This window comes from Callospermophilus lateralis, chromosome 14, assembly GCF_048772815.1.
Source record: "Callospermophilus lateralis isolate mCalLat2 chromosome 14, mCalLat2.hap1, whole genome shotgun sequence".
NCBI lineage: Eukaryota > Metazoa > Chordata > Mammalia > Rodentia > Sciuridae > Callospermophilus > Callospermophilus lateralis.
The window spans coordinates 76,567,257-76,704,066 of NC_135318.1; the positions used below are offsets into that span (position 1 = coordinate 76,567,257).

Here is a 136,810-nt window from a genome sequence, read left to right on the forward strand (position 1 = left end):
AAAAACAGTATAGGTAATCCTCAAAAACTAAACAGAATTATCACATGATCCAGCAATTCCATTTCTGAATCTATATGTAAAAGTATTGAAATCAGAATCCTGAGGAGATATTTGACCTTCTATGTTTGCTGCCACAGTACTCACAATACTCAAGATGCAGAAACCATATGAATATCCTTAAATGGACAAATAGATAAAGAAAATATGGTTTATACATGCCACAGTCTAGCTGGGCACAAATAACAGAGCCACCAGGAAGCACTTGTAGGTTCAAAACAGCAAGTCTTTATTGCCGAACTCTACCAGCACTCCCCACATGGTCCCCAGGAACTCTCCCGAATGCCACCCACGTAGCTCCTACAGGAACACCACACACCAACTGGAACTCCCTCCCCTGGGCTGTGTGCATTCACTCTCGGAACAGTGAGAACTCAACAGGAACTCCAAAGTAGCCGCGGGTGCCTAGGCAGCAAGAGCCATCCTATTACCTGAGAGTAAAGGTCTAATATACAATTGAATCAATCCAGCATCATCTTAATGGCTTCCCACTCAACCATTACTTTTGGCAAAATGCCAGGGGCCATTCCAACTTGGCTGTGGCTCTCAGCATATACATTCAATGGTATATCATCCACAGAACCAGTTTTCACTCAATAGTGGTTACCAAGTGACTATTTCAGGTCAGTAATAATTACTAAAAATATTTATATAATCATGAATTAACAAAATACAATTTTAAAACTTTTATATTTTTATCTGTAATATAATTCAGAGCCAGTGATATTATTTTTCAACTTTTCATGTTCTACTCATTTAAAAGATACTTATAGACATTACATTTCAGTGGAAGGAGGTACATGTTAAAAAATAATAATTTGAAATAAGAACTGTTATGTAAATAAATTATATAAATAAATGCTACAGAGAAATGAAAGAGTAGAGTTGGGAATGTTGGGGAGTGCCAGGGACCAAAAGGGAGTTCTCCTTCAAAGAATAGCCTGAAAGTGCCAGGGACCAAAAGGGAGTTCTCCTTCAAAGAATAGCCTGACAGTTACAAGAAGCAGCCCCTGGGAGACATCTTGCCTGAGACACCCCTGCAGCCATCTATCTCCATGAGACAGCCTATGGCCATTTGTCTTCCTGAAGCATCCTGCATTATCTCACCGTATGAAGACTTCTAGCAACTGCCGATAAGACAGCTTCCCCATCCCCAGCCCATAAATACCCCTGTGTGAACAATAAAAGTTTGCAGCTTGATCAGAACTACTGTCTTGCTGTCTCCTTTCGTGTCTCTTGTCCCTTCATTCCTCCCCATCTAGGTTCGCTGCCCACGTTGATGTGTCCTGCCAGTCAGGACATTTGGTGCCCAGTGTGGGGCTCGAGCCTTTGACTGAGAAGGAACGCCGTCCTCGGGGGAAGACTTGGCCAAGCGGGAGCTCGAGATCGCCTTGGCAGACACAACCGAGAGACAGATCCAGGAGGAGAGTGAGGACGACGCAAGGTGAGTGACACACCATTGTGACAAGCAGTTTCGTCACATGATTTGTTTTTGTCAGGCCTCAAGGAGGCCCTCAAGACACGGGGGGCGCGTGTTAAGAAAAAGGACTTAAAATTATTCTTTTCATACATAGGAGAATTGTGTCCATGGTTTCCCCTTGAAGGGACCATTGATGGTAAAAGATGGCTTAGAGTAGGAGTGAAAGACCCCAGCCCAGAAACCCCAGGCCCCATTGTGAAACCATCAGGGCGTGTTGCTAAGCCACGTAAAGAGAGGTCTCTCTGTTAATCAGTTAAGGGTAGTCTATTGTGAGGGGACAGGATGGTTGAGGAAGAACAGAAAAGCAGATCCCAAGGCATGCCTGAACAAACAGGAACTGATAATGATAAGCAGGAACAGAAAAACCAGAGTGTTAATATGTAACTGTCATGAGGTTTATCCAGGAACATAAAGTGAAAAACAACTTTGCCCTTTAGGTAATCTATATGTTGGGTTCAAAATAACCAATAAGAAACCTGTCACTTCCCGTGCACGCGAAACCTGCCCCATTATCCTATAAAAGACCTGTACCCCAAAGCCCGGTGTGCCAGTTCACCAAAGCTCCGGCTGAGGTTTTGCTGAGCACCCGCAGGCGTCTGTGTCTGAATAAACCTCTTGCATTTGCAGCCAGTGCCTCGTGCGTCTTTCTTGGACAGGGAATCGGTGGGTCTTTCAGGAGAATGTTTAAAAGATTATTATGAATCCTTTGGCCCAGAAAAGGTGCCTGTTCCCACCTTTTCTTACTGGAATTTAATTAATGAAATTCTTAAAAGTTCACCCTTTGACAATGGTACCTTAAAACTTGTCAGGATTGGGGAAGAGGCTATGCAAAAGACCTCTCCTCCCTCTCGTCCCCCCTCGGCATGCCCTTCAGTTAGTATAGACACAGATCCTTCTCAGTCTCCCCAGGACCCTGGGAGCCTTCCTGGTCCCGCTCAAAATCCCACCCTAATGAATAAGGCTCCAACGGCTACCAACCACCTTTATCCAGTTTTAAATCCCGGAGAGACATTGACCCCTGGGGAAGAGGCTACCTTGGAGAAGGAAGCAGCTCACTACCATTCAGAAGATCCACCAACTCTCAGGACCCCGCCACAGTCTATAGGACTTACACATCCCCCTCCCTCCTATATCCCTCCTGCCTTTTGTGCTCCGGCCCTTCAGGGGCCAACTGCCCCCTCAGATATTTTTTCTCCACTTCCCCTGCCTAACCTGGCTCCCTTGCGAGAGTCTCTCCAACGTAGTTGAGAACAGATCCAACTCTTAAAAGAATTAAGATCCCTTGACTCTGAACTCCGCTCATTAGCCTTAGGCAAGGAGTCAACCCGAGCTGGCCCAAGGCGGTCCAATACGAAGGCTAAGACGCACCATTGGCCTGTTCTCGCCTTCCCAGTCACCCGCAGTCAGGCAGATAAGCCCGCCCAGGCTGAGAACAAAGACTTAGAAGAGGATCTAGAGGAGGAAGCAGGGGAAACGGATCAAGGGGATGAAGCGGGGGGAGGGCAAGATGAAGAGCAGGACTCAGAGGATGAGGAGTTCACCCCTGGGCAGGAGGGAACCCAGAGTGTTTACAAAAAATTAAGCCTGCGCTTTCTCGAAAAACTTAAAAAGGCTTGTACTCACTATGGACCCACTGCGCCCTACACATTGGCTTTACTAGAGAGTCACAGCGCACAATGGCTTACTCCTAATGATTGGAAATTTTTAGCCCGTGCCACCCTCAGTGCCGGAGACTTCCTGTTATGGAATGCAGATTTTAAAGAGCACTGTTGGGAAACTGCTCAAGAAAATTTAACTAAGGCTTCCTCTAAATCCTGGACTTATGTTAAGCTAGTGGGCAATGCGCCTTTTGACACTAACCCTAAACAGGCGCGTTTCCCTGCTGGACTTTTGGTGCAGATTCAGACAGCTGGCTTACATGCTTGGAGGTGCCTCCCTCAAAAGGGCTCAGCTACCACTTCCCTGGCAAAAATTCGACAAGGCCTGACGAGCCTTATAGCGACTTTGTTGCCCGGCTTAACCTAGCCGCGGAGCGCCTGCTTGGACCAAGCGAAAGCGAAAGCACCTTTGTAAAACATCTTGCCTTTGAAAACGCCAACCCGGCATGTCAGGATGTTCTTCGACCACACAAGGATAAAGGGGAACTTTCTGACTTTATTAGACTCTGTGCCGGGGTGGGTGCAGCCCATGCCATGGGTCTAGCCATAGGTGCTGCCTTTACCAAGGTCTTTCGCAATCCTGGCTAACGTACTTGCTTTACTTGTAAACAACCTGGCCATTTTGCACGCGAGTGTCCAACAGGCAAACAAAGCCTAGGGATAGCATCTCCTCAAACTGGGGCTAAACCGCCCCCAGCCACCCTTTGCCCTAGATGTGGTAAAGGTCGTCACTGGGCCGGTGAGTGTAGATCTAAGACAAATGCCCTTGGACAGCCTATTTCTTCCCGCTCCTCGGGAAACTCCCTGCGGGGCCAGCCCCTGGCCCCAACCTCCCCCAGGACAAACCCAGGGGCAATAAGGTTTGTTCCTTCCCAAACTCCCAACCTACCTCAAAATCCTTCTCCACGATTGCCTCCCTCCAACGAGCCACCCCAGGCAGTGCAGGATTGGACCTCTGTGCCACCACCGATACAGTAATAGACTCCATGCAAGGGCCCCAGATAATACCCACTGGAATTATGGGTCCCCCTCCATCTCATACGTGTGCCCTTATTCTTGGAAGAGCATCTACTACCTTACAAGGTGTTCACTTGGAGAAATTTCACTTGGAGAAATAAAAATACTGGCCACAGCTATTAATGGAGTTGCGGCCATTCCAGCAGTAACAAGACTTGCACAACTAATACTCCTTCCCTTAGATTCAGGAGGCACTTCCACCGCCCAAACCCTACCGCAGGGGACCGCCTCCTTGGGCTTCTCTGATGTGTATTGGGTTCAGCCCATTTCTCACAATAGACCCACCCTTACCTTACTTATTCAAGGAAAGGAATTCCAAGGAATTCTAGATACTGGGGCTGATGCCACAATTATCTCTCTAAAATACTGGCCATCAGGTTGGCCCCTCACCCCATCCTTGACTGACCTTAAAGGGATAGGGCAATCAAAAAATCCTCTGGTTAGCTCTAGGGCTCTTAGCTGGGCTGATAAAGAGGGCAATAAGGGAACTGTCACTCCTTTCGTTGTTCCTGACCTCCCTGTTAATCTATGGGGCCGAGATATTTTGAGTCAGATGAAAGTTATTCTTGCCAGTCCCAATTCCATGGTGACTCATCAAATGCTTTGTATTAATTTTGTCCCTGGTATAGGCCTTGGGAGACTGAGACAAGGACTGGTTGAGCCTATACAACCCATACAAAAAACAAGTACATATGGACTTGGGTATTCGGATTTTTAGTGTCGGTCTCTGACCCTACTGTACCCCATGCAGATAAGATTATTTGGGAGACTCAGACTCCTGTGTGGGTGGATCAGTGGCCCCTTACCCAAGAAAAATTGGAGGCTGCCTCCATGTTAGTGCAGGAACAGCTGGCAGCCGGCCATGTAGAGCCCTCAACCTCACCATGGAATACTCCTATTTTTGTTATCAAGAAAAAATCAGGCAAGTGGCGCCTTTTACAAGATTTACGTGCCATTAATAAAGTTATGCGCCTGATGGGAGCACTGCAGCCAGGCATTCCCACACCAGTGGCTATTCCCAAAAACTATTGTAAAATGGTTATTGACTTAAAAGATTGCTTTTTTACCATTCCTTTACATCCTGAGGATAGACACTATTTTGCCTTTAGTCTCCCTCGAATTAATTTTCAGGGCCCTATGCAGAGATTTCAATGGAAGGTTCTTCCCCAAGGTATGGCCAACAGCCCTAGTCTTTGCCAAAAATACGTGGCCCAAGCAGTAGACCCTGTGAGAGAGCGATGGCCACAAATTTATATTTTACATTATATGGATGATTTGTTAATTGCTGCACCTAATACCCATGATCTTAATAATTGTTACTTGGACCTTTACAAAGCCCTCACTACCTTGGGACTACAGATAGCTCCTGATAAGGTTCAAACACAGGACCCTTATACCTATTTGGGCCTTAAACTTCAAGATAATCAGATCCAAATTCCTAAAATACAACTACGTGTGGACCATCTTCACACCCTTAATGATTTTCAAAAATTACTGGGGGATATTCAATGGCTAAGACCATATTTAAAATTACCCACTTGTGTACTTCTGCCCCTTAATGATATTTTGAGAGGTGATTCCCACCCCCCTCCCCTCGAAAGCTTACTCCCGAGGCACAACAGGCATTAAATCAAGTCACAGAAGCCATTGCCCAACAGTTTGTTACACAAATTTCTTATAACCTTCCTCTGGTTCTGGTTATTTTACACACTCCTCATACACCCACAGGTATATTTTGGCAGCAGGATCCACATTTTAAAAATAAAGGCTGCCCCTTGCTTTGGGTCCATTTACCCACCACATCCTCCAAGGTTATTACTGTTTATCCTGCTCAGGTAGCTTCTATTATTATCAAAGGCCGCTTGCTTTCTCGACAACATTTTGGCAAAGACCCTGATAATATTTTAATTCCATATACTAAGGACCAAACCCAATTTTTATTATAGACAGGGGATGAATGGGGTATTGCCCTATCAGGCTTTTTGGGAACAATTGATAACCACCTCCCCAATGACCCCATTTTACATTTTGCCCAATTATATCCATTTATTTTTTCCAAAATTACTCAAAAGGCTCCTATTCCTCAAGCCCTTACTGTCTTTACAGATGGTTCCAGTAATGGCCGTGCAGTCTTTGTTGTCAATAACCAGCCTATCACTTTTGATACTGTCTATCAGTCAGCACAGCTTGTGGAATTGTTTGCCATAACACAAGTTTTTATAACATTTTTTGATAAGCCTGTTAATATTTATACAGACAGTGCCTACATTGCTCATTCTGTGCCCCTGCTGGAGATTTCACCCGCCATTAAGGCTTCTTCCAATGTGGCCTTTCTGTTTCACCAGCTTCAGCAGCTAATTCAGGCCAGACAACACCCATTTTTCTTAGGACACATCAGGGCACACTCTAATCTTCCGGGCCCTCTAACACAAGGTAATGCCCAAGCTGATGCAGCAACTCGTTCCATCTTTCCAATTTTTGTTGGCTCCGTTCAAAAGGCCACGGAATTACACAATCTTCACCATCTTAATTCCCAGAGCCTTCGATTACTTTGTAAAATTACCAGGCAGCAGGCACGAGAAATAGTAAAAGCATGTCCTGCTTGCGCTGTCTCCCTCCCCATTCAACACTTGGGAGTTAACCCCCGAGGATTGCTGCCCAATCAGGTTTGGCAAATGGATGTTACTCATTTTCCTGAATTTGGAAAAACCAAATATATACACGTTTCTATAGATACCTTCAGCGGCTTTATTTTTGCATCACCACATTCCGGAGAGGCTACCAAAGATGTCCTTTCCCATCTTGTTTCAGCCTTTTCCATAATGGGTAAACCAATATATATTAAAACAGATAATGGTCCTGCATATACCAGTGCCAAGTTTAAACAGTTTTGTGCTACCTTACAAATTTGTCATACTGCTGGAATTCCATACAACCCTCAGGGCCAAGGCATTGTGGAACGTGCCCACCTTACCTTAAAGACTTGGCTAACCCGCCTTAAGGCTTCCTCCCTTGTATTTACTACTCCCAGGGATCACCTTAACCATGCATTATTTGCCCTTAATTTTCTTACCCTAGACAGCGAAGGCCATTCGACCGCAGACAGACACTGGCATCCCTCATCCAATTCTGTTCGCCCACCTGTTATGTGGCGTGATCCACTTACAAATAAATGGAAAGGCCCAGACCCGGTCCTCATCTGGGGACGAGGCTCAGCTTGTGTTTTGGACCAAGAGCAAGCAGCCCCAAGATGGTTACCAGAACGCCTGGTTAAACAGGTTAATGACTTACCTCAACCCAGGGATGGAGGCCCTCCCCCTGAGGACAAACTTTCCTCTTTTTCAGATGCAGCCAACAATCTGTGTGAGGATCCTGCTTAAGGCACTTCTGCTGAATAGGTTTGTACATGGAGGCCTTGGCCCTCCACCTTCCAACATCAGGGAGTACCTTTTTGGCCCTCCCTGCGAATGCAGGGGAGGATTTTGGACTCAGGCTCCCACTAGTTGGACCCAGACTACTGACTGCTTGACTAAGGTGGCTTACCTCCGTGCTGAGGTTGACCATAAACTCGGAGGATTTCATCAGCCTAAATGGGTATGTGTTAACAAGCCAAAGATTATTCCCCCCAGTACAAGTAAAGCTCTCCAAAATTGTTCTGCAACTTGTACGCATACCCAGGCGATGCATGTCTCTTGTTATGTGTCAGCCTCAATTTGTGTTAACAAGCAGGGAAAACAATTTTTTGAAGCCACCCTAACTAAAACTCATGCAGCAGAGGGGACCACTATTCATTATACCCCCGTTCTCTTTGACCGGGGAGGAGAAGGCATATATACCAAGTTACAGTCAGCTGGATGCCAAGGCACTGTCTGTAAACCCTCCTGCTGGCCCATTAAGGCCCCTACAGGGGTCTCTGATGGTGGAGGACCCACTGATGCTGTCAAGCATCTTCAGATAATCAAACTTTTGAGACCACAAATCCCTGAGCTCACACATCATCCCTTAGTGCTGCCTAAATCCCAGCTCCCAGATTTAGATACCAATACATTAGATATTTTGGAAAGTACCTTCTCCTAGCTTAATAATTCTAACCCCGCCCTTGCTGGTGATTGCTGGCTCTGCATGACGACAGGGGCAATAATGCCTATGGCAGTTCCTATTAATTCTATCATAGGCAGTGATAAAACATGCCAACCCGGATTTCCTTTTAAAGTACAGCCTATGGGCACTTTTACATTATGCCTTTTAGGCGCGATGCAGAATAATACCTATGATATTGATGTTGGAGTTACTTCCTTTGGAAATTGCTCAACAGTAAAAAATTATTCCTCACCCACCCCATCTCTTTGTCCCCCCAATGGCACAGTTTTTATGTGTGGAGGAAACTCGGCCTTCCCCAGGCTTCCAGCGAATTGGACCGGTGGCTGTGTTCTTGCCTTATTACTCCCTGATATAACTATTGTCCCAGGAGATGAACCTCTACCCATTCCTAGCCTAGACACCCTAGTCAAAAGACACAGGCGGGCAATACAGGCCTTACCACTCCTTGCCAGCCTTGGAATAATAGCTGCTGTAGGCACAGGTACAGCTGGCTTAGGCACAGCTATACACTCCTACCGCCGCCTGTCTCAACAACTTATAGATGATGTACAAACTTTATCAGGAACCATTAAAGATTTACAGGACCAAATAGACTCCCTGGCAGAAGTGGTCCTTCAAAACAGACGAGGCTTAGATCTGTTGACAGCTAACCAGGGAGGTATTTGCTTGGCCTTAGGGGAACGATGCTGCTTTTACGCCAATAAATCAGGCATAGTACAGACTAAAATTAAGCAGCTTCAAGAAGATTTAGAGAAGAGACGAAGGGAACTATTTGAAAACCCCCTCTGGACTGGGCTTAATGGACTTTTACCCTACCTTCTTCCACTATTAGGCCCTTTGTTGGGTTTACTTTTAGTGGTGTCCATAGGACCCTGTGTTATAAACAGGCTGGTACAATTTATTAAAGAACAGATTAATATTTTGGCCTCTAAGCCCATACAGGTTCACTATCATCGTCTGGAGATGGAAGACCACGCTGCCAACATTTAAAAGGATGTTCTACCCTTCTCACAGGCTTATTTCTTAAGTTTACATCCCCACAGATCCCCCCTTTCTTAAAAGTGTCTTTTTACCTGAACTCAAACAAGACTAAACCAAAAAATAAATGGTATTTACTAATTACTGGCCAGTCATTCTTTTAGGACTCTTGCTTTTCTTAGATTCTGTATTTTTTGAGCTCATAATTTTGATCCTACAGACAAGTTAAAGTTTTCTGATCAGTCCTATTTTTGTTCAGCTGTGGAGTTTTTAAACATTGCAATGGAGATTTCACCTCAAAAAACAGCTACAAGGCCTTGTATATGTGTGCACACTTGTGTTATGTGTTGTATGTCATTATGTCTGTATGTGTGTATATGACAATTGGCAGATATGTGAGGAGCGCTCAGAAAAAAAAAAAGTAAATAAATAAATAAAATATAAAAATAAATAAACAAATAAATATGGATCCAAATATCTTTGATTCACGTGATTCAAATGGTTCAATTTCAATTGGGTAAACAGATAAAAGTAAAGATGTCTTTAAAATTAAGCTTATAAGTTTTTCTAGGTGTTCAACAATAAAACCCAACAAAATGTTGATGTCTATAAAATAATTGCTTAAATTCAGAAAGTTACAAGTATTGATTCATAATGTGAACAAAAAAAGAAGGTTAACAGATGGAAAAGAAAAACTAAAAGGTTCTAGACATGGATTTAATAGAGGAAAAATGTGTTTCTGGATAAAAAGTCTATATGATTGAGTTAACAAAAGGGTTTAAGTAAGTGATAAAAAAGGTCTGTGTAAATGTGTAAGTTTTTGAACAAGTGATCTTAAAGAAATTAAAAATTATACAACTATGGTTAAACAATAGCTGTTATTTTTCAATATTGTAATGTTATTTCTTTAAGAACCAAACTTGGTTAATATAAAATCATCAATGTAATTATGGTGCTATTAATTCATATCTTCCAGGTATACAAGTCTGTAAGGTAGAAGCTTCAAAAGAGCATTATATCAAGCTGGTGTTCTGAAGTTGTATGGTAATTTTAGGCTTAAAAGAAAAACATGTTGGAGATTTATTTATATCATTTGTGTTCTCTAACTGGATTTGTTATCAATAAGATATGTAAAGTTTTATGTTACTTTACACTGAGATACAATTCAAATGTATTTTTAAGTTAATGAGAGCCTAATCTGTGTAAAGGTTTTATTGTACAACACAAAAGTATTTTGCTACTTTTCTAAAAAAAAAAGGGGGGGGGAGGTTAGAAGTTTTTAGCCTTTAATTCATGTTTTAGAAGTGATATTATGTTGTGTTAGCTAATATTCATGTAAACTTGAACAACAATTTATGTAAGCTTTGTAAAATGATGTCTAAAAAACAAAGATCAGCTTCAGAACTATAGTGCTTAAGATTTATAAAGAGCCCGAGACTATGAAAGAAGTAGGCCAGATTTCAGTACATTTAAAGTTGTGTCCAAAAGTTGGTTTTTGCCAAGATTACTAGGATCTCAAACAGGGGATTATAATGTATAACCCTGCCAAAATTTGAGGTAGCTATTATATAAACTAAATATGTTTTTACCTTAGTTAATCTTAGTTTGTAGTTTGCCTATAGATGGTTTAAAGATTGCCTGTTAATGTTTTGCAGAGGTACTACTTTAAGAACTCACGACCTGGGTTAATTTAAGATAATGAGTTACAAGGAGCCATTACCTACAGGATAGAGAGATAGCCTTATATTAAGAGTACAGGGCTTTAATGGCTGTTAATTTATTTGCTGGATGTTTAGGATCAAGTTTTAAAATTAAAAAAATTGGCTCTTGCCCTCTGAATCAGTCTGAGTCAGGGAATAGGGGACTTCTTCAAAGAGCTTTGTAACTCTGGGCCACATAACTTCCCGAGCAGGGAGATTAATGAGACCAATGGAGAACAGAAAGCCAATTAGTGCATTTGCTGTCAAGAGGAGGGTCATCGGATAAGGGAGACATCCCTGATGCTTCAGAGGGAAGCCATATGGTCAAGCAAGGCCTGGACCCATCCTAGCGCAAATGGCACTAGCAGAACTGAAAAGCTGCTGTAAGTTCCCGAGGACTCCCAGGGAAACTCGGCTGACTGTTAACAATAGATAAAAACAAAAGTCAATTTGACTTGCTTCATCCTAAACACTTAGCAAAGATAGTCAAAGCCAAAACACTGCTATTTCTGAGTATTTTAAATAATAATAATAGTTAAATGTAACTTCCAAGAAATAGTAAACTGGAACTGCAAAAGAGATTCTCAGACAGGAATGCCTGATAACCATCAAAAGGGACTGCCAGAATAGTTTTTAGTTTAAGGCCTTTATTTCTAACCTACACAGGTAGGCTTAATGTTTGCTAGTATGGTTATCCAGCCCTAAGTAACAGAATTAAAGATTTCTCTATTAGACACAGGCTGGTAAGGTATGGTCAAATATTTTATATAAGTAAGGGGGAGATGCCAGGTACCAAAAGGGAGTTCTCCTTCAAAGAATAGCCTGACAGTGCCAGGGACCAAAAGGGAGTTCTCCTTCAAAGAATAGCCTGACAGTTACAAGAAGCAGCCCCTGGGAGACATCTTGCCTGAGACACCCCTGCAGCCATCTATCTCCATGAGACAGCCTATGGCCATTTGTCTTCCTGAAGCATCCTGCATTATCTCACCGTATGAAGACTTCTAGCAACTGCCGATAAGACAGCTTCCCCATCCCCAGCCCATAAATACCCCTGTGTGAACAATAAAAGTTTGCAGCTTGATCAGAACTACTGTCTTGCTGTCTCCTTTCGTGTCTCTTGTCCCTTCATTTCTCCCCATCTAGGTTCGCTGCCCACGTTGATGTGTCCTGCCGGTCGGGACAGGGGAGAGAGAAATTTATGGTTTTCCACAGGTTGTTCAGGATAGGCCTCAACAGAAGTATGGCACTTGAAATCAGAATTAAAGAAAATTTAGGAAGTGAGATAGATAATTGAGTGAAGAATGCAGTTGAAGGAAATAACCAAGGTAGATCCTCCTAAGTTGGGAGTAATTCTGGTATAGCAAAGGGAGGTTCAATAACCATGTCATTATTTTATGAAGCAAAATAATTAGAGAAAGTGTGGTAAATGAGGTCAGAAGTAAACAGGGTAAGGCAGAGGGATTTCAGACAACTGTTAGAAATTGACTTATATTCTCAGTGAAGCTATTTCCCTATTTTGAGCAAAATATGAGATAAATTGACCTCCATTTTAAAAGTATTTCTTTATGTGCTGTATTTCATAGAAAATATGAAAAGAAGGACAAACACAGAAGAATTTGTTAGTAGGCTTTCTAAGTAATCCAGGTCAGGAAGGATAATAGCTCATTGGAGGGTAGGCAGCAAGAGAGGTGATGAGTAATTGTTACCAATTATGCAGGAGGCATTTTTGAAACAGAAACAGCAGAATAATGAACTCATTTTAGCATGTAAGAGTAAGGTAGGCATAAAAAAGGATTGTTTTTTTTTTTTACCCAAAAACTGGAAGGATGAAGTTAGTGTCAAATGAGATAATGAACATCACTTGAGGAGCAGGTTTGGGTAGGAAGATAAAGAGTTTGACTTAGTAAATGAGGTGATTGGATTAGTAAAATATCCAGAAGAAGATGTTAAAGCAGTTGGACTAATGTGGTCAGAGTTTGGAAATAAAATATAAGTTGGAAACTAATAGGTACAATAATCACCTTATAGATGACATTCATAAAATGAAAATTAATTAGTTCATCAAGAGGATGAAGAGACCTTAAGAACAGATAAACACTCATGACTAAACCCCAGGGTCCTGATTTTTAAGAGTTTGGGAAGTAGGCCACAAACATACTGAAACCAAACTGGGTAGAAAGAGACCTAGCAGAGCATGGTGTCACTGACATTCACCACTGAGTTTGTGTGGTGTACTGAGTATAGGTCTTAGGTACTATTAATCCTAAATACTCTTATTAAAAGACTCACCATTATAGTTTATATTACCCTATTAACATACACCTTTCAAGGATTAGTAAAGCACAAAGAGTATCATTGTATCCTAAAAAATCCTCACTAATTTTTCCAAAATGATCTTTAGCAGATTTATGTGTGAAATCTGGCATAGAAGTGAAATGTTACCTACAGTATAATTCTTCACTAAATCATGCATTGGAATATTATTCTAGAAAACCTGTAATTCAAAAAATGAACCTTGTATAAGAATGTCACAAAAACTAAGGGAACCATACTCCCATTATTAATATATCATATATTCTCATAAAGAATATTTGTATTTACTTTTTCATGTAGAAAGTATTTTTGAAAAAAAAAGTCTATAAAAAGAAATCTTGGCAGTCACAAATAAGATAGGCATAGAAAATAAAACTTCAGAACAAATGTAATTGCCACAGAAAATATTTGAAAAAGTTATATCTGATAAAGAACTGTAATCCAAAATACACAAACAGCTCTTGGAACTTAGGACTCAGAAATTAACTCAAGTAAAAAAAATGGTTCAATAACTTTAACAGAGTCTCACCCAGAAGATATACAAATATCAAACAAAAATATAAAAAAATATTCCCCATCATATACAGTTAGAAAAATTGCAAATTGAAACAACAATGAGTTGTCATTATATAACTATTAGAATGATCAAAACCCGGGACACTTGCAGTACAAAGCACTGGCAAGGATTTGGACCAATGGATATTCTTATTCATTGCTAATAGGAATGTATAATGATAAATCTCTTTGGAAGACTGTTGGCAATTTCTTATAAAACAGAATTTTAAACATCAGAGAAGAAGTAAATTATTTTGAAAAGCAAAACAATAGGGGATTTCAATAAAATCAAATGCTGATTCTTTAGAACTTCTTTAAAATCAATACAATTCTAATGAGAATAAATAGGACAAAAGGCAGAAATTGCCAATGAGAGAAGTGAACAAGGAGATAGCTCTACTGATGTTCCAGGCATTAATGTCATGGGGGAAATTATTAACAGCATTATGTCCATATGTTTCAAAACTCCTTAAAATATACAGGGATTATGAAGAAACAGTAAACATATGAGTAGTCTTCTGTTTTAATAAAATTGAATCTGTAGTTAAAAATTTTTCAGAAAAAGAAATTGCTAGTCTACATAACTTTATTGATAAATTTAGAGAACATTAAAGGAGGAAACTATAAACTATATAAAAGTGCTTTGGAAAATAATAGCCTAAAACAAAAGTCAGACAAAAAATGATGCATATGGAAGCTATGTATTAATATTTTTTCATTGCTTTGTATGCAAAAATTCTCAACAAAATATTAGCAAATCATAATTAACAACTGTTAGAAGCATAATTTTTCATGAGCAAATACATTTAATCCTGATTGCTCAGGCTATGTTCAATCAGATAAAAGCTGTTACTGGGAATAGGAAGAGAAAGAAGAAAGATGAAAAGAAGGTCACGAAGAAGAAAAGAAATGAAGAAAGCTATGCTTACAGTATATTTAATGGTGAAAGATAAAATGCCTTCCATAGAATCAGAAACAAGGCAAGGCCATTCATTCTCATAGCATCATACTAGAAGGCATGTCCAATCCAGAAAACAGGGGAAAAAATGGAGTTATTTCATGTTTACAGGATGGAAAAATCCCTGTTGAGAGATCAGTTATCCACAAATTTATCTATAGATTTAATGCAACTACAACACTACAATCACAAGTCTAATAAGATTATTTATATATAAATTGGCAGGTTCTTGGTAATATTTGTATAAAAAGGTGAAAAAAAAGAATATTTTTGGAGGTTGTAGGTCCCCCAGTAAACAACATTCAATATCAGAGATTCTGGGAGAACTCAGGGCAGTTGGAGAATACAGGTTTCTTGGTTTCTTGTTATAAGTAGAATAAATAATAAGTATGCAGGGAAAAGCCTCCATCTGTCTGGGTAATATTAAAACTTTTGCTCCACCCTAGATTTTACTTCTTAGCTCTAAAGATTTATGAATAATCAACCTATGCCTCAATTATTTCAATGTATTTCTAATCTTTGGGTTTTTTTATCCCCCAAATCTTTTCTTTTTAATTTTATCACTGCTAAAATAAGAGTTGCTCAATTTCAAAAGTGGTCTATATCTTTTCTTCTTCCAATCTCTCCATGACTTTCTCCTTTTTCTCTAATTTTAATTCATCACTTTTGTATAAGTCCTCACATTATCTTTTTCATTCATTCAGTCTGTTCTTTTAGATTAGGCCTTCATATATTCAATTTTTCATTAAAACCAAACATAACTCTAACATTCTCCCAGTCTTACTTCTCTCATCTAGGCTGAATTCAAGACTGAATACCTTGAAAATAAGAAACTCTCAGCTTGAGGTTGAAACCTGAGATCCCTGGAGGTGCAAGTCCTGGAGTCCAAAGGCAGGAGAACCTGGAACTCTGATTTCCGCAGGAAAAAGAAGAGCATTCTGACTTGGAAATAGAAAGTGAGAATCCATTCTCCCTCCATCTTTTTGTTCCATCTAGGGTCCCAGGTCATGAAATGGTGCCAAACATTAAGGGTGAATTCACTGTCTCACACACCTGTGTTCTTTAGAAGCACACCATGACACACAAGGGGCATTCCAGTCATAATGATCCAAATCATAACCACCTAGGTTTCCCTTTTAGAAGAAGGGTGTGTGGGTTAAGTATCTACTGAATCATTTCCAACTAGATGAGTATCCCTTAATCAAGTCAAGTTGTTTATTCAAAAATCAAGGCATCACAATGGTCATGTAAATCCACTTTCCATTTAGAGAATTGCATTCAATTCCTGGAGAACATTTCCATGGTTTACTCTCCATGTGTTTGTTCATGTTCTGTCAACCAAACACACCATAAACTAGGTTTTGTGCCTGTTCATTAAACTGATCCTCTTATTTGATTGGATAACCTTAGTTTATACTTTGAGCTACTAGTAAGTTTGCATTATTTGGAAGGGATCCTTTGATTCCTCAATGTAATTTTGATTGATATTGTTCATAACATTTATAGGTTATCTTCTAAGTATTGATTAATGATCTTGAACTTAAATTTCTGCATCTATACATGGAAAAATACTTCTATAGAGAGGCTGCAATGAAGAACTAAAAGAATATTGATTGAAAATTTTTATAGTTTACTGTGTGCCATATAATGTTATATCCAATGTTAAGAGTAAAAGTTAAAATGAAACTTCTAATATTAATTCATGTTACTATTTACACTTTGAAAAATGATTTTATGTAGGAGTTGAAATTGTGCTGGTTCTTAAAGGGAGATTAAGGGGTTTTTTAGATAAAATGTTATTAGGTTGAGTATCCAGTACTTAGCTAGAAAAATAAGTGCAGCTTATTATAGGGACAAGATATTTGAGATAAATTTGTCAAAGTTCAGATTTAAGGAGAAACTAAACCTAAAAAAGTGATGGAAGTTAATAAAACTACTTAAAGAGAATTTTTACCTGAAAAAAGGACAAAAAACATAATTAAATATATGACCTTGAAGAAGAAAGACAGAAGGTGAAAAGGAATATAAGTTATAATATTTCTGAAACAAAATGGAAAAAAGGATGGAAATTATAATAGACCAAGTATCTTTGGGAATAGTGTAGAGAATAAAATTTGCAAAAAAGAAAAAAATAGTATAAAAGAAGGAAGAATTGTCAAAAAGAATTAAAAAATAATTTAAAAAAAACACCATGAGTTTTAGCACATCAGGTACAATTGACTTTGAACATACATCATTAGAGAGGCAAGACTAATATGGCAATGGAATTTATAAAGAAATTAGGACTGTAAGCATTGAGGATAGGCATATAACATTTTGACCACAAAAGAGACAATGAAAATGTATGTTCACCAGGGAGGCAGCAAAGTCAAGAGAGGGTATTTTGTTTTTTTAAATAAGAAAGAACTCTTCAATTTCATAGACCATAAAGAGAGTGTATTGTCCAGTGATCAAATTAAATTAATTCACTGGCATTAATAACTTGTTTCTTTAAATCTTGGGGCTTTTCAGTGACCTTTTCAATTTTCATTGATTAGGACTCACTTGGTTTTTCTTTTCTTTTTGTTGTTAGTTTTGATTGATCTCTTGTATGATTCTGGAATATGCCATGATTATTTATAGAGTTTGTACATGTTTTCATACTTGGAAATTGACTTCAAAATTTTAAATTTGAAATGTCAAATGAAATTAAGTGTAGAAGGCATACATGGTTTATATGAGCACTCATGGTTAACATTTATAAATAAATAAGGGAAAGATTGATAATATCCTAGAATACAGGTACAACATCTGTTATCATATAGATCTTATTCTCAAATAGAAGTCCAAAGTTCTGGAGAACAAATCAAACATTTTCAACAAAATTTGATCGATTCTCACTTTATGATTTAATGAGTTTTGGACATTCTATAAAAATTTTGAACTTAAATTCTGAATGCCAAATAAAAGGAAAAACAATACATGCCAGCAATGGAAATAATGGGTTTGAGCCAGTGAGGCAAGGTAACAGGAAGTTGAATTCAAGGAATTATATTACAATAGTATCACTAGAGAGAGATAGATGTGTATAAAAGTGGTACCAATAAATTAACAAGGGAGATAGATTTGTATAAAAGTGGTACCAATAAATTAATGAGGGAGATAGATTTGTATAAAAGTGGTACAAATAAATTAACCATTAACATGTTTCCATGCTGAGAAATATAAATTTTGTGATTATACCTAAAAGAAAGATATTGGGAAATTTGGTAAAAAGATTTTGAAAATACTTTTACTTCAGAAAGATTTTTCTGAAGACAGATCAGCTGTCATTGAACAAATAAAAAAGAAAAAAAAGATGAATAAAACCTCGAAGATGGAATCATTGACTGTGAGTTTATACAATTTCTTTAATGAGGAGGAATTGAAAGTTAATAAATGAAATGGCCTTTTATCCTTAATTTTTTACCAAAAAACCCTCCAATTTTCATTGCAAGTTTTGCATACTTGCATAGGATTGATATTAACTGAATATTACATTAATGGTTTTATTTATGAGAAAGAATGAAGGATGGTAAATATCACATATTACAGAGTTAAACTTTAATAAACACTACTTTTTATGAATAGTTATATTGCTTTACATTTTCATCTATGGTCCTCAGGATTCAGTTCCTAGATATAATGTGCATTCTTCTGAATTATAATATGATTTTTTTAAATTGAACCACATGTATTTCTAATACTTGTGTAAAGGGCTAAAGCAGTTTTTCAATATTAAGGAATGTGAGTCAAGAATTCCTAAGGACCCTAACACAGACAATTGTTGATGAACTGTGAACAGTTTCTCCTCCCTCCCATATTTTTCCCTAATTCTGCTCATGGAGGATAGTCTACACAGTACGTTAGAATTCTGTATGACTGCTAGGGACTGAATGTTTCATACCAAAATTTATATATTTGAAGACCCAGCTCCCATTATGTTTGTAACTGGGGACTGGATCTTTGGAAAATAATCTCAAATTAGGTCATGGGTTTGGGGCCTCATGATGGGATTGACATAAATATAGGAAGAGGAAAAGAGATAGTTCAAGGAGTAAGCTCTGCCTTCTCATGAGCACATACTGAGGGAACAAAAAAACATGCAAACACACAGTGAAAAGGGGACTGTCTACATGTCAGGAATGAGACTCTGACCAGATATCAAATCTATCAGCACCTTGAGCTTGAACTCCTCAGGTTCTAGAACTGTGAGAGTTACATGTTTATCTGCATAAGCTTTCCAGTCTAAGGAATTTTCTTTTAGCAGACTGAACAGACAAAGATTCTCTGAATCTTTTCATTTTCATAGTTCTACATAAATGAATGATTTACTTTTATTGAATTTTACAAGCAGATGTGTGTCAGGTGTTTAGTGTATATATCAAATTATTGATTTACAATCATACAGAGATATTTTTCTCAAAAAGTAAAGCAAATATCATGAAACATTATGATACTGGTCAATACCAATAAGTTCAGATTAAAGTCTTGAAGTCATACAGAATATATTTTTTTTAATTTTTTTAATTTTTATTTTTTTCATCTTTCATACATTTGATTCAAGTGAGTTATGCATTTCCATTTTTACCCCAATTACAAATTGCAGAATCACATCAGTTACACATTCACAATGTTTACATAATGCCATATTAGTGACTGTTGTATTCTGCTGACTTTCCTATCCCCTACTATCCCCCACCCCTCCCCTCCCATCTTCCCTCTCTACCTCATCTGTTGTTGTTCCGTTCTCTCCCTTATCCCCCCTTTCCCCTCACAATCTCATATATGTGATTTCATATAACGATGAGGGTTTCCTTCTGTTTCCATGCAATTTCCCTTCTCTCTCCCTTTCTCTCCCATCACTTGTCTCAGTTTAATGTTAATCTTTTCCTCATGCTCTTTCCCCCTGTTCAGTTCTTAGTTGCTCTCCTTAAATCAAAGAAGAAATTTGGCATTTGTTTTTTAAGGATTGGCTAGCTTCACTTAGCTTAATCTGCTCTAATGCCATCCATTTCCCTGCAAATTCCATGATTTTGTCATTTTTTAGTGCTGCATAATACTCCATTGTGTATAGATGCCACATTTTTTTATCCATTCATCTATTGAAGGGCATCTAGGTTGGTTCCACAGTCTAGCTATTGTGAATTGTGCTGCTATGATCATTGATGTGGCAGTATCCCTATAGTATGCTCTTTTAAGGTCCTCAGGGAATAGTCCGAGGAGGGCGATGGCTGGGTCAAATTGTGGTTCCATTCCCAGCTTTCCCAGGAATCTCCATACTGCTTTCCATATTGGCCACACCAATTTGCAGTCCCACCAGCAATGTACAAGAGTACCCTTTTCCCCACATTCTCGCCAGCACTTATTGTTGTTTGACTTCCTAATGGCTCCCAATCTTACTGGAGTGAGATGGTATCTTAGGGTGGTTTTGATTTGCATTTCTCTGACTGCTAGAGAAGGTGAGCATTTTTTCATGTACTTATTGATTGTATGTCCTCTTCTGAGAAGTGTCTGTTCAGGTCCTTGGCCCATTTGTTGATTGGGTTATTTGTTATCTTATTGTTTAATTTTTTGAGTTCTTTGTATATTCTGGAAATTAGGGCTCTATCTGAAGTGTGAGGAGTAAAGATTTGTTCCCAGGATGTAGGCTCCCTATTTACTTCTCTTATTGTTTCTCTTGCTGAGAAAAAACTTTTTAGTTTAAGTAAGTCACATTTGTTTATTCTTGTTATTAACTCTTGGGCTATGGGCGTCCTATTAAGGAATTTGGAGCCTGACCCCACAATATGTAGATTGGAGCCAACTTTTTCTTCTATCAGGTGCAGGGTCTCTGCTTTGATATCAAGCTCCTTGATCCATTTTGAGTTAACTTTTGTGTATGGCAAGAGAAAGGGATTCAGTTTCATTTTGTTGCATATGGATTTCCAATTTTCCCAGCACCATTTGTTGAAGATGCTATCCTTCCTCCATTGCATGTTTTTAGCCCCTTTATCAAATATAAGAAATTTGTAATTTTGTGGATTGGTTTCTGTGTCCTCTATTCTGTACCATTGATCCACCTGCCTGTTTTGGTACCAGTACCACACTGTTTTTGTTACTATTGCTTTGTAGTACAGTTTGAACTCTGGTATCGCTATACCTCCAGATTCACACTTCCTGCTTAGAATTGTTTTTTGCTATTCTGGGTCTTTTGTTATTCCATATGAATTTCATGATTGCTTTATCTATTTCTACAAGAAATTCCGTTGGAATTTTGATTGGCATCGCATTAAACCTGTAGAGAACTTTGGGTAATATCGCCATTTTGATAATGTTAGTTCTGCCTATCCATGAACAAGATACATTTTTCCATCTTCTAAGATCTTCTTCTATCTCTCTCTTTAGGGTTCTGTAGTTTTCATTGTATAAATCTTTCACCTCTTTGGTTAGGTTGATTCTCAAGTATTTTATTTTTTTTGAGGATATTGTGAATGGAATGGTTTTCCTCATTTCCATTTCAGAAGTTTTGTTGCTGATATACAGGAATGCCTTTGATTTATGCGTATTGATTTTATATCCTGCCACTTTGCTGAATTCATTTATTAACTCTAGCAGTTTCTTTGTAGACCCTTTTGGGTCTGTTAAGTATATTATCATGTCATCCGCAAATAGCGATAATTTAAGTTCTTCTTTTCCTATTTTTATGCCTTTAATTTATTTTGTCTGTCTAATTGCTCTGGCTAGTACTTCAAGAACTAAATTGAATAGAAGTGGTGAGAGAGGGCATCCATGTCTAGTTCCAGATTTTAGAGGGAATGCCTTCAGTTTTTCTCCATTAAGAATGATGTTAGCCTGAGGCTCAGCATATATAGCTTTTACAATGTTGAGGTAAGTTCCTGTTATCCCTAGTTTTTCTAGTGTTTTGAACATAAAGGGATGCTGTACTTTGTCAAATGCTTTTTCTGCATCTATCGAGATGATCATATGGTTCTTATCTTTAAGTCTATTGATGTGGTGAATAACATTTATTGATTTCCGTATATTGAACCAGCCTTGCATCCCAGGGATGAATCCTACTTGATCATGGTGCACAATTTTTTTGACATGCTTTTGCATTCGATTCGCCAGGAGTTTATTGAGAATTTTTGCATCTAAGTTCATTAGAGATATTGGTCTATAGTTTTCTTTCTTTGAAGTGTCTTTGTCTGGTTTTGGGATCAGGGTTATGTTGGCCTCATAGAATGAATTTGGAAGAGCTCCTTCTTTTTCTATTTCTTGAAATAGCTTGAAAATTATTGGTATTAATTCTTCTATGAAGGTTTTGTAAAACTCTGCTGTATACCCATCCGGTCCTGGGCTTTTCTTAGTTGGTAGTCTTTTGATGGCCTCTTCAATTTCTTCTTTTGTTATTGGTCTGTTTAAATTGTGTGTGTCTTCCTGACTCAATCTGGGCAGATCATATGACTTAAGAAATTTATTGATATTTTCACTATCTTCTATTTTATTGGAATATAGGGTTTCAAAATACTTTTTAATTATCTTCTGTATTTCTGTAGTGTCTGTTGTGATATTTCCTTTTTCATCCTGTATGTTAGTAATTTGTGTTCTCTCTCTTCTTCTCTTTGTTAGCATGGCTAAGGGTCTGTCGATCTTATTTATTTTTTCAAAGAACCAACTTTTAGTTTTATCAATTTTTTCAATGCTTTTTTTTGGTTTCAAGTTCATTGATTTCCGCTCTGATTTTAATTATTTCTTGTCTTCTGCTATATTTGCTGTTGTTTTGCTCTTCCTTTTCTAATGTTTTAAGATGTAGTGTGAGCTCATTTATTTGTTGGTTTTTTCTTTTTTTGAGGAATGAACTCCAGGAAATTAATTTCCCTCTTAAAACTGCTTTCATTGTGTCCCATAGATTCCGGTATGTTGTGTCTGTATTGTCATTTATCTCTAGGAATTTTTGATTTCCTCCTTTATATCTTCTGTAACCCATTGATCATTCAGTAACATATTGTTCATTTTCCAGGTGATGCAGGATTTTTCCTTCCTTCTTTTATCATTGATTTACAGTTTCATTCCATTATGGTCAGATATGGTGCATGGTATTATCTCCAAACCGTTATATTTGCTGAGAGTCGCTCTATGGCATAATATATGGTCTATCTTTGAGTAGGATCCATGTGCTGCTGAGAAGAATGGGTATCCACTTGATGATGGTTGATATATTCTATATATGTCAGTTAAGTCTAGGTTATTGATTGTGTTATTGAGTTTTATAGTTTCTTTGTTCAGCTTTTGTCTAGAGGATCTGTCCAATGGCGAGAGTGGTGTGTTGAAGTTCCCCATAATTATTATGTTGTGGTCTATTTGACTCTTGAACTTGAGGAGAGTTTGTTTTATAAATGTTGCAGCACCATTTTTGGTGCATACAAATTGATAATTGTTATGTCTTGATGGTGGATGGTTCCTTTTAACAGTATATAGTGTCCTTCTTTATCCCTTTTGATTACCTTAGGCTTGAAGTTGACTTTATTCGATATGAGAAGGGCAGTGTGTTTGATTTATTTCTACTCTTTACAGCTAGCCAACCAATGCCAGACCAACTCTGTAATGTGCTTTGAGATGGAGCAGGGCTGTCTGTGAATTTCAGAAGGTTAAATAGCAAGAACGAGAAATCATGGATTTGTTTTAGTTCAATCTAGTTAATTTCATATAGTTTAAGTCCTATGATACTTTCAATATCTTGTTTGCATGACATTTTTGTCTTTGAAAAATCACTGGTCAAAGTGCTTGTTTGTGTGTGTGTGTGTGTGTGTGTGTGTGTGTGCGTGTGTGTGTACACTATATGAATATAAAACAGAATTGAATTAATAGTATATTCTAAGAATATTAACCTCAGAAAAATTATGAACAGGACATAGTTTTGTTGTTCTTAAGAAATTCAAATTTATCTTTAAGGGTATCAAGCAAACTCTTGACACAAGTTGCTAAATATTAATAATTATTATTATTATTTTTATTATTATTATTATTTGATAGTGAAGATTGAACTCAGGGGCAATTGACCACTGAGCCACATCCCCAGCCCTATTTAATATTTTATTTAGAGAAAGGTTCACACTGAGTTGCTTAGTACCTTGCTTTTGCTGAGGCTAGCTTTAAACTTGTCATCCTCTGTTTCAGCTTTCTGAGTAAATGATTTTTTCTTATACAAATTATTTACAATGTTATGTTCAAAGTTAAACTACTTTTAAATAAAATTATAATTATACCAATATCAAAGTTACATGCTATTACTGCTCCTCACAAAAGACTATTTCATTTAGTTAAAAAAAATTTTGGAGTAGATATTATTACTTTTATTTTTGGATCAGAAAAATGTAGCTTATGAATCATTTCATTGGATATGCAGCATTGCCAACTATTCCACCTAAATGGTATGAAATAATGACAATTGGTTGTCATTGTCATGATTCTGGGAAAGGAATGTGCTAAGTTGGCTGGTTTTTAGTTGGAGTATCTGGTGCACTGGAGGCAGAGTTGTTGAAGATGGGACTATACCAAGATTTCCTCCTTGTATAGCTATAACTGTAGCCAGGTGCAGGTGAGGGCTTCAAATGAGCATTCTTGGTTGGAACACACAAACCTGGCCCTTCATTTTGTCTAGACTTCCTCATAATATAGTTGGGAAACTTCCAAGTGTTAACAGTCCAAGACTCAGAGCAGGGGGATCCTGTATTGCCCTTTATGACCTGGGCCTGACATTCTGTGCCACTTCTACAACTACTACTGCAACCACCATCATCACCACCTCCTCCTTCTACTCTTTGTCTCTAAGGCCATCTCAAAATCAAGGTACCAAAGAATTTTTACATATCAATCTGTAAAATTGAATATCTGAATATCTTTAATATTCGGTAATCTTTACAAAAAAATCAGCTAGTATAATAAATTTTTGAGCATGACATTCAATTTCATCAGATTCAAAGTGCTTCATATTAACATCCTTGCTTCCTGTACTCTTACAACTTACTAAGACCTCTAGTATGAAATATACACTAGAATTTAGACCATTCTTCAATAGTACAGGTTAGCCATTGGCAAGCCTTGGCTTCATTCCTCAATAATACAAAGGGAAAAAGAAATCACTGAAGACAACACACATGGGAGAAAAAAAATAAAAGTTACTCTGAGTACCACTTTTTCAAGTGACTTTATTCAGTTCCTGATCTTGGTAAAAACTGTCATAATAGTTTTTCCAAATTTAATTCTCTTATTACTAGACTTTCTAAAGCTTTCTCACCTTTCTATATCTCATCAGGACAACAGAGCACAATCTTTGTCATTAGCTATAGCTAGGAGGTGGACCTCCACTGTTTCCTTTTGAAGGGTTTTACATTTCACATTCCATAAACCACTACGAAAGTAGGCTCTAAATTCCTGATATAAAAATCCCAGAAATATCAAAGTTATAGTTGCTCCATGGTGCTTTTAATACTTTTAATCTTAATGTATTTTCTAAAAGAAATAATTCATGTTAAATGTATAAAACTATGACTAGCATACATTAAATAGTCAATAAGTGGTTGATTAAAAATGATAGCCAGTATTATCAACAAAGGCTTTAGAATTATTCCAAATAATAGGTGTTTTATAAAACACATAATGAGATGATGATGATAATGATGATGATGATGATTTTGTATTGGGGATTAGACTCAGGGACCCAACGACTGAGCCACATCTACAGACACCTTCTGCTTGTTTGTTTGCTTTTGTTTCCTAAATATGAGCTTTATATACATTGTTAAATTGCATAATATTCTATCTGAAACTATAGGATTAAAAACAATATTGGGTAATTTATATTCATTAAAGGAAGCTTCTTAAAGCAACATATTTGGGTTTATTCACATTAAATAAGTTTAGTCAAGAATTTTTTAAAAATATATCTTGTAAATCAATACTTTTCTTATATCATATCACCATGTAAAATGATTTTAAATTGTGCCATTTGATCATTCATTAAGAAAGAAAAATCCTATTACTTGATCTGTGAAGAAAATATATTCAAATTAATTATTATTCATTCTATACTTTGAAAATCCAGAATGTGTTTAATTTATATTATCTTTTTAAAATTTTTTATACATTCTTATTAGATATACATGACGTAGAGTGTATTTTGATAAATGATACATGCATGGAATATAACTTCCTATTCTTACAGTTGTACATGATATGGAGTTATACTGGTGGTGTATTCACATATGAACATAAGAAAGTTATGTTTCTGGGCTGGGATTGTGGCTCAGCAGTGGAGTGCTCGCCTAGCACAGGCGGGACCTGGGTTCGATTCTCAGCACCACATAAAAATAAAGGATTGTGTTGTGTCTATCTACTAACAAGATTCATTTTTTTTTCTCTCTCTCTCCTTTAAAAAAAAGAAAGTTATGTTTCATTCATTTAAATGTCTATCCTTTTAAAAACGACATGTCACCTTACTATATTTCCAATTATTCCACTCTTTTCTACAAAGATAATATGAAATAGATTGTGGTTGAAGGAGCAGTTGTACATTATCATAGTTAAGCCATCATTTTAAAAAATTACATTTTATTTATTATAAGACAATATAATCAATACCATAGCTCTATTTAATGCCAAACTTTGCATTCCTTTTAAAGTATAGTTTTTCAATATCCAAAGAAAGTTAAACTGTTCTAACATTTTCAGACATAATGCAAAGACATACTTTGTTTTATCTGTACATGTATATCTCATGGTGTTGCAAATATCCATTTGCTCAATAAGGAAGAAGAGTTTTCAGAAAAACTGACTTTTTGGTTCTTGTTAACTCATTATGCTAAAACAACCTTTGGTCTCATATCCAATTATATGATGATTTGAAATGACTGATCAGAGAGTTTCAACCTGAATAGGAACAGATCATCTAAAATCAGGTTCTGGTGATTTTAGAGATTTATATTAACAGAGCCTTCCATACATTACATACATTGTGTTAGCTTTCCTTATTAATGTATTTAATGAAAGATCTTTCAAATGCATGAAGCAAAACTGATAAATTAATGAATGAAACTGCTTTTAGAATCAGAGTTTTCAACTTTTTAAAAAATTGGTAGGTTAAAACTAAGTCTGATAAAAGCAATTATTTATATAGAGACAGAGAAGTTGCACATATTGAGGTTGATGATGTATATTCTCTAAAAATATAATACATATTTATTGACTTCTTGCACTGACAAAGTCAAGAATCAATGACCAACTCAGGAACAATAAACAACTTTCATATGATGATTGAGTATCCTAAACTCATTTATTACTTAAAAAAGAAGAAGAAGAAAGCACATCTGTATGACCAAACCCAAATATGTGATTGGGATTTTATCAGATGAATCAGAATTTAAAAATTACACCAGATGGTATGTAAAAAAAAAAGATTATATAACTTTATGTGTTTTAGATTTTTTTATTCATAGCCAAGTAGCATATTCTGTTATAAATTCAATGGCTTTTTTTATGTTCTTCACCAGAAAAATCACAAAAAGACACAGCTGTGGTGGAAGGAGTAAAATGATGATTTCAGTACTCACATGTAAAAATATGTATTTTATAAATATCATGTTTCAGCTGACTTGTAAAGAAGTTCAAAAAGTAAAAAGAAATTATATTTTTCTTGGTATTTAGCCTAACTATTCTAGCTTTTATGGTATCTTCTCATTGATATACATTGCTTACTAAAGTGGTTTCAGAAGAAAAATACTAATTTGCAGAGTACATATTTGTATTATTTATCATGGTAAGATTGTCCATTTTTTCCCACTCACAGTTGAACACATACTGCACATAGATTCCTGTAACCCTTATTTTTTTCCACTGATCTTTAGACATAAAATCCTCAATGATGTAGTAAGGGCACAAGCCTTTCCTGAAATGGAAATTTTGCATTTGATTTGCTGAGTCAGCTGGAAGATGTGTTGAATTAAATTGAACATTATCACTTTTTATTGACTATTTTTCAAAATATTTTCTGATAGGTCAATTATTCAAACAAGGGCTACAATAAAGTTTTTACAGTAGTTCCTTGCACACTTGTTTGAAACGTTTGGATACCAATGATGGGAGTGCTTAGCTATTGTGTTGGAAAGTTGCTGGCAATGTAGAAATAACCTCACTGCTTTTGCTGTAAGGGATTACCCATTTGAAGATGCTACTTATTCTTTTGATAGATAGTTTAAATTCATTTGTAAATCAGAAACAATTTCAGAAAGCATGTCCATATGAAGAATGTATTAGTAGATTTGATTTCAAATCATTAGTATTATTCTTTTAACTTTCTTCTAATGGCCATCAATGAGGAAGTGTATTTCTCCACGTGATTGTATGCCCAACATTTCACTTCTAGTTGCCCCAAACCCTATTGTGCTACCACTACAGTGTCCATCTTGTGTTTGTATTTTGGCTTTGTGGCTAAGCTATATTTCATCACCTTTTCTTTTTTCACTCCTCTCTCTCATACAGGCCCAGAAAAGAACTACTCTAGTAGAATGCTCCCCTCTTGCTCCCTCAATTTCCAGGCACATTGATAGAGTACCTGCCAAGTGAGGAACTGCACAACATGACTGTTTGGTTTTAGTCAAATGCATCATTTACACTTGTATGTCCTTTTTCCCTTCCCTCACATATCTCAAAAGTTATTTTGTGAATTTACTAAACTCGGCCATGTGTTTAAACTATAAGAACATTTCTCAAACAGTAGGTAAGTATTAAAATTATCAAGAATTTAAAAAAATGGACTCTTTTATGATACTACCCCATGAATAGATTTTAATAAGTATATGGTGCTATTTGGTATCCATATAAAAAATATGATTCTAATGTGAAGCCAAAGTTTAGAATCACTTATTTAATATTTTAGATAAAGTTATTTAAGGTGGTATTTTTAATTAATATTACTTTTTAAGATATGCATTATAAAATATAAGAGAGTTCATGATACAGTCAAAAGGGAGTCAATATTTTCAAAACATTTTCTTTGCAATAGTTAAAAATTCTGGCCATAACTATTGCTGGTGTTATACTTCAGTTTACTGCATTAAGTAATCAGAAGATCTCAAAAAAATATATAAAATAACTATTTTCAGATATGAGCTCTGTATTCATCCTGAGTTCCTCACTCTTCCGAAACTGAGGATGGCAATTTTGTTGGGATCTTGGGATCCCAGGGCTTGGATCTTGGGATCTTGGGATCTTGGATCTTGGAATTTTGGGATCTTGGGACCTGGGATCTTGGGGCTTGGGAAGCTGAGTCGGGGCTGCTCTTCCAACTGGGGTGTGTGTCTTAGTCCCCTGTTTGATGACTCTTGTGACAAATCCTCAGAAATCTGGTGTCTTTAGACAATAGAAACTGGTTTTCACATATTCTGGAGGATGGAAGTCCTCCATGGTGTTGGTGGATTGGCTCCCTCTGAAGCCTAGGGAGAGGTCTGGGACTGGCTCTGGTACTGCCAGCAGTGCTTGTGGTCCCTCTGGGTCTCTCCATCTTCACTTGGGGCTCCCTTGTGTATCTGTGTGTGTCTGGCATCTTATCCCATCTCTTATGAGGACATTTTCATTGACATTAGGATGACTCATCTCAAGACCCTTAACATCATCACATTGGCAAAACCCTATTTCCAAATCAGGTTGCATTTGTAGGAAGTGGGGTAGAGAACTTAGAAACAGCTCTTTAGGGGACTTCTGGGGCTTGAATGTATCCCCAGCATTCATGGGTTGGATACTTGGTGCCAAGTGTGACTATGTTGAGGGAAGGGATCTTTGGGGTTAGGTGGCCAAGAGCATTCTTCCCTGAGGAATGGATTCATGTGGTCTCACTGGGGTGGGCTCCTGATGAAAGGAAGTGTTTGGCCTGGTCTCCCTTCCCCCATGCATGGGAGTATACTCTTGCCCTTCCACCTTCCCCATGAGGGACAGAGCAAGTAGGTCCTTGCCATTTGCCAGCATCTTTGTTATGGACTTCCAGCCTCCAGAATCATAGGAAACAAATCTCTTTTCTTTATAAGTCAGCCACCCTCAGGTATTCTGCTACAGCAGCACAGACCAGATGAGACAGGGACATGCTTCCCCCCACTGCATGAGGAAAATGATGTTAATGCCCCTTGTGATCTTCAATGTAATCTTGTTTTATATTGTCCATAACATTTATAGGTTATCTTCTAAGTATTGATTAATGACCTTGAACTTAAATTTCTGCATCTATAAATGGAAAAAAATACTTCTATAGAGAGGCTGCAGTGAAGAACTAAAAGAATATTGATTGAAAATTTTTAGTTTCCTGTGTGCAATATGATGCTATATCCAATGTTAAGGATAAAAGTTGAAATAAAACTTTCAATATTAATTCATGTTACTATTTACACTTTAAAAAATGATTTTATGTAGGAGTTGAAATTGTGCTGGTTCTTAAAGGGAGATTAAGTTTTTTTTGGATAAAATGTTATTAGGTTGAGTATCCAGTAATTAGCTAGAAAAATAAGTGCAGCTTATTATAGGGACAAGATATTTGAGATAAATTTGCCAAAGTTCAGGTTTAAGGAGAAACTAAACCTAAAAAAGTGATGGAAGTTAATAAAACTACTGAAAGATAATTTTTACCTGAAAAAAAGACAAAAAAACATAATTAAATATAGGACCTAGAAGAAGTAAGACAGGAGGTGAATAGGAATATAAGTTATAATAATTCTGAAACAAAATGGCCAAAAGGATGGGAATTATTATAAACCACCAATCTCTCGAAACATTGCAGAGGATGAAATTTGCAAAACAAAAAAACAATAGTGTCAATAGTATAAAAGAATGAAGCATTGCCAAAAAGAATTAGAAAAGCAAAAAAAGAAAAATAACATGAGTTTTAGCAAATAGGGTACAATAGACTTTGAACATACATCATTAGAAAGGCATGACTAATATGGCAATGGGATTTATAAAGAAATTAGGACTATAAGCATTGAGGATAGGCATATAACATTTTGACCACAAAAGAGACAATGAAAATGTATGTTCACCAGAGAGGCAGCAAAGTCAAGAGTGGGTATTTTGTTTTTTAAATAAGAAAGATCTCTTCAATTTCATAGACAATAAAGAGAGTGTATTGTCCAGTGATCAAATTAAATTAATTCACTGGTATTAATGACTTGTGCTTTTAAATCTTGGGGCTTTTCAGTGACCTTTTCAATTTTCATTGCTTAGGACTCACTTGGTTTTTCCTCTTCTTTTTGTTGTTGCTTTTGATTGATCTTTTGTATGATTCTGGAATATGCCATAATTATTTATAGAGTTTGTACATGTTTTCATACTTGGAAACTGACTTCAAATTTTTTAAATTTGAAATGTCAAATAAGACTAAATATAGAAGGCATACATGGTTTATATGAACACTCATAGTTAATGTTTATAAATAAATAAGGGAAAGATCCTAGAATACAGCTAGAACATCTGTTATCATATAGATCTTATTCTGAAATGGAAGTCCAAAGTCCAGGAGAACAAATCAAACATTTTCAACAAAATTTGATCAATTTTCAGTTCATGGTTTAATGAATTTTGGACTTTCTATAAAAATATTTTAACTTAATTTCTGAATGCCAAATAAAAGGGAAAACAATACATACTCAGCAATGGAAATAATGGGTTTGAGCCACTGAGGCAAGGAAACACAAAGTTGAATTTAATGAATTATATTACAATAGTATCACTAGAGGGAGATGATTTGTATAAAAGTGATACTAGTAAATTAACCATTAACTTGTTTTCATGCTAAGAAATATAAGTTTTGTGATTATGCCCAAAAGAAGCTGTTGGGAAATTTGGTAAAAAGATTTTGAAAATACTTTTACTTCAGAAAGATTTTTCTGAAGACAGATCAGCTGTCATTGATCAAATAAAAAGAAAAAAATGAGCAGAACCTCAAAGATGGAATCATTGATTGTGAGTTCATACAATTTCTTTAATGAGGAGGAATTGAAAGTTAATAAATGAAATGGCCTTTTATTCTTAATTTTTTTACCAAAAACTCTCCAAGTATCATTACAAGTTTTGCATACTTGCTTAGGATTGATATTAACTGAATATTACATTAATGGTTTTATTTATGAGAAAGAATGAAGAATGGTAAACCTCACATATTACAGAATTAAACTTCAATAAACACTACTGTTTATGCATAGGTATGTTGCTTTTCATTATCATCTATGGTCCTCAGGATTCAGTTCCTAGATATAATGAGCATTCCTCTGAATTATAATATGATTTTTTTAAAAAATTGAACCAAATGTGTTTGTAATACTTGTGTAAAGGGCTAAAGCAGTTGTTCAATATTAAGGAATGTGAGCCAAGAATTCCTAAGGACTCTAACACAGACAATTGTTGATGAACTGTGAACAGTTTCTCCTCCCTCCCATACTTTTCCTTAATTCTGCTCATGGAGGATAGTCTACACAGTATGTTAGAATTCTGTATGACTGCTAGGGACTGAATGTTTCATACCAAAATTTATATATTTGAAGACCCAGCTCCCATTATGTTTGTAACTGGGGACTGGATCTTTGGAAAATAATCTCAAATTAGGTCATGGGGTTGGGGCCTCATGATGGAATTGGCATAAATAGAGGAAGAGGAAAAGAGAGAGTACGATGAGGATTGAGCGCTTTCTCCTCGTGAGCAAATACTGAGAGAAAAAACATGCAAACACACAGTGAGAAGGGGACTGTCTACATGTCAGGAATGATATTCTGACCAGATATCAAATCTAACACTACCTTGAGCTTGAACTCCTCAGGTTCTAGAACTGTGAGAGTTACATGTTTATCTGCATAAGCTTTCCAGTCTAAGGAATTTTCTTATAGCAGAATGAACAGACTAAGATAATAACATTCTCTGAATATTTTCATTTTAATAGTTCTACATAATTGAATAATTTACTTTTATTGCATTATACAAGCAGATGTGTATCAGGTGTTTAGTGTATATATCAAATTATTGATTTACAATCATACAGAGATTTTTTTTCTCAAAGAGTAAAGAAAAATATCATGAAACATTATAATACTGGGTAATAACAATAAATTAAGTTCAGATTAGAGTTTTGAAGTCATACAGAATATATTTCTATGCACAGAAAAAAGATGACCTAATTTGAAGTCTAAAATTATACTGGCATTGTACATAAATAACTATTCTTTCTTATTCACCATTTTATCGTTAGTGTCTAGAAGGGTACCTGATAAATCTTAGGTGCTCAATAATATTTTGATGAAATAAAAGAAGAATGGATGCTTGTATTCCTATTCTTAAGAAACCCTTTGGTGATATTATAGCACAAGTCTTACTCTCCTTGGGAAGCCAATTACTGAGATGAACATGGATGTCCTAAGTCTGTCCCCAGTGTACTATGTCTTTGGCATGGCCAATTAGTTGATATGACAATAAATGATTGTCTATGGACCATTTTTAATTACTTTCAAAATATATAAATTATGAAAATTGGTTGATATAGAGAAACTACTAACCTCACCAGATGTAGAATTCTATGTCATATCCAAATACATTGTGCTCTAAACCATGTTCTTGTCCAGGCCTTGATACCTGGGCAAAAGTGAGAACAGTTTTCATAGTGAGAAACAATCAAGTTACCCAAAACTTGGGAAGTTTATGTTTGTTTGACAGTTCATACCTCTGATGCAGCAAGTACTATCTAAATTCAAATCGCAAGTACTATTTAGAATTAAAATTCTAAATAATTATATTATATGTCCTAAGAAAACCAAAGTGGTCATTTTCTTTGCTTTAGTTGAGAATGTAAAGTAAAAAAGCTGAAAATTGTCTAGTTCAAATTTTGCCAATTTTTAATATAATTATAAATCATTTATATAAATTATAATTTTTAATATAATTATAAATCATTATAAAACTTTTTTAATGTTTTAAAAACATTAAAAATAGTTTTTCTGTTTCAGGAGTTGTGGAAAAGGGCCTGATTATTAGAGAGTTCCTTCTCATAATCAATCAGGTGATGATAATGATGTTGATCTGTGTGCCGTACTTTGTAAAGAAACAGGTTAATACGTTTTCATCATCTAAGTGCCAGCAATCTTAAAGGTTCAGTAGAACACATATGAAGAGGAGCAAAGTGTAAAGAGCAGTGTGGTTGATTTATTTCTACTCTCTACAGCTAGCCAGCCATTGCCAGACCAACTCTGTAATGTGCTTTGAGATGAAGCACTGCTATCTGTGAATTTCAGAATATATATATATATATATATATATTCTTATATGGCAAGAATGAGAAATCATGGGTTTGTTTTAGCTCAATCTAGGTAATTTCATACAGTTTAAGTCCTATGATACATTCAATATCTTGTTTGCATGACATTTTTGTCTTTGAAAGATCACTGGTCAAAGTGCTTGTGTGTGTGTGTGTGTGTGTGTGTGTGTGTGTGTGTGTACACCATATAAATAAAAAACAGAATTGAATTAATAGTATACTCTAAGAATATTAATGCTTTTAATATCCTCAAGTGAGAAAAAATATGAACAGGACATAGTTTTGTTCTTAAGAAATTCAAATTTATCTTTAAGGGTATCAATCAACTCTTGACACAAGTTGCTAAATAATAATAATAATAATTATTATTATTATTATTATTATTATTATTATTATTATTTGGTAGTTAAGACTGAACTCAGGTGCACTTGACCACTAAGCCACATCCTCAGCCTTATTTAATATTTTATTTAGAGAAAGGGTCACACTGAGTTGCTTAGCACCTTGCTTTTGCTGAGGCTATCTTTAAACTTGGCATCCTCTGTTTCAGCCTTCTGAGTAAATGATTTATTCTCATACAAATTATTTACAATGGTATGTTCAATGTTAAACTACTTTTAAATAAACTTATAATTATACCAATATCAAAGTTATATGCTATTACTGCTCCTCAGAAAGGACTATTCCATTTTTTTAAAGAAAAATTTTGGAGTAGGTATTATTACTTTTATTTTTGGATCAGAAAAATGTAGCTCATGGATTATTTCATGGTATATGCAGCATTGCCAACTATTCCACCTAACAGGTATGAAATAATGGCAATTGCTTATCATTGTCCTGATTCTGGGAATGGAATGTGCTAAGTTGGCTGGTCCCAGTTGGAGAATCTGGTGCACTGGAGGCGTGGTTTTTGATGATGGGACTATACCAAGATTTCCTCCATGTATAGCTATAGCTGTAGCCAGGTGCAGGTGAGGGCTTCAAATGAGCATTCTTGGTTGGAACACACAAACCTGGCCCTTCATTTTGTCTAGACTTCCTCATAATATAGTTAGGGAACTTCCAAGTGTTAATTGTCCAAGACTCAGATTAGGGGGATCCTGTATTCCCCTTTGTGACCTTGGCCTGATATTCTGTGCCACTTCTACTACTACTACTGCTACCACCACCACCACCACCACCTCCTTCTACTCTTTGTCTCTAAGGCCATCTCATAATCAAGGTACCAAAGTATTTATACATATCAATCTGTAAAATCATCTTACATATTCAGTAATCTTTACAAAAATCAGTTATTATAATAAATTTTTGAGCATGACATTCAATTTCATCAGATTCAAAATGCTTCATATTAACAACCATGTTTCCTGCACTCTTACAACTTACTAAGATCTCTAGTATGAAATATATACTAGAATTTCGACCATTCTTCAATAGTAAAGGTAAGATATTGGCATGCATGAAGCCCTGGCTTCAATCCTCAATAATGCAAAGGAAAAAAGAAATCACTGAAGATAACACACATGGGAGAAAAAAATAAAGATTACTCTGAATACCACTTTCTCAAGTGATTTCATTCAGTTCCTGATCTTGGAAAAAACTGTCACAATAATTTTTCCAAATTTAATTTACTCCATCACTAGATTTCCTCTAGCTTTCTCACACCTTTCTACATCTCATCAGGACAAGAGAGCATAATCTTTTTCATTAGCTATAGCTAAGAGGTAGACCTCCACTGTTTCCCCTTGAAGGGTTTTATATTTCACATTCCATAAACCACTACGAATGTGAGGTGTAAATTCCTGACATAAAAATCCCAGAAATATCAAAGTTATAGTTTCCCCATGGTGCTTTTAATCCCTTTAATCTCAATGTATTTTTTAAAAGAAATAATTCATGTTAAATGTATAAAACTATGACTAGTATATATTAAATCATCAATAAGTGGTTGATTAAAAATGATAGCCAGTATTATCAACTAAGGTTTAGAAATATTCCAAATAATATGTTTTTTATAAAACACATAATGTGATGATGATGATGATGATGATTTTGTATTGGGGATTAGACTCAGGGATCGAACAACTGAGCCACATCCACAGACCCTTCTTCTTGTTTGTTTGCTTTTGTTTCCTAAATATGAACTTTATATAAATTGTTAAATTGCATTATATTCTATCTGAAACTATAGGATTAAAAACAATATTAGGTATTTTATATTCATTAAGGGAAGTTCCTTAAAGCAACATATTTGGGCTTATTCACATTTAATAAGTTAAGTCAAGAATTTTTTAAATATATATCTTGTAAATCAATAATTTTCTTATGTCATATCACCATGTAAAATGATTTTAAATTGTGCCATTTGATCATTCATTAAGAAAGAAGAATCCTATTACCTGATCTGTAAAGGAAATATATTCAAATTAATTATTATTCATTCTCTACTTTGAAAATCCAGAATGTGTTTAATTTTTATTATCTTTTTAAAATTTTTTATGCATTCTTATTAGATATACATGACATAGAGTGTATTTTGATAAATGATACATACATGGAATATAACTTCCTATTCTTCTGGTTGTACATACATTGGTGGTGTATTCACATATGAACATAGGAAAGTTATGTTTCTGGGGCTGAGATGTTGCTAAGCAGTAGAGTGCTCACCTAGCACAGGGGGGAGCCGGGTTCGATTCTCAGCACCACATAAAAATAAAGACATTGTGTTGTGTCTATCTACAAACCAGATTCATTTTTTTCTCTCTCTCTTTTAAAAAAAAGAAAGTTATGTTTCATTCATTTTAATGTCTATTCTTTTAAAAAAGACATGTCACCTTAGTATATTTCCTCGATTCTCAGCACCACATAAAAATAAAGACATTGTGTTGTGTCTATCTACAAACAAGATTCATTTTTTTCTCTCTCTTCTTTAAAAAAAAAAGAAATTTCTGTTTCATTCATTTTAATGTCTATCCTTTTAAAAAAGACATGTCACCTTAGTATATTTCCTATTGTTCCACTATTTTTTACAAAGATAATATGAAATAGATTGTGGTAGAAAGATCAGTTGTACATTATCATAGTTAGGCCATCATTTTCAAAAAATACATTTCATTTATTATAAGACAATATAATCAATACCATAGTTCGGTTTAATGCCAAGCTTTGCATTCCTTTTAAAATATATATTTTTTTCAATATCAAAAGAAAGTTAAAACTGTTCTAAAATTTTCATTTATAATGCAAAGCCATGCTTTGTTTTATCTGTAAATGTATATCTCATGGTGTTGCAAAATTCCATTTCTCATTAAGGAAGAAGAGTTTTCAGAAAAACTGACTTTTTATTTCTTGTTAACTCATTATGCTAAAACAACCTTTGGTCTCATATCCAATTATATTGATGATTTGAAATGACTTATCAGGGAGTTTCAACCTGAATAGGAACAGATGATCTAAAATCAGGTTCTGCTGATTTTAGAGATTTATATTAACAGAGCCTTCCATATATTACATACATTGTGTTAGCTTTCCTTATTAATGTGTTTAATGAAAGATCTTTCATATGTATGAAGCAAAACTGATAAAATGGCAGGGATAATTTAATGAATGAAACTGTTATTAGAATCAAAGTTTTCAACTTTTAAAAAAATTTTGTAGGTTTAAACTGAGTCTGATAAAAGTAATTATTTATATAGAGATAGAGAAGTTGCACATATTGAGGTTGATGATATATATTCTCTAAAAATATAATACATATTTTTTGGCTCCATGCACTGAAAAAGTCAAGAATCAATGACCAACTCAGAAACAATAAGCCACTTTCATATGAAGATTGAGTCTCCTAAACTCATTTCTTACTAAAAAAAAAAAAAAGAAGAAGAAAGCACATCTGAAGACTCAACCCAAGTCTGTGATTGGGATTTTACCAGATGAATCAGAATTAAATAATTACACCAGATGGTATGTAAAATATATATTTATCTTTATGTGTATTAGATTTTTTTCTTCATAGCCAAAGAGCATATTCTTTTATAAACTCAATTGCTTTTTCATGTTCTTCACCAGAAAAATCACAAAAAAGACACAGCTGTGATGGAGGGTGTAAAAATTGGAGATTTCAGTCCTCACATGTGAAAATATGTATTTTTTAAATATCATGATTCAGCTGACTTGTAAAGAAGTTCAAAAAGTAAAAAGAAATTATATTTTTCTTGGTATTTAGAAAAAAAATATATTTTTCTTGGTATTTAGCTTAACTATTCTAGCTTTTATGGTATCTTCTCATTGATATACATTGCTTACTAAAGTGGTTTCAGAAAAAAATACTATTTTGCAGAGTACATATCTGTATTATTTATCATGGTAAGATTGTCCATATTTTCCCACTCACAGTTGAACACATAATTGCACATTGATTCCTGTAACCCATATTTTTATCCACTGATTTTTAGACATAAGATCCTCAGTGATGTAGTAAAAGCCCAAGCCTTTCCTGAAGTGGAAGTTTTGCATTTGATTTGCTGAGTCAGTTGGAAGAATTAACTTGAGCATTATCACTTTCCATTGACTATATTTCAAAATATTTTCTGATAGGTCAATTATTCAAATAAGGGCTGCAATAAAGTTTTTGCAGTAGTTCCTTGTACAGTTGTTTGAAATGTTTGGATACTAATGATGGGATTGCTTAGCTATTGTGTTGGAAAGTTGTTGGCAATGTAGAGATGACCTCACTGTTTTTGATGTAAGGGATGCCCCATTTGAAGATGCTACTTATTCTTTTGATAGATGGTTTAAATTCATTTGTAAATCAGAAATAATTTCAGAAAGCATGTCCATATGTAGATAATATTAGTGTATTTTATTTCAAATCATTAGTATTATTCCTTTAATTTTCTTCCAATGGCCACCAATGAGGAAGTGTATTTTTTCATGTGATTGTGTGCCCATCATTTCACCTCTAGTTACCCCAAACCCTATTGTGCTACCACTACTGTGTTCATCTCCTGTTTGTATGTTGGCTCTGTGGCTAAGTATATTTCATCACTTTTTCTTCTTTTACTCCTCTCTCTCATACAGGCTCAGAAAAGGAACTACTCTAGTAGCATGCTACCCTCTTGCTCCCTCAATCTCCAGGTATGTTGATAGAGTACCTGCCAATTGAGGAACTGCACAACATGACTGTTTGGTTTTAGCCAAATGCATCATTTACACTTGTATGTCTTTTTCTCCCTTCCCTCACATATCTCAAAAGTTATTTTTTGAATTTACTAAACTCAGTCATGTGTTTAATCTATAAGAACATTTCTCAACAATAGGTAAGTATAAAAATTATCAAGAATTTAAAAAATGAACTCTTTTATGATCCTACCCCATGAATTGATTTTAATAAGTATATGGTGCTATTTGGTATCCATTTTTTTTAAAAAAATAGAATTCTAATGTGAAGCCAAAGTTAAGAATCACTTATTTAATATTTTAGATGAAGTTATATAAGGCAGTATTTTAATTAATATTACTTTTTTAAGATATGCAATATAAAATATAAGAGAGTTCATGATACAGTCATAAGGATATCAATATTTTCAAAATATTTTCCTTACAATAGTTAAAAGTTCTAGCCACAACTATTGCTGGTGTTATATTCAAGTTTACTGCATTAAGTAATCATAATATCTGCACAAAATATTTAAAATAACTATTTTCAAACATGAGCTCTGTATTCATCCTGAGTTCCTCACTCTTCCGAAACTGAGGATGGCAATTTTGTTTGGCTGTGAAAATGGAGATTAGAGTTCAACACTACCAAAGAACTTAAATTTGAAGGATAAATTACTAGAGAGAAGCACTGCATCAAAATATCTCTTGACTCCTTCAAACATTCTGAAGCTGTGTCAATGCAAGGTAAGAACAACTATCAGATGATGGAGAGAACCAGAATTCATAAAGGTCATGCATGATATTGGAAGTGTTAGAGTTCCTACCTAATCTAAATTCTGGTGGATATTGCAGAATAGTCAAACTCTTCAAGAAAGGATCACATGGTCGTTAGAAATATATTTGGATATACCCCAGTTAGGCCTCAGAATATGTCTCGATATGATCCAAGTGAAACAGGAAATTTAGTACTTGACAGAAAAACATGGGATAGAGGTTCAAAGTGATATCTTGCAGAAATCCAACATTAAATTTAAACAATACCCATGTGAAGAAGCAGGACATTGTGATGCACTTAAAAGGTGATAGTAACAGATACAAAGATAATCTATGTGTTCAGAAGGTAAAACAGAAATCAAAATTAAAATCAACATACTAATAAAATTGAGAAAAAATGGACTAAAGGAAAGAAAATATTAATTTCAAAAATTAGAAGCCATTAAATATGTTGATTTTCTATTCTTGAACTTGAAAATACTTAAGCTACTGAAACACTGGATGGGTTTAACAGCAGACTAGAACTAAGATTAGTAAATCCAGTTAGGTCAATAAAAATATCCAAGCTAGAGCAAAAAAAAAAAAAGAGAGAGGTATAGAAGATGTTGATACAATTAAAGGGGTTCTAACCTATGAGAAACTGGAATCTAAGAGGAAAAAAGAAAGTGAACAGAAATAATAGATGAGGAAAATATAATGGCTAGAATTTTCTCTGATTCATGAAGGCAATTTTCCCTGCTTCATGAAGGCAATTTTCCCTCAAATTCAAACCTCTATAAACTAAAAACAAAGGGGAATTTTTAAAAATAAATTTAAAGGAGAGAAGTAGGAAAAAAATGACTAAACAAGAATGAGAGATCTAAATAAGAATAGTTTAAGTTTTTGTGGTTCTTGTTAAGTAATGAGGTTTCTTGGTTATATTTTAATGTGAAATATTTAAACCTAAATATGGATATGTATGCATATAGATATTATAGGATGAAAATACATGTTTAAATGGCAAACTATCTTTTGGTATTAAAGTATCCCTTTTTATGGTATTTCAGTTGTGAGAATTTTTGTGTGTGTATGTGTGTTTGTATGTGTGTGTGTGTGTGTGTGTGTGTGTTTGTGTACTTCTTTGTGCTTTTTGTATTTTTTTATGCTTTGTAATCTTTGTGAAATTGATATGTATTGTTTAATCAGATCTGGTAGTATTATATATTTAATGACTAGCTGTAGTCATTTCCCCCACTCTGTGACATTTAAGTAGAGAGAAATAAATCAAGCAGAAACACATTCTTGTTAAGGTGAAGCAGAAATATTTTCATTTAGGAAGTATACGTGTCTCTCAAGTTCTTTCATTGAATTCTAACTAACTAACCTGGAAAGTTGCATAGAAATTATAAGAAGTCTGATTCCTTAAATAGTACATTGATATAATTAATCATATCTTAAAATTTTGCACTGACATATGAAATTATAAGGCACACTATATAATGAAGAAAAATGTAAATATTTAAATATGGGGCAGGTTAAAAATGCTCAAAACATTTTAACTGTTATGGTGATTCCTAGGAGGCAAATACTTGGTGGTGTGTTTTCATGAACCACTACTTTATATTTTCCTTGATGATATTTTCTAGGAGATGCTGCTACTACCTTTCTCTCATAAAGTGAGTCAGAAAGCTCACTTCCCCATCTCTACTGTCATAGGGTCATTTCTGAATGCACTACAAAAATCCCTAACCATAGTTCAGATGTTTTAAAATAATGGCATGCATGATATCATGTAAAGGATAAATAAATATATATTGATTACACTGATAATGTACATTTAGAAAAACAAAAATGTGATTAGCTTCATTTCTGTACTTGAGGCTCCAATTTTTAATATGAATAGGGTAGTTCCTTCCCCATCTGTATCACATCCAGCAGAATTTCAGAGTTTTACATTGTCTATGCTATATTCTCAAACTTTTGCATAGTCCATAGCATTGGGTAGAGCATTCAATAAACATGTTAATGGAAAAATAAGAGTTAAATATTTGACATCTGCACATTTGGTTTTCATCAACATTTGCATCATTTGAAGCAGATGGAAAATTCATTATTGAAATAGATAAAAAATTATATATGTGTTCATTTGTTTATATGCATATATTCAAATTGCAATACATCCATACACATACACACAGACGTAAGTAATCTAATATCTTAAGGAAAACTATGTAATTTGCCTTCTGAAATTATTTTAGCTACTTTATCTCTAAAATGTGGATGGAATATGTGTGAATTCACAACTGACCTATCAAAATTTTACTAAGATGACAAATTCCTTCTACAGTTGTTGGCAATAAATCCCTCAATGAATGGAGACTGTCTAAAAACATATTACATGTACAATTGAACTGTTGCAATGATCAAGAATTAAAATAGGTTTTAGTATAAACTACAATACATGCTCCACATAAAATTTGCCTTACTTAAATATTTATATATTTTAAATTATTTATTTAGCTGATATTCTCATGGTTTTCAAATCTAGTTATTAAGAACTTCTCCTTTTTAATTTTGTGGTTTAAATTTTACAGACATAAAATCATTTTGGGGATATATCTAGGCCAAATATTTTAATATTTTAATTCACTAATACATTTTAAAATAACATTGTTCCTCAATATCCTGTTATTCTTTAGTTTTAGTTATATATTTCAACATATTTTAAAACCCAAGAACATTAGCTATATTCATAGCATAATTTTAAATTTTCTGTTTTATCTTTCACTGGCTAATTGACTTTGAGCAGGCAAATATGAAAATGTATTGCTTTGGTGAGAATGCTGTCTGTCAAATAGTGGGATTGATAAGAGTTGAAAGTTCACCAATGCTCTAGAGCCCAAAAGGATATGGATGGTTAATTACAACTAATGGCACATTTCAAATCTCAGGTAAAGAAGATTTTTAAGTGAAAAAACAAGGGTAAAAAGATTACAAACAATGCAGAACAACTTAAATTTACAGGAGAACCTAGAGGCATCAGAAAAATGGACAGAGAAAGAACTCAAGCCATACCTGAGTCAGACTGAATGGAATCATAAAGAAGTCATTAGACAGCAAGTCCAAACAATGAAAGAATACTTTGAAAATGAATTACATAAGCAGATTCAAGAAGCAAAAAGTAAACTCTTCCAGGAGATAGAGATTTTTTAAATAAAATTAAACAGTACTCTTAGAAATGCAGGAAATCATAAACCAAATAAAAAACTCAAATGAGAATATTACAAAAAGACTAGATAAAATAGAAGTCAGAACATTGGATAATGAAGACAAAGTTTATCAACTCAAAAAGAATATAGTCAATGCAGAAAGGCTGGTATGAAACCATGAGCAAAACATCCACGAGATATGGGATGTCATAAAAAAAAACAAACTTCAGAGTCATTGGGATAGAAGAAGGTATAGAGGTCCAAACAAAAGGAATGAGCAACCTGTTGAATGAAATAATCTTAGAAAACTTTCTAGACATAAACATTGAAAGGATTGCCAAATTCTGGAAGCCTACAGTACCCCAAACATACAAAACCTTAACAGATCAACCCCAAGTCACATTATTATGAAGATATCCAACATACAGATCAAGGAGAGAATATTAAAAGCTACAAGAGAAAGGAGGCAGACTACATTCAGGGGTAAACCAATTAGGTTAACATCTAACTTTTCATCACAGACGTTGAAAGCTAGAAGATCCTGGAACAACGTATTTCACATGCTGAAAAATAATGAATTCCAACCAAGAATATTGTATCCAGCAAAATTAAGCTTCAGGTTTGACAATGAAATTAAAATATTTCACGATAAACAAAAGTTAAAAGAATTTGCAGCCAGAAAACCAGCACTGCAAATCATTTTGAGCAAAATACTACAATAAGAGGAAATTAAAAACAGCACCCCAAACTAACAGTGGGAGGTAACTCAGTAAAAGGGGGGAAAATAACCAAAGAGGAAAAACAAGCCAAATTAAAATAAATAAATAAATAAACATGACTTGAAGTACAAACCACATATCAATAGTAACCCTAAACGTTAATGGCTTAAACTCACCAATCAAGCGACATAGGCTAGTAACTTGGATTAAAAAACCAGATTCAACAATATGCTGCCTAAAGGAGACTCATCTGACAGGAAAACACACAGGCTGAAGGTGAAAGGTTTTGAAGAATCATACCACTCATATGGTCCTCGGAAGCAAGCAGGAGTATCCATACTAATATCAAATAAAATCAACTTCAAACCTAAGTTAATCAAAAGGGATAAAGAAGGACACTATATACTGTTAAAAGGAACTATTAACCAACAAGACATAACAATTATCAATATGTATTCACCAAATTATGGTGCTGCAACATTCATAAAACAAACTCTCCTCAAGTTCAAGAATCAAATAGACCACAACACAATAATTATGGGTGACTTCAACACACCGCTCTCACCATTGGACAGATCCTCTAAACAAAAGCTGAATAAAGAAACTATAGAAGTCAATAACACAATCAATAATCTAGACTTTACCAATATATATAGAATATATCAACCATCATAAAGTGGATATACTTTTTTCTCAGCAGCACAAGGATCCTTCTCAAAGATAGACCATATATTATGCCATAGGGCAACTCTTAGTAAATATAAAGGTGTGGAGATAAAACAATGCATCTTATCTGATCACAATGGAATAAAACTGGAAATCAATGATAAAAGAATGAAGGAAAAATCCTGCATCACCTGGAAAATGAACAATATGTTGCTGAACGATCAATGGGTTACAGAAGACATAAAGGAGGAAATCAAAAAATTTTTAGAGATACATGAAAATACAGACACAACATATTGAAATCTATGGGACACAATGAAAGCAGTTTTAAGAGGGGAGATTCATTGACTAGAGTTCATTCCTAAAAAAAAGAGAAAAAAAACCAACAAATAAATGAGCTCACACTTCATCTCAAATCCTTAAAAAAGGAAGAGCAAAACGACAGCAAATGTAGCAGAAGGCAAGAAATAATTAAAATAAGAGCAGAAATCAACAAAATTGAAAGAAAAGAAACCATGGAAGAAATTGACAAAACTAAAAGTTGGTTCTTCAAAAAAATAAATAAGATCGACAGACCCATAGCTATGCTAATGAAGAGAAGAAGAGAGAGAACTCAATTTACTAACTTACAGGATGAAAAAGGCAATATCACAACAGACACTACAGAAATACAGAAGATAATTAGAAATTATTTTGAAACCCTATATTTCAATAAAATAGAAGATAGTGAAGATATTGATAAATTTCTTAACTCATATGATTTGCCCAGATTGAGTCAGGAAGATACACACAATTTAAACAGACTAATAACAAAGGAGGAAATAGAAGAAGCCATCAAAAGTCTTCCAACCAAGAAAAGCCCTGGACTGGATGGGTATACAGTGGAGTTTTACAAAACCTTTAAAGAAGAGTTAATACCAATACTTTTCAAGTTATTTCAGGAAATGGAAAAAGAAGGAGCTCTTTCAAATTCTTTCTATAAAGCCAACATCACCCTGATTCCGAAACCAGACAAAGACACTTCAAAAAAATAAAACTACAGACCAATATCTCTAATGAACATAGATGCATAAATCCTCAATAAAATTCTGGTGAATCAGATACAAAAGCATATAAAAAAATTGTACACCATGATCAAGTAGGATTCACCCTGGGATGCAAGACTGGTTCAATATACAGAAATCAATGAACTTTATTCACCACATCAATAGACTTAAAGATAAGAACCATATGATCATCTTGATAGATGTAGAAAAAACATTCGACAAAGTACAGCATCCCTTTATGTTCAAAACACTAGAAAAACTAGGGATAACAGGAACGTACCTTAACATTATAAAAGTTATCTATGCTAAGCCTCAGGCTAGCATCATTCTGAATGGAGAAAAATTGAAGGCATTCTCTCTGAAATCTGGATCAAAACAAGGATGCCCTCTCTCACCACTTCTGTTCAACATAGTTCTTGCAACACTGGCCAGAGCAATTAGACAGATGAAAGAAATTAAAGGCATAAAAATATGAAAAATAGAAGAACTTAAATTATCACTATTTGCGATGTGATTCTGCAATCTATATATGGGGGAAAATTGGAAGTTCATAATCCACTTGAATCAAATGTATGAAATATGATATATCAAGAGGTTTGTAATCTTTTGCACAACTAATAATAATAAAAAAATGCTTCCAGCACAAAGAAATGATATATGTCTATATATCACACACACACACACACACACACACACACACACACACATATATGATATATGTCTTTACATATAATAATATGATATATACATCATATTACATTTTTAAAATTCATAATAGCATTTTATGTTTATGTTGTTGCTTGCTATAGGTTTTAAGGATCATTATACCAAGTGTCTTAATTTTAAATAAATTTTTTAATGATTTACTAAATTTGAAGACATTTTTACTGAATGCATATCCCATTACTACATTTTTTGAAACTGTCCTTAAGACAGCATTACATTACATTGAATAGAATTATAAAAATTAGCTATTTCTGCAATTGGCTCAACACTGGCTCTTTTGACTTATAGTACACTAAATTTGAGTAAATGATTTTTTAAAAATTTGGATTATTGTTCTAGAAGTAATTTTTAGGAATGGAAAACAAATATTTTAATGATTCTTTACACATAAAACATTATTATACTCTCTCAAAAATTTGGAAAGTTGCATATATATTTATATGTGTACAATATATATGTATTTATATATGACTGATTATATCTTTTAAGCAGTATAACAAATTATACATTTTTAAATATTTATAATATAATGATATGATGTGTATGTCATATTGTCTCCCTATGCCTCTGATCAAACATATTTTACAGTTTATACTAGATCTCAATTTGTTAGTTAGAACCTGTCTTGTTTATTTTTCTGTTGCACACAGTACTAAATCATAAGTGGCAGTATATATGTATATATAGATATACAGATATATGTAAATATGTGTGTATAATTCATTTTACTAAAACTAACATAAAATATGAAAATATAAAGACAAAATTAAAATTATTACAATGGAAAAGTGTGTCAGTGAACTCTTTGCAGATCATCATGTATTTTCTCATTATTTTTACATATTCTTAATGATTTATTTGCTAACACAGTTATTTCCATTATGCTGTATTAGAATTTAGAAAAAGATCGATAAATATTACCTGATTTAGAACACATACCTGGTAAGACAGAATCTTGCAAAGTGAAACTAAAATATTTCCTAAGTAGATAGGATTTGGATGTAATAAATTAAAGTACAGAAAACTTGTCCTTAGCTCCCCCACAATCAGATTGCTATGCCTCTAGGAAAACTCTTCTAATTTGCAATGCTGCTAACTGTTAAGAACCTTGTTCAGGCTTATAAGAGGGGGAAAATAAATAATTTTTGAGTTATTAAAGTGTATTAATGGCTCTGCCATTCAGATATGAAGGCTGACATCCAGAATATGATGAATTTCACCTTGAAGTAAATCTATATGCCTCTTCTCTCTTATGCTGCCAACAGGCACTACATTTCAAACCTACTTCTATGATAAACTTATAGACATTAATCTTTTACTGCTAAAAACACTATACTTTCTGAAATTGTAAAGAAGAAAATCTTTTTCCTTCAGAGTTATTTTTCATTACTTCTATTATTTTTCATAGATAATTTGAAGTTTGCACATTTATTACTTAAAACAACCTGATAATCCTAACTCATCTATTTTAGAGGCCAAATTGGCCTTCAGTCACATCTGGAATCAAAACTGAGGTTCACTTCATTCTGTTCCATTTCTTCATACAGATAAAGAGAACGTTAAATTTTAAGGTTGTTATTTTCTGTGGCTACTTGGCCTTCAGGCTCTCTCTCTCTCTCTCTCTCTCTCTCTCTCTCTCTCTCTCTCTCTCTGCCACATGGCAGAATTTGTAGGATCTTCTAAGTTTCTTTCAAGGAAATGTGAAGGTTATGAACATATCTAGAGCAGATACTCAAACCAAAGTAGGGATTTGATGAGCTATAGTTTGAATGTTTACATGAAGTTCAGAAATTAAAGCAGGTATGAATGGGAGCCTGGAGATTTAAGTATTTTCTAAACCCATTGTTACTAATGGCACAAAGCAAAAGAATTTACAAATGGTTGGAAGCAAAAATACCACAGAAAAAGAGAAATGCATAACTGCAACAGAATATTTCTAGAACAAATCTGTCATAATACTGTTTACTGAAACCTCATTCTTTTGCATTGCTTGACTGCCATTGCTAATCTTAGCTGTGTTCCAAAAAGAGCAAAGTGCATTGGACATTTGTTTCTAAATATATAAAAAGGGAAGCAGTGCTTCATTTGTTCCTTATATTACACTTTTAAATAGAATACCTGATTGTGGATCTAAACTCAATAGGAAGATTCTCCCTAATAGAGTAGAATGTGCCCTCCTTTGCTTGTTGTCTTGAATATTTTGTTGGAGTTAAACTTACTTACCATGAGTCTTTTTTGATTACCCTTAACCAAAAAGCAACTACTTCATTTTCAGAACCTATTCTTACCTTGATTTCTGTGAAATTCTCTTTAAGCTATAGTGTTATATTCTGTAATTTTTCCTAGGAAAGTATGAAGCTTAAATTAGATGAGAAAAAAACACGGTTTGGCAACCAATTTATTCAAATCTGAGCAATTATGGTGAGAGAATGAAGGAAAGAAGAAGAAAAGACAGGATACAAGATTTATAAATAGTCAATTACTAACTCTTAATCTTCAAAGGTTATCATGTTGAGTTTCCTGGAGAGAAATTCAGAGAAAAATTATCCTCTTTCCAATTCTTTTTAATTCATTATTCATGAGGTTATTTCTCTATTTTATCTAAATATGGAAAAATCTTTTTAACTTGACTTGTATTTGTAGCATGGGCAAAATTACAAGCATATGTAAAGGAAGACATTTATGATTGGTCTGGAAATTCAGATATTTTAAAAATATGCTCATATGATTTAGGTATTATTTCCTTTTTAACGTTTTCCTTGTTATAATGAATATTGCAACACTTTTCAGTAAAATTCTGTAATCAGATTTTATTTAACTAGTACACCACAATTGAGAGAAAATGAGGAAAGCAAACCATAAAGTCCCTGAGTGTCCCTCCCCTACAATAAAACTAGCCAAGATAAAGGAGGAATGAGAGCAAGTCTGGGTTGGAATGTGTAGATATATTGAAAAGCACTGAATTTATCTCATGTATTCTGGAAATTAGGGCAAATGAGTGTTATTTGTAGAAAGCTGCTTTTTTGAATGCACATTAAGTTCTTGGGGGGTTGTCATAACATGGGACAAAGTGAGCTAAGCTGTTGGTGCTTCTGTTTCCTAACCTATAACCACAACCACCCTGAGTGGTAAGGGGTGCAGAAAAGAGAACTGTGGAGTTGCAAGTGCTGGTGCAGCAACCATCCCTGGGCAAAGTGCCAAGAGGTACAGAGGTGCTATTTTCTGGTAAAGACCATATGAAGTAGAGGTTCATCTGTCCCACCCATCAGTGTTGCACAGCCTGGAGAAGCACCTGTTCAGTTTCTTGCTACAATATCTTCTTAAGAATTTCAATAAAATTTATCTCTTACATCCTATCTCCAGGTGTCTTCTTTGGTCTCTGGGCAGACTTTTCCATTGTTCCAGGAAAACTGGGATTTGGAAGTCACATTGTCATGCAAAAATGCACAACACTTTTACAAGTTATGTGTGTTATTACTGAGATAATACAACTCATAATCAGCATATTAATGTCAATCTAAGAATTTAATCCTCCTTGGGTAGAGTTGATATTATTATGACTAGTGGCTATCAGTTCAAATAATTCTTCAGAAATGATACTAATTCTATAAAGAAGCAAATAAAGCCAAATTTTTGTGTATAGATGATCAATAATTATTTAAATAAATACATTTATGATTAGTCTAAAAATGAGAAAGTCTGAGGTAGAATCATATTTCAAATATTCATTAATTTAAAAATTACCAAATTGCACATCCCTGCTATTATTAGAGATTGTCAACAACTATGGTTGGGAGACAGTTCTTTTTGAGTTACAAACACTTCTGCACATCTTATGAACTGAGGCACTACAACTTGATATTATGGACTACTTTTTAAAGTTATTTTATAGTAAACATCTTTGGAAGATAGAGATGGTGGCTCCTTTGGGGAGAGGCAGAGATTTGAATTATTTGCTTTCCAGAAAAAATAAGTATATATCTTCCTCTGAGGAAAGATTTGAAGATAGTTTTTAGTAGCTCCCTTTAAAATATTGGCATTTTCTAACTCGGTTTCCCTTGTCTGAAAAACAAACTCCCTGAATGTGCACCATTCCACTGAACCTATTACTGTAGTACCTGAATGGGATTTGTATGGGAAAGGTGAACTAATATACACAAGATCCAGTTTGCTTGCTATGCTGCAGGTAATAAAGTTCTTTGACCTTGGTCAAAACATAAAAATTTCAGTTAGACGGAAAGAGTATATTCAAGACATCTTTTGTATAGCATGCTAACCACAGTCAACAATAGTGTATTATAGTCTTGAAAATGACTAAATGAGAAGATTTTTAATTGTTCTCACAAAAATAAGTATAGGATGTAATATATATGTTTACTATTTCGGCATTCAAGAACATATACATATTTCAAAACAACATATTGTACATAATAAATATATATAATAAAATAAATGTATACAATTAAAATGTTGTTAGTTAAAAAAAAATTAAATGCATTTATTTCTGAACCAAAAATCTTGTAGTTTCTACCAATACCCATAATACCATAGAAGGCTAGCCTGTTAACATACAAGCAATGTAAAAATATTGCACCCTTTACAAAAAATGGGTAAACTCCATTCCTATTGATATGGTGATAGACTTCAGAGTTTAAGGAATTATATTTTTGAAGCTTTATCCTGTGCTATTTATTTCAAAATGTCTCTTTCCTTCCAGGGTATAGTCAGATATATTCAGTGTAAGAATCTGAGAGCATGCAATCTTCACAGCTGGTAGGCAGTAGCTTCCAGCTGCTCTGCCCTTACATGGCACGCTCTTGATGCCCATAGCCTCACTTGGTGCTAGCAGATGCTCAACTTATAAATAAATAAATTTATCTACCATATCTCCTCAATTCAACTTTTCATAATGTTTCTATAAACACATGGAGTCTTATGGTCATCTGTATGCATTTTCAGTAAGTTTTTAGGGATAATTTAATATATATTACAATTTTGTTCATAGTGTAGAAATATTTTGATTTGCACAGATGTTTTCATTTCTTTAAAGCAATTTGAGTCTCATCCTATACAATAACATATATTTGCACAGACAATAGAAATTTTTTTCAGTAGGAATAAAAATTGATTTGAAAATCTTACAAAAGGTTGATGTACATTTATTCACCTTAGCCTCAATTAGCCAAAGCCAGTCAAAACTAGAAAATAATCAGAAGAAAATACAGCAGAAAGCCATAGAAATTCTATAACACCTAATAGCAAATGGTGGCAATGCCAATCATTATTTGATGCATAAAGTAATCCAGTGAAGTAAATTAATTGCTGAATCTTTTATACATAAGGACACTAGAACCCAGAAGGAGCAGATAATATGCAAAATATGTAGGGAGAGTGGCAATCTGAGTCGTACATTTGCTTCCAGACCAGTAACATCAACCCTACCCTCTCTAGATGTTGGACAGCACCAAAAGTGCATGTGCCATTGAGAATCAGGAGAAAAGAAACATCACCAAAAGTGCATGTGCCATTGGGAATCAGAAGAACAGAAACATGCATGACATCTTGGAACAAGAAAGGGACAAGAAAAAGAGAAAATAATAGGTAGCAAAAATGCACAAAAGAAAAGAAGAGGAGGAATAAAAAGGAAACAGGGGAGATATGAGGGAAAGGGAAAAATGAAATGCACAAAGAGGAAGAAACAAAGAATAGGAATTGCTTAAAATAGACCACTAGGATACTATGTGCCAACAGTTCAATAATGTGACATGAATATGCATTATTTTTTAAATAGAATAAAATAAAAAAACTGAAATAAAGGAACTATACACCATAGAATAGCAAATAGTAGACAAAAAAGCATTGATAGTAAATACATTATAATATATGGGAAAAATAATTATTTTACATAGGTAAGAATATACCCAAAGAAAGAGATTATTCAGGAAATTTCTTGTACTGCTTTTGTCATAATTATACATAGTTTAATGTGTTTAATTTTTACAGTTTAATTTTTAATGTGAAGGATTTTAGCCAAAATATTTATGTCCCATATATATAAAACAAAGTCAGAAATACATTCAAACAAGAAATCTGAACCTCCTAAATTAGGTAAGCTTTCCAGTACTCCTGACAGACACCAAAATAACTTGAATAAATGGAACTCAGTCTCTTTCTAAGGTAAGGATTTACCCTCATGGAGATGTCTTCTCTCCAGATGACCTGAGAGCTCCTGGCACGTGCCCATCACTGCCTTTCTCTCCCAGACTCCATGAGCTTCTGGGCACTCTCCCAAGTCTCCCTCCTGTCTCCCAATTATCTCAGTTTCCCAGTGTTGCCACATGCTGTGCATGTGTTGCCAGTGTTCCCAGTGTTGCCACATGCTGGGTCACCATTTACATTTGCAAATTTAATCTCCAAAGATCTTATACTATGTCATGTTGAAACCAGAGGCAAACACATCTGTGTCCAACATGGGCTAGGGGACAGTCATCTCTTTTCTGTTTATGATCATTTTTCTTTCTTTCTTTCTTTTTCTAGTACTGAGCATTGAACCCAGGGTGCTTAACCTCTGGGCAACATCTCAGCTCCTCTTTTTTTTACTGATGTTTTATTTTGAGACAGGGTCTCACTAAGTTGCTTAGAGCCTTGCTAAATTGCTGAGGCTGACTTTGAACTTATGATCTTCCTGCCTCAGCCTCTTGAGTTTCTGGGATTACAGGTGTGTGCCACCGCACCTAGGTTATATCCATCTATCTTGATCAAATATTTTTATGTCTCTTCAGTTACATTCCAAACCAGGAAAAGCAATACATACTTTCAATTGGAAAGAGGGGAAAGGCCATCATTTCCTTCTCATGTGGTCAGGAGGAACTATGGAGCCAGGATGACTGTATTTGAATTCCTATCCCAAGTGATTCTGGGCGAGTCATTCAACCTCTTGGTGCCTTCAAGTTTTCATGGTCAAATAAAGTTAAAACCATCCATCCTTCAGAGGGTTGTAAGAACTGAGTTACTCTACATAAATCAATAGCCCTAAATAAATGCTTGTTCAAATGGCTTGCTACTCGGGAGGCTGAAACACAAGGATCACTAGTTCAAGGCAGTCTGGGCAACTTAGTGAGACCCTGTCTCAAGCTAAAGTTTAAAGGGGCTGGGGATGTAGCTCAGTTGTAGAGAACCCCTGGGTTCAATCCCCAGAACTGGGAGGGAAAGAAGGTAGGAGTTTTTATTAGTGGTAGAGTCTGGACTTAGCCCTATGCTCAAGTTTTCTCTTCCTTCCTTCCTTCCTTCCTTCCTTCCTTCCTTCCTTCCTTCCTTCCTTCCTTCCTTCCTTTCTTGTTAAATAAAATAAAGTTCAGCTTAGCTTCCTGGGAAAGGCAGCAAGAGGGTCACTGTGTCCATGGATGGCTCTGCCTTGGTCAAGGCTGCTCCCTTCTCTCCTAACCAACTTCTGGTCCCCTCTCTCCAAGGCTCAGATGTCAGAATTTGTTCTGGTTCTGATTTCTGCTCCAAGCTACTTGCCTAGAACATGGCCCAAGTCCTAGGTAAGTCCAATGAACCTTCAGCCACTCTCTCCTATGTGAGCTCTGTCTTAGGACAGGATGCCCACACCTCAGCTGCCCTCCCAGGGTTGCTGAGTCCCTCTCTCTCTCCTTCCTAAGCCACCATGGGGCAGTAGGACTGCCCAGTGCCCAGCCCTGACTGCAGTCTCTGATGCTCCAGCAGCCCAGTGAGGTCTCCAGCCTGACCATCTGTACTGAATCTTCACCAAGAGACAATCACGAAGGATCAAGTCCCAATCTCTTAAAGCCTTTCCTGGCTAGTGAAGCCTGAGGTTCCCTCTTGAGGGCCCAGTCTCTGCTGTCCTCCCAGCTGTGCTCTTCTTCTCTTGGGACAGAGACAAACCTAAGGGTCCTGGAGGATTTGCACATCACTTGAGAAGGTCTATGTGGGGCTCAGGCTGCAGAGACTGGTTTGTGGAGACCAGGGATCAGGACTGTGGGCAGAGCTGGGGGAGAGGATGGAAATGTGGAGTGGTAGGGGGTATTTCTAATGGAAGAAGAGGCAGGGTGGGGGTTACATGAGGCTGGGGCTGGGAGCAGGACAGTAAGCAGAGAGAAGGTGGGTGGGGTTCTTCCTCACAGTGCTTTGTGCCTGAGCATCAAGGATGGTCCAGAGGTGGATTCTACAAGCAGCTTCTGTTTGGCAAGTATCCCCAGATAGTTATCAGCCTCATCTATGACATGGCACCCTAGCAACTTCCTCCAAGATCTGTTGGCAGTCCCAGGATATGATGAGGTGGCTTCAGAGTGCTCAGCATGTGCCTGGCATGGCAAGTGGCTGTTTAGGGCCCTGGATCACTCCTGGTTGTGAGTCCCTTCTCAGGGGAGGAAATAGGTTGGGGGAGCAGAAGTGGCGCACTCTTTCCTCAGATCTCACAGCCTGTGAATGTGAGAGGTGGCATCAGAACCTGGCCTCTGGTCCCAGACACACTTTTACCCAATTTCCATTGACCACCTGCCAAATCCCTTAAAAAGACATGAAAGACCTTCCAAAGCTGGGCTGGGCAGGGATTCGCTTTTCATTTCATGGGACTCCACTGCCCCCAAGGGGCAAATCCTTGAACATCATTCTTTGCTCCCAAACTGTGAAGACCTAGTTCTGGTGGAAAACCAAAACCTGCCCACCTGAGACAACAATCTGTGAGCTGGGACAGGATTCTTGTCCTCTTTGGCCTCACCCGAATTCTTAAAAAAAAAAATGAGATAATGCCAGGTGAATTGAAATGTGAGATTAAATAACCAATTTATTTTTTTTCTGGTCCTGAGGATTGAACCCAGGAGTACTTAACCACTGACCCACATCCCTAGCCCTATTTATTTATTTATTTATTTATTTATTTATTTATTTATTTATTTATTTATTTATTTATTTTATTTTGAGACAGGGTCTCTCTATAAGTTGCTTAGTGCCTTACTAAGTTGATAAGGATGGCCTTGAACTTGAGACCCTCCTACTTCACCCTCTGGAATCAGTGGAATGAGAGGCTTGTACCACCGCATCGAGCTCATCTATGTTTTCTGATTGAATTAATAATGGCCTATAAATGTTAGCTCTGATTCTGTCAATCTCAGACCCTTTCTGCCTAAAGTGGGTGGCATTAATGTCCCCTTATCTTTGCCTTAATGAATCAAAGGAAGCTGCAAATGCTAGGAAGGGTGCCCAGCACCAAGCCACAGACCTGGAGCCATGCTCTGCACACCGTATGACCTAGAAGGTGTGAGGGTAGAAGAGCTGGCTTTGCTGAGATGAGAGCGGCCTGGCCCTGCATACTCCCTGCTCAGACTCAAAATCCTCTAGAAGGAGCATCCCTCACCTTACAAGGGTCTGCTACCATTAAAGCTGGAAGGACAGAGACAATTTCTCATGGTGGGTTCATGGGTGTGGATGCTCCCTCAGATTCCTTTTTCATGGACAGGAGCATGTGCCTACTACATGTGAGGCTTCCAGGTACCAACATGGAAATATCCCTGCTCATTGACAACCAGCTGGCACTCACGGGGCAGGTGCAAGGCTCAAAGTTGAGCTGGGCCAACCTCAGGCGGAGGACTGGGCCTGCTTTGAGATTTGTTCCCAGGTCTGATGCTTCCCAGGCCTGGTCCTGTGTCACCAGAGCAGCCTGTTAACAGCATGGAAATGCTTCATGTTGCTGATCCCATCTCACAAAAAAAGGAGGAGAGCAAGTCCCCTCCCTGCATACTCTGCTCTGAACACCCCGTCCCTGCACTCCCTCCCTTAATACCCTCCCTGCACACCTCCTCCCTGCACATTCTGCTCTGCACACCCAGTTCTGCACACCTCATCACTGCTGAGCATGTCTTCCACCACAAATGCAAGCGGAGGCATCTCAGGGTCTGCTGCCTCTGGTTCCCAGGAACGAGTCAGCTTGTCATTTTGAGGACAGAGAATGTACTGCAAGGTCAGGGTGGCAGGGGAATGTTGGGTAAATTTCCACAGTTCCAGTGTCCCTCATGGAGGAAGGCTTCTTGCCTTGGAAACTGACATAAATTTCCTGACAACACTGGTTTTATTTTAGAGATTGGTGGATTTATTTTATAATTCTATCTTCTACTAGATAGAGAACAAGAAAGTTTGTTAGATAGTGTTTCTATCATCTCTTGTGCCTGGCAATGTGTGTTTGTGGAAGCTTATGGGCTTGTCTTCTTGAGTTCTGACTTAGAGGGACTCAGACTTTGGCTGAGAGTCTCACCAGTTAATGGGGTGATGGCCAACATCTCATTGGGTTTTTTTTTTCCTCCTGCCAAGGAGGAAAGCTTAAAATCTAAAATAATTAGTGAAGAACAAAAGACAAAGAGTCAGATATATATTACAAAAGCAGAGGCCCTGATACATCCAGTCTAAACAAGAGCTGGAACTAGACAAAAGAAAAATGGCTCTGGTTTATTTAAGGGAATACATCAAAGGCAGAAATAAGGTTTCAAGGGTGGAATCTTGCTTTGTGATCTCTTGCAGTCAGTATGTTGATTGGCATTTTGGTAGGTCACACCCATTTCAGGTGCTATATGGAACATGGCAGAGTTGGATATAATTCACACTGTCCCTAGCATTTGACCAAATAAAATATCCACTGGTCATTCCCAGCACCAGATGTTTCTATTCACTAGGCTTTGATGCGCAGTGACCCACCCACAACCCATGGACGGCTCATGAATACCAGTATCTCTGACTTTGTTAAAGTCAGGGGTGTTGTAACTTGCTTATGTTTCCTGCTACGTCAGCTGTAGTTTTTCTCAATGAGATTTAACATAGAAGTGTTTTTAAAGTAGATTGTGTTCTGACTTTCATATTATTACAGCTTGGCTCAGAATGAGGTTTGGACTTGGAAATGTGTGTTACTGTCTCCATTTTTTTTAAGAGAGAGTGGAGAGAGAGAGAGAGAGAGAGAGAGAGAGAGAGAGAGAGAGAGAGAGAGAGAGAATTTTTTAATTTTTAATATTTATTTATTTATTTATTTTAGTTTTTTGGCAGGCACAACATCTTTGTTTGTATGTGGTGCTGAGGATCGAACCCGGGCCGCACGCATGCCAGACAAGCGCGCTTCCGCTTGAGCCACATCCCCAGCCCCATACTGTCTCCATTTTTATGGATGAGAAATGTCTGTGTCAGTGGTACTCTGGGGAGCACCATAGGCAGAACTGCTTGCCTAGTTTGTGACAGAAATTTGCAAGACAGGGCTGGGGTTTTGGCTCAGGGGTAGAACCACAACATGTGTGGGGAAATCCTCAACACACCACATTAAAAAATAAAATAAAGGTATTATGTCCAACTACAACTAAAACAAAATATTAAGGAAAAAAGAAATTTGCAAGACATGTCAAAGTTCAGAACGATCTCTGTCTCTATATTTCTACACACACACCAAAATAAAAACTAAAGTTATTATTGATGGATGAAGTAAACATGAGGGTTTGGGGCCAAATAATTGAAACACTTACACTGAAAGTGTAAGTTTGCAGAAAGATTATGAATCACACATCTCCTATCAACCTACTGTTTTATTTCTTTGTACAAGAGCAGTTTTCTGTGTAATAGAATCTACTGAAGACTCCCATATTTGTTTAGTGCTTGACAGATTCAAAGAGAATTAGCATACTATTATCTTATTTATCATCATATTTAAAGCAAAATAGGGATGTGATTTTATTTTTCAAGTTTTAGATTACTTCGTTTCAGTTGGATAAAATCAGGCCAAGGAGTATAGTTCCCTAATTTACTTTATTCCTTGTTTCTGTCTTTTGTTGTAGAAATTTAACTTGTGTAACAATATATTTAGCATACATAAAAAGAGAAAAATTAGTGCCATAGGTAAACAAAGTATGCATCAGACAGTATGTTAGGTATTCACAATGGTATTAGTATCAGTCACAAACAAGAAATGAAATCCTGTAATTTTCAGCAAAATAGATGGAACTGGATGATGTAATGCTAAAAGATGAAAGACAGACACAGAAGAAAATGTATCACAAGCTATTATCTATTATATATGGCAGGTAAAATAAAATCAATGTGAAAGCAGAATATTGACTCTGGCCAGGAAGGATTCTGGGCATCAAGAGTGGAAGAAGGGGGGAATTGAATATTATCAGTACATGTGCATGCTTATATGAAAATATCACACCAAATTTCATTACCATGTATAGTGAATATGTCAGAATAAAATCCATCATCACACATATTTATTGATTCTGCAGTAAGAATACCTAAAATTCTACTCTTTGGAATTTCTAGTATATGATGCAAGGATTATTAACTACTTTTCTCTAATAACCACTTTTCTCTATACATGCAAATGTTTTTGCCCAGATTACACACATAAAGTATGCAATAGATTTCTTTCTGTGTCTGGATCATTTCCCTTACCATGAAGTCTCCAGCTTCAGCCATTTATTTATTTTTTTAACAGCTTTGTGTAGTATTGTTAACCATTCAAGTTCAGTAGCATTTTTAATGATTTGCACAGAACTGGGATTGAAAAGTAAACAGATATTCAGCATCTAACAGTTTGAAAGAAGCCACTACATACTCTTCATAAAGATGTTTTTACAGAGCCAATATAGTACCTCCATTTATTCAGTACACCAAGTGCACTGAAGTAGAAAATATGCAAAAATAAAAACCGCTACACCAAAAAGACTAACACTTTAGAAACAGATTAAATCACTTTCAGTTTCTCCCCCTTTATCCCCTAAAACAACACCATATAGTCTGGATTTACATAAGCAGTCCTACATCAGCTTCTAGAATATTTGTGAGTAGGGAAAAAATAAAATGACAATGGCCGGTACAATCTTAGGATATTCAGGAAGGGAAAGAGAGAAAGTCAGTTCTTAGAACAAATTAGTCAGCTTCTGACTCATCAGCAGGGTCTTTGGATTCTTTGTTCTTCTGTACCTCTTCAATGTGTTTACTTTTCTCTCACTAATGCTCCAGTATGGCAGCCATTTGTGCATCTCAGTTCTCTTTGTTAGTCAGTTTCTCTTCCTCCATTTTATTGAGGTTGTTGTTTTTTTCTTTTTAATTTTCCAACCTTTTTTTTTTTAAGAGAGAGAGAGAGAATTTTTTAATATTTATTTTTTAGTTCTCGGCGGACACCTCATCTTTGTTTGTATGTGGTGCTGAGGATCGAACCCAGGCCAGACGCATGCCAGGCAAGCGTGCTACCACTTGAGCCACATCCCCAGCCCAAGGTTGTTGTTTTTTTCTATGGCTTTCTGAAGCACTTCTTTCTCATGCTCTTGACCTCAGCTTCACAGGACTTAATCTTTCTTCTACACTTCTAATTTCTTTTGAATTTCCTCCAAGGAAAGATGCTTATTTTTAGAGGGGAAAGGGGAAATCTAGGACAGATTATTTTGACAGAGAGCTTAGAATCAGCTCAAAAGCCTGGCCTGAGTCACATTTCCAGTTCTTTCATCTGAATATCAGAAGCAGTCATGGTGAAAAGAAGATAGGAGACTGGCAGTGTATTCTACACAATCCCATCATAGGTAAGGAGAGCACTGCTGAGTCCGAGCCCCCTGGCCACACCCTTATCCAGGTAATTTTAAATGGCAACAGATTCTTTTCTTTCTGGGGTTTGAACCTAGGGTTGGTTAGCCACTTACATGTATCCCCAGTCATTTTTATTTTTACTTAGCACCTTTGCTAAATCGATGATGCTGACCTTGGACTTTTGCCCACTTCCACCTCTAGCATCCTTAGAAGTGACTGGGACAACCCACAAAGCCTTTTTCAGTGTTTCACTTCTATTATGAATGATACTTTAAGCTGTAATATTCAAAAAGTGAGCATGCATCCTGGAACATGAAGTAATTAACTACATACATGTATTAGATTTTGGCTATGCTCTTATCCACACTCATGGTGAGTGTGGAGAATCACTTAACTTCTAGTCTCTGCTTCAGATCAGTGAGTGGCCAAAAGCAGGATTCCCTTTCGACCCTGAAATCATTCTGCCATGTCCTAAGCCACTTTGGTCTGCTGGAGTCCAGTCCTTCCTTCAGCTGCCTGCATGGAGTGAGGATGTAGATTTGGACCCACAGTTGCTGAACAGTGATGGGTCACAATTTGGCAGGTCAGGAGCCCTGCCTCTTCTCCTGTACCTCTCACCAAGTGCCCCAGGAAGAGGCTTTCAGAGCAATCCTTAGCCTTCCTCCCAGGCTTTGTACATATAATCAGCCACCTGATTCTTCTTCTTTAGAATGGGCCCCAAAATCTGTTCTCTCTAGCACCAGGGAATAAGATAGAGAGTAAAATGGTCAGGCTGTCAGGATAATGGGCCCCTGATTTAAGTTTTGTTGTTGTTGTTTGTTTGTTTTGTTTTGTTTCTTTTCCCCCAATGCAACAAAAAAAAAAAAAAAAAAAAAAAAAAAACCACCACTCCATGAAGTCAGCCTATAGAAGCAGTCCAAACATTAACAGTCAAGTCTCTATCCCAGAGCAAGGGAAAAATGAAAGTAGGGGCAGATTCAAATGGAGGTTACAGATAAGTTCAAACTAAAAGGGCACAACCAATAGCCTTGATGCTTTTCCAATACCTGTTTAACACAGAGTTTAACCAACAGCCCTGGTAATTTTACAATAAATATCTGTTTAGCACAGATTGTAATCACTTTCCCTACCCAGAAGGGACATAAGCCCCTAGATTAGTACATGTAAGTGGAAACCTACTGCCAGATTCCCTTCAGCCCTGCAGACTTCTCTTTTTCTTTTCACTGAATAAATCCTACTCCTTTCACTCTTGCCTTCCATTATTATCCAAGGATCTCCTTCTTCATAAGAACCCAGAAAGAAATTGGCAGTCAGCTGCTAGGGCCCACAATTAAGAGCTGGAATGTGCCACTCGACTTAAAGGAATCCCCATATCTATCACAACCCTGTTGTCAAATTGGTGTAGAAAGAAACACAGACGAATGAGTCCATCACGCAGCCTCTCTGGACAAGGATGCCTCCTTCACTGACTACACAGAGGCCCAACCCATCCCTACCACAGGTACCTTCACAGCCTCATTAATCACCTGGACTTTGTGCAATGGGCAGAACTTTGGAATCAGATTTCTGAAGAAGGCCAGTGGTTCAGTGGTACTCCAGGGCTCACAGGAAGATGCGGGGTCAGGGGGCGTGTCAGAGAAGCGCAGATGGAGAAAGACAAGAGCCAAACTGGGGGCGGCTGAGTGATCAGCCATATCCTTCCCATATGCACCCGGGAAGGAATACCTCCAAACTGCACAAACCGCTGTTCCCAGCGCCCCTCACCCCGGGAAGGTCCAGGCTGTCCCTCTCAGGCCCCACTGGGGCTGGGAACATGGAGTCTCAGCCCACTCCACCACACAGGAATGCACGTGCAGCAGCTCTGGGGTCAGTGACAAAGCTCAACCCAGCACAGCCTGCTAAGGGCAAGAGGTCACGGAGAGCAGGGTGGTCCGGCGTGTTCCTGACCTTCTCCAATCTGCGCAGGAGGAGCTCTTGGCGCGCTCAGCTACGTGGGTGCAGCGGGCTCTTGCCTAGCAGTCCACGCGAGCCCAGCACCAACGCGCGGTCCGCTTGGACGCGGATGCGCGCAACCTCTCCCATGAGACGCCAGCAATAGGCGCCATCATCAACTGCTAGGTACTGCGCGGTCCAAGGTCCCCAGATAAAGTAGCCCCGTGCCATTGCTCCAAGGCCCTGCGCGCACGCTTTCTACGTCACGGGGCGGGGCATCGGGTTCGCCACCCGGCGGAGGCTGCGCGTCCGAACAGACGGAGGTCCGTGGCAGCGCGGGTGTCGCGGGCTTGGTTCAGTCTCACAGCAGCAGCTGGACGGCATCCCCCGGGGTGAGAGTGCTGGCGTCAAATACCAGCAGCTTTTGGGTAAAACCCAGCTCAGTGACTATCTGTGGAAGCCCAGGAACTTGCGTACCAGGACGCCCGGCCGCGGAGACCTTGCTAAGGGAGACTGAAGATGAAGGGCTGATAGAAGAAAACTGGGAAGCAGTTTTAAAAGCTCTCAGAATGTCGGAAATGCTGGAATACGCCTGTAATCCCAGAAGCTCCGGAGGCTGGGCTGGAGGGTCGCAGGGGCAAATATAGCCTCCGCAATTCAGCGAGGCCCTGTATCAAAATAAAATATATTTTTTTAAAGGATAAGGAATGTGGTTCAGTTTAAGCACAGCTGAGTTCAATCCCTAATACCACAGAGGGAAAAAAATGTCTTAGATTTTAATGAGAGTAGTGTTTCGATGTAGCCCCGCAAAAAAAACCCAATCAAAATCATTAGCTTATTTCCTTGTCAGCAAGATTTTTACAAAAAAATATCATCAGTGGCTGGGGTTGTAGTTTCTGGGTAGAGCGCTTCCCTGGCATGTGTGAGGCACTGGGTTCAACTCTTAGCACCACATATAAATAAATAATTAAAGGTGCATCAACAATTAAAATAATAATAAAGTCAGCAGGATTTCTGCAGAAAGCTCCTTGTGGTTTCAGGTTTCCTCTTGTGAAAGTTAGGTCTGCAATCAAGCTTGTTGCTATGCAAATGTTATTTCTGTTTTCTTAGTAAAAACTTGTGAAACTTTTGTCCTACCTAAGAATATGAAACAAAAAGTAACTGCTATGTTAATCACCATGTAGTGTAACCACCCACTAGGTATAAAACTCAAAGTTTTATCTCCAGGCTGGAGGTCCAGAGATTTTTCAGCTTTAGCCCCTCTGGACCTGTGTAGGTTAAATAAACCTGCTTCCTAAAAATTCCTCAGGTGTATGGCATCATCTGTCCTACATCATTAAACCTTACCAGCACCTCTGGGACACCTTAGGATACCAATTCTAAGATGACAGTTTATAGCTTTGAAAATCAGAAAGATCCCAAATCAAAACCTCAAGGCCTTTGTAAAATAAGAACAAACCAATTCCAAAACCAGTAGAAGGAGATAATTAAAATCAGAACCAAAGTCTATAAAATAATACAAAGAATCATTTAAAGCATCAATGAAATTAAGAGTCAGTTCTTCTTGGGAAGCCAAGCAGGAGAATCACCATTTCAAAGTCATCCTCAGCAACTTAGAGAGGCCCTAACAAACTGAGCAAGACCCTATCTAAAAATAAAATGCATAAAGGACTGGGCATGTAGCTTAATGGTTAAGGGACCCTGGGTTCTGAAGGGTTATGGAAAATAATATTCCTACAACATAGCCACCCCCACCCCAGGAAAAATGGAAGAACAGTGTGGCTCAGGTGGAGGGGGAAAAAACTAGCCAAATATTAAACCTCTCCCAGAACATCCTTTCCCAGTAACAATTGCCTGGAAAGAAAAAGCAAATTTTCATCCCTTTCTGGGTCCAGCCCCCAGCATCTCCACCAAAAGCCAACATTCACTTCTTCCCAACCACAATGGGCCCTGAAGCAGGGAAGCAGATACTGAAAAGCTGGGCCCTGGACTTTTACCTTTTCCCATTGCAAATGGGTTCTGGAAGGAGAAAAGCAAATAGTGAAATCTAGGTAAAAATGGGTCCCAGAGTAAGAAAGATAAACAGTGAACACTTAGTTCGGAGCTTTCCCCAGGGACAGTGAGTTTCAAAGTTTTTACAACTGCTTTCTTGAGTTGAAATTTTAACCTGCACAACTAGGTTCCTGACTGTCTGAACAGAACAGTGTTCTGTTATAATCTCCAATGATATTAATTCACCCTCATTGTAAACTATAAATTCCAGACTTCTGTACCCTGTAAGCCATTTCCATACCTAGAAAATAAACCCTTTTTTGCCTGATTGATTGACTCCACTGCAGGGAAAAAAAAAAAATATTTGCTGATCTTTTTGAAGTCTGCTTCCATCCCAGTTATTTGTATTTTCATTATGGTGCCAAATTATTTTTGCTTACAAGTTTGATTCCTGGCATCAAAAACAACTATATATACAGTTTGCTCTTTGAAAAGATAAAGAAAATAGATAAATCTGTAGCCAACCTAACAAAAACAAAACACTCAAATTAAAAAAAATAGAATTGAAAAAGAAAAAAAATCACCACAGACATCATAAAAATCCAGGGGATCATTAGAACCTATTTTGAAAACTGATATTCTAAGGTTGGGGTTGTAGTTTAGTGGTACAGTGCTTTCCTAGTGTGTGTGTGAAGCACTAGGATCTATCCTCGTAAATATATCAAAATGTAAATAAATAAAGGTATTGTGTCCATTTACAACTAAAAATATTTTGAAAAAACAAAACTTATACTCTAATATTTTAGAACACCTAGAGGAAATGGATACATCTCTAGACATACACAACTTGCTGAAATTTAATCAAGAAGTTTTAGGAAAACTAAACAAAACAATTAGAAGCAATGAAATATAAGCAGTAATAAAAACTGTTCCACCAAGAAAAACCAAGGTCCAAATAGATTCTCAACTGAATTCCACACCAGACCATCAAAGAAGATATCATGCCAACACTTCTCAAATAATTCCATGAAATAGAAAGGGGTAAAATTCATCAAATTAATTCTATAAAACTAGTATCATCCTGATACCAAAACCAGATAAAGATACATCAAGGAAAGAAAACTATAGACCAATATCCCTGATGAAATTAGATGCAAAAACCTTAATAAAATATTGACAAGTCATAATCAACTGATTTTGGGACTCATTTGTTTTTGTTTATAAGGACCTTGAGGTGCATCGTTTATGTAGGATCTATCTGATTTTCTCAGGTAGGCACTCAAAGCTGTAAACTGTCTTCTTAGAAAACCCTTCATATTTCCCCGTGGTTTCTGGTATGTTTTATCACTATTTTTGTTTGAGTCTAAGAATTTTAAAAGTTTCTTCCTAGTTTTCTTCTATTATCTATTCATCATCCAAAAGTGTATTGTTCAATCATATTCAATATTAAGAAGATTGTACATCGTGACGAACTTGGTTTCATACCAGGGATGCAAAGATAGTTTAACATATGTAAATCAATAAAGGTAATTTACCACATAAAGGGAATTAAGGACACAAAGCATATAGTTATGTCAATAAATGAAGAAACAGCATTTGACAAAGTCCAGCACCTATTTATGTTTAAAACAATAGAGAAACTAGGGGAAGAAGAAACTGACATCAGCATCACAGAGGCTATCTGTGAAAACCCCAAGGCCATCATCATAGTGAATAAGGAAAAAATTCAAAGCATTTCCTTTAAAGTCTGGAACAAGACAAGATGTCCATTCTCACCACTCCTGTTTAATATAGCATTAGAACTTCTAACCAGTGTGTGTTATAAAGAGAAGGAAATAAAAGAATAAAAATGGGAAAGGAAAAATAAAATCATCACTGTTGATGACAAGATTGCATACATAGAAGGTTCAAAAACTCCACAAGAACACTGCTGGAGCTAACAAATTCAGCAAATTCACAGGTTACAAAATCGACATGAAAAATCAATGGTTTTCCAGAAGGGGCATAGGGTTTCAAGAATCAGTATCTTGAGGATGAATGTGACCTCTGGAAGTAGACAGATGGCACTCAGTTTCCATCTCCACCAGTGACCATCATGGTGACCTAAATGATCTAACTCACTCCTGTGTTGCTTCATGCATCACGGTTATGAATTCATTTTTCTCTTAAAACACCCTTGTCTTTTTTTTTAACCTTTCTTTATATGTAATTCCTATGTACTACTGGCTTCTATCAGTATCTTATTCAAATTTATCCGTGTGTGTGTGTGTGTGTGTGTGTGTGTGTCTGTGTCTGTGTTATACATTGCTTTCATTCTTTGTGATGTTTTCTCCATAGCTCATATTTGGAGATAATCCCCTGCAAACATATTTAGATTAATTCCTTACTCTTAAGCCTCAGAGTGTGTTCCATCAATACATAGGTGTTACCTTCCTGCAATCCCCTCCCAGTTGGAGACTACTACAAACCCTCTGAGGGGAAGCTAGCCACATTGGCCTTCACAGTTCTTTGTGAAGACATGTTCCCAAGTGATATTTTCACTTGGAGATTTAGCAAATTCTTTGATCTATGCTCTATATTTTAAAAATAGAATATTTTTATTTTTAAAAAATACTGTCTTACTCTATGACATCATATCCTTTCCTATTTGATGTTTCAAGTTGTTCATTTTTAGCATTGTTGTAATACAGATGAGGCTTCTCTTTGCAATTTCCATAGTGTGCTTTTTATCACCATGCTTGTGGGTACATGATACCTGTTTTAAAATTTTTCTTGTCATAGGAAATATATTGTTGTTTCTTAGTTTTCTTAATTCAGTGCTTAGTCACTTCCCAAAAATTTCCCCAAGAACTTACCAGAAGCTCCAGAGGCATTCACTCAAGGAATTATTCCCACTGGAGAAGAGCACTGGGGTGTTGATCTAGTGCTGATGTTCTGAGTGTCACTATCCAACACTAAACATTATAAGAAAAGGATGGGTCATATGGTTTAGTGGAGGCATTTTGATTTTGGAATCAGGCAAAGTGGACCCCAAATCTCAGCCCAACTCCTTAATAATTGTGGGACTTTAGACATGTTCCTTTATGTTAAACAGTTATATGAACCACACTTATAAGAAAATGCAGAATGATACTGAGGGTCAAATTATAGGCAATTCTTCAGTCTTATCTGTATCCACAAACTTGATGATGTGCTCCTACTCCTACTCTTGTCAAAACTCAGAATCTCTTTCCCAAACCTTGAATCTGAGCTTTTCTTATTTTCTATGGCCTATCAAGAGCTGTGATCATGAAAGTGTATTAATTGGATAGATAAAATCAAAATTCCTTGAATGATTTTGCTTTTGCTTTCATAACCCTGTCATCTCCATGAGATGAAGCCCACATTAGCTTTTTTTTAAATTAATTTTTATTGTAGGTTGTTCAAAACATTACATAGTTCTTGATATATCATATTTCACACTTTGATTCAAGTGGGATATGAACTCCCATTTTTACCCCGTATACCCACATTAGCTTTTTGGAGGATGAAATATCATGAGGAGAAGGACCAAGGTGCTCCATTTGACAGCCAGCCCACCCTCTGAAGTCCAGCAATCTTATAAAAAATCAGCTAACTATATGCAGCATTCAGACCCCAGCTGAGTCCAGCCTAGATGAATGACCAGCCCAAATCATGAGCTAATACACTTTAAAGTATTTATATCCAGTGATCTATAACTAATATTTTCACTATCTTAATGCCAAGATTAAATCACATGTGACTTAATGTTATTCGGCAAATAAGAGATGCCATACATGTGCTGATTTTCTTTTATCCTACCTTAAAAGTTAGATCTCTCATTAGATGGTGTTGAATTATACAGAAATATATGTAGGCATATATTGATGCTAAACTCTCATAGTGCACATCCCACAGAAGGAAACAGATTTCACAGCCTGGCCATTAGTTCAAATTTCATAATCATATGTTCCTTTATCTTCTTTAAATATGGCTTAACTGAAGAGATCTAAATACATGTGACCCCCACCTCCCTGGACACCCACCTTCCTTTGTTTATTGTGTGATATATGAAAGGAAAATGGCTTTGTGCCCAGCATCAAATGAGAAATAGTGGGAGAAATAGTGGCCTACTTTGAATACTTGTTGGTAGGAGCTCCTTGCTCTTTCTGAAGGTAGTCTTTCCTGGTCTTTGGACAAAGGAGAAATATTACTAAGAAGTTTTATTCTTTTCCTGTGGTGCTGAAGTCAGGGGAGCCATAGCTCTGCAAGCTGGAGTGTGACCACTGTGAATTGAGATGTGTTGAAATAAAAAAGAGTGAGTTTTCAAGATACAGCTCCAAAAATATAAATACTTCATTAATAATTTTATATTGGTCATATTTGATAATATTCTGCATATATTGCTTAGGGCCTCTCTTGGTTGCTGAGGCTATTTGAACCTGTCATCCTCCTGCCTCAGCCTCCCAAGCCTCTGAGATTACACTTGTGACTCACAATTTGTTTGACTCTGACATTGCTGCTTTAGGATATTGTTTCCCAGTTCAGAGATCAAGATACTTCCTGATAAGAACAGAGAGCAGAAAAGTATTTTAAAAATTAAAGTAATTGCTAATCTTTTATATTCATGAATAATATATAAACATATAATTAAGGTTGATATGAGACAGGGTTCAATGCACATATCTTCCTGGATAGGATAGATTCCGCTACTCAGAGGAAGTCGTGTCTTAAAATATCTGCAGTCTGAATTTCTGGGTTCAATATATAGAACCTCAAAAGAAAAAGAAAATAGTCAGCCATGGTGAGGCACAACAGAAATCCAAGTTAGAGGCCATTCCAAGTTAGAGGCCACCTTGGGAAACAGAAAAAACCTCGTCTCAAAATTAAAAGAGAGAGAGAGAGAGAGAGAGAGAGAGAGAGAGAGAGAGAGAGAGAGAGAGAGAGAGAGAGAGAATAAAAGAACTGGGGATGTAAATGAGGGATAGAGAGTCCCTGGGTTATATCGCTAATACTGGAGGAAAACAAACCAACCAACCCACAAAAACAAAAACAAAAACAAAATCAGGAGCCAAGAACCTGTTCTCATTCATCCTTGGTTGGGTGCAATCTACTGTCACTCAGAGCGTTGGCTCACTGGGCTCGGTTTGAGGGGGCTGGCCCTGAAGTCCTGTCCAATCAGGGGCACGTGGGTGAGATCTGTCCAATCCAGCACAGAGCCCGTGACGAGGGGACGGATTTCTGCCATCTAGCGCCGCTATTCTCTGGAGCCCACCATTCTTCCGGTCCACCTGCAGCTTCCTTGTCCTATGTCTTGCGGTCCGCGTCGCTATACCACGGAGGCGCTGGGGACCCACCGGAGAGCGCTGCACTCCCTACCGCCGGGAAATGGAGAGTGAGCGGGCGCGTCTGGAGCCCGGGCGCTGCGTGGAACTGGCAGGACTGGCGCGGCGGGAACCTGAAACGGTGGGTGGGACACCACGTCCTCTCCAGTCTGCAGCCCCGAGTCCTCCTCGGGGCAGCGCGGCCCTCAGCCACCTTGGCCGTCCTAGCGGAGCGCAGGTCAGCGCGGCGGGAACCCAGCCCCCTCTCGGGTCACTGCATGGTCGCCTCGGCCCTGACTGAAGCCCTGTCTGGGCAGCAGCCTGCCAGCAGCCCGGCCTCTCCCCAGCTGTGCGGTGAGACCAGGGACCATCCTCAGGAAGGGTCCACCTCTGTGAGTGGTGTTCCTGCGAGAGAATAGCTGGGGTCTGCGGGGACCCCCAGCTCCCCCACTTCCTGGGCCTCCCGAGTGTGCGGGAAGCGGCACGTCCAACCCAGAGGAGCCTGTCCTGTAGCTGGCTCTTTATAAATGCGTAAGTTGTAGATAAACTCCTAGATTTCCAGCTCCCTGTCCACATGGCAGTGCCGAATTCTCCTCTCCAGGTTGTGAACTATTTGTTTCCCATGCTACATTTTAAATGGACACATTTTTCTCCAAGTATTGAATGGCACTTTTTAAAGATTTCTGTTTTGAGGGGTTTTTTGTTTGTTTTGTTTTTGTTTTTGTTTTTGTTTTTATGAGAGGAGAGCGGAAAATTGCTTGAGCATTTGGGGGAAAAAATGTGTGTGCTTTTTCCTTTCTCTTTCCTAAGCACAAAAACTTACCACTTTTTTTTTTTTTTTTTTTTTTTTTTTTTTTTTGAGTTGAGATTCTCCTCTGCAGACTTCATTGTGTGAAGTGTCCACACTCCATCCTCCCATCTTTTCTTGGCCCTGGGTTTCATAACTGCCTGACACAAAGTGCTGCAACCCCATGTCTAAATCCTCCTGGAGTGTCTAGTGTACACAATCCCTGGGTCGTGTGCTCCTAGAGAATAGCTGGAATCTCAGAAAATAACTGAATGTCCTGTCCTGATCTTTCTTTCATCTAAAAGGCATTTCAATTGTTTCTTTTATTAGCTACTGTGAATAACACTTCAATGAAAATGAGAGTGCAGTCATTTCTTTGACATACTGATTCCAATCCATTTAAATATGTACCCAGAATTATTGTTACTGGATTAAATGGTAGCTCTATTTTTAGTTTTTTGAAGAATATTTATGCTATTTAAAATACTGTACAAGATTTATATTCTAACCAACATTCTATAAGGGTTTTCTTTTCCTCATATGTCTGTACTCTGAAGCACTTGTTATCTTGCAACTTTTTGATAATAGCCACTTTAACAACACTGTTCAGGCTGCAGGAGGTCTGCTATTGATTGGTGCATTAAATCCCTAATGCAATTTAGAATCCAATCTGTCAAGTTGCCACTAGAAGAGTGTGCTGTGACTTTTTTCTGAGATCTGTGGTTTTTAGCCCCTTTTCTTCACTACTGGTGGGGATTGTGGCCCTAAGGAGTACTTGCATACCAAAGTAAAACCACTTGTTTATGATCTATGGAGATTTACACATGCTCAGTTACCTTTGCTCACAGAAGATTAGGATGAAAACCCAGGAAGAAAAGGTGTTGAAGTTGAGGCTCTCGGTGCCTGGACAGACTCCTTCTAAGAAGAATTGGAGTTATTACTAGAGTAACTGCGGGAGAGAGCTCAGGAAGTGTCAAATTCCCACTCAGGCTGCTAGTGGGAGCCTGTATTTTCCTTTTTAACTTTATAATTCTGGCTAGACAGCAGTTGGCAGAGTGTGCTGGCAGATGGAGAGTCAGTCTATGGATAAACTGAAACCGTCAAGATTTAACTAATTGTCATCCCTGGTCCCAGACCACTCATGAAAGTGGTCTTGATACTTGTGTATATGTATGGGGTCCCTTCCTCTCTCAGCACTAGGTAAAAAAGATGCAAACCAGAGAAAACTTTAGAGTTCAGATATATATGATCCCAATCTTCCTCCGCTAAGTGTCTCAACTCATTTGTGACCTGACTTTGTCTAAGGTCTTGAAACATGTAGATATTTATGGAAACAGTGTATCCATAGAGAATTCTGCTGAATTTCCAACATTATCCTCCATTAACATCTGCCTTTTATTGTGGTGCTGGGGTTTAAACCCAGACCTTGCATATTCTGCATGCACACTCTACCAGTGAGCTGTGTGCCCTCAGCCCCAGCACCTACTTTTAAATTGGATTGGTCATCCTTTCAAATCTGATGTAATTCTTGATAAGTTTTGGATTGGTATTTGGCCTTTCTATTGCTCTTGACAATAGGAAATTTACATACATGTGGATTCAGCTATGGGTTTTGTTTTTATTATGAATCCTTAGTCACTATTAATGCACAATTAGAGTTTCATAATATATATTAGTGTCAAATAATGACAACTACTTGTTTTGCTCTTTGAAATCAGAGGGGGTTTTGGCTAATTTTGTATGTATTTTACAGATGAATTGTAGGGTGTTTTGACCTTTCTTTCACTAAAAGGAAAGCATTCTGAAATTTTGATGGATAATGTTGGAAATTAACTATGAGGAAAATGATAATCTGTAGAAGGATGAGTTTTATCATCTACACATTGTGTGTGTGATTGAGTCTTTTATTTGCTTTTGTAAATTTTAATTTTCTGGTAAATTATAAATATTTCCTTTGAAATCATGCATACACATGAGGTATCACATGGATGAGACAGCTCTCTAATACTTATCTGATGTTTTCTGTGGTTAAACTGAATGTAATGTGACCAAAAATGTGGCTGGGTCCTAGAAATCATTTTTCCCCACTTTATTATTTATTCCTAAGATGCAAACCAGAGAAAATTTTCCCCTCCCTCTAGATTTCAATTGTTTTGACCAGAATTGCTGGGTCCTCACATGTTTTTATGGTTCACACATGCACTGTGCTGATGGTGTATCATGTATCTTCATAGCCAGTTTCTGTAAGCACAAATTACATTTTCTCTTTAGTTCATAATCCATTTATTCCATATGTTTTTTTTATTATTGTTTAATTTTATCTAGCTGATATGACTTTTTTTTTTTTTACATTGCTCTAAGATCTTTTTTTTTACATTGCTTTAAGATCTTTTTTTTTTTTTTTACATTACTCTAAGATTCCTTAAGATTTTTGGAGCCTTTTTTATCAGTATTAACTATTGAGATATCTCCTTTATAAATCACTCAAGTCTGCTTTTTTTTTTTTTTTTTTTTTTTTTTTTTTGGTGTCCTGTCTTTTTCTTTCCTATTAAAAATGTTTGGTTATATGTGAGGGAATTATTTTCATCCACTGTGTCACTTCTCTTTTTACCTTTTAATGGTAGCATTTGATGAATAAAATTTTTATTTTAATGTTGCCCAATTTTATTATTTTTTAACATGTTGTTTTGAATAACTTTAAAAATAACTCCCTTGTTTTGGTTCTTAGGATTAGAACCAAAGGAGTGCTACCATTGAAATACATTTCAACCCTATTTGAAATTTATATATTTAGATGCATATAATTTTTATAGCTTTATTGTAGTATAATTGACATATAATAAGACTGGGTCTCACTAAGTTGCCCAGGCTGCCATAGAAATTTCTATCTTCCTGTCCTAGCTTTCCAAGAAAGCTGGTATTATAGATGTGTAGCACCGTGTCCACCCCGTAACTCCCTTTGTTATAATAATTTTTGAATGTTTTGATTTGCTTTTGTATTTAAGTGTCAGAGAACAATGATTTATCATGTAATATGAGGAAAGGCTACAATTGCATTTATTATCAGTCACACAGATACCCCATTTTCCCAGCAGCTTTCTTTGGAAACGATGCCATTTTTCTACTTTCCTGCAGTGCAAACTCTCGTAACTTATCATTGTCTAAATTGTAAGTGTCTCTTTAAAGGTTCTGTCTTTAGATCAACAGGTCTATTTATTCATCTTTTATGAGGTGTACATTGACTGCTGTAACGTTATAGCATACAGGCATGTGTGGCACAATGACCTTTTGGTTGGTGATAGACCACATGTACAGTGACAGTTATCACATATAGCCTAGGTATATAGTAGTGTACCGTGTAGGTTTCAGTGCTCTGTGTGATGAATGCAAAATAAAAAAATACTTTACACTGATTTTCAGCATTATCATCTACACATGGTATGATTGAGGTTTTTGTTTGCTTACATAAATTTAAATTTTGTGATAATTTTACATATTTCATTTTTTAGTTGTAGATGAACATAGTACCTTTACTTTTATTTTATTTTTATGTGGCATTGAAGATCAAACTCAGTGCCTCACACATGCTAGGTAAGCACTCTATCACTGAGCCACAACTCCAGTCTACATATTTTCTTTTAAACCATGCATACACATGAATTACAATGACTCACAGTGTTTCCCAGAAAGTATATCAACATTAAATGAGACATCCTTGAAAAAATATATAAATATATATCAGATATATATGTATAATTAATACATAATTGTTTTTCTAAAGTTTAACCTGAGTTCTTTAAATTTTATTTGTCTTTTAAAAGCATGAAAATTTGGGGCTGGGGCTATAGCTCAGTGTTAGAACATGTGCCTAGCATGTGTGAGACAATGGGTTCAATTCTCAGCACCACATAAAAATAAATAAATAAATAAATAAATAGAAGATAGATAAATAAAAGTATTGTGTCTATCTACAAATAAAAATATATTTAAAAAAATAAAATAGTAAAATAAAAGCAGGAAAATTTGACGTTGCTGACACTCTGTGCATGTGTTCACTTTCAATATGTTTAAATTTTGCTCTTTTGCCTAAGGCTGTCTTTCTATACTCTCCTTTTTATAAAATTTGCCTTCTCCAAATTATTGAGACTGATTATTAGTTAATGAATTCTTAGGCTCTTTATTAGTTTAACTATTGAAGAATATGTGTTTCCTTTCTTACCTCAGCTTTAGATGCATACAATTTTTTAGCTTTCTTATGGTATAATTGACATATAATAACCTGTACATATTTCAGGTATATACTTTTATCTTTCGCATATATATCCTTTCATGAAACCATCACCACATTCATCATAATTAATGTGTCCATAACCCTAAATTGTTCCCTAGACCTTTTTAAAAATCCTTCCTTTCTGCTCTTCACCACTTTTTAAAACTAATTTTGATCTTATTGGGCAAAGTAAAAACAGGATTAGTTTTAAAATTATATAGATCAATGAATTATCACAAAGGGGACACACCTTGTAGTCTCTCTCTCTCAAAAAAAAAAAAAAAAAAAAGAATCAGAATGTTGCTGTACATGGTAGCACATGCCTGTAATCCCAGTGAGTTGGGAGTATGAGTCAGGAATTCAAAGCTAGCCTCCCAGCTTAGAGAGGTCCTAAGCAACTTAGTGAGACCCTGTTTGAAAAAATAAAAAGGGGAAGGGGATGTGACTCAGTGGTTAAGCACCTGGGTTCAATCCCTGCTGCGCAGGCACAAACACACGCACACACATAAGGTACCAGAACATTAATGAACATAGATAACCCCCCTTTGTGCCCTCCTTGTCTCCCTGTCCACTCTGTTGTCCATACTTGTGCATTACTTGTAACTACAGAAACTACCTTTCTGTTCTAATGTATACCGCTAAAGTGTTCTTTACAGCAAACAAAAAACAGGTGTGTAAATTTTCCTTCTTTTTTTTTTTAAAGAGAGAAAATTTTTTAATATTTAGTTTTTAGTTTTTCGGCGGACACAACATCTTTGTTTGTATGTGTTGCTGAGGATCGAACCCAGACCGCATGCATGCCAGGCGCAAGCGCGCTAACGCTTGAGCCACATCCCCATCTCTCTTGAATTATAAGACAAGTAGCCTAGTGGATGCAGCTGTGGGTCCATCATCACTTACCTGCTGTATTAGGACTCACATGTACACATATCATTTTATTTTCACAAATTTGTAAAGTATGAGTACTTATTTTTAATTTAAAAATGAGCAAAATTATATTCCAGGAGCTCAGGGTTCTGCTCACAATTGATAATTACTTGTCAAGAAGCCTGTGGACTCAATGGACAGCAATGACCTCAGATGCATCCTCTGGGGATTTTCTTCAACTGTGAACGTCATCATTTCCTAAGTGTTGCATGAGAAATGCAATAAAAATACCTAAGATGTGTTGAGGAAAAATAGCTTCAGCAGCAATATTAAAACAATGTTACTAGAAAAAAAAATATGAGATGTAACAGAGAACTCCCTTCTGTGACCTCCAAAATAAGATTGGCTTCAGAACTAAATTCTCACACAGATCAAATGCAAATTTATCGTAAATATTAGAGCTATTTGTAGGTTTGCAAGATTTGTCAGCCATAGAACTTAAGAGATATATTTGGAAACAAACATGAAATATTCAGATTGGGAGGTTTCTCAAGGGAAAATGTCATATTGCCCATCCCAACACATTCCAGAGGAGAGATGGAAGGCTTGTTGAGTCCAGCATCAAGGACTGGGCTGGCCATTAAAATAGATTAGTCTTCTAAGAAAATATTTTAAAATTTACAGGCAGAGTAAATTCAGTTGATCGTCATGGATTTACTTATTAGTTGAAGAGAATATGATGTAAAATAATACATCAGAGACCACAACATTTTGTGAGTATAAGGTTTTTTTTTTTTTTTAATTTCAATTTTTCAGTGAGTTTAGGTGTGTACTTGGACTTCATACAAAATGTATTTTTTACCATTGGCTGAATTTCAAAAATACCTGAGAGCCTCACATTACTCTTACTTCTCTTAGCTACAAAAGGTCTTCACCACATTGCCTCTTGTTTATAATTTGATTGTCACCCACATCTCCTGTGAGGAGGTAAAGTACTGGCCTCAGTGAGTCTCAGCTTTCTGTGCCTGTGTGTGTGTGTTTGACATTATCTTGTGTCTTGCACTGCATGTAGACTGTTTCATGGCCACAAGCCTGGAATAAAGATCTTTACATTAATATACTTTATGCAACATTTAAATCAAATTGCTAGGGATGGTATACTAGGAATAAATTGGACAATGAAAAGATGGACTGAGGAAGCTCAGGTTCCTGATAGTGCAGTGGCAACAAGGGCAGAGTCACATGTCTAAGAAGTACTCCTTCCCACATAGGAAGAGCTTTCTAGTCCCTGCATTCCAGAACTCTCTCTGGTCTCACCTTTATGACAACTCTCTTAATGTCTCTCCTCTGACAAACTAAACCCTCCACCTTTCTCCCTGATCACATATGGTTGCATGTCTGCCTTAGCTCGGGGCCAGGTTAGTTTTCTGCCTTCTGATATCTGTCTTCTGTTGCATTCAGGAAAAAAAGAATATTTATTTGTGGTTTATTCACTTTTTTCTTGTTTAGTATGTCAGAGCAAACTTTTTTTGTTGGCTTTCTGCATCTGCCAACTTTACTGAGAAAGTAATTATTTTAAAATATATGTTTTCTGGGGCTGGGGTTGTGGCTTAGTGGTAGAGCACTTGCCTGCTGAGAGCCATTGCCAAGTAGGTATGACACATGGCATGACCCAGGTCATTTGCAGTGACATTGTGTGTAAGGTGACCTTGCTCAAGGACCAGGGTGGATCCAGGTTTAGGGTGTATCCTGCTGGGATTAGGGAGTATCCTGCTCCTTGAGTTTAGGGAGGTTCCAGGTTTAAGGTTATTCCCGCTGGGAATAGGGCGTATCCTGCTGCCTCAGGCGCCTTGATTTCCCATTGAATTCTCATGGGATTCAGAGAGTTTTTGGGATTCAGAGCCCAGTGGAGAGTGTGGATTTTTCCCAGAACGTGGATTTCCCCAGAACGTGGATTTCCCCAGAATGTGTTTGTAGAGTGCCGGTGTGAGTTCGGGAATAAAGAATTGCTGTTTGAATCTACAAAGCTGTGAGTGGCTAGTGATTTTGTGCCCAGCCAGACTGCGGCACTTGCCTAGCTTATGTGAGGCCCTGAGTTCAATCCTTAGCACCACATAAAAATAAATAAATAAAATAAAGGTATTGTGTCCAACTACAATTAAAAAAATATATATTTTTAAAAAGGTATATGTCTAACTACAACTAAAACATAAATATATATTTGTGTGTGTATGTATGTGTGTGTGTGTGTGTGTATACACATGCACACATATGTTTTCTATTTTAGATTTACTTTAGAACTAGATTAGTGATGATCTCCCTATATTAGTTTCTGTTAAGTGTTTAACATGGTTGAACATCTTTTTCTCTGTTTTAAAATCATATTTATTCCATGTTCACTTTTGATTCTGGCATTAAACCCAGATATACTCTACCACCAGCTACATCTCCAGTCCTTTAAAAAGTTTTTAATTTTGAAACAGGGTCGAGCTAAGTTGACCCAATGGACTTGTCCCTGCAAATGTCTCAAGATAAATCTTTTTTTTTTTAAAAGAGAGAGTGAGAGAGAGGGGGAGAAAGAGAGAGAGAGAGAATTTTAATATTTATTTTTTAGTTATCAGCGGACACAACATCTTTGGTTGTATGTGGTGCTGAGGATCGAACCCAGGCCGCATGCATGCCAGGCGAGCGCGCTACCGCTTGAGCCACATCCCCAGCCCAAGATAAATCTTAATAAAGACTGGGGATATAGCTCATCGACAAACTTCCCCTTGATTCAAACACACACACACACGCACACGCACATGCACTACCAAAACACAAAGGTTATAAAACTTGAAAATTAAAATTAATTTTTCCTGTATTATTTACATTTGTGAATATATGTTATTGATAGTCTTATTGGTAAATGGATATAACCTTAGATTCCAGGTGAACTTCACTTGTCCCTTTGCAAGTTCAGCTATTCTTCAAAGTAGGAAGTAGGAAGCTGTGTTTGAAAGGGGTTGTACCCAACAACCTAGAAGTCTTGTGTTCTGTAGCCAGAGTTCGGATTTCTTCACATGCCACTTGGGGCCAGAGGTATCTGAGCCTGTAGTTTTGTTCACTCCTGGTTGATTGATGAGGTGATAATTATCCAATCAGAGGCATAGTCAGATAATAGGATGTGGGCTTCATAATGTGGAAGATTTTATCTCTGGCTCAAGCAAATCTCTGAATACATCTTCAGGTTCTCTGATATGTGAGTGGCTTTGTCACTCTGACTTTTAGGTACTGGAAGATTTGTACACACGTTTCCTGGACACACCAGAAACCAGGAAATGGTTATGTCTGCCCAGGGTTAGTGTTGTTTGGAAGCAGCCAGAACTGACTGTGGGAATCTGGGCTTTTCTAAGTTCAGGGATTGTATCTGAATTCCATTTCAATGCTAGGACAGCTTAGTGTTTTGTTTTTTGAGGCCTTATGGTTAGGCTGGACTGGCAGCCAGAGCCCTGGTTGTTTTGTCCTGTGCCCAATTGAGTCATCTTTGTGCAGCTCCTTCTCTAAACCTAACACTGGCCCAGAATGGGTGATGAAGACAGGCAGGGGATCCTGGGAGAATCCTGACCCATGTAAAGGATTCAAATTTGGAGTAGCTGTGGTCTGTAGCATTCCTTGTCACTCTTTTCTACATTGAAGTCATCCATTCTGTACCATGCTTTCCAAATCTGTGGAGAGCATGCTCTTTCTAAATGCTGTATTCCTCCATTCAGTTCACTACTTTTTACATATTTGCCTATGCTACATTTCAAATGACAAAATATTTTAATTCATTTTTATTGAGTTATTTATGACATTTTAAAAATGAATATTCATATGACAGGAAAGCAGAGTATAATCACCTGACACTCGGATTTTAAACATCTTTTTTGTACCTCTTCTCCATTTATCCTCCCTAGGCACAGTTGCCATATTAGAATGTGTTTTTGTTGTGTCTGCCCTTAGGAAACTTGACAAGGTAAAATTTCCTCAGTCACTGCAGTATCTTTTCCTTGTCTTGCTTTTAAAACCTGCATGAGACTGACATAGGTCCCTATAGGTGCTTTGTCCCTTAGAGTTCCTAGAGAATATCACGCTCTGTGTACTCCTCTCCTTCTACAGAGCAGCTTGAGTTTTGGAGATGGAGGCTCTTTTGGGAGGAGCTGGATACCCTGAAAAACACAGGAATACACTGGTGTAGGTTTCATCTAAGGACATAATGGATTGGGGCATTGAGATTATCTTCCCCAAACTCTAGCTTCAATTCCTTGCAGACACATTGTTTGTCAGCCATTTATCTTCTAGTAATGAAAGAAAAGGCAAAGATGATCCTTGTTCTTTGGATCTTCAGAGTTGTGAAGGAAGATTAAAGTATTCCAAAGAAATAGGAAGATCATTTCTAAATTGTTATTTCCAGAGTATTTCCAGGGCAAAGCTCACTTCATGCAGATACAAGGGTACAACACAGTATTTCATGGTAGGGATATTTGTGGGAAGAATTTCCTATTTTGCAGGATGACCTGACTCTTCCCTAAAGTCTAGCATGTTTGTGTTCAACCCACCAGTACACCCCCCTCTCTAAGTTTGTCAATTTGAAAAACATGTTCACTAATTTCCAGCTCAGTTTTTTATGAGCTATATTTTTTGTTTGTTTGTTTGTTTGTTTGGGGTACTGGGTGCATTTAACCACTGACCCTCATCCCCAGCCTTTTTTCATATTTATTTTAGAGACAGTCTTGCTAGTTGCTTAGGGCATCACCAAGTTACTGTGGCTTGCCTGGAACCCAGTGACCCTCCCCCTTCCACCTCCTGAGCCAGTGATACTATAGGCATGTGCCACCATGCCCATCTAAGTTTTTTTTGTTGTTGTTGTTGTTGTTGTTTTGTTTTTTGTTTTTGGTACTGGGGATTGAACCCAGGGGTGCTTAATAACTGGGGCACATCTCCAGCCCTTTTTATATTTTATTTAAAGACAGGGTCTCACTGAGTTACTTAGGACCTCTTTAAGTTCCTAAGGTTGGCTTTGAACTCATGATCCTCCTGCTTCAGCCTCCCAAGCCTTTGGTATTATAAGAATCTGCCACTGTGCCTGGCTAAGTTATGTATTTTATCAATAGTAGTAGAAATACGATATTTCCTAAGAGGCAAGATACAGGTAGATTTTAGCCACTCCAAAAGAAGAAGTTGTAAACTGAGGCCAACTTTTGAACCCATAAAATGATATTGTTGAGGGCTTCTCTCTCTCAGGAGCCTCCCCTACTGCTGTCATGTTCTTCTCACATCAAGCATGTTAGGGCCCTCCATGAGACCAGAAAAATGGGGGATCTTTGTTTCTAGTTTTGATGGAATGGTGAATTTAATGACCTTTTTGAGGGTATAATTTTTTTTTTAAAAGAGAGAGTGAGAGAGAGAGAGAGAGAAAGAATTTTTAAAATTTATTTTTTAGTTTTTGGTGGACACAACATCTTTGTTTGTATGTGGTGCTGAGGATCGAACCCTCGCCGCACGCATGCCAGGCGAGCACGCTACCACTTGAGCCACATCCCCAGTCCTGAGGGTATAATTTTTAGTGATACCGTACACTGTAATATGTGTCATTCAGATTTGGATAACAAGTAATTTTATTTTAAAGATGCATTGACATAGTAGGAAAGTAAGCATCTCTGGGTTACACAGAGAAGCACTTGCTTTCTGTCCTTGTCCCCATTGCTGATCCAATAATGAGGGAAAAGTTTTGAGGAAATGGAAAAAAATAAGTTTTATTGCTGTGCTGTTCAAGAAGAAACAGAGAGGAATCCTGTCCCAGTGGCTGTGATTCTAACTACTCTAGGGAAAAATGTGCCTTTAACGAAAAGTCTGCACTCTAACTGTGCCCTATCAGGAGTTATATTATACTTGTATTCTTAAGAGGTAGTCACTTCTTAGATCTTCTGGTGTCAGCCCTGAACTCTTGATTTTTTTCATTCCTGTGGTGCAAGAGCTGAAGGAGGGATCATTGATCTAGGACAAGAAGAGGGTTAACCTTTCTCCTCTCATGGTTTCAAAGGTGGAAAGGGAGAATTTTTTTAAGTAAGTTTTATAATAAATCATAGACTTTTTTATAATAAATCTTTGAGTTTTGGAGATGGAGGCTCTTTTGGGAGCAGCTGGATACTCTGAAGAACACAGGAATACCCTGATGTAGGTTTCATAGAGGCAGAACAGCAAATGTTATTTTTCCCACAATTTTTATTAAAAAAAAAAAAGGTGACTATATCTCTAAGCTATTTTCTCCACAGACTAGGTGGTGAAGGGGTTCCTAGAATAGAAGGTATTTACCAGTTGTTATAATTTTTCCTTTTGCATTTTTACTAGAAGAGACAGAGCGGCAATTCTTCCAGGTGACCTGCAAGAAACATGTTCTTGTACATCAGTTTCTTTGACTGATGGTTGTACATACTATTTTAACTAAGTTTTTGTTGTGGGTGTTGTGCTATTGCCCTATTTTCTGTTATCCCATCATGGTGTAAGGAAGGATCTCTAACACACTGTTTCTTTGTGAGTTCTATTTAATCCAGCTGCTATGAATACTGTTTAGTGGAGAGCATTTGAAAGACACCTATTCACAATGCACATGGGTTTATTGACATAATTTAGACCCCATTTTTAATATATATATTTTTAGTTGTGGGTGGACACAATGTCTTTATTTTATTTATTGATTTTTTTAATGTGGTGCTGAGGATTGAACTCAGTCCCTCATGCATGCCAGGTGAACACTCTACCACTGAGCCACAACCCCAGCCTTAGACTACATTATTTTTAAGGTGAGATTTGTCTTTTCTATTTTTCTGTTCATTGGGGTCTCCAGAGTGCATTTAACTTTCTTTGGATATGCAATGTGTTCCTTACATGTTGAGCTATGAAAAGGTTTGCATTGGTCTGATTCAAGCTGAGGTTCAAGGCCCTAACAAAGAGTTTGTTCTTTCTTGCCCTTTCGGTTGCAGCCCAATTTCTCTTGGTCACCTAGATGTCAATCTTCTGATGACCAGGATAGTGTATGATTGCTACCTGCTTTAGTGTGCCCACAGCCTATATTAATGCCAGTATTTTCAAGGGCATGCTTAATGCATTGTTCTTAACTGCAAAGACTCCTCTTTCCAAGATAGCTCCATGTGCCTACACTCTCATGAAAGCATATTTTGAGTCAATGTAAATGCTTACCTTCTGTCTTTTGGTCAGTGAGAGCTCTTGTCAGAGAAATTAGCTTGACTTTCTGGGTTGATGTTTTAGCAGCAAGGCCTCAGCTTTAAATATCAGTTGTTCCTTGACTACAGAGTATCCAGGTATTCACTGGCCATTGACCCTGAACTTGCTTCTATCAGTGAAGGGGCCCAGTCTGGCTCAATGATAGGCTACTGAAGATAAAAGCACTTGCGAAGAGTCTCCAAGCTTTCTGAGGAGTCATGCTCATTAAATCTGCTGGCAACAGGGTTGTTGATTTAAAGTGTCATGGGTTTTTTGAGATTGACATTTGGACTGTTTGATAAGGTGGCTTTGAATCTCCCTACCCTCCCAGCAGTCACCTGGCACCCATACTTCTGTTTGAGCAGCACCACAATTTGATGAAGAACACAGAAAAATGGGTTGTCCTGACCAGGCATTACCTTAAAGAAATTACCAATTAGCTTTGAGGGGAGTGTGTCAGTTCCCCCCCCCCTCCACCCATCAGAGCTTCTTTCCTATGTGCAGGGTACTCTGTCCAATGAAGGTCACATTGACTGTACTGTACCAGGGATTAAATCCAGGGTCCCTTAAACACTCAGCCATATACAGTAATTTTATGCTTTATTGTGATACAGGGTCTCCCTAAGTTGTTTAGAGCCTCTCCAAGTTTTCTGTGGCCTCCCTAATTTGCTGAAGCTGGTCTCAAACTTCTAATCCTTTTTCCTCAGCCCCACAAGTCACTGGGATTACAAGCATGCACAACAACAGCTAGTCCAAACAGAGATTTTTAGGGACCTCCTTCTGCAGAAACCAGCAGGACCAAGAAGCAGATGCCTTCATAAATGGGGACTTGAGGGAGCTATTGTATATGCTGAGGTCTGTGTACAAAAGTCTGGACTTCATTCAGAGCCATGTACTTTCAGGCACTAGGGAAGAGGATTATGACACAAAAGTCGGGGGAGTTTCCACTGGAGGCCTTGCCTCTCTTCATCTAAGCTGGCCTTATATCTACATGGGCATAAGCCCTGCTGCTTCACTAGAGCCTGGCTAGTCCAGGGCCCAAAAGATCACAGTTTTTTTTTTTTTCTTCCCTTTAGCCATTTACTTTTATCCAGACCTGTTTTTTTTTTTTTCTTTTTACCATTGTTTATGCTGTCCATCTTCTTAAACACTTAGGATGGTGGGGTACTGTCAGGGAAAATTGCTCTGCCTTGGGGATGAGTGTCTTCTGAGCAAATGAGTTGTCTTTGAAATCCCAAAGCAGAGACTATCCCTGTCCCCAAGTCATAATTTAGTGGTTACAATACCCCCTGCCATGTCTTTTGTGTGTGTGTGTGTATCTTTTCCCAGCTTAGGCAAAGGATACTGAAGACATGGCACAGGCCAAACCTCTTCACTTACTTCTCTAAACCCCAGAAGCTTATCTGGGATTTTTCTTCTGACATAGGGATGGTTTTTCGGACCCACAGTGGGTTGATCTGCAGCTGCCTGGGACTGGGCTGAGAAACAGTGCTGGGCACACTTTTGTTTTCTGGTGTCTTGCTATCCTTGCACACCAGAGGCAGTGCCTTTCTACACCACCATCTTGTTTCAGGCCACTCAGACTCCTTATGCAACTGAGTGAATACCTGCACTTGTATTTTTTCTTCTATTTACCTATCTCTGACAGACCAATTCCAATAGCAAGATCATAATAATTAAGAAAGTCATTCAGTGATCTTATGGTTACAGAAAAACATCAGCTGTTTTTGGACAGGCTTATACCTAGTTTTGGCCCTCTCAGCCAGGATTTGTCTCAAGAGTCTGCAGGTGAGATCAATGCAGCATTGCCCATGCCTTATAGGGCCAGCAACATTCAATCAAAAGCATGGAGACAACCAGAAGAGATCCCCAAACTAGGACCAATATAAGGGAGCCTTTAAAACAGAGCTGACAGGGGGAAAAACTCCTAAGTTTCCTACTCTCACTGAAGCACAACTCTGACACCAATGGTCCCATAGATGTCCACAGGGATCAGATTTTTTCCCCCATAGGGGACCAGATGTGTGGAATCAAGGGTCTCAGTGTGCACACTTGGGGAGCTCTTCGGATGTCCAATTTGGTATCACTTTACTGCATTTAGTTTCCTTTTTTCTATAGTAGACTCAAGATGGAGCAACCCACAACATTCAGGGAGAGAATCGGGAGATCCCAGAAACCAAGGAGCCTTGGCAGCTTCTGGGAAGGCCTCTCATACCCTCTCTTTATTTAAAGAAACAGCTCCTCCAGGACAACCTGAGGCAAACTTACCTGTCTTCTAATTCTCCACACTCAACTGTCAATGAGATGATCAGCTACCTTGTATCCTCAGTGTGGATGTGAGGTTACTCACAGTGCCAGACCTACCTAAGAATGCTTGAACAGGTCACTGTCGGTTTTCTTCATACAACCAAATTTGATAATGAGAGCTTGGTCCTTGTCTCCAATAGTAACCTAATAATGAGAATAAGGTTTTGAGAGAAAGGAACTTTTATTGCTTTTCTATCAAAAGAGAAACAGAGGGGACTCCTGTTCCAGATTCTGTGAGTCTAATTGCCAGGTGAACAGAGTGCCTTTAAAGCGGTAATCCAAGCCTTTTCTCTAGCTGTACGTTGTCAGGAGTCATAATTCCCTTGTTGTCTGGATCTCTTGATTCCTGTGGTACATGAGCTGAATGACACATAACCAAGTTAAGTCCTGACTTAAGATAGGAAGGTCAATCTAATTTTCCCCATGGTTATGGAGACATAGAGGGAAAAGGGAAAGAAAAACATAAGTCAGTTTTTTAAAAGCCCACAATGGTAGAGCCATGAAGGTTATCATCAAAGCATGAAGTGGACCACTGTTATATTCATAGGAAAAAGCAAATAGAACACTTGGCAGGTGGGAATCGGGGAGCTGATAAAGAATGGAACATTTCTATCCAGTTGGGCATTGTGGTGGATGCCAGTATTCCCAGGGACTCAGACATGGAGGCAAGAAGGTTATAAGTTCAAGGTCAGCTTGGAGAATTTAGTAAAATCACGAAAGATCAAAACAATGAAAAAGGCTGGAAATGTAACTGAGTTGGGTAGTGCCCTCGGTTCAGTTTCCAGAACGCCCCCCCCACACACACACACATACACACACGAAATTCAAATGTAAGATGAAAGAATCCTTTGCCAAGAAGCCAGAATGTGCTTAGGAGAGTATAGGAAAAGAGTGAGTGTTGTCTGAGGCTGAGGTGGGTCACATTCCATTGGGTTGTTGGCAGGAGGGAAATTTAAGCCAATGTTAGTTAATAAAAAGTTGTTCTGACCACTGAAAGCAAATTGTTCAGTTAATTGTTTATGAATGTTTAGATTATTATAGTTAAGATAAGATGGACTATCTTTTTATACCAGGTATCAAACCCAGGGTTGCTTAACCACTAAGCCACATCCACAGTCTGTTTTATATTTTGAGACATGGTCTCACTGAGTTGCTTATGACCTCATTAAGTTACTGAGGTTGGCTTTGAACTTGAGCCTCCTGCCTCCAGCCCCCAAGCTGCTGGGATTATGGGTGTACCACCATACCCAGCTTGTAACTCTGGAAGAGGTAGCATTTCCACACTGTGAAAAAGGGACATATGGTGCATTGGCATTCCGTGTCCTGAATGAAGATATAGGAGTAGCCCACTAAAGCAGGGTGGAGACAACTCTGCCAATTCCTGATGGCCAGAGTGAAACTGTGCCAAAATGCAAAGGTTTTTTATGAGCAAGAAACTGGCTGAGAAGACCTAAAGCCAAGAATATGTCATTCTGCCATCATTCACCCAGAATTTGAATTGCACTTCCTGGCACTCTATGCCACTGTGGGGCCTGATACTTTCTTCAATCATGGATTCTGGGTGTGAATTGCCCAATCAGGCCTACAACCAAAAAGGAGGTAGTGTTCTTCCACAGTTGCATAGAACTTTGTCTTGCCTCTAGAACTCTGGAGTGTCCTCTGCTTGTGAGGCCCAGGTGGCTCTGCTGGGGCCTGTGATACTCTCTGAAGTGCAGGTCATACAAGAACTCTAGGAAGGTGCTAGGATACTTAGAATGCCAGCAAATGTAGAATCTTTTTGGTAAAAGAAAAAAAATCAGATGTGGGGGGACTGTGTCCTACATAAAATTAGCTCCGGAAGCAAATATTCTAAATTCATTACAATGCCATTATGTCCCTTTGACCTCTGTGGACCATGCAATGGGATATCAGGAAGTAGCTTGAACCCAGGGCATTCTGTAACTACAAAGAGCCATCACTGGGTATCCCTAGGTCTTCTCAGTTTGTGCAGAGTACACCAGCATCACCCTGAGAGAAACTAACTTTGTAGATATGGTCCCTATGTGAGAAGTACTTTGTTGACAGCAGACATCACCTCATCCTTTCTCCCCAGGGTTATTCATTTTCTGTGATTCTTCCACATTACGAGAGGCAGGATCTCAGAACTTAGACCCTGTTTTCTCTATAGCTGTTCACAGAACTGACAACAAATCTTTCTTTTTTTAGTTTTCTCCACAGATTCCAAAATATCATTTTTTTTCTCTGCAGTTCACAGGATTATTAGCAATATTTACTTATGCAATAATTGAAACTGACACATTATCTTAGTTGTCACATATCACTATGTAATAGATGATGCTTTTGAAAATGTTTGTTGTCAGGAATTTAATATTCCACATGGGAGAAGAGCAGAGAATAACCACCAAATGCTGCTTTAAAAAAAAAAATCTTTGTGCCTCATTTTTTTTTTCCTGAGGCACAGTCATCTTATCACCATATCTTTGACAAGTGTTCTGGTTTATAACTGGCATGTTTACAAAATCTCACGTATTGAGACATAGTCCCCAGTTTCAGCCAGGTGTTTTTGTGAAGATGCAAGAACCAAAACAAGACTCCTCCCACATTGAAACCTTATACCTACCAATCCTCTTGGATCTGTACCACTATAAAGCAAGAGTGGGCTCCATCTTTGTTAGACACCATGCTCCTCTGTTCAGCTTAACCCATCACTGCCCCCACTCTAAAAAAATTGTTTCTAGTCTCTCATGTTTATTTAGTGTTACTATTTTCATAGCTCTTATTTCATAGCCAGCCCATCACATGGGAAGTAAGTAAGAACATTCTTCTTCCACAATGTTTCTTTCTTGGAGTGCATCTACTGTGGACTGATGCCTCTGAGACTGTGAGCTAAAATAAATGTTTCAACAGGTCAGTACAACAGAAATATTACCAGGTGCATGTCCTTATCCAGTGTCCTATTTTTTCCCTGGTGATAGATTTCAGAACTGCCTGGAGATGACACTTAGTACCCACAGGGGTATTTCTCTTAGGTTGTCTGTATACCATAAGCCTCCTGATCATCTCTTCCTAAAGGACAGATTGATGGTTGGGGTAGAAGACTTGGGGGAAAAACTGGTTGTCCTGGGGCTTAGAGACATCTTATATCAGTTTCATTTACATTTGGAACATGAGTTTATTTTATTTTTTTTATTATTTTTATTTTTTGTAACCTCCATTTCATAGAGATTTTTGGTGGCCTAAAAATTGTATTATGGTGTTAAGGGGGAAATACAGAATTTATTCTCCTCTCTGCATTTTCTCTGAATTATGAATGCAACAAGAATATCCCAAAGTTCAAGAAAACCCACACCCTTTAGGGTGTTGAATAATCCACGATGTACTTAAATGAATAAGAATAGGAATGGGAGAATGTCCAAGGTGTCAGGATGTCTTGATTTTAACCTTGCATTTGTCATGACTATATTAGAGCCAGCACGCTCTTCCTGGGCTTATTAACTTGAAAATATTTCCTTACTTACTTCAGCTTCAGCTTTTCCCTAAATGTAAAGTGTATTTTATTAGTGGAGTTTCAAATATAAGAAAATGTATCCAAAGGTACAGGAAAGAGTAGGATTTTAGTAAAGGAAGTCAGCCTTACATTACCGCATTTAAATGTTTTTTTGCCTTTCTTCTTCAGAGTCTTCTTTGGGTTTTTTCCATGGCCCTGTATTTGGGGAGTGATTTCAAGTGAAATTCCAGGGCTTAGCTTTGGAAATTCTACCAGAAATAGTAAATAGGGAAAATATCTCTCCCATTGTGGCTGCAGAAAAAAAAAAATGAATACAGTTTTAAAAAATTGAGTGGCAGCAGCATAGTTGAATTCCAAATTTACCAAGTTATGAGCTTCTAATCCATGAAAGCCTGTGACTGTCAATAAGTCATTGATCTGGGTTTTTGAGCTTATTACTAAATCATGTGATATAAGTTTTGGCAAATCCTAGAGTCATTTATATGATTTACTTTTTAGCAAATTATTTGTTATCATGAAGATAGCAACAAAATTTTACTTTTATTTTCTGAAAAAGATGGATGCTTTTGTTTCTCCTCTTGAGGAATGAAATATAAGTGCTTTACACATTTGTTGCCTCCTGTAGACATAAACACTGAGTTTTGCTAGACATGGTGGGTAGTGCATGCCTAAGATGCCATCTACTCAGGAGGCTAATGCAAAAAAAGATAACATTTGGAGATGAAACTTGGAAGCTTAGGGAGAATGTGTTTTAAAATAAAAAGTAAAAATTACTAAATGTAAAATGAATTTTATTACAACTATGAATGTTGCTACTGGTAAATTGCTGCAGTTTGGCTGGGCACAAATCATGAGCCACTGAAGTAGGAATAAACTTTATTTCTGAACTCCACCAGCACACTCCACACACGCTCCCAGGAAATATGCCCAACACGAACTATAGAAATGATCCCTGAAAGTATAGTCTTACACTCCCAGGAAATATGCCCAACACGCCACCACAAGGCTCCTCCTGGGACCCCTACTCCAACAGAAAAAATCCCTCCTCAGGAAATTCCTCCTACCGCACTTTCTCAACCAATGGGAACTCTCCGGGAGTCCTGCTAGAGCTCCAAAGTAGCAGGCCCAGGCGGACAGCAGGGGTCTAATATCCAATTGAATGCAGATCTTAACATAATCATATCATCTCAATGGCTTGCTGGTGTCACCTTTCAACCAAAAAATGCCATGCATCATTCCTACTTGGCTATGGCTCTCAGCATCTCCCCCCTTCTGTTTAATTAAGCAAGAAGCAATGTGGCTTAGGGACCATGCCTGTTAGGTTGTCCAATACAACATATGGTTCTTACCCGTCATCGGATGAGCTGACCTCTAGGTGTCAGCCTCCTGTCTTAGGTTGGTACCACTGCAATTGGATCATACCCGTCACTGACTACCAGTCCAGCATACAGCCATACTTGTGGATAGGCCTATGCACCAGTGTGGGGGGGTGAGGTTCTTTGCCTCACCTCTGTTGGTCCCCAAATTTGGCCTTTGCACCAGTCGGGGGTGAGGTTCTTTGCCTCACCTCTGTTGGCCCCCAAATTTTAGACCATCACTAGCAGAAGGGAGGAGGATATAGAAATGCCACAGCATTAAGCCAATTGACGGCTCCTATGAAAAATTGTACCACTGATTACACCATCAGCAAAGATACTCCAGCATTACTACAATTCGCTGCACCAACAGATAGTTCATGATGTATACAAGTGATACATAGTCCAGGCAAGTTCTGCAAACAGTTCAAAGCGGTGGAATCTATCAATATGTCCATTTCCTCCCAAAGTAAATTGACTCCTTGATTGAGCATTACTTGTTGAGTTATTATTCATTGATACATCAGTTTATACAGTTTACTGTGATAGCTATCGAAGAAGCTGTAGTTTGGTTTTATCTTTGTCTTCACGAGCACTGGGATGAAGATAGGAATTCTGGCAATGATGGCTAAAAAAAGATATGCAACATTCCAACAGGTACTAAGAAAACAATTTTCTGAACAATTTACATTATCCTGAACAGAATTATTAAATATAATGAAAAGGAAAGGTGGAAGTAAACAAACAGATCTGTTAACCTCCTTATTTGTACACATATTAAAAAAATCCTCAACAGCTATTTACCCAATTTAAATTAAACCATTAAAATCATGTGAATAAAAAAAAAATTTGGATCCATTTTTTCATGAGCACTCCTCATATATGATATATGGACATACGCACACACAGACATACAACACAAAACACAAGAGTGCACACAAACATACAACACATAAGACAATAGTAAAGGCCTTGTAGCTTTACACAGGTGAAATCTCCATTGCAATATTTAAAAACTCCACAGTCAAAAAATAAAAATGATCAGAAAAACATTAACCTAGGTCTGTATGACCTCAAAAAATAAAAGAGAACTTTATGTTTTGGGAAAAGGCAATAATAAAATAGATATTGAAAAAAGCATCCTGGTTAATCACTGTCACAGATGTAAGAAGAGCCAAGCTGGAGCTCTGGATATCAGCTGTTATGGATTTGAGTCAAATCATCTTCTTTTTGATCTGTAGAAATCGCTTGGTTGGTCTCTCTGGAATCCAAATCAACTGCTGTTCTCCCTGTGGAAACACACAAACAGAACATGGACTCCAGACAATCACTGGATCAGAACCTTTCCATTGTCCTGTTAGAATATCCTTCCAAAGTACCTTAGGCTTATGTACATTTTTTGGATACATATGCCTTTCCGCAGCACTAAGCCCTGATTAATCCAAATTTAAAAAGTTTAGAGTAAAAAGGGTTATTTTAAGTTTATCTTTGGGGGATATATACCCCTTTCTAATTCCCTCTTTTTGCTTTAATAAGTACGTTTTAATAATTTGATGAGCTCTCTCAACTATGCCTTGTCCCTGTGGATTGTATGGGATTCCTGTTATGTGAATAATGCCAAATGATGAGCAAAATTGTTTAAAAGAGGTAGAAGTATAACCAGGACCATTATCTGTTTTAAGTGTTTTGGAACGCCCACAGTGGCAAAATTTTGTAAGCAATGAGCTATAATATCTTTAGTTTTTTCCTCTGGCATGAAGGGAGCCCATCAAACATCTAGAAGAAGTATCAACTGTAGCATGCAAATATTTTAATTTTCCAACTTCTGGCAAGTGTGTGATGTCCATCTGCCAAATATGGTTAGGTATCAGTCCTCTAGGATTGACTCCAAGATTAACTTGTGGTAAAAATGTCACACAATTTTGGCATTGTTTTATTACATGTCTGGCTTGTTCCTTAGTTATTTTAAAATGCTTTTGTAAAGTATTAGCATTGACATGGAACTTTTTATGAAATTTTGTAGCTTCTTCTAGTGTAGAGAAAATATGTATGTCATGTGTAGAAAATATGTATGTCATGTGTAGTTTTAACAGTAGGCTTATTATTGGGACGCAGTTCTTCTACTCTTAAAGGACTTATGATAAGTCCTGGGGTAATTGATCCCGATTATGAAGGTGAAATAAAAATTATAGCCAGTTCTCCAAAGGGTATATCAGTAATTTCACCAGGAGATAGAATAGCACAGTTACTAATAATACCCAGCCTACATGATAAATTTTCCAGTCGTAATGAAGAAAGAGGTTCCGAGGGATTAGGCTCCACAGGTGTAGATTGGGCTATACTTTCTTTAAATTTAGATTCTTGCCCAATGCTAAAACTAATTATTCAAGGACATGAATTTAATGGGCTAATGGATACAGGTGCAGACCTTAGCATCATCTCTCGTCAAGAATGGCCAAAACATTGGCCATTACAACAAGCCACTCAAATGCTTTGAGGCCTAGGAGTGGCAACTAATCCCCATGGAAGTGCAATGGTATTAGATTGGAAGGATCCTGAAGGATGTCAAGGAACTATACAACCATATGTACTATTGGACAACCTAAGGCAGGTGCAGTCCCTAAGCCACACGCTTGTTGTTTAAACAGAGGGGGAGATGTTGAGAGCCACAGCCAAAGGGGCCCCAGCAAACTTCCAGCTGCCAGCAAACTTCCAGTTGCCAGCTGATGATTGGCTCACAGTGGCCCCAGCAAACTTCTAGCTGCCAACTGATTGGCTCCTCTGCGGTGATGCTCATTGGGCTGTTTCCCCGCCCTTTCAGACCACAGAGCTACTCATTGGGGGACTTTTTTGGCTCCGCCCACACAACCCAGCCAATCGGCCTCAAGAGCAGGAGGAGTGGGGGAGGTTGAGAGGCTTGTGGGAAGCCAATGGTGGCAGTTGGGCCTTGAAGGTTTTCCTGAAGAGCTCGTGTGGTTTGGCATATGTGGTTCTAAAAATAAAGTTTGTTTCTTTTGACAAGTGGCTCCTGAATTGTGCCCAGCCAGACTGCGGCATAACTCAAATTCATTAATTATTATTTTTTTCCTATAGTGGCCTACCTCATTGCTATTCAAGAGTGTCTCAGCCCTCTGGCACTAAGATCACTAGATTGGAATTACTGTACATATTCAGAAAACCAGGTCCCATCCAATAACCACTGAATCAGAGTCTGCATTTTAGTAAATCTCTGATTTATGGTTATATACTTAATATTTTAATGTTATTACCTTTCCTACCATAACTTTCTTGTCTGAGAAGTAGACAATTTATATTATATATTAAATCTCAATTAAAATGTATATTCTTGTGTTAATGCCTTAAGTTTACATTTTATTTTATAAAAGTGGAGAATATTCACTTGGAGTGGGGGGGCTCTTGACACTCTTATGTCAGTGTTAAATAATAGAGAATATCACTGTTACAATGTATTTTCTTGAATAATTAAAATCACCCACTTTCTTGACAGCGGTTCTACTAACTCTCATTTCATTTTCAGTCAACTTTGAAGCTCTGTGAATGATCAAATGGTCAATGTGCTATTAATTGACCTATTCTTATTTCAGGAACTGTTGACATTCGGGGATGTGGTCATTGATTTCTCTGAAGAGGAATGGGAATGCCTGGAGCCTGCTCAGCAGAATTTATACAGAGATGTGATGCTGGAGACCTACAGAAACCTGGTCTTCCTGGGTGAGCAGAGCTTCCCTTCAGAATTCCTAATTATATAGTTTTCTTTCCTGCAGAATATCTTTTGAGAGATTCTTTTTTTCATTAACGAGTTTAAGATTTTTGCCTTCAAGAAAAAGGATTGGGCAGATTGTGCCCTTTCTTTTAGTCCTTTATCTTTTCATTTCTTGAGGTGATATATACTCTTCACTTTAGATTAGTGCTACTTACAGTAATTCAGTGATATACAATGATTTAACCTATGGGTCAAAGTATAATTTTTTCCCTTTGTGGTATCATCAGTACTACTATTAAGCATCAGTAATCACAGGAAGAATTCAATGAACACGTCTTATTATCTCTAAGCTCTATTTGGGCACCTTCTTTTGGAGCAAAGGAGAGAGCCCTGAGCCATATTCCCAAGTGGATAGAAATTCAAGAAACAGAGGACACAGGTAAGAGATACAAAAGCCAAGGAGGAAGCCAAACTTCCAAATGATGGTGGAGAAGTTATTATGCCACAGAAATTGTTTTCCAGAAGCTTAGGTTTATCTCTCTTGTTGTTCTAGATGCTCTGTGTTTAGCATGCTTTCAACTTCTTTAGTCTCCTCTTTCTCCTGGGTTGATGTCCCAATATGTTCAAATTAATTGCTCAAACAGTCCCTTTTGCTTGTGAGGTCAGCATCATCTGTTGGCATTTTCATTATTTGGTAGAAGTCTCTCCATGCATATTTCTGGAGACCTCTACATGGTGCAATTGTAATATATTAGTGTCATAAAGCAGATTCTCTAATATTACGTATATATTTATTCATTGAAATTGCCTTATTAGAGCCCCTTTGAATATTATAATGGATTTTCTGCAGATTTTTTTTTGGGGGGGCGATATAAAGAATGTCAGTGATTTACAGTGGCTGCTTACTTTGGGTAAATAGTCATAGTTGAAAATTGTAGTTATATAGGAGTTTGTAAAATAATACATCTATGGTTATTCAGAATTTTGTTAGTTAAATTTCTTTTTTCTTTTTCCTTCTCTGTGTTTTATTTTATAAGATAATTTCATGTTAAAGTGCAGGTTTCCTCACATCAATCAGTAATACTTTCATTTTTTTTTACCTACATTTATGATTTTATGGCAGTTTCCAATATTTCACAAATTAGGGTAGTGTGAGATGAATTAAAGTATGCCTCTTCTTTCTTATTTTTTATTTTTGTTTATATTGCCAATAAAATTACTTTGGGGATAAAATGTATTCCTACGTTTTTGTTTTAAAGTATGTTTTGTACATAATTATTGCTACATCAGGTTTTGGTCATTGTTGTGTAATATTTTTACGTGCTTTTGCCTTCACATTGTATCCGTAGATTTAGAGTCTCCTGTAGACGGCATATAGTTTTTTCGTTTTGTTTTGTTTTGGGTTTTTTTTTTTTTTTTTGTAAGTTTCCCTTGCTTCTTTTATTTCTTTTACCTTGTTTTCTTATTGCTTTAACTTGTGGTCCACTGATTTTTATGGTGAAATTCTTTGATCGCTCTTTCACTTCATTTTATTCTACATATATTTGTTTTGTCATTTACATTGGGATTTTATAAAAATCTTTAAAAATTATACTATATTTTAAACTGGCAATAAATTAACTTCAATTTTATAACAAAATTTAGTATATTTATATGTTCTTTTAAAATTATTTTATTGATGGCACTGTTATTCTTTTAATTTTTATTTATTTTTTGTTATAGTTGTTGTTGATGGGCCTTTATTTTATTCACTAACTTATATGTGGTGCTGAGAACCCAGTCCAGTGCCTCACACATGCAAGGCAAGCACTCTACCACTGAGCCACAACCCCAGCCCTGGCATAGTTTTTTTTTTGTTTTGTTTTGTTTTTTTTTTAATTGCATACACATTAAAGGTTTATGATGATTTTTTTTTTGTCTTAGAAATTCTATTGAAAAGGTGTTTTATGATATATCATTCCAGTAAAAATGAATTATATATTGCTATATGATTTTTTCATATGTTTTTGTGCACATTTATTTTATTTTTAATATAAAATATTCATATTGTATTAACACCAGAAGTAATTAGCCACTGAGTAACATTCCAAGCCCTTTTTTTATTTTTCATTTTGAAACAGCATCTCACTAATTAACTTATGGCGCTACTAAGTTGCTAAAGGTAACTTTGAATTTAGGATATTCATGTTTCAGCCTCCCAAATTGTGGGGATTTCAGGCTTGTACCCCCACACCTAGCTAATGTATTGTATTCTTGATGAATGGTAATAGAATAATTGCAATGTTTTCTAAGCACTAAAATGATAATTATATGAAATAATAAATTTAATAATTAGCTAGATTTAGTCATTTCTTTCTTTTTTTTAAATTTACTTTTTAGTTCTAGGTGGACACAATATTTATTTTTTTTTTTATTTTTATGTGGTGCTGAGGATCGAACCCAGGGCATCATGCATGCTAGGTGAGTGAGCTACCACTGAGCCCCAAGTCCAGCCCCTAGATTTAGTCATTTCATAATGTATTTATATTTTAAAATACCAATACTTAGTAAATAATGAAATTTAATTTGTCAATGAAATGAATCAGTAAATAACCAGAATCACAAAACTTAAAAAGCAAGGCTGCTACAGCTGCTGCCTAGAGGTCCATTCTAGGGTGCCTGCAGGTTTCCTCGCACCCAGCCTCTTCTCTCTTGGGACACTGGTTGTTTTGGTCAGCTATTTTGCTGCTGTGACTAAAGGACCTGACCAGAACAATTTCAAGGAGGAAAGGCTTGTTTGGAGGCTCATGGTTTTAGATGTCTTAGTCCATAGATGTCCAGCTCAGTTCTTTGGGTCTTGAGGTGAGGTGAACATCATGGCAAGAAAGGAGAGCAGAGGGAAATGGCTCACATGGTGTTCAGAAAGCAGATACAATACATGCTCCAAACCATGCCCTGATTCCTACCTCCTCCAGCCACATTGTATCATTTCAGCTACCACTGGAAGTCTGATATCAGGGTGCCATGTAGTTTGCTGTTGCCATCTTGGGTCCCAACCACCTACATCTTGGGACACAGGCCTGGAGGACCCAAATCAAGTGCCTTGAGGTTTTCTTGTAGCTGAGATCTTGCTGTATGTGCTGGTGGCCGTAATCTTACTGCTGCATCACATGGTCACATCTTTATGTGTAAATTAAAACAACATTGAGATCTTGGGTCTGCAACACAGCAGAGCCTAAAGAATCTGAAACCCAGATTTGTGAGTTTACAGCTAGATCTGCTTGGTCCAATCTGAGTTAGCAATCCTGTGGAAAGGTCAGAAACTGGGAATATTTTACTAAGGGGAATCACAGGTTAGAGAGGCCAGAGAGAACCAGGCTGTCCCCAGCTGCATGAGTCCTAAAGTGTGTAGGGATAGACAAGGTTGGCTATAATGGGTCAGAAGTTTGATAAAGGGTATTAGAGTATCTTGCTATCAGCTTGCTGAGCCAGCCAGTTTAGCACCCACCAGACCAGAGCTACCATCATTCTCCAGACTACCACACATATCGGCTGAGAAGGGAAGCTAAAAAACTTGAACACCAAGGGAAACAATTGTTCAATTTTTCATTGAGAAAAATTTTTAAATTATTATTTCTCTCCATTTTACTTCTCTACCATTTTTAAAACCAAGAATTTTTATGAATCAGTTTATTGAGGACTGGGATGTCTGAATAGTGTATTACAGTTTTCTTGTGTATTTTTATATTTCTCTCTCTCTCTTTCTACTCTGTATATATTTTTTCTCTCACTTATCTGTCTCCCTGGAATCTTTCTTTCTTTTCTACTTTTAACAGCTAGCCTCTATTAATACCTCTTTCACTCTTTCTGTGAATTTTTACTTCTAACTTCTCTTATTCTTCCTCATAAACATCACATCCTACTACTTCTCTCTTTACCCACTAGATGAAATTGTAAAACCTTTTTGCATACTTACAGTTTATACTATGGACAATAATTGAACCACTATTTCTGCTTCTTGTGACAAAACTCTAGATGTCTTAATAGGAGCTATTTTGTTAAGAGGCTGCTTATTGTTTGCATTGGGTGCTGTTAATATTGCTCTCTTCCTTAAAGGTAAGATACTGGAAACTGCACTGCCTCAGATCCACAGTGCTAAATGGGAAGACATAAAAACAACATGAAAAAAACAAGGGAACTAATTGCCCCAAATAAACCATGATGCTCCGGTAACAGAATCCATTGACAACACAGTAAAAGAAATATCAGAGAAGGAGTTTAGAATGTACATAGTTGGACTGATCCACAATGTAAAGGTGATGCAAAGAGTGAAATCAGAGATAAATTTCAGGTGATGAAAGATCACATCAATAAAGAAACAGATTTTGAAAAGAAATCAAGCAGAAATCCTCAAAATGAATTTTAAAACCCAATGAAAAATTAATGGAAAGTACCCACCAACAGATGAGGAGAAACTTTATCACCTTGAAAATTAACCATGCAGAGAAGATTATGAGAAACCATGAACATAACTTCCAAGAATTATGGAATAACATTAAAAGACCAAATTTAAGATTTATCAGGATAGATGAAGGTGCAGAGATACAAACTAAAGGAATGTACAATATTTTCAATGACATAATATCAGAAAATTTCCTAAACCTAAAGAATGAAATGGAAAATCAAATACAAGAGGCTTACAGGACCCCAAATGTACAAAATTACAACAGACCCACACCAAGTCACATTATAATAAGAATGACTAACATAAAATATAAAGATCAAATTTTAAAGGCCATGAGAGAAAAATATCAAATTATATATAGGGGCACAACAGTTTGGATCTCAGACCCACTAAAACTAAGTTTCAGATTTGAAGATGAAATGAAAACCTTCCATGATAAACAAAAGTTAAAGAATCTATAACTTTTTAAAAGTTTGCACTACAGAATATTCTCAAGAAAATATTACATGAGGACAAAATGAAAAAAAAAGTGAAAATGAGCAAAGGACAGAAATACACTAAAAGAATCATCAATCAGAGAAGGAAGTAAGTCATATGAAAAAATAGAAATAAACCAAGATGTCAAGGAATACACATCACATTTCAATAATAACTTTTAATGTTAATGTCAATCAAAAGACATAGACTGGCAGATTGGTTTAAAAATCAAGACCCAACAGTATGCTGTCTCACCTCCTAGCCAATTAATTCCACAGAATGAATGTGAAAGGATGGAAAAAAAACATCACTCATATGGATCATGTAAACAAATAGAGGTTTACAACCTTCATATTAGTGAGAATATCATACAGTGACACAGCCACATTCATGTTTATAGCAGCTAACAATAGCTAAACTATGGAAGCCTGCTAGGTGCCCTTAACAGATAAATGGATAAATAAAATGTGGTACATATACACAATGGAATATTACTCAGCCTTAAAGAAGAACAAAGTTATGGCATTTACTGGTAAATGGATGGAACTGGAGAATATCATGTTGAGCAAAAGTAAACCAGTCCCCAGAAAATAAATGTCAAATATTTCTCTGATATGTAGATGCTAATTCACAATAAGGAGGGGCAACTAGGGAAGAAAAGAGATACTTCAGATTAGGCAGAGGAGAGTGAAAAGGGTGATAATGTATGGTGTAAGAAGGATAGAAGAATGCATCAGACATTATTACCCTATGTGCATATATTACTACATGTTGAGTGTGATTCTACATTGGGCACAACCCAAAGAATGAGAAGTTACACTCATACTTATTATGATGTGTCAAAATTATTCTATCATCATATATAACTAATCAGAACAAATAAAAAGGGTATCATAATAGAAAAATAATTTGTATTTCAATATAATAAAAATAAATTTTAGAATTGAAAAAAAATTAAAAAGCAAGTCATTTGTCTTGATCACCATGTGTTGACTTCATCCAAGTCATACTAATATAGGCTGTGTGCATGTTTGTTTGTGTATTGTTCCCATTAAAAAGATATATCCATATTTCTCCTTCGAGATCATAGGCTCTCAACTCCTATTGAATATCTGTGTTGTTGTCATCCAAAAATCAATATCTTAAATCCATTTCTCTGTCAAGTGGTTTTCAGACCTTCTCCAAGAAAGTCAGAAAAGTTTCACATTTCCCTTTGCTATTGATAGAGAAGAAGGAAGTTGGTGGATTTTTCATAATTGTACAAAGGTGTATGCTTGAAGAGGAAGACCTGTAGTGGGTAAAAGTAACACACTTTCCTTTCCTCTACTATATCACTCTCCTTAATGATATGCTCATCTTGGATACTGTGAACTCTCATGTGGCTTATAATTCATACAAAGTAATTTTTTCTGTCCACTGTTATATATTTATGGGGTAATAATGGCCTTTGGTGTACTATTCAGCCACCCTGCTGATATACTGACTGCTATAATTTTATATAATATATGCAAAGCATATTTCTAGTCTAATATGTAAAATAATTGTTATTTTCATTTATTTCAGGCATGACCTCTCATCATAACCAGACAATTTCATCAGAACCTGGCATAGAATATTTATTTAAAAAAGTTATAAAGAGAAGATATGGAAATTGTGACCTTGACTATTTACAACAAAAGAAAGTATGTGACAGTGAAGGTGAGAGTGAAGGTCAGAAATTATATTATAAAGGACAAGATAAATTAGTAGTGACTGTCCATAAAAAAAATTTTAATGTCAACAGACCTCAAGAACATTTAATAGCTCAGAAAAGTATTCAATTTATAACTGAAGGACAAGTTTCTAAAAGGGATCATTTTGAAACTGTCCTTACAAACTGTCCATTATTCTGCAATAAACAAAGAATTTTTTCTTGTGACAAAACATACACCTTTAATGATTCTGGGAAGGCACCTATGCACTCATTACTGCCTACTAAAAATTTAGATATCTGGAAAGTAAAAAACACATGTAATAAAGCAAGCAACACCTTTAGAGAGGTCCCTATCTTAAGCAATTACCAGTGTACTGATATTGGAGAAAAAAATTATAAATGTGACAAGACACATAAGAATTTTAGCTCTGGTTGCAATATGAGAGAACATCAGTGTGCTCATTGTGCACAGAACCTTTACAAAGATGATAAATGTGGGAACATCTTTCCTCAGTGCTCAAAGCTGATGACCCATTCAAGTACTCAGGGCCAAGAGGCACCTTGCAAATGTGAGGAATGTGAGAGAGCTTCTAACCCAGCTGCTAGCCTTCCTCAATACAGTGGAGCTCATCCTGGAAGGGAGCCCCATAAATTTAAGGAATGTGTCCAAGCATGGAGTTGCTCACCCCTTTCTAAACACCACAAGTTCCATAGCAGTGATCAACACTACAAATTTATAGAATGTGGCAAAATTTTTAATAGAGAACCATGCCCTGTTAATCTCCACACAATTCATACTGGAGGGAAACCCTACAAATGTAGAGAATGTGGCAAACCCTTTAAGAATTGCTCAACCCTTTCTAAACAACTGAGATGGCATAGCAGTGAGGAAACCTACAAATGTAAAGACTGTGACAAAATTTTTAAAAATTTTTCAACTCTTATTGAACACCAAAGGATTCATACTGGAGAGAAGCCCTACAAATGTAAAGAATGTGGGAAATGTTTTAATCGTAGCTCAAACCTTATTCTACACCAGAGAATTCACACTGGAGAGAAGCCCTACAAGTGTGAAGAATGTGGCAAGTGTTTTACTTTCAGATCAAACCTTATTAAACATCAGAGAGTTCATACTAGAAAGCATCCCTACAAATGTGAAGAGTGTGGGAAAGGTTTTGCTCTCAGAGCACATCTTACTCAACACCAGAGAGTTCATACGGGAGAGAAGCCCTACAAATGTAAAGAATGTGGCAAAGGTTTTACTCAAACACAAAAGCTTTCTGAACACCAGAGAATTCATACAGGAGAGAAGCCCTACAAATGTAAAGAATGTGGGAAAGCTTTTACTCAAAGAGCACACCTTACTCGACACCAGAGAATTCATACAGGAGACAAACCATACAAATGTGAAGAATGTGGAAAAGGATTTACCCAAACACGAAAGCTTACACAGCACCAGAGAATTCATACAGGTGAGAAGCCCTACAAATGCGAAGAATGTGGGAAAGCTTTTGCTCAAAGAGCACACCTTACTCGACACCAGAGAATTCATACAGGAGAGAAACCCTATAAATGTGAAGAATGTGGGAAAGCTTTTACTCAAAGAGCACACCTTACTCAACACCAGAAAATTCATACTGGAGGGAAGCTCTACAAATGTAAAGAATGCAACAGTGCTTTTAAGGATGTTTCATCCTTTACCAAACACCAGAGAATTCATGCAGGAGACAAGGAAAGTCCCAATCATAGCACCCCAGAACACCTACTAGATTTCCTGCACATGCTACAAGTACCCAGAGCACTAAATTGCAATGTATTTCCCTAGCAGCTAAGCACACACTTATCTCCTTCCAATGACAAAGCTCTGCAGGGCTCTTAGTCAGAGTGTGGGGAGTTTTTTCTTCCTCCCTTTCTCCCCTCCTCCCCTTCTCCCCTCCTCCCCTTCCTTCCCTTCCTTCCCTTCCTTCCTTCCCTCTCAGCCTTTCTATTCGTCTTTTTATCATCTCTCCTATCCCTTTTCTTCCAGTCTGTTTTTTTTTTTCTGCTTTGAAAATTTAAGTCCTCTTGATGAAGGTAAAAATCATGCATCTCCCTAGCCACTCTCCTACAAGATTCCCTCCCTGCTCATTTATTATACACAGAAACTTGATACACTAGATTGAGAATTTACCTATTTCTATTGCTTTTCTATTGAAGTAGGAAAAAATGCTGACTTCAAGAGGCTGTTAAATATTTCCTGTTTGTACTTTTTATGATACCAGACCCAATCTTGCAATCTCTGGATTAAACAGTAAAAGCTGGGATTATTCACATAGGATTCTGTTTTACTTTATGTCAGTTTCTTTGCTAGCTGAGAAACTTTCTGCACATATAACTTCCTTATGTCCAAGAAAAGCTGAGCAACAGTGGGATATAATGTGGACCCTAGCTGAGAGTTGGAAGCCTACCTCAACATGGAAAAAAAAATGACCACATAAGCTACACCCACCAATAAAAAATACCCTTAGCTTATTTTCATAGTTCTTGATGCTGATTATTTGACAATCATTTGATTGGCCTTAAGCTCTATAGAATAATTTTCTTTGGTGCAAGGTCCTGCCATTCCCTGAGAGACTTCCAATAGAATACAGAAGCATCCCAAACCTGACATTGAAGCTGGATAATTGGAATGTGGATAATAGTTCTCTGAGCCAATAAGAATACATGAAGAGAGCTGGGGATGCTGCTCAGGGATAGAGTGTCTGTGGGTTTAAGGCCTAACATTATAAAACAAAGAAGTAAAACCTCCCTCCAGATCCAAAAGAAGAAGGAGAAAACTGGACACTACATTCTAGGACTTGACATATTCTTCAAGACATAAAATATTGTAATGCCTAAGCTGGGACTGAACTAAACACCATGAAAAGTAAACTTGACACTTTGTGTCTTGAAAGATCATGTGTAGAAATTAAACAGATTTCCTACAAGTTCCAACTCCATCTTCAGCAAAGGGCTCAGAGGAGCTTTCTGTCCCCACTGAGTTTTCAGCCCTCACAGTGTGGTCTGTGGTAGAACCCAGAAGGAGCTCAGAAGGGAAGACCAACAGACCATGGGCAGCCTGGGCTTTGTGCCTATAGAACTGGGGGTGGACAATGATTGCAGAATAGTCACAGCTGGTGAAAAAACCTAATTGCCCCTGGAGAATGACTAGATTATGGAGAACTGACTGAAGTGGTGCCTTCTCTGCATGCAGAAGTTCCCATGGTGCATGAATTGGATGGGCATAGCCAGACACCTCCTCTATCAAATTAGGGCATATTTGGAATAGAGAAGTGCTCTATGCCCTAGTCGTTTATCCCATGATCTCAAAAAGGTTCTATGGCCAGTGCAGTATGCCCCTGAGGATGCACCAGACACTGGTGATGAATGTAACCTGACAGAACCATCATCCTTCCAGGAAGAAGCAGTTCTAGTGGGCAACAAGAGTGCTTGGTACACTGACTGGTTCAGCAGAGACCCTTGGGCCATTGGACTGCCACTGCTGTACAGCTCAACGTGAACACCTTGTGTGATTCTAGTGTGCAGCAGAGCAGCCAATGGGCTGCCCATGTTGTAAATGCCAGAAATACTGGGAGTTCTGGGCACCCCAAGAGTCAAAGAAACACTCATGAACTAATTAGCTCAGTTGGCAGGGCAAGAATTTTATTTCCATGTGCAGATGTTGAAAAAAATTACTATTAATGTTCATCTTTGGCAGAAAAAAAGATGACTTAAAATGTTAATCAAGTTTGTTTGATATCTTGGTATTCATGAGTAACCTAAACTGAGCAATTAAAAATAGAACTCACTGGACATTTCTCTGGGACTCCCAATAAAACAGGAGGAATGCACTATCTTTGCCTCTGAGAGGATCCATTCCCTCCCTTTAGAGTGTCCTCTTTCCTCACTTTTATACTTTTTTTTAAAAAACTGGACGTTGAACCAGGAGTGCCAGTGTTTTGTAAATATTTTCTTTTAAGATACTGTCTGGCTGACTTGAATAGGGACTTGAATTAACAATCCTCCTGCCTTAGTTGTGTGCCACTGTGGCCAGCTTTTCTTTTCTTTTAAATAAACTTTGCTGTTGTTTTAGTAACTGCAGCATCTTGTCTGGAGTCCTATCAAGCCAGAACACCAGAGTCAGGGATGGGGACCTCCAAAAGTGCCTCATTCTGTCTTGTTTGCAGCACAGTCAACACTGATTCTTGCCTTTCACTTGAAAGAGGAGGAAACTAGCTGAGGGATGCCACATGGTCAATTAATGACAGGTCCAGCCAGACTGTTTCAGGACCCCTGTCACATGCCTGACCTTCTCTGGCAAGAGAAGGATCAAATGTTTGCAGGGACAACACTTCCCCCTCCCATCTACCAGCACTGCAAAAGTAATAATTACTGCAATTGTCCCAGCTGCAGAAATCCCTTAGGCTTAACTTTATTCTTCCTGCAGTTGCCCATTTACCCTTTGCTAACATCTTCCCTCCCCACTGTTCTTATCAATCACCAATCCAATGGGACATCTAGAGTCAGAAGAGGAGTTAATTCTGCCCCATAAAGGATTCATTAAGAATGCCTGTTTGGGGGCTGGGGTTGTGGCTCCGAGGTAGAGCACTTGCCTAACATGTGTGAGGCACTGGGTTCAGTCCTCAGCACCACATAAATATAAAGTAAAGATATTGTGCCCACCTATAACTAAAAAATAAATATTTAAAAAAAAGAATGCCATGTTTTCTCACCCAAAAGAATAATAAGTAAGATACATAACCCTGAGGGTATAGCCCAAAAGGAAATTTTCTAAGGTTGGAGCAACTGCTTCTAAAATTGCTCAGCACAGCCTTTGAAGGCAGAAAGAAAGTGAAGATCTGAAGGGCACTCCTTCACCTCTTCCACCCCTCTGCAAGGCTCTGAAGCCCCCATCCCTATATACACTGTGAAGGGTCCAGCAAGGGTAGCAACCCCAATATATGTAGATTTAATGCACTTGAGGAGTAGCAGTGACTAGCCTGATCCAATAGCAATGCCACCTAACTCAGGATGGCCTGAGTCCTGGAGCATGCTCCTATGCTGGAGAGGGGGACCATCCAGTTACTCTGCATAGGCACATGGACTGTAGGACCTGACCTTGCATTCTGTATGCTTGGGGTTGCTGCTGGATGTGTGTTCAAGGAAGTGTTCTTGAGGGAGGATACAGGAGGGTAACAGCTCACAGGGGCCCTGACAGTGGGCAGCTCAGGGACAGCTCATCATTGTAGTCCACAGGCTACCTGTGGGAAATGGAAGCCTAATTCTCACCTCACCACAGCTCTTTGCCTTCCCAATCTGACACCAAGCCTCCATGCTTCAGTACCAGCTCCTATCCACCTCAAGTTTTCTGGACAACTACCTGCAATATGGTGCTAGGGAAGTTTGGAAGGGAATCAGGAGCCAAGGGGTCACTGGCCTGTACAGTCCTGTGGTCCACCTCCCTCCTACCCTGACTCTGCACACGTTTCTTTTTCATAGGAATTGTGCAGTTCCCACCCCTGAACCCCAGGGAGTACTACCCAGACATCTACAGCTGTGTGCTTGCACCAGCCTCCACTTCCTGATCCTTTTAGTCTCCTGCCCTCTGCAGAAATTTCTTCAGCTTCTGAAGCCTTCCCGACATATCTGCTCCTGGCAACCCAGCTGAAATGACCGTGTTTCTGATGCAGTATTTCCTGCAGACCCCTCTTTTCACCCCCCTGAACTCTGGCTCTGCCATCACTCTGCAGTTTGTTAAGCAGCTTGGCTGCCCTGGGCTCCATGGGTTAGGTTGTTTAAGATGTTAGATTTCATCATTTCTCCAGTTAGGCTGTCACATTTCTCACCTCGCTGAACAAGTCCTCATTGTATCATGCACAAATGGTGATATAGACAAAGGTTCTCATTTAAATTCCTTAGAGACTATATTAGATTGGTTTCTGAAATAATGAGTTTGGCATGTAGCCTGATATTTTTGCATTTCTAAAACATGTGCAGGTGAGGTGTTTTTGCCACTGAGTGGAAAGTCTTTAAGGTGAACTCCTGGTGCTAATTTATTAGCACAAGCAGGCTTTCCTTGAGGGCTTCATTAAGAAACACTGTGTGGGCCCCCCACCACATTGATTCTCAGGCTTAAATTCAGAGGTTCCAAAGCTTTTCCAACAATCTTTCTGGAGACATCATGCTGGTCCACTGGTTTGTGGGCCACTGCTAAAACTGCATGAGTGCTCAGCAAAGTAAATATCTAATAAATAAACATCAAAATTAGCATTTTTCTAAGATCTACAATTTTTTCCAATTTGTTTTAATTGGTTATACATGACAGTAGAATGCATTTCAATTCATTGTACAAAAATGAAGCACCACTTTTATTTCTCTAGTTGTACATGATGTAGAGTTGTACCATTCCTGCAATCATACACATACCTAGGGTAATGTTGTTGGTCTCATTTCACCAGCTTTCCTATCCCCATTTCCACTTCCTTCCCCACCCTCCCTTTTGCCCAACCCAAAGTTCCTCCATTCTTTCCATGCCCCCCCTCCCATTATGGATCAGCATCCACTAATCAGAGAAAACATTTGGCCTTTGGTTTTTTTGGAAGTTTTCTGGTGGAATCTTTTGGGTCCTCTAAATATAAAATCATGCCATCAGCAAATAGTGATAGTTTGAGTTCTTTACCTATTTGTATCCCTTTAATTTATTTCTTTTGCCTAATTTATTCTGGCTAGAGTTTCTTCTATGATAATGTTGAATAGTGGTGAAAGAGGGCATCTTTGTCTTGTTTCAGTTTTTAGAGGGAATGCTTTCAATTTTTCTCCATTTAAATGTTGGCCTTGTATTTAACAGATAGCTTTTACAATTTTGAAGTATATTCCTACTATCCCTAGTTTTTCTAGTGTTTTTAACTTCAAGAGGTGCTGAATTTTTTTTCAAGTGCTTTTTTTGCATCTATTGAGATGATTATAAGATTCTTGTCTTGTATTATGTTTATTGATTTTCATATATTGAACCTACTTTGCATTCCTGTGATGCACCCCACTTGATTGTGGTGTACTATGTTTTTAATGTTATTTATGTGATTTTCCATAATTTTGTTGACAATTTTTGCATGTATATTCATCAGGGATATTGGTCTGAAGTTCTTTTTTCTTGATGAGTCTGTCTGCTTTTGGTATTACGGTGATATTAGCCTTATAGAATGAGGTCGGAAGTGTTCCCTCCTTTTCTATTTCATTGAATAATTTGAGGAGTATTGATATTATTTCTACTTTGAAAGTCTTGTAGGACTCAGCTGAGAATCAATCTGGTCCTGTGCTTTTCTTGGTTGGTAGGCTTTTGATGGTGTCTTCTATTTCATTGCTCAAACTTAATCTGTTTAAATTGCATATGTTCTCCTGATTCAGTTTATGCAGATCATATGCCTCTAAAAAGTTGTCAGTGTCTTTCAGATTTTCTATTGTACTGGAGTATAAATTTTGAAAATAGTTTCTAATTATCTTTATTTCAAAAGTGTCTGTCATCATATTCTTGTTTTCATCACAAATTTTAGTAATTTGAGTTTTTCTCTTTTTTCTGTTAGGGTGGATAATGGTTTACCAATTTTATTTATTTTTTTAAAAAACAGCTTTTGTTTCATAAAATTTTAAAAATTGTTTCTTTTCTTTCAATTTTGTTAATTTTGGCCCTGATTTTAACTATTTCCTGTCTTCTACTACTTTTGGTGCTGATTTGTTTTTCTTTTTCTAGGGCTTTGAGATGTAATGTCAGGTCATTTATTTTGTTCACTTTTTATTCTTTTCATGAATTAGCTTGATGCAACAAAATTTCCTCTTACTACAGCCTTCATAGTGTTCCTCAGATTTTGATATGTTGTATTGAAATTCTCATTTACCTCTGAAAATTTTTTACCTCCTCCCTGATGTCTTCTGTTATTCATTCATCATTGAGTAGCATTATTTAGTCTCCAGGTGTTGGAGTACCTTCTATTTTTTATTTTATCATTGATTTCTAATTTCATTTCATTATGGTCTGATAGAATGCATGGTAGTATATTTATATTTTTGTATTTGCTGAAACTTACTTTGTAATGTAATATATAATCTATTTTAGAAAGGGATCAATGTGCTGCTGAAAAAAAAGTGTATTTGTTCATTGATGGATGAAATATTCCATATGTCTGTTAAGTCTAAATTATTGATTGTATTATTGAGTTCTATAGTTTTTGTTTGTTTGTTTTGTTTTGTTTTGTTTGTTTCAAAGATCTATCCAATGTCAAGAGAGACGTGTTTAAGTCACCCAGTATTATTGTGTGTGGTGTATTTGGTTCTTCTTTTTAAAAAAATATTTATTTTGGGGGGGGCGCCTGGGGATGTGGCTCAAGCGGTAGCACACTTGAGCCTGGCATGTGTGCGGCCCAGGTTCGATCCTCAGCATCACATACAAACAAAGATGTTGTGTCTGCCAATAACTAAAAAAATAAATATTAAAAAAATTCTCTCTCTCTCTCCCTCTCCCTCTCCCTCTCTCACTCTCTCTTTAAAAAATAAATAAATAAATAATATTTATTTTTTAGTTGTAGTTGGACACAATATCTTTATTTTATTTATTTATTTATATGTGGTGCTGAGGATCGAGCCCAAGACCTCACAAGTACTAAGCAAGCATTTTGCCGCTGAGCCACAACCCCAGCCCCCATGTATTTGGTTCTTGAAATTGAGAAGTGTTCATTTGATATACACTCATGCTACATTGCTTGGGGCATAGACATTTATAATTCTTATGTCTTGTTGATGCATGATTCCCTTTAGCAGTATGAAATGTCCTTCTTTATCCCTTCTGATTCACTTTGGTTTGTAGTCCATTTTATTTGATATGAGAATGGAAACCCCTGCTTGTTTATACAATCTATGTCAGTGATATGTTTTCCCCATCCTTTCACCTTGAGGCTCTGGATGTCTTTGATTATGAGTCTCTTCAATGCAGTATTTTGTTGTTGTTTAATCCAGTCTGCCAGTCTGTGTCTTTTTATTGATGAGCTTAGGCCACTAACAATCAGAGTTATTATTGAAATATGGTTTGTATTTGCAGTCATTTTGGCTTATTTTTTGTTTTTAACTTGACTTGGTTTCTCCTTTTATTGGATTTTTCTTTAGTGTTTTTCCTCCCTTTGTTGATTTTCATTGGTGGTTGTATTTTCTTCTCATAAAATATTTTACTGAGAATGTTCTGTAGTGCAGTCTTCTTGTAAATTCTATTAAATTTTGTTTGTCATGGAAGTTTTTAATTCATCATCAAATCTGCAGCTTAATTTGCTGGATATAAGATTCTTGGTTGGCATTCATTTTCTTTCAGAGCTTGGTATATGTTGTTCCAGGATCTTCTAGCTTTGAGGGTCTGGGTTGAAAAGTCTGCTGACATCTCTATTGGTTTTCTCATATATATAATCTGACACTTTTCTCTTCTGGCTTTTAAAATTCTATCCTTATTCTGTATGCTAGGCATTTTCATTGCAATGTGACTTGGTGTGGATCTCTTTTAATTTTGTACATTTGGTATCCTGTAAGCCTCTTGTATTTGATTTTCCAATTTATTCTTCATGTATGGTAAATTTTCTGATATTATTTCATTGAAGACATTGCACATTTATTTGGTTTGTATCACTGAGTCTTCCTCTGTCCTAATAATTTTTAGATTTGGTCTTTTCTTTTTTTAAAATTAGTTTATTTTAATTAAGTATATATGACAGTAGATGCATTTTGATTCATTGTACACAATTGAAGCACAACTTTTTATTTCTTTGGTTGTATACTATGTAATGTCACACCATATGTTCAGTCATCCATGTATCTAGGGTAATGATATCATCTCATTCCACCATCTTTCCTGCCCCCATTAGATTTGGTTTTTTCATGTTGTCCCATGATTCCTGGAGGTTCTATTCATGGTTTCTTACTATCTTCACTGTGTGATCAACTTTATTTTCAAAGTTTATTTTATTTATTTTGTCTTCATTGCCTGAGGTTCTGTCTTCCAAGTGATATAGTCTGTTGGTGATGCTTTCTATTAATTTTTTTACTTCCATCCTTTTGCTGATTTTTGAGTTTTTTTCATTCAGAATCTCAATCTCTTTCTTGAAGTAATATTTTTTAAAAAATCTTTATTTATTTTTTATGTGGTGCTGAGGATTGAACCCAGTGCCTCATACAAGTGCCCAACCATTGAGCTTACAGTCCTAGCCCTTGAAGTAATCTTTTGCTCTTATCTCTTTGTTGGAGTGATCAGTTGTTTCTGTATTTGTTCTCTTATATCATTCTTTGCTTTGCAGATCATTTTAATTGTGTACATTCTGAACTCCTTCTCTGACGTGTCACCTACATTGCTGTCAATATAGTCCATTATTGTAGCATCTTGGTTTGTTTGGGGCACTTTCTTTTCTTATTTTTTCTTGGTGTTCATGTGCCATCCTCTCCAGCAGTGCGAATCAAAGATATTATACATTCTATCCTATAATCTTGTGGTGTACCTGCAGGTTACCAATACCTTTCCTTTAAGGGAAAGATAAATATTTACACCACACAATTCCAACAATATGCAGCTTTAAATCAAATAACTCCTATTTAAACAAATACAGTTTTGTTGTAATAAACAGAAATGTTTTTGATTAATATTTACAATATAAATCATAGGTTTGCATAAGAGTCTACAGTTTTTTTAATATTTATTGTTTAGTTTTCGGCGGACACAACATGTTTATTTTATTTGTATGTGGTGCCAAGGATGGAACCCAGCGCCACGCACATGCCAGGCGAGCGCTCTACCACTTGAGCCACATCCCCAGCCCCTAGTCTATAGTTTTTAATGGTGGACAAAGAGAGTAGGGGGTGTAGAATGTGGGGTTTATGAGGTAGGAGTGAGATTACAGAGGTATTAAATCATACGAAGAGTAAAAGAGAAATCATGAGAAGTAGGCTAACAGGGATACCTTTTGTGCAATCAAGCCTGCAGCATCCTTGGTGATGGTGTACCAGGTCCTCACAGTTGTCTCCAGATAAAAACAGCCATGTTCCTAGTTGGTGGCAGGAGTAGCATCTAATCTGTAGATATTTTGGTGTTAGGCTTCCAGGCCCTACCTGGTGTCCTAAGTTGGAAGCTGTCCCAAGTAAAGATGGTGGTTGTGGCAGTGGAGGTAACCCAAGATGGTGGTAGAGGTGACCACTTTCAGAGATGAGGCTGAGAGGGCAAGCCATGCTGTGGAATTGGGAAACCTGTTCAGAGATGCAAAGCCATGGTGTGCAGTGCTGCAGTAGGCGGCTGCCTCCAGGCCCAAGGTGGAGGACAATATGTGTGTAGGGGCTATTGAGAGGCCTGCAGTGTCTCAAGATGGAAGTGGGCTAGGGGAGCCATGCATTGGTAGATGGGGTACTGCAGCAAGTTGCTCTCCTCTGTGTGGGTGCAGTTGTTCGTAAGATTTCCATCTTGAAGCCACTGTCACGTTTGCTTTCCTAACCAAATGAAAATTTAATGGTTACTTTAGCAACTCTTGGGGGCCATAAGGAAGTGTGGACTATGTTTGCCTGAGATAGGAATTTGGAATACAAAGAAGATATGCTGAGTATCTAAGTAAAAGGCTCATAAATCACTACAGTACAGGAAATGCCAAAAAAAAAAAATTGACATTAAAAACAAGCAACTCCTAAACAATCCAGAATTCTTGGTAGGCCAGAATTCTGGTTCACGAAATACTAACCTGATAACCAGTCTATAAGAAACCCCTGGAAAAACTAGTGTAAAATCGTGTATTTCTGCTCCAACTGTACCTTTGGTCCAGCCCCATCACACCGTGTCCCACTATGAATAACACACCAAAATAGTGGTTTGCTCTATCTCCCTTGAAAATGTTTCACATTTTCCTTAAATGTGTACCCACTTTCCTAAATAGATATGACCATATCTCTGATTGACAAATGCTGGAAGTCTGTTCTGCCATGCACACTAAATTTCCCACTTTTTCCTAGTTGATCTCCCTCTCTCCCTCTCTCTCTCTCTCTCCCTCTCTCCCTCTCTCCCTCCCTCCCTCTCTCCCTTCTTTCCCCTTCTCTTTCTTTCTCCCTCCCTCTCAGGCATCTGCATTATATTACCTCATATAGCAAGATTTAGATTTTTAACACTAGAATTGTGTTTTTTTTTTTTAATAGATTGGGGTCTGACATCATATATATCAACGGGGGGGGGGGGCGGGGACCAGCAGCTATGGGAATTTAAAAAAAAAAAAAACTGTCAAGGGACCAGATTTGATGGCACATGCCTGTAAGTCCAAGTATTTGGGAGGCTAATTATGACTAATTTCAAGTTTGAGGACAATCTTGATATCTTAGCAAAACACTGCCTCGAAATTGAAAAGTAAAAATGGCTGGGTAGAGAAACGAATAAATAAATAAATGATAAGGTTGAGGCTCATCTTGGAGAAAGACCTGAATCTCTAAACTACAAGAATAACCCATGGGAAATAATTAAAGATTTTCAGAAGGAGAATGATATTTTGGACATAATTACAAAATCACTCACACAACCAAAAAGCTGATGCACAACAAAAGAAAAAGCCCAGAGGGGAGAGAAAGAGTATAAAATAGTATAAAACTGGAGCAAATCTAGTCATTCTATGCAAGACTAATACACAACTTATGTCAAGAACTTAAAAATTTTTACACCATAAATAATACAATTCAAAAGGGGGCAAAGCATCTAAGTAGACAGGTCTCAAAAGAAGAAATGCAAAGTTTCAGTAAACATAGAAAAATGCTCTATATAATTAGCCTTCAGGGAAATGCCAATCAAAAATATAATTAGTTATCATCTCATCCCCATTAGAATGAATAATTTGAAAAAGTAGCAGAGTGATATGGAGAAAAATGAACTGTCATGCACCTTTGTGTACATATAAATTAGTGCAGCTAATGACTCAAATTATTGCTCTAGAATTGAATAATCCCTAGCATTGTGGTAAAAGCACAGATCAATCTGAGGGCACCTTCACTTAAGTATATTTGCCTAGATGAGTTAAATGAAAGCATCCTGGGTCTGACAGACATACCTGGTACTCTTTGAGGTTGGAGAGTGAGGCACATTCTTGTCCTCTGAGTCACCTAGAGGGTGATATGTACACACTCAACCACCCTCAGTCCCTGTGGAGTCCTAGTCATCTGAGGTGCCATCCTAGACTTGGCTCAACATTCTATTGAGTCCTTCTTGGGATCAGTGCATTGAATGTGTAAATGGCCAACTTGGTCCCCCTCCTGCTCTGCGGAGGGCCTGTGACCCTCTTTCATCACCTTCTCTTTCCCTGCCATGTGGGATTGACCAATTGTCTCCAGAGACCCTGGTTATCTTGTTGCTGGGGTCACAAGAATGTGGAGGGACAGGTGGGCACAAATCTATTCTGAGAGTTCAGCATGGACAGTAGACCAATCTCCATTTGGTCCACAAGGGGGAAAAGGGGAATGGGGATAGTAGAGCTTGCGTAGACTAGAGCAGAGGCCTAGGGGAGCTTTGCTATTCTTTCCCCCACTGAAGTACATTATGATTCCTTAAGTTATTTAGCCATTGTGAATAGAACTACTGTATGTAATTGCATGCTATTATCAAGATATGTGTTTTCAAGGCAGTTGTTTTTATTTTTAGGATCATGTGGTGACACTATGTGTAACACTGGGAGGGAAAAACAAGGCCAGCTTTTTTATAGTGAATTGTATGCACTCCTCCAGCAATGCATGAGAGTGCCTGTGGCTGCTCATCCTCCTCATGGTGGATATTGCTCTTAAGAAAAGACCATAGCAGCTTAGTAGATGTGCAGTGCATCTCACAGTTTTAGTTTGTGCTTTTCTCGTGACAGGTGATGCTAAGCATCATTTTTACCTCTTTGTTGTCTTGTATCTTTTCTGTGAGTTGTCTATTCAGATTTGTACCCACTGAGTTATCTTATGACTGAGTTTTCTATTATATGTTGGACACAAGTTTATTTAGACACATACTTTCCAAATGTTTTACCCAGTCTTTGACTTGTCTTTTAATTTTCTTCATATGATTATTTTTTAGAGAGTAGTTTTAATAAAGTCCACATTTCATTTTTTGTTTTATAAATTTATTTGGGGGCTGTATTTAAAACCTTATCATGAAACATATGGTCATGCACATCTAGAATGTACAGTTTGATGTTTCAAATATAAATCTATGTATGGAGTATTTTGATGGGTTCTGGAACCCGATGTATATATTCTTGGAGTTTACCCTTTTGAAGTCAGTGCTAGCTATTCTAGGTTTAGAAACATCTTGTTTTTGGGAATTTTACTGGGACTGCAGTGAATATGCAAGTCAGTTTTTAGGTAATTTAATCATAACTATATTGAGATCTGAATATTGTATTTCAGGATTCTCTGAAAGTATGTAATTTAAAACTTACATGTGCAAGTACTTCAATTGTGGAGCATATTTGAAATTTTTCTTATTGCAGTTTTTAAATTCCACTGTTTTCTATTCATTATTTCTGACAAATAGGAAATCAGAGGAATTTTGTTGATAGGCCATGCACTTTACCTCTTGCCACCTCCATCCATTTGAATGAGACATATGATGGTGGATTCTGTTTCTTTTTTATCTCAAAAATCATGACCCAGAATTATCAGACTTATGGATTACAGAGCTTCAGTGTGACTGGCACCTTGGGCACAGGGGCAGCTCTGAACAATTGTACCCAATGTTATATGCTGCCCCTGGAGGCCAGCAGGTGGTGCTTGGAGCAATGTTCTCTGACTATGGTGGAACATTTGCTTTAGGAAACTTGTGTTCTCTGTTCTCTGTAAGCTTCCTTCTCCTTAGGAGCCACCCAGGGAGATTCCATGGTCTGGGAATTCCTAGAGGCAATGTCTACACTGAGGATCAGAACTCCCTTTTCTTCAAGACGCACCTGGAAGTTGCCACAACTTTGGATGCCTGGGAACTTTAAGGTAAGGAGCAGAGCTTTATTCTCCTTAGTACCTATCCATGGAGACACCACAGTGGATTCAGGATGACTGAGGTCTATGTGAGGAAACAATTAGGAAAAGCTTACTGAGTACTGCCCAGCATGTGGAGGAAGAAGTTCTGCCACATTCTTTACTTTCTCAGGTAATATTTTAGCAGCACTAATTTTACAGAAGTATTCCTTACTGAGACTTTGGCTGCTCATCATCATAGCATGTCACTGTGTTATGTGTGGATTGGATGTATTTTGGAGACAAATACAAGGACACATAAAGGAAAAGTAGATGCCCCCTCAAGATGGTACAGGGAGGGCCCAGTGTCTGGAGTCTCACTGGAGCCTGAAGGGAAGGGCTAAGGGGAAGTTTACCTCATTGCTTGCTCTTATTTATGTTTTGATGACTCATTTGTCTTATAGTGTTAAAGTATTTGAGAAATATTGAGAGATCAGTGTGTTAAAATTCAAAATAACTTTAAGTTTAAATATTATATTTGTGTCTGTTAAAATAAGAATCAAGCAGGTGGGCTATAACTCTGTGGTAATGTTGTGCCTATTATGTGTAAGGACCTGGCTTCAATCCCAGGTACTATGAAAAGAAGCAAAACAAAGAAAGAAGCAAAACACAGACTTGGAAATTCAACAGTATAAATTAACTACTTTTGTTAATAAGTAGGAGGCAAGAAAAAAAGATTGAATGTGTAGTAATCAAACACAATGGGTGCTCCTACTTTGAACATAAATTGTTTGTGCCTAACTACAAAATTATTTAAAATATTGGGAATAATCAGTATATTAATTGGGTATATCCTATTAAGGAATTATTCATGAGTATTTTCAATTATAGCTGTATTAAAGAATTCTTTCCATTACATGACTACAGCTTTTATTTTTTATTTGTTTTAGAAGGAACAGTGCTGGGGCTTCCTGGGTGAGTCTCTTCACAGTGGAGTGGACCTTTTGACAAGTTCTGGGGCCACCATGAAGGTGGCTGTGTGGGCAGTCTCTAGGCTGCAGTACTTATAATCTTCAGGGTACCAGGTTCAGTATGTGCCCTGCAGCTCCTATGGACCCCCAGGAAGGGTTGGATGGGAAAAATGCTGGGTTATGTTACCCAGAACTTTCAGGGGCTCATAGCTCCCAGGAGCCTATGTCATGAAAACTGCACAGGTGGAACAACCACTACTCAGAATTCATGAGGTTACTGGGCAGTTATGTGGCTTCAGTTTCCAGAGCACTCTGTGGAGGGTTCTTGACTGGGCAGACAGTCCTTGGAATACACTACCCCAAATCCTCATGTACCACGGCAAGCACATGGCTTGAATCTCCCAGGAGCCACCATGGTGAGTGCTGGGTAGCAGAATGATGGACTGCATTGCCCAGAGTTCTCAGGTGTGGCTGGTAAGAATGAGACAGGAAGCTCCCAAGAGGTTCTGAGATGAGGGCTGCAAAGCTTATGAGGGTCATTACTACCTAGATCCTTTAGAACCTGCAGTTACCAGAGCACTCTGCAAGGGGGCAGCATGGGCCAAATCTACGACTGCACTATCTATAAACCTGGGGACATGCAACTTGTGGAGACCAATGCACTGAGGGATGTAAGGGCAGAGGACAAACTATGCTACTTGTAACCCTTGGATGTCTACAGTACACAGGAGTCTCTGGGACGAGGGCTACAAGTACCAGACTTCAAAGCTCAAATTCCTTGGGGATGCCTGTACCCTATAAACCTGTAATTTGTGATACTACATCATGTACAACAATAAAAATGTAAACTTGTGCTGCAATGTGTACAATGAATCAAAATGCATTCTGCTGTCATATATACCTAATTAAAATAAATAAATTAATTTTTTTAAAAAACTATAACTCCCGAAGTTTCTGTGGTCAGGAATGCACTGGTAGAGCACACCACTTAGTATCTTCAGGGTATTAGAAAAAACATGGGATATGCAGCTCTGTGGTCTTGCTGGCATGGCTGTGCAGGCAAATACTGGACAACAGGATCCACAATCCTCAGGGGTTGCAACTCCCAGGATCCTGCGTGGTGATTGAGTAAGAAAAATGCATTTCAATACCCCACAATGCTCAGGGGCTATAGTTTCCATAACCTTCTGTGGTGAGTGGACAACTAACTGCACTGCATTAACCACAACCTTAGAGGGAAATTTAGCTCCATGAATCTTCTGCAGTGAATGAGCAAAACAATGGACTACATTAATCAACATTACGGGGGCTGTATCTTGTAGGGTCCTCTGCAATGAAACTCAGGACTGTGTTAACAACAAACTTTAGTACCGACAGTTCCCATGAGCCTTTATGGTGAGGACTGTAGGGCAGAGAACTTAACTGCACTATTAAGTATCCCTGGGGTGAGGTGCTTCCCAGGTGGGTGTGCAGCCTGCAACTCCCAGAGGCCCCCACAGTAATGGCATGTATGCTGAAAGTCAGACTACATTACTCATTAACCCTGGTGAATTTGAAGCCTGCAGTTCCCAGAGGCCTGCAGTGAGGTTTGCAATACCAAGGTAGGTATGTGGCCTGCAGTTCTCACGGTCCTTCCAGCAGGGGCATGCAGAAAAAACACTGGAGTACTTTACTCATAGTAATCAGAGGACTGCTGTTCCTAGGACCCTCAGTGGTGAGGGCTACTGGATTGAGAAGTGAATTGCATTGCCCAGAATTCTTGGATGTGTCCAAGTACCTGTGTAGCCTGCAGCTCACCACAGTGAGGCTGTGCAGGCAATCTCTGGGAGTTTCCACTTCCTATTGGATAGCTGCATGTGTAAGCTTCCGCTTGCACTACCCAGACTCCTCTCTCCATTGGCCAGGCAGTCTTGTGGTATGTTTATTTTGGGAGCCTTGATGGTGAGGTCCTCTTAGTTTGGTTGGAATGCACTACCCATTATAATCAGTGGAATGCAGCTCTCCAGAGACGATTGAGGCCTTTATTGACACGAACAACAATACCAAGAATTCCTGGGAATCTGAAGCTTCAGGGAGCCATGATAGGGTGGTCTGCATCAACATACCATCAGACTACATTTTCTAGAGTCCCTAGAAATGCCTGTGTGACTGTAGCCAGTATTTCAACAACCCCCTGCACTATGGATCTGTTATAGAATACTGGAATATACTGTCCAGAATCATGGGAGTATGTGCTATGGCAGCCCCCATTGTCTTCTGTAGTGATGGCTCTGTGGGCAGAGCACAAAACTCCACTACCAAGATCCTCCAAGGTGTCTGGCCCAGCACAAAGCACAAATATCAATGATACTTGCTTTCATTCTTTTTTGTTTTAAGTTTCATAGTTGTTGAAGGACTTTTATTTAATTTGCTTATTCGTATGTGATGCTGAAAATCGAATTCAGTGCCTCACACACACATACCAGAAAAAGGGTTTACAGCTAAGCTACAAATGCAGACAGTCTCATAATGTATTGATGCAAGAACAGTATGTGCAAAATACCATACCAACTGTCCAGAATCGGGGAATTATGAATGAACGTGTAGACTGAAGAACACAGCTTGACCTCCATCTGGGGTGCTCGAGATAGATGGGGTGTGCCTGCTTCCCTCTCTCCATCTGGCTCTCTTGGCTCCCTGGTAGGATAAAACAGGACAATAGGATAGCTTGGTAATCACATCAGCACAATAGGGTGGGAAAAAGATGGGGGAGGGAGCCACTAAGGGCTGAGGCCTTGAGATTCCAAGGACAAGCAGAGGACTTGGCAATGGGTGCCCTGTGTGAGTTGGAAAGGCTCCCAAGGCTGAAACCATGTGAAAACCTGAGGGCATGCAGGGGTGAGGAACACACGCAGTGATGGGAGACCACCTGGGAATACCAGGTGCTGTAGGCTTTTGCGCCCCGTTCCCACACACACTTTTAAACTGCGTGGCCCCAAGACACAGGCCGAGACACCCGAACCTTCCGGGACAGGGCGCAGGGGCAGCCCTGGGCTGCCGGTCGGTGTCCCTCCCTACGACCAGCGCCCAGCAGCTCCGTGCCCCTGAAGCAAGGCCCACAGGCCTGGCTCTCCCCAGGTACGCTGGGACACTCACTCCATAAGAGCCGGCGGGGAGCCCAGCCGGGTCCAGGCCACGACCCTCCCTGTGCACCCTGACACACCCCCCACCCCTCCGCCACCAGGATGGGGGGTCGGGGAAGACACCTGCTCTTCCCCAGAACGCGGGGCCCGCTCCCTCACCCGTTCTTTCTCTCTTCTTTCTCTCTCTTTCACAGACACACACACACACACACACACAGACACACACACACACTCACAGAGACACACACTCACCCTTCTGTTCCCCCCCGTCCAACCCAGCCAACTCACTCTGGGCTACAAGTCACGGAGTCCATGGTCACCTCGAGATTTTGCGGTCCCTCCTGTGTCTCTGCCTCCTTTCCCACCGCCTTCCTCCCTGAGGGTCCCCCTGAGTCTGTCTCTCTGCCTGTCTCGCTCTTTCTCTCTCATCAGTATACCACATATCTGTGTGTGTCTCTGCTCATCCATCTCTCCTTCTCCCTTGTGCCTCTCTTGGCCTGTGAGGAGGCATCCCTGTCTCCATCTCCCACTCAATGCCTCTCTGGCCTTGGCTCTCTTCTTTCTCTCTCTTTCACACACACACACACACACACACACACACACACACAGACACACACACACTCACAGAGACACACACTCACCCTTCTGTTCCCCCCCCTCCTCCCACCCAGCCAACTCACTCTGGGCTGCAAGTCACGGAGTCCATGGTCGCCTCGAGATTTTGCGGTCACAGGTTCTCTCATCTGCCGTCTAACTGCCCATGGATGTAAGAGTGGATTCAGACATAACCCTTGAAGTGCGCGCACCACTTCAGGGTGTGTGATCCGCAGAGGCTGAGAGGAGGCCGAGGAGGCCACAGGGTCTTAGGAGTCTGCGCTGAGAGCCAAGCAAGAGAGCAGATGGCAAAGGAGGGCAGGCGCTCCTGGAAGAGGAGGAAGCAGCCTTGAGAGCTGGCAACCGGTTCGGGGCCAGGGGGTTGCCCGGGAGGACCAGGTGCCAAGGGGAGCTGAAGCCCGGCCTGAGGGGACCGGGAGGCAGAGGTCCCTTGGTCGAGGTGACCCGTCCACCTGGAGACGACGGGACAACACGCAGGGCCTGACGACCCAGTGGGCCTGCGTGCCCACAACCAATGCTCCCCTCCCACTCCCCGACCCCCGCAATGCTTGCAGGTGAGGGGGCTTCCCCTCTGTTGAGGCCGCCGACTGAGCTCCCACGGGGCTTTGAATCAGGGTGCTTCTTCCACGGGACGTCCTTTCCGGCAGCACCGCCACTGGACGGAGGGGTCTGTGCCCTTCCTCAGGACAGTGCTGTGCACGTGCTGGATGTTGACTGGTAGGAACACGGCACAGAGCACTCCAACCATGGCACTGGGTCCCAACCGAGTGACTCTGCGGTGCTTTGCAGAGTGGGCCAGAAACTCCGCGCCTCGGCCCCAGCGGCGCACTTCTGAGCCTGGCTGGCGACTGACTGACTGGGAGCCAGCGGGCCGCAGCCCCCTGGCCAGCCTCTGCCCGGGTTTCTGTGAGTCCCTGCGTGTGTTCCTCCCTCCTGCCCCTCCCTGTGCGTGGCTCCAGGCGCCAGGCACGCGTAGGGGTTGTGTGTGGCCGGCGGCCGGCCATTGCCCAGTCCGACTGCATTTCCAGCTGTCAGGGTCCCTGGGGTGTCCCAGGTGGTGCCCGTTCGCGTCTCCGCCCCTGGCTCTCTGGGCTCCCAGCTAGGCTAGGCTAGGCTAGGTTCTGGCGCCAGCGGGACACTGCTGCGGCCAGGGCTTCTGGGCTTCTCAGCCTGGCGAAGGGCGGGGTGGGCGTGGCGGTGGGGGGCCGGGGATCTCGGGGGGGGGGGGGGGTGGGGTTCGCGGGGAGCCTGGGGCTTGGCGAGGAGGGGCTGAGGAGGCCAGGCCGCGCCAGGCCTGGTGGGGTGTCCGAGGGTGGTGCCCGCTCGCGTCTCCGGCCCTGGCTCTCTGGGCTCCCAGCTAGGCTAGGCTAGGCTAGGCTAGGTTCTGGCGCGAGCGGGACACTGCTGCGGCCAGGGTTTCTGGGCTTCTCCGCCTGGCGAAGGGCGGGGTGGGCGTGGCGGTGGGGGGCCGGGGATCTGGGGGGGTGGGGGTCGCGGGGAGCCTGGGGCTTGGCGAGGAAGGGCTGAGGAGGCCAGGCCGCGCCAGGCCTGGCCGGGGCGGTGGGGGCCCTGTGGGATCTGGGTGGGGCTCGCGGGAGGTGGAGCCAGGTGGAGAGGGGCGGTGTTGGAGGCGGGACTCAGCCAGTCCCAGTCTCCCAGGACCCCCGGGCCCACTGCCGGGTCAAGTCAGGTGGGAGCGTGAGAGCCCCCAGCCTTGAGTTGAGTTGGGCTGGGCTGCGCTGTTCTGGGGCGGGCGAGGGAGGCCCCGTGCGACCACCCGCTCCGTTTCCCCCCCTCCACCCCCCTCCCCTCCACGCCCCTCCCCTCCCCTGGACTGAAGGGTGGAACCTGGAGCAGCCTCTGGAGGCGTCCCCGGGCGGCCCTCGCCGTCTACGGCCATACCACCCTGAACGCGCCCGATCTCGTCTGATCTCGGAAGCTAAGCAGGGTCGGGCCTGGTTAGTACTTGGATGGGAGACCGCCTGGGAATACCGGGTGCCGTAGGCTTTTGCGCCCCCTTCCCACACACACTTTTAACCCGCGTGGCCCCGAGAGACATGCCGAGACCCCCGGGCCCTCCGGGGCAGGGCGCAGGGGCAGCCCTGGGCTGCCGGTCGCTGTCCCTCCCGTGGGTCAGCGCCCAGCAGCGCCGCGCCCCTGCAGCAAGGCCCACTGGCCTGGCTCTCCCCAGGGACGCTGGGACACTCACTCCATGAGAGCTGGCGAGGAGCCCAGCCGGGTCCAGGCCACGACCTCCCTGTGCAGCCTGACCCACCCCCCCACCCCTCGGCCTCCAGGATGGGGGGTCGGGGGGGACACCTGCCCTTCCCCAGAACGCGGGGCCCGCTCCCCCACCCGTTCCTGCCACACAAGCAGAACCTTGCCACCCACATCCTGGGAGTGGGACAGTCCATCCAGCGTCTCTGGCTGGGTCGGTCTCCCTTCGCACCACCTCCGCAAGGTCCCTCCTGTGTCTCTGCCTCCTTTCCCACCGCCTTCCTCCCTGAGGGTCCCCCTGAGTCTGTCTCTCTGCCTGTCTCTCTCTTTCTCTCTCATCGGAGCACCACATGTCTGTGTGTGTCTCTGCTCATCCATCTCTCCTTCTCCCTTGTGCCTCTCTTGGCCTGTGAGGAGGCATCCCTGTCTCCATCTCCCACTCAATGCCTCTCTGGCCTTGGCTCCCTTCTTTCTCTCTCTTTCACACACACACACACACACACACACACACACACACACACAGACACACACACACTCACAGAGACACACACTCACCCTTCTGTTCCCCCCCCTCCTCCCACCCAGCCAACTCACTCTGGGCTGCAAGTCACGGAGTCCATGGTCGCCTCGAGATTTTGCGGTCACAGGTTCTCTCATCTGCCGTCTAACTGCCCATGGATGTAAGAGTGGATTCAGACATAACCCTTGAAGTGCGCGCACCACTTCAGGGTGTGTGATCCGCAGAGGCTGAGAGGAGGCCGAGGAGGCCACAGGGTCTTAGGAGTCTGCGCTGAGAGCCAAGCAAGAGAGCAGATGGCAAAGGAGGGCAGGCGCTCCTGGAAGAGGAGGAAGCAGCCTTGAGAGCTGGCAACCGGTTCGGGGCCAGGGGGTTGCCCGGGAGGACCAGGTGCCAAGGGGAGCTGAAGCCCGGCCTGAGGGGACCGGGAGGCAGAGGTCCCTTGGTCGAGGTGACCCGTCCACCTGGAGACGACGGGACAACACGCAGGGCCTGACGACCCAGTGGGCCTGCGTGCCCACAACCAATGCTCCCCTCCCACTCCCCGACCCCCGCAATGCTTGCAGGTGAGGGGGCTTCCCCTCTGTTGAGGCCGCCGACTGAGCTCCCACGGGGCTTTGAATCAGGGTGCTTCTTCCACGGGACGTCCTTTCCGGCAGCACCGCCACTGGACGGAGGGGTCTGTGCCCTTCCTCAGGGCAGTGCTGTGCACGTGCTGGATGTTGACTGGTAGGAACACGGCACAGAGCACTCCAACCATGGCACTGGGTCCCAACCGAGTGACTCTGCGGTGCTTTGCAGAGTGGGCCAGAAACTCCGCGCCTCGGCCCCAGCGGCGCACTTCTGAGCCTGGCTGGCGACTGACTGACTGGGAGCCAGCGGGCCGCAGCCCCCTGGCCAGCCTCTGCCCGGGTTTCTGTGAGTCCCTGCGTGTGTTCCTCCCTCCTGCCCCTCCCTGTGCGTGGCTCCAGGCGCCAGGCACGCGTAGGGGTTGTGTGTGGCCGGCGGCCGGCCATTGCCCAGTCCGACTGCATTTCCAGCTGTCAGGGTCCCTGGGGTGTCCCAGGTGGTGCCCGTTCGCGTCTCCGCCCCTGGCTCTCTGGGCTCCCAGCTAGGCTAGGCTAGGCTAGGTTCTGGCGCCAGCGGGACACTGCTGCGGCCAGGGCTTCTGGGCTTCTCAGCCTGGCGAAGGGCGGGGTGGGCGTGGCGGTGGGGGGCCGGGGATCTCGGGGGGGGGGGGGGTGGGGTTCGCGGGGAGCCTGGGGCTTGGCGAGGAGGGGCTGAGGAGGCCAGGCCGCGCCAGGCCTGGTGGGGTGTCCGAGGGTGGTGCCCGCTCGCGTCTCCGGCCCTGGCTCTCTGGGCTCCCAGCTAGGCTAGGCTAGGCTAGGCTAGGTTCTGGCGCGAGCGGGACACTGCTGCGGCCAGGGTTTCTGGGCTTCTCCGCCTGGCGAAGGGCGGGGTGGGCGTGGCGGTGGGGGGCCGGGGATCTGGGGGGGTGGGGGTCGCGGGGAGCCTGGGGCTTGGCGAGGAAGGGCTGAGGAGGCCAGGCCGCGCCAGGCCTGGCCGGGGCGGTGGGGGCCCTGTGGGATCTGGGTGGGGCTCGCGGGAGGTGGAGCCAGGTGGAGAGGGGCGGTGTTGGAGGCGGGACTCAGCCAGTCCCAGTCTCCCAGGACCCCCGGGCCCACTGCCGGGTCAAGTCAGGTGGGAGCGTGAGAGCCCCCAGCCTTGAGTTGAGTTGGGCTGGGCTGCGCTGTTCTGGGGCGGGCGAGGGAGGCCCCGTGCGACCACCCGCTCCGTTTCCCCCCCTCCACCCCCCTCCCCTCCACGCCCCTCCCCTCCCCTGGACTGAAGGGTGGAACCTGGAGCAGCCTCTGGAGGCGTCCCCGGGCGGCCCTCGCCGTCTACGGCCATACCACCCTGAACGCGCCCGATCTCGTCTGATCTCGGAAGCTAAGCAGGGTCGGGCCTGGTTAGTACTTGGATGGGAGACCGCCTGGGAATACCGGGTGCCGTAGGCTTTTGCGCCCCCTTCCCACACACACTTTTAACCCGCGTGGCCCCGAGAGACATGCCGAGACCCCCGGGCCCTCCGGGGCAGGGCGCAGGGGCAGCCCTGGGCTGCCGGTCGCTGTCCCTCCCGTGGGTCAGCGCCCAGCAGCGCCGCGCCCCTGCAGCAAGGCCCACTGGCCTGGCTCTCCCCAGGGACGCTGGGACACTCACTCCATGAGAGCTGGCGAGGAGCCCAGCCGGGTCCAGGCCACGACCTCCCTGTGCAGCCTGACCCACCCCCCCACCCCTCGGCCTCCAGGATGGGGGGTCGGGGGGGACACCTGCCCTTCCCCAGAACGCGGGGCCCGCTCCCCCACCCGTTCCTGCCACACAAGCAGAACCTTGCCACCCACATCCTGGGAGTGGGACAGTCCATCCAGCGTCTCTGGCTGGGTCGGTCTCCCTTCGCACCACCTCCGCAAGGTCCCTCCTGTGTCTCTGCCTCCTTTCCCACCGCCTTCCTCCCTGAGGGTCCCCCTGAGTCTGTCTCTCTGCCTGTCTCTCTCTTTCTCTCTCATCGGAGCACCACATGTCTGTGTGTGTCTCTGCTCATCCATCTCTCCTTCTCCCTTGTGCCTCTCTTGGCCTGTGAGGAGGCATCCCTGTCTCCATCTCCCACTCAATGCCTCTCTGGCCTTGGCTCTCTTCTTTCTCTCTCTTTCACACACACACACACACACACACACACACACACAGACAGACACACACACACTCACAGAGACACACACTCACCCTTCTGTTCCCCCCCCTCCTCCCACCCAGCCAACTCACTCTGGGCTGCAAGTCACGGAGTCCATGGTCGCCTCGAGATTTTGCGGTCACAGGTTCTCTCATCTGCCGTCTAACTGCCCATGGATGTAAGAGTGGATTCAGACATAACCCTTGAAGTGCGCGCACCACTTCAGGGTGTGTGATCCGCAGAGGCTGAGAGGAGGCCGAGGAGGCCACAGGGTCTTAGGAGTCTGCGCTGAGAGCCAAGCAAGAGAGCAGATGGCAAAGGAGGGCAGGCGCTCCTGGAAGAGGAGGAAGCAGCCTTGAGAGCTGGCAACCGGTTCGGGGCCAGGGGGTTGCCCGGGAGGACCAGGTGCCAAGGGGAGCTGAAGCCCGGCCTGAGGGGACCGGGAGGCAGAGGTCCCTTGGTCGAGGTGACCCGTCCACCTGGAGACGACGGGACAACACGCAGGGCCTGACGACCCAGTGGGCCTGCGTGCCCACAACCAATGCTCCCCTCCCACTCCCCGACCCCCGCAATGCTTGCAGGTGAGGGGGCTTCCCCTCTGTTGAGGCCGCCGACTGAGCTCCCACGGGGCTTTGAATCAGGGTGCTTCTTCCACGGGACGTCCTTTCCGGCAGCACCGCCACTGGACGGAGGGGTCTGTGCCCTTCCTCAGGGCAGTGCTGTGCACGTGCTGGATGTTGACTGGTAGGAACACGGCACAGAGCACTCCAACCATGGCACTGGGTCCCAACCGAGTGACTCTGCGGTGCTTTGCAGAGTGGGCCAGAAACTCCGCGCCTCGGCCCCAGCGGCGCACTTCTGAGCCTGGCTGGCGACTGACTGACTGGGAGCCAGCGGGCCGCAGCCCCCTGGCCAGCCTCTGCCCGGGTTTCTGTGAGTCCCTGCGTGTGTTCCTCCCTCCTGCCCCTCCCTGTGCGTGGCTCCAGGCGCCAGGCACGCGTAGGGGTTGTGTGTGGCCGGCGGCCGGCCATTGCCCAGTCCGACTGCATTTCCAGCTGTCAGGGTCCCTGGGGTGTCCCAGGTGGTGCCCGTTCGCGTCTCCGCCCCTGGCTCTCTGGGCTCCCAGCTAGGCTAGGCTAGGCTAGGTTCTGGCGCCAGCGGGACACTGCTGCGGCCAGGGCTTCTGGGCTTCTCAGCCTGGCGAAGGGCGGGGTGGGCGTGGCGGTGGGGGGCCGGGGATCTCGGGGGGGGGGGGGGGTGGGGTTCGCGGGGAGCCTGGGGCTTGGCGAGGAGGGGCTGAGGAGGCCAGGCCGCGCCAGGCCTGGTGGGGTGTCCGAGGGTGGTGCCCGCTCGCGTCTCCGGCCCTGGCTCTCTGGGCTCCCAGCTAGGCTAGGCTAGGCTAGGCTAGGTTCTGGCGCGAGCGGGACACTGCTGCGGCCAGGGTTTCTGGGCTTCTCCGCCTGGCGAAGGGCGGGGTGGGCGTGGCGGTGGGGGGCCGGGGATCTGGGGGGGTGGGGGTCGCGGGGAGCCTGGGGCTTGGCGAGGAAGGGCTGAGGAGGCCAGGCCGCGCCAGGCCTGGCCGGGGCGGTGGGGGCCCTGTGGGATCTGGGTGGGGCTCGCGGGAGGTGGAGCCAGGTGGAGAGGGGCGGTGTTGGAGGCGGGACTCAGCCAGTCCCAGTCTCCCAGGACCCCCGGGCCCACTGCCGGGTCAAGTCAGGTGGGAGCGTGAGAGCCCCCAGCCTTGAGTTGAGTTGGGCTGGGCTGCGCTGTTCTGGGGCGGGCGAGGGAGGCCCCGTGCGACCACCCGCTCCGTTTCCCCCCCTCCACCCCCCTCCCCTCCACGCCCCTCCCCTCCCCTGGACTGAAGGGTGGAACCTGGAGCAGCCTCTGGAGGCGTCCCCGGGCGGCCCTCGCCGTCTACGGCCATACCACCCTGAACGCGCCCGATCTCGTCTGATCTCGGAAGCTAAGCAGGGTCGGGCCTGGTTAGTACTTGGATGGGAGACCGCCTGGGAATACCGGGTGCCGTAGGCTTTTGCGCCCCCTTCCCACACACACTTTTAACCCGCGTGGCCCCGAGAGACATGCCGAGACCCCCGGGCCCTCCGGGGCAGGGCGCAGGGGCAGCCCTGGGCTGCCGGTCGCTGTCCCTCCCGTGGGTCAGCGCCCAGCAGCGCCGCGCCCCTGCAGCAAGGCCCACTGGCCTGGCTCTCCCCAGGGACGCTGGGACACTCACTCCATGAGAGCTGGCGAGGAGCCCAGCCGGGTCCAGGCCACGACCTCCCTGTGCAGCCTGACCCACCCCCCCACCCCTCGGCCTCCAGGATGGGGGGTCGGGGGGGACACCTGCCCTTCCCCAGAACGCGGGGCCCGCTCCCCCACCCGTTCCTGCCACACAAGCAGAACCTTGCCACCCACATCCTGGGAGTGGGACAGTCCATCCAGCGTCTCTGGCTGGGTCGGTCTCCCTTCGCACCACCTCCGCAAGGTCCCTCCTGTGTCTCTGCCTCCTTTCCCACCGCCTTCCTCCCTGAGGGTCCCCCTGAGTCTGTCTCTCTGCCTGTCTCTCTCTTTCTCTCTCATCGGAGCACCACATGTCTGTGTGTGTCTCTGCTCATCCATCTCTCCTTCTCCCTTGTGCCTCTCTTGGCCTGTGAGGAGGCATCCCTGTCTCCATCTCCCACTCAATGCCTCTCTGGCCTTGGCTCTCTTCTTTCTCTCTCTTTCACACACACACACACACACACACACACACACACAGACAGACACACACACACTCACAGAGACACACACTCACCCTTCTGTTCCCCCCCCTCCTCCCACCCAGCCAACTCACTCTGGGCTGCAAGTCACGGAGTCCATGGTCGCCTCGAGATTTTGCGGTCACAGGTTCTCTCATCTGCCGTCTAACTGCCCATGGATGTAAGAGTGGATTCAGACATAACCCTTGAAGTGCGCGCACCACTTCAGGGTGTGTGATCCGCAGAGGCTGAGAGGAGGCCGAGGAGGCCACAGGGTCTTAGGAGTCTGCGCTGAGAGCCAAGCAAGAGAGCAGATGGCAAAGGAGGGCAGGCGCTCCTGGAAGAGGAGGAAGCAGCCTTGAGAGCTGGCAACCGGTTCGGGGCCAGGGGGTTGCCCGGGAGGACCAGGTGCCAAGGGGAGCTGAAGCCCGGCCTGAGGGGACCGGGAGGCAGAGGTCCCTTGGTCGAGGTGACCCGTCCACCTGGAGACGACGGGACAACACGCAGGGCCTGACGACCCAGTGGGCCTGCGTGCCCACAACCAATGCTCCCCTCCCACTCCCCGACCCCCGCAATGCTTGCAGGTGAGGGGGCTTCCCCTCTGTTGAGGCCGCCGACTGAGCTCCCACGGGGCTTTGAATCAGGGTGCTTCTTCCACGGGACGTCCTTTCCGGCAGCACCGCCACTGGACGGAGGGGTCTGTGCCCTTCCTCAGGGCAGTGCTGTGCACGTGCTGGATGTTGACTGGTAGGAACACGGCACAGAGCACTCCAACCATGGCACTGGGTCCCAACCGAGTGACTCTGCGGTGCTTTGCAGAGTGGGCCAGAAACTCCGCGCCTCGGCCCCAGCGGCGCACTTCTGAGCCTGGCTGGCGACTGACTGACTGGGAGCCAGCGGGCCGCAGCCCCCTGGCCAGCCTCTGCCCGGGTTTCTGTGAGTCCCTGCGTGTGTTCCTCCCTCCTGCCCCTCCCTGTGCGTGGCTCCAGGCGCCAGGCACGCGTAGGGGTTGTGTGTGGCCGGCGGCCGGCCATTGCCCAGTCCGACTGCATTTCCAGCTGTCAGGGTCCCTGGGGTGTCCCAGGTGGTGCCCGTTCGCGTCTCCGCCCCTGGCTCTCTGGGCTCCCAGCTAGGCTAGGCTAGGCTAGGTTCTGGCGCCAGCGGGACACTGCTGCGGCCAGGGCTTCTGGGCTTCTCAGCCTGGCGAAGGGCGGGGTGGGCGTGGCGGTGGGGGGCCGGGGATCTCGGGGGGGGGGGGGGGGGTGGGGTTCGCGGGGAGCCTGGGGCTTGGCGAGGAGGGGCTGAGGAGGCCAGGCCGCGCCAGGCCTGGTGGGGTGTCCGAGGGTGGTGCCCGCTCGCGTCTCCGGCCCTGGCTCTCTGGGCTCCCAGCTAGGCTAGGCTAGGCTAGGCTAGGTTCTGGCGCGAGCGGGACACTGCTGCGGCCAGGGTTTCTGGGCTTCTCCGCCTGGCGAAGGGCGGGGTGGGCGTGGCGGTGGGGGGCCGGGGATCTGGGGGGGTGGGGGTCGCGGGGAGCCTGGGGCTTGGCGAGGAAGGGCTGAGGAGGCCAGGCCGCGCCAGGCCTGGCCGGGGCGGTGGGGGCCCTGTGGGATCTGGGTGGGGCTCGCGGGAGGTGGAGCCAGGTGGAGAGGGGCGGTGTTGGAGGCGGGACTCAGCCAGTCCCAGTCTCCCAGGACCCCCGGGCCCACTGCCGGGTCAAGTCAGGTGGGAGCGTGAGAGCCCCCAGCCTTGAGTTGAGTTGGGCTGGGCTGCGCTGTTCTGGGGCGGGCGAGGGAGGCCCCGTGCGACCACCCGCTCCGTTTCCCCCCTCCACCCCCCTCCCCTCCACGCCCCTCCCCTCCCCTGGACTGAAGGGTGGAACCTGGAGCAGCCTCTGGAGGCGTCCCCGGGCGGCCCTCGCCGTCTACGGCCATACCACCCTGAACGCGCCCGATCTCGTCTGATCTCGGAAGCTAAGCAGGGTCGGGCCTGGTTAGTACTTGGATGGGAGACCGCCTGGGAATACCGGGTGCCGTAGGCTTTTGCGCCCCCTTCCCACACACACTTTTAACCCGCGTGGCCCCGAGAGACATGCCGAGACCCCCGGGCCCTCCGGGGCAGGGCGCAGGGGCAGCCCTGGGCTGCCGGTCGCTGTCCCTCCCGTGGGTCAGCGCCCAGCAGCGCCGCGCCCCTGCAGCAAGGCCCACTGGCCTGGCTCTCCCCAGGGACGCTGGGACACTCACTCCATGAGAGCTGGCGAGGAGCCCAGCCGGGTCCAGGCCACGACCTCCCTGTGCAGCCTGACCCACCCCCCCACCCCTCGGCCTCCAGGATGGGGGGTCGGGGGGGACACCTGCCCTTCCCCAGAACGCGGGGCCCGCTCCCCCACCCGTTCCTGCCACACAAGCAGAACCTTGCCACCCACATCCTGGGAGTGGGACAGTCCATCCAGCGTCTCTGGCTGGGTCGGTCTCCCTTCGCACCACCTCCGCAAGGTCCCTCCTGTGTCTCTGCCTCCTTTCCCACCGCCTTCCTCCCTGAGGGTCCCCCTGAGTCTGTCTCTCTGCCTGTCTCTCTCTTTCTCTCTCATCGGAGCACCACATGTCTGTGTGTGTCTCTGCTCATCCATCTCTCCTTCTCCCTTGTGCCTCTCTTGGCCTGTGAGGAGGCATCCCTGTCTCCATCTCCCACTCAATGCCTCTCTGGCCTTGGCTCTCTTCTTTCTCTCTCTTTCACACACACACACACACACACACACACACACACAGACAGACACACACACACTCACAGAGACACACACTCACCCTTCTGTTCCCCCCCCTCCTCCCACCCAGCCAACTCACTCTGGGCTGCAAGTCACGGAGTCCATGGTCGCCTCGAGATTTTGCGGTCACAGGTTCTCTCATCTGCCGTCTAACTGCCCATGGATGTAAGAGTGGATTCAGACATAACCCTTGAAGTGCGCGCACCACTTCAGGGTGTGTGATCCGCAGAGGCTGAGAGGAGGCCGAGGAGGCCACAGGGTCTTAGGAGTCTGCGCTGAGAGCCAAGCAAGAGAGCAGATGGCAAAGGAGGGCAGGCGCTCCTGGAAGAGGAGGAAGCAGCCTTGAGAGCTGGCAACCGGTTCGGGGCCAGGGGGTTGCCCGGGAGGACCAGGTGCCAAGGGGAGCTGAAGCCCGGCCTGAGGGGACCGGGAGGCAGAGGTCCCTTGGTCGAGGTGACCCGTCCACCTGGAGACGACGGGACAACACGCAGGGCCTGACGACCCAGTGGGCCTGCGTGCCCACAACCAATGCTCCCCTCCCACTCCCCGACCCCCGCAATGCTTGCAGGTGAGGGGGCTTCCCCTCTGTTGAGGCCGCCGACTGAGCTCCCACGGGGCTTTGAATCAGGGTGCTTCTTCCACGGGACGTCCTTTCCGGCAGCACCGCCACTGGAAGGAGGGGTCTGTGCCCTTCCTCAGGGCAGTGCTGTGCACGTGCTGGATGTTGACTGGTAGGAACACGGCACAGAGCACTCCGACCATGGCACTGGGTCCCAACCGAGTGACTCTGCGGTGCTTTGCAGAGTGGGCCAGAAACTCCGCGCCTCGGCCCCAGCGGCGCACTTCTGAGCCTGGCTGGCGACTGACTGACTGGGAGCCAGCGGGCCGCAGCCCCCTGGCCAGCCTCTGCCCGGGTTTCTGTGAGTCCCTGCGTGTGTTCCTCCCTCCTGCCCCTCCCTGTGCGTGGCTCCAGGCGCCAGGCACGCGTAGGGGTTGTGTGTGGCCGGCGGCCGGCCATTGCCCAGTCCGACTGCATTTCCAGCTGTCAGGGTCCCTGGGGTGTCCCAGGTGGTGCCCGTTCGCGTCTCCGCCCCTGGCTCTCTGGGCTCCCAGCTAGGCTAGGCTAGGCTAGGTTCTGGCGCCAGCGGGACACTGCTGCGGCCAGGGCTTCTGGGCTTCTCAGCCTGGCGAAGGGCGGGGTGGGCGTGGCGGTGGGGGGCCGGGGATCTCGGGGGGGGGGGGGGGGTTCGCGGGGAGCCTGGGGCTTGGCGAGGAGGGGCTGAGGAGGCCAGGCCGCGCCAGGCCTGGTGGGGTGTCCGAGGGTGGTGCCCGCTCGCGTCTCCGGCCCTGGCTCTCTGGGCTCCCAGCTAGGCTAGGCTAGGCTAGGCTAGGTTCTGGCGCGAGCGGGACACTGCTGCGGCCAGGGTTTCTGGGCTTCTCCGCCTGGCGAAGGGCGGGGTGGGCGTGGCGGTGGGGGGCCGGGGATCTGGGGGGGTGGGGGTCGCGGGGAGCCTGGGGCTTGGCGAGGAAGGGCTGAGGAGGCCAGGCCGCGCCAGGCCTGGCCGGGGCGGTGGGGGCCCTGTGGGATCTGGGTGGGGCTCGCGGGAGGTGGAGCCAGGTGGAGAGGGGCGGTGTTGGAGGCGGGACTCAGCCAGTCCCAGTCTCCCAGGACCCCCGGGCCCACTGCCGGGTCAAGTCAGGTGGGAGCGTGAGAGCCCCCAGCCTTGAGTTGAGTTGGGCTGGGCTGCGCTGTTCTGGGGCGGGCGAGGGAGGCCCCGTGCGACCACCCGCTCCGTTTCCCCCCCTCCACCCCCCTCCCCTCCACGCCCCTCCCCTCCCCTGGACTGAAGGGTGGAACCTGGAGCAGCCTCTGGAGGCGTCCCCGGGCGGCCCTCGCCGTCTACGGCCATACCACCCTGAACGCGCCCGATCTCGTCTGATCTCGGAAGCTAAGCAGGGTCGGGCCTGGTTAGTACTTGGATGGGAGACCGCCTGGGAATACCGGGTGCCGTAGGCTTTTGCGCCCCCTTCCCACACACACTTTTAACCCGCGTGGCCCCGAGAGACATGCCGAGACCCCCGGGCCCTCCGGGGCAGGGCGCAGGGGCAGCCCTGGGCTGCCGGTCGCTGTCCCTCCCGTGGGTCAGCGCCCAGCAGCGCCGCGCCCCTGCAGCAAGGCCCACTGGCCTGGCTCTCCCCAGGGACGCTGGGACACTCACTCCATGAGAGCTGGCGAGGAGCCCAGCCGGGTCCAGGCCACGACCTCCCTGTGCAGCCTGACCCACCCCCCCACCCCTCGGCCTCCAGGATGGGGGGTCGGGGGGGACACCTGCCCTTCCCCAGAACGCGGGGCCCGCTCCCCCACCCGTTCCTGCCACACAAGCAGAACCTTGCCACCCACATCCTGGGAGTGGGACAGTCCATCCAGCGTCTCTGGCTGGGTCGGTCTCCCTTCGCACCACCTCCGCAAGGTCCCTCCTGTGTCTCTGCCTCCTTTCCCACCGCCTTCCTCCCTGAGGGTCCCCCTGAGTCTGTCTCTCTGCCTGTCTCTCTCTTTCTCTCTCATCGGAGCACCACATGTCTGTGTGTGTCTCTGCTCATCCATCTCTCCTTCTCCCTTGTGCCTCTCTTGGCCTGTGAGGAGGCATCCCTGTCTCCATCTCCCACTCAATGCCTCTCTGGCCTTGGCTCCCTTCTTTCTCTCTCTTTCACACACACACACACACACACACACACACACACACACACAGACACACACACACTCACAGAGACACACACTCACCCTTCTGTTCCCCCCCCTCCTCCCACCCAGCCAACTCACTCTGGGCTGCAAGTCACGGAGTCCATGGTCGCCTCGAGATTTTGCGGTCACAGGTTCTCTCATCTGCCGTCTAACTGCCCATGGATGTAAGAGTGGATTCAGACATAACCCTTGAAGTGCGCGCACCACTTCAGGGTGTGTGATCCGCAGAGGCTGAGAGGAGGCCGAGGAGGCCACAGGGTCTTAGGAGTCTGCGCTGAGAGCCAAGCAAGAGAGCAGATGGCAAAGGAGGGCAGGCGCTCCTGGAAGAGGAGGAAGCAGCCTTGAGAGCTGGCAACCGGTTCGGGGCCAGGGGGTTGCCCGGGAGGACCAGGTGCCAAGGGGAGCTGAAGCCCGGCCTGAGGGGACCGGGAGGCAGAGGTCCCTTGGTCGAGGTGACCCGTCCACCTGGAGACGACGGGACAACACGCAGGGCCTGACGACCCAGTGGGCCTGCGTGCCCACAACCAATGCTCCCCTCCCACTCCCCGACCCCCGCAATGCTTGCAGGTGAGGGGGCTTCCCCTCTGTTGAGGCCGCCGACTGAGCTCCCACGGGGCTTTGAATCAGGGTGCTTCTTCCACGGGACGTCCTTTCCGGCAGCACCGCCACTGGACGGAGGGGTCTGTGCCCTTCCTCAGGGCAGTGCTGTGCACGTGCTGGATGTTGACTGGTAGGAACACGGCACAGAGCACTCCAACCATGGCACTGGGTCCCAACCGAGTGACTCTGCGGTGCTTTGCAGAGTGGGCCAGAAACTCCGCGCCTCGGCCCCAGCGGCGCACTTCTGAGCCTGGCTGGCGACTGACTGACTGGGAGCCAGCGGGCCGCAGCCCCCTGGCCAGCCTCTGCCCGGGTTTCTGTGAGTCCCTGCGTGTGTTCCTCCCTCCTGCCCCTCCCTGTGCGTGGCTCCAGGCGCCAGGCACGCGTAGGGGTTGTGTGTGGCCGGCGGCCGGCCATTGCCCAGTCCGACTGCATTTCCAGCTGTCAGGGTCCCTGGGGTGTCCCAGGTGGTGCCCGTTCGCGTCTCCGCCCCTGGCTCTCTGGGCTCCCAGCTAGGCTAGGCTAGGCTAGGTTCTGGCGCCAGCGGGACACTGCTGCGGCCAGGGCTTCTGGGCTTCTCAGCCTGGCGAAGGGCGGGGTGGGCGTGGCGGTGGGGGGCCGGGGATCTCGGGGGGGGGGGGGGGGGTGGGGTTCGCGGGGAGCCTGGGGCTTGGCGAGGAGGGGCTGAGGAGGCCAGGCCGCGCCAGGCCTGGTGGGGTGTCCGAGGGTGGTGCCCGCTCGCGTCTCCGGCCCTGGCTCTCTGGGCTCCCAGCTAGGCTAGGCTAGGCTAGGCTAGGTTCTGGCGCGAGCGGGACACTGCTGCGGCCAGGGTTTCTGGGCTTCTCCGCCTGGCGAAGGGCGGGGTGGGCGTGGCGGTGGGGGGCCGGGGATCTGGGGGGGTGGGGGTCGCGGGGAGCCTGGGGCTTGGCGAGGAAGGGCTGAGGAGGCCAGGCCGCGCCAGGCCTGGCCGGGGCGGTGGGGGCCCTGTGGGATCTGGGTGGGGCTCGCGGGAGGTGGAGCCAGGTGGAGAGGGGCGGTGTTGGAGGCGGGACTCAGCCAGTCCCAGTCTCCCAGGACCCCCGGGCCCACTGCCGGGTCAAGTCAGGTGGGAGCGTGAGAGCCCCCAGCCTTGAGTTGAGTTGGGCTGGGCTGCGCTGTTCTGGGGCGGGCGAGGGAGGCCCCGTGCGACCACCCGCTCCGTTTCCCCCCCTCCACCCCCCTCCCCTCCACGCCCCTCCCCTCCCCTGGACTGAAGGGTGGAACCTGGAGCAGCCTCTGGAGGCGTCCCCGGGCGGCCCTCGCCGTCTACGGCCATACCACCCTGAACGCGCCCGATCTCGTCTGATCTCGGAAGCTAAGCAGGGTCGGGCCTGGTTAGTACTTGGATGGGAGACCGCCTGGGAATACCGGGTGCCGTAGGCTTTTGCGCCCCCTTCCCACACACACTTTTAACCCGCGTGGCCCCGAGAGACATGCCGAGACCCCCGGGCCCTCCGGGGCAGGGCGCAGGGGCAGCCCTGGGCTGCCGGTCGCTGTCCCTCCCGTGGGTCAGCGCCCAGCAGCGCCGCGCCCCTGCAGCAAGGCCCACTGGCCTGGCTCTCCCCAGGGACGCTGGGACACTCACTCCATGAGAGCTGGCGAGGAGCCCAGCCGGGTCCAGGCCACGACCTCCCTGTGCAGCCTGACCCACCCCCCCACCCCTCGGCCTCCAGGATGGGGGGTCGGGGGGGACACCTGCCCTTCCCCAGAACGCGGGGCCCGCTCCCCCACCCGTTCCTGCCACACAAGCAGAACCTTGCCACCCACATCCTGGGAGTGGGACAGTCCATCCAGCGTCTCTGGCTGGGTCGGTCTCCCTTCGCACCACCTCCGCAAGGTCCCTCCTGTGTCTCTGCCTCCTTTCCCACCGCCTTCCTCCCTGAGGGTCCCCCTGAGTCTGTCTCTCTGCCTGTCTCTCTCTTTCTCTCTCATCGGAGCACCACATGTCTGTGTGTGTCTCTGCTCATCCATCTCTCCTTCTCCCTTGTGCCTCTCTTGGCCTGTGAGGAGGCATCCCTGTCTCCATCTCCCACTCAATGCCTCTCTGGCCTTGGCTCCCTTCTTTCTCTCTCTTTCACACACACACACACACACACACACACACACACACACACAGACACACACACACTCACAGAGACACACACTCACCCTTCTGTTCCCCCCCCTCCTCCCACCCAGCCAACTCACTCTGGGCTGCAAGTCACGGAGTCCATGGTCGCCTCGAGATTTTGCGGTCACAGGTTCTCTCATCTGCCGTCTAACTGCCCATGGATGTAAGAGTGGATTCAGACATAACCCTTGAAGTGCGCGCACCACTTCAGGGTGTGTGATCCGCAGAGGCTGAGAGGAGGCCGAGGAGGCCACAGGGTCTTAGGAGTCTGCGCTGAGAGCCAAGCAAGAGAGCAGATGGCAAAGGAGGGCAGGCGCTCCTGGAAGAGGAGGAAGCAGCCTTGAGAGCTGGCAACCGGTTCGGGGCCAGGGGGTTGCCCGGGAGGACCAGGTGCCAAGGGGAGCTGAAGCCCGGCCTGAGGGGACCGGGAGGCAGAGGTCCCTTGGTCGAGGTGACCCGTCCACCTGGAGACGACGGGACAACACGCAGGGCCTGACGACCCAGTGGGCCTGCGTGCCCACAACCAATGCTCCCCTCCCACTCCCCGACCCCCGCAATGCTTGCAGGTGAGGGGGCTTCCCCTCTGTTGAGGCCGCCGACTGAGCTCCCACGGGGCTTTGAATCAGGGTGCTTCTTCCACGGGACGTCCTTTCCGGCAGCACCGCCACTGGACGGAGGGGTCTGTGCCCTTCCTCAGGGCAGTGCTGTGCACGTGCTGGATGTTGACTGGTA

At 41.3% G+C, this 136,810-nt stretch overlaps 1 protein-coding gene, 6 non-coding genes and 1 pseudogene across 10 annotated transcripts; 7 read left to right on the forward strand and 1 right to left on the reverse strand.

The window, feature by feature from the left end:
- Positions 1-58,674: 58,674 nt before the first annotated feature.
- Positions 58,675-60,221, reverse strand: LOC143380207 (stathmin-like; annotated as a pseudogene).
- Positions 60,222-69,203: 8,982 nt separating this feature from the next.
- Positions 69,204-116,745, forward strand: LOC143380460 (zinc finger protein 141-like). 4 transcript variants are annotated; one of them, XM_077105201.1, is made up of 5 exons: positions 69,204-69,394; positions 93,197-93,323; positions 99,800-99,934; positions 114,805-114,947; positions 115,865-116,745. In XM_077105201.1, the coding sequence occupies exons 1-5, from the start codon at positions 69,317-69,319 to the stop codon at positions 115,982-115,984; spliced, it is 603 nt and encodes a 200-aa protein (XP_076961316.1). In that variant the 5' UTR covers positions 69,204-69,316; the 3' UTR covers positions 115,985-116,745. The 4 variants fall into 4 exon arrangements, with proteins under 4 accessions (XP_076961316.1, XP_076689628.2, XP_076689632.2 ...); XM_076833513.2 differs by having other exon boundaries at positions 114,820-114,947; XM_076833517.2 differs by lacking the exon at positions 99,800-99,934 and having other exon boundaries at positions 114,820-114,947.
- A 4,765-nt stretch (positions 116,746-121,510) lies between these two features.
- Positions 121,511-121,629, forward strand: LOC143380801 (5S ribosomal RNA). Its single transcript, XR_013088685.1, has one exon. It is a non-coding gene; the product is annotated as a 5S ribosomal RNA (ribosomal RNA).
- Positions 121,630-124,255: 2,626 nt separating this feature from the next.
- On the forward strand, positions 124,256-124,374 carry LOC143380854 (5S ribosomal RNA). The gene has a single exon (XR_013088726.1). It is a non-coding gene; the product is annotated as a 5S ribosomal RNA (ribosomal RNA).
- Positions 124,375-126,999: 2,625 nt separating this feature from the next.
- Positions 127,000-127,118, forward strand: LOC143380866 (5S ribosomal RNA). The gene has a single exon (XR_013088738.1). It is a non-coding gene; the product is annotated as a 5S ribosomal RNA (ribosomal RNA).
- Positions 127,119-129,744: 2,626 nt separating this feature from the next.
- On the forward strand, positions 129,745-129,863 carry LOC143380875 (5S ribosomal RNA). The gene has a single exon (XR_013088746.1). It is a non-coding gene; the product is annotated as a 5S ribosomal RNA (ribosomal RNA).
- A 2,621-nt stretch (positions 129,864-132,484) lies between these two features.
- LOC143380886 (5S ribosomal RNA) lies at positions 132,485-132,603 on the forward strand. Its single transcript, XR_013088755.1, has one exon. It is a non-coding gene; the product is annotated as a 5S ribosomal RNA (ribosomal RNA).
- A 2,629-nt stretch (positions 132,604-135,232) lies between these two features.
- LOC143380807 (5S ribosomal RNA) lies at positions 135,233-135,351 on the forward strand. Its single transcript, XR_013088689.1, has one exon. It is a non-coding gene; the product is annotated as a 5S ribosomal RNA (ribosomal RNA).
- The last annotated feature ends 1,459 nt before the right edge of the window (positions 135,352-136,810 follow it).

Excerpts from the sequence above, each read along its gene's own strand:
- LOC143380460 (XM_076833512.2), top strand. The coding sequence starts at position 69,317 with ATGGAGAGTGAGCGGGCGCGTCTGGAGCCCGGGCGCTGCGTGGAACTG. Across the intron at positions 69,395-93,196 it reads CGCGGCGGGAACCTGAAACG|GAACTGTTGACATTCGGGGA; the intron begins GTGGGTGGGACA and ends TTCTTATTTCAG. Across the intron at positions 93,324-99,799 it reads CAGAAACCTGGTCTTCCTGG|GCATGACCTCTCATCATAAC; the intron begins GTGAGCAGAGCT and ends CATTTATTTCAG.